The sequence below is a fragment of the Drosophila rhopaloa genome, unplaced genomic scaffold (genome assembly GCF_018152115.1).
Source record: "Drosophila rhopaloa isolate 14029-0021.01 unplaced genomic scaffold, ASM1815211v1 contig_3, whole genome shotgun sequence".
NCBI lineage: Eukaryota > Metazoa > Arthropoda > Insecta > Diptera > Drosophilidae > Drosophila > Drosophila rhopaloa.
The window spans coordinates 1,366,821-1,510,999 of NW_025335123.1; the positions used below are offsets into that span (position 1 = coordinate 1,366,821).

The 144,179-nt window shown below is 37.0% G+C and overlaps 9 protein-coding genes across 18 annotated transcripts; 4 read left to right on the forward strand and 5 right to left on the reverse strand.

The window, feature by feature from the left end:
* Nucleotides 1–43,540: 43,540 nt before the first annotated feature.
* LOC123038010 lies at nt 43,541–45,582 on the forward strand (the record flags this gene model as incomplete). Its single annotated transcript, XM_044461451.1, has 2 exons — nt 43,541–45,188; nt 45,533–45,582. Coding segments are annotated over 2 exons (1,698 nt in total), but the record flags the coding sequence as incomplete, so codon positions are not given.
* A 7,323-nt stretch (nt 45,583–52,905) lies between these two features.
* Nucleotides 52,906–64,889, forward strand: LOC123037957. Its single transcript, XM_044460911.1, has 4 exons — nt 52,906–56,950; nt 58,448–58,792; nt 58,856–59,416; nt 64,477–64,889. Exons 1-4 carry the CDS (start codon nt 53,096–53,098, stop codon nt 64,864–64,866), a joined length of 5,151 nt encoding a protein of 1,716 aa, XP_044316846.1. The 5' UTR covers nt 52,906–53,095; the 3' UTR covers nt 64,867–64,889.
* A 438-nt stretch (nt 64,890–65,327) lies between these two features.
* Nucleotides 65,328–66,396, reverse strand: LOC108047599 (sperm flagellar protein 1). Its single transcript, XM_017127842.2, has one exon. It carries the CDS (start codon nt 66,271–66,273, stop codon nt 65,524–65,526), a length of 750 nt encoding a protein of 249 aa, XP_016983331.1. The 5' UTR covers nt 66,274–66,396; the 3' UTR covers nt 65,328–65,523.
* Nucleotides 66,397–67,710: 1,314 nt separating this feature from the next.
* LOC108047604 lies at nt 67,711–79,121 on the forward strand. 2 transcript variants are annotated; one of them, XM_017127852.2, is made up of 8 exons: nt 67,711–68,027; nt 70,569–70,872; nt 72,385–72,849; nt 72,924–73,099; nt 76,428–76,641; nt 76,707–77,028; nt 78,403–78,527; nt 78,586–79,121. In XM_017127852.2, the coding sequence occupies exons 2-8, from the start codon at nt 70,719–70,721 to the stop codon at nt 78,714–78,716; spliced, it is 1,587 nt and encodes a 528-aa protein (XP_016983341.2). In that variant the 5' UTR covers nt 67,711–68,027; nt 70,569–70,718; the 3' UTR covers nt 78,717–79,121. The 2 variants fall into 2 exon arrangements, with proteins under 2 accessions (XP_016983341.2, XP_016983343.2); XM_017127854.2 differs by having other exon boundaries at nt 72,942–73,099.
* Nucleotides 79,122–79,573: 452 nt separating this feature from the next.
* LOC108047605 (protein NipSnap) lies at nt 79,574–83,318 on the reverse strand. Of its 3 annotated transcripts, none has more exons than XM_017127855.2 (6): nt 83,184–83,318; nt 82,816–82,938; nt 80,846–81,025; nt 80,271–80,564; nt 80,068–80,210; nt 79,574–80,004 (listed from the first exon to the last, which is right to left on the reverse strand). In XM_017127855.2, exons 2-6 carry the CDS (start codon nt 82,869–82,871, stop codon nt 79,856–79,858), a joined length of 822 nt encoding a protein of 273 aa, XP_016983344.1. In that variant the 5' UTR covers nt 82,872–82,938; nt 83,184–83,318; the 3' UTR covers nt 79,574–79,855. The 3 variants fall into 3 exon arrangements, with proteins under 3 accessions (XP_016983344.1, XP_016983345.1, XP_016983346.1); XM_017127856.2 differs by having other exon boundaries at nt 82,816–82,955; nt 83,184–83,312; XM_017127857.2 differs by having other exon boundaries at nt 82,816–82,909; nt 83,184–83,311.
* An 8,361-nt stretch (nt 83,319–91,679) lies between these two features.
* On the reverse strand, nt 91,680–107,611 carry LOC108047601 (fibroin heavy chain). 5 transcript variants are annotated; one of them, XM_044460832.1, is made up of 6 exons: nt 105,715–106,104; nt 104,927–105,167; nt 95,210–96,147; nt 94,960–95,136; nt 93,644–94,128; nt 91,680–92,675 (listed from the first exon to the last, which is right to left on the reverse strand). In XM_044460832.1, the coding sequence occupies exons 3-6, from the start codon at nt 95,360–95,362 to the stop codon at nt 91,799–91,801; spliced, it is 1,692 nt and encodes a 563-aa protein (XP_044316767.1). In that variant the 5' UTR covers nt 95,363–96,147; nt 104,927–105,167; nt 105,715–106,104; the 3' UTR covers nt 91,680–91,798. The 5 variants fall into 5 exon arrangements, with proteins under 5 accessions (XP_044316767.1, XP_016983335.2, XP_016983339.2 ...); XM_017127846.2 differs by lacking the exons at nt 104,927–105,167; nt 105,715–106,104 and adding an exon at nt 107,264–107,611; XM_017127850.2 differs by lacking the exons at nt 104,927–105,167; nt 105,715–106,104 and adding an exon at nt 107,243–107,611 and having other exon boundaries at nt 91,680–92,672.
* Nucleotides 96,266–99,371, forward strand: LOC108047600. Of its 2 annotated transcripts, XM_017127843.2 has the most exons (9): nt 96,266–96,726; nt 96,779–96,883; nt 96,943–97,086; nt 97,541–97,652; nt 97,704–97,837; nt 97,887–98,027; nt 98,089–98,277; nt 98,330–98,773; nt 98,919–99,371. In XM_017127843.2, the coding sequence occupies exons 1-9, from the start codon at nt 96,526–96,528 to the stop codon at nt 99,291–99,293; spliced, it is 1,845 nt and encodes a 614-aa protein (XP_016983332.2). In that variant the 5' UTR covers nt 96,266–96,525; the 3' UTR covers nt 99,294–99,371. The 2 variants fall into 2 exon arrangements, with proteins under 2 accessions (XP_016983332.2, XP_016983333.2); XM_017127844.2 differs by lacking the exons at nt 96,266–96,726; nt 96,779–96,883; nt 96,943–97,086 and having other exon boundaries at nt 97,565–97,652; nt 97,708–97,837.
* A 2,989-nt stretch (nt 107,612–110,600) lies between the features above and the next one.
* LOC108047603 lies at nt 110,601–113,178 on the reverse strand. Its single transcript, XM_017127851.2, has 2 exons — nt 112,958–113,178; nt 110,601–112,892 (listed from the first exon to the last, which is right to left on the reverse strand). The coding sequence occupies exons 1-2, from the start codon at nt 113,176–113,178 to the stop codon at nt 111,635–111,637; spliced, it is 1,479 nt and encodes a 492-aa protein (XP_016983340.1). The 3' UTR covers nt 110,601–111,634.
* A 4,768-nt stretch (nt 113,179–117,946) lies between these two features.
* On the reverse strand, nt 117,947–127,877 carry LOC108047598. 2 transcript variants are annotated; one of them, XM_044461036.1, is made up of 3 exons: nt 127,762–127,877; nt 119,607–122,133; nt 117,947–118,523 (listed from the first exon to the last, which is right to left on the reverse strand). In XM_044461036.1, the coding sequence occupies exons 2-3, from the start codon at nt 122,000–122,002 to the stop codon at nt 117,947–117,949; spliced, it is 2,973 nt and encodes a 990-aa protein (XP_044316971.1). In that variant the 5' UTR covers nt 122,003–122,133; nt 127,762–127,877. The 2 variants fall into 2 exon arrangements, with proteins under 2 accessions (XP_044316971.1, XP_044316972.1); XM_044461037.1 differs by lacking the exon at nt 127,762–127,877 and adding an exon at nt 127,633–127,720.
* Between the last annotated feature and the right edge of the window lie 16,302 nt (nt 127,878–144,179).

Below are 144,179 nucleotides of genomic sequence, written 5' to 3' on the forward strand. Positions count from 1 at the left end.
CAAGTAAGCTATCGGAAACTGTGCCTCGATCGATACCAATATCAACTAGTCCATTTTCAATTTCGAGTGCAGAAGGTTCAAGTGCGGAAATGTATCGAATAAGTCAAGAGGAAGCAAGTAGACTATCGGAATCTGTGTCTCAATCGATTCCAATATCAACAAGTTCATTTGCAATTTCGAGTGAAAAAGGTGCAAGTACAGAAATATATCGAATAACTCCAGAAGAAGCAAGTAAACTATCGGAATCTGTGCCTCCATCGATTCCAATATCAACTAGTTCATTTGCAATTTCGAGTGAAAAAGGTGCAAGTACAGAAAAGTATCGAATAACTCCAGAGGAATCAAGTAAACTATCGGAACCTTCACCTCAATCGATTCCAATATCAATAAAATCATTTGCAATCTCGAGTGCAGAAAAATATCAAACAACTCAAAAGGAAACAAGCCAACTAACGAAATCTCCACCTCCATCAAGTAGAAAGCCAAGTACTTTATTCAAAATTCCGAGTACAGAAAAATATCAAATAACTCTAGAGGAAGCAAGTAAAATATCGGAATCTGTAACTCAATCGATTCCAATATCAACAAGATCATTTGCAATTTCGAGTGAAAAAGGTGCAAGTACAGAAATATATCGAATAACTCCAGAGGAAGCAAGTAAACTATCGGAATCTGTGCCTCCATCGATCCCAATATCAACTAGTCCATTTTCAATTTCGAGTGCAGAAGGTTCAAGTACGGAAATATATCGAATAAGTCGAGAGGAAGCAAGTAAACTATCGGAAACTGTGCCTCGATCGATACCAATATCAACTAGTCCATTTTCAATTTCGAGTGCAGAAGGTTCAAGTACGGAAATGTATCGAATAAGTCGAGAGGAAGCAAGTAAACTATCGGAATCTGTGTCTCAATCGATTCCAATATCAACAAGTTCATTTGCAATTTCGAGTGAAAAAGGTGCAAGTACAGAAATGTATCGAATAACTCCAGAGGAAGCAAGTAAACTATCGGAATCTGTGCCTTCATCGATCCCAATATCAACTAGTCCATTTTCAATTTCGAGTGCAGAAGGTTCAAGTACGGAAATATATCGAATAAGTCGAGAGGAAACAAGTAAACTATCGGAATCTTCACCTCAATCGATTCCAATATCAATAAAATCATTTGTAATCTCGAGTGCAGCAAAATATCAAACAACTCAAGAGGAAACAAGCGCATTAACGAAATCTCCACATCCATCAAGTAGAAAGTCAAGTACTTTATTCAAAATTCCGAGTACAGAAAAATATCAAATAATAACTCCAGAGGAAGCAAGTAAGCTAACGAAAACTGTGCCTCGATCGATACCAATATCAACTAGTCCATTTTCAATTTCGAGTGCAGAAGGTTCAAGTACGGAAATGTATCGAATAACTCAAGAGGAAGCAAGTAAACTATCGGAATCTGTGTCTCAATCGATTCCAATATCAACTAGTCCATTTGCAATTTCGATTGCAGAAGGTTCAAGTGCGGAAATATATCGAATAAGTCGAGAGGAAGCAAGTAAACAATCGGAATCTTCACCACAATCGATTCCAATATCAATAAAATCATTTGCAATCTCGAGTGCAGAAAAATATCAAACAACTCAAGAGGAATCAAGCCAACTAACGAAATCTCCACATCCATCAAGTAGAAAGCCAAGTACTTTATTCAAAATTCCGAGTACAGAAAAATATCAAATAATAACTCCAGAGGAAGCAAGTAAGCTAACGAAAACTGTGCCTCGATCGATACCAATATCAACTAGTCCATTTTCAATTTCGAGTGCAGAAGGTTCAAGTGCGGAAATGTATCAAATAAGTCAAGAGGAAGCAAGTAAACTATCGGAATCTGTGTCTCAATCGATTCCAATATCAACAAGTTCATTTGCAATTTCGAGTGAAAAAGGTGCAAGTACAGAAATATATCGAATAACTCCAGAAGAAGCAAGTAAACTATCGGAATCTGTGCCTCCATCGATTCCAATATCAACTAGTTCATTTGCAATTCCGAGTGAAAAAGGTGCAAGTACAGAAAAGTATCGAATAACTCCAGAGGAATCAAGTAAACTATCGGAACCTTCACCTCAATCGATTCCAATATCAATAAAATCATTTGCAATTTCGAGTGCAGAAAAATATCAAACAACTCAAAAGGAAACAAGCCAACTAACGAAATCTCCACCTCCATCAAGTAGAAAGCCAAGTACTTTATTCAAAATTCCGAGTACAGAAAAATATCAAATAACTCTAGAGGAAGCAAGTAAAATATCGGAATCTGTAACTCAATCGATTCCAATATCAACAAGTTCATTTGCAATTTCGAGTGAAAAAGGTGCAAGTACAGAAATATATCGAATAACTCCAGAGGAAGCAAGTAAACTATCGGAATCTGTGCCTCCATCGATCCCAATATCAACTAGTCCATTTTCAATTTCGAGTGCAGAAGGTTCAAGTACGGAAATGTATCGAATAACTCTAGAGGAAGCAAGTAAACTATCGGAAACTGTGCCTCGATCGATTCCAATATCAACTAGTCCATTTGCAATTTCGAGTGCAGAAGGTTCAAGTACGGAAATATATCGAATAAGTCGAGAGGAAGCAAGTAAACTATCGGAATCTTCACCTCAATCGATTCCAATATCAATAAAATCATTTGCAATCTCGAGTGCAGAAAAATATCAAACAACTCAAGAGGAAACAAGCGCAATTAACGAAATCTCCACCTCCATCAAGTAGAAAGCCAAGTACTTTATTCAAAATTCCGAGTACAGAAAAATATCAAATAATAACTCCAGAGGAAGCAAGTAAGCTATCGGAAACTGTGCCTCGATCGATACCAATATCAACTAGTCCATTTTCAATTTCGAGTGCAGAAGGTTCAAGTACGGAAATGTATCGAATAACTCAAGAGGAAGCAAGTAAACTATCGGAATCTGTGTCTCAATCGATTCCAATATCAACAAGTTCATTTGCAATTTCGAGTGAAAAAGGTGCAAGTACAGAAATATATCGAATAACTCCAGAAGAAGCAAGTAAACTATCGGAATCTGTGCCTCCATCGATTCCAATATCAACTAGTTCATTTGCAATTTCGAGTGAAAAAGGTGCAAGTACAGAAAAGTATCGAATAACTCCAGAGGAATCAAGTAAACTATCGGAACCTTCACCTCAATCGATTCCAATATCAATAAAATCATTTGCAATCTCGAGTGCAGAAAAATATCAAACAACTCAAAAGGAAACAAGCCAACTAACGAAATCTCCACCTCCATCAAGTAGAAAGCCAAGTACTTTATTCAAAATTCCGAGTACAGAAAAATATCAAATAACTCTAGAGGAAGCAAGTAAAATATCGGAATCTGTAACTCAATCGATTCCAATATCAACAAGATCATTTGCAATTTCGAGTGAAAAAGGTGCAAGTACAGAAATATATCGAATAACTCCAGAGGAAGCAAGTAAACTATCGGAATCTGTGCCTCCATCGATCCCAATATCAACTAGTCCATTTTCAATTTCGAGTGCAGAAGGTTCAAGTACGGAAATATATCGAATAAGTCGAGAGGAAGCAAGTAAGCTATCGGAAACTGTGCCTCGATCGATACCAATATCAACTAGTCCATTTTCAATTTCGAGTGCAGAAGGTTCAAGTACGGAAATGTATCGAATAACTCCAGAGGAAGCAAGTAAAATATCGGAATCTGTGTCTCAATCGATTCCAATATCAACTAGTTCATTTGCAATTTCGAGTGAAAAAGGTGCAAGTACAGAAAAGTATCGAATAACTCCAGAGGAAGCAAGTAAACTATCGGAATCTGTGCCTCCATCGATCCCAATATCAACTAGTCCATTTTCAATTTCGAGTGCAGAAGGTTCAAGTACGGAAATATATCGAATAAGTCGAGAGGAAGCAAGTAAACTATCGGAATCTTCACCTCAATCGATTCCAATATCAATAAAATCATTTGCAATCTCGAGTGCAGAAAAATATCAAACAACTCAAGAGGAAACAAGCCCACTAACGAAATCTCCACCTCCATCAAGTAGAAAGTCAAGTACTTTATTCAAAATTCCGAGTACAGAAAAATATCAAATAATAACTCCAGAGGAAGCAAGTAAGCTATCGGAAACTGTGCCTCGATCGATACCAATATCAACTAGTCCATTTTCAATTTCGAGTGCAGAAGGTTCAAGTACGGAAATGTATCGAATAACTCAAGAGGAAGCAAGTAAACTATCGGAATCTGTGTCTCAATCGATTCCAATATCAACTAGTCCATTTGCAATTTCGATTGCAGAAGGTTCAAGTGCGGAAATATATCGAATAAGTCGAGAGGAAGCAAGTAAACAATCGGAATCTTCACCACAATCGATTCCAATATCAATAAAATCATTTGCAATCTCGAGTGCAGAAAAATATCAAACAACTCAAGAGGAATCAAGCCAACTAACGAAATCTCCACATCCATCAAGTAGAAAGCCAAGTACTTTATTCAAAATTCCGAGTACAGAAAAATATCAAATAATAACTCCAGAGGAAGCAAGTAAGCTATCGGAAACTGTGCCTCGATCGATACCAATATCAACTAGTCCATTTTCAATTTCGAGTGCAGAAGGTTCAAGTGCGGAAATGTATCGAATAAGTCGAGAGGAAGCAAGTAGACTATCGGAATCTGTGTCTCAATCGATTCCAATATCAACAAGTTCATTTGCAATTTCGAGTGAAAAAGGTGCAAGTACAGAAATATATCGAATAACTCCAGAAGAAGCAAGTAAACTATCGGAATCTGTGCCTCCATCGATTCCAATATCAACTAGTTCATTTGCAATTTCGAGTGAAAAAGGTGCAAGTACAGAAAAGTATCGAATAACTCCAGAGGAATCAAGTAAACTATCGGAATCTTCACCTCAATCGATTCCAATATCAATAAAATCATTTGCAATCTCGAGTGCAGAAAAATATCAAACAACTCAAAAGGAAACAAGCCAACTAACGAAATCTCCACCTCCATCAAGTAGAAAGCCAAGTACTTTATTCAAAATTCCGAGTACAGAAAAATATCAAATAACTCTAGAGGAAGCAAGTAAAATATCGGAATCTGTAACTCAATCGATTCCAATATCAACAAGATCATTTGCAATTTCGAGTGAAAAAGGTGCAAGTACAGAAATATATCGTATAACTCCAGAGGAAGCAAGCAAACTATCGGAATCTGTGCCTCCATCGATCCCAATATCAACTAGTCCATTTTCAATTTCGAGTGCAGAAGGTTCAAGTACGGAAATGTATCGAATAACTCAAGAGGAAGCAAGTAAACTATCGGAATCTGTGTCTCAATCGATTCCAATATCAACAAGTTCATTTGCAATTTCGAGTGAAAAAGGTGCAAGTACAGAAATGTATCGAATAACTCCAGAGGAAGCAAGTAAACTATCGGAATCTGTGCCTCCATCGATCCCAATATCAACTAGTCCATTTTCAATTTCGATTGCAGAAGGTTCAAGTACGGAAATATATCGAATAAGTCGAGAGGAAGCAAGTAAACTATCGGAATCTTCACCACAATCGATTCCAATATCAATAAAATCATTTGCAATCTCGAGTGCAGAAAAATATCAAACAACTCAAGAGGAAACAAGCCAACTAACGAAATCTCCACCTCCATCAAGTAGAAAGCCAAGTACTTTATTCAAAATTCCGAGTACAGAAAAATATCAAATAATAACTCCAGAGGAAGCAAGTAAGCTATCGGAAACTGTGCCTCAATCGATACCAATACCAACTAGTCCATTTTCAATTTCGAGTACAGAAGGTTCAAGTACGGAAATGTATCGAATAAGTCGAGAGGGAGCAAGTAAACTATCGGAATCTGTGTCTCAATCGATTCCAATATCAATAAAATCATTTGTAATGTCGAGTGCAGAAAAATATCAAACAACTCAAGAGAAAACAAGTAAACTATCGGAATATCCACCCCAATCTTATACAATATCAAGTAGTTCGTGTACAGAATGTGCAGAAACAGATCAAATAACTGACAAGGGTAAGTGGCAATCTTCAACTCAATCTTCCTTAATAACTCAAGAGGAAACAAGAAAAATCTCGAAATCTCCATCGCAATTGATTTCAATATCAAGAAAATCATTTGCAATGTCGAGTGCAGAAAAATATCAAATAACTCCAGAGGAAGCTACTAAACTATCGGAATCTGTGCCTCCATCGATTCCAATATCAATAAGTCCATTTGCACTTTCAAGTATACAAATGTATCGAATATCTCAAGAGGAAGCAAGTAAACTATCGGAAACTGTGCCTCAATCGATTCCACTATCAACTAGTCCATTTGCAATTTCGAGTGCAGAAGGTTCAAGTACAGAAAAATATCAAATAACTCGAGAGGAAGCAAGTAAACTATCGGAATCTGTGTCTCAATCGATTCCAATATCAATAAAATCATTTGTAATGTCGAGTGCAGAAAAAAATCAAACAACTCAAGAGAAAACAAGTAAACTATCGGAATATCCACCCCAATCTTATACAATATCAAGTAGTTCGTGTACAGAATGTGCAGAAACAGATCAAATAACTGACAAGGGTAAGTGGCAATCTTCAACTCAATCTTCCTTAATAACTCAAGAGGAAACAAGAAAAATCTCGAAATCTCCATCGCAATTGATTTCAATATCAAGAAAATCATTTGCAATGTCGAGTGCAGAAAAATATCAAATAACTCCAGAGGAAGCTACTAAACTATCGGAATCTGTGCCTCCATCGATTCCAATATCAATAAGTCCATTTGCACTTTCAAGTATACAAATGTATCGAATATCTCAAGAGGAAGCAAGTAAACTATCGGAAACTGTGCCTCAATCGATTCCAATATCAACTAGTCCATTTGCAATTTCGAGTGCAGAAGGTTCAAGTACAGAAAAATATCAAATAACTCGAGAGGAAGCAAGTAAAATATCGGAATCTGTGTCTCAATCGATTCCAATATCAACAAGTTCATTTGCAATTTCGAGTGAAAAAGGTGCAAGTACAGAAATGTATCGAATAACTCCAGAGGAAGCAAGTAAACTATCGGAATCTGTGCCTCCATCGATTCCAATATCAACTAGTCCATTTGCAATTTCGATTGCAGAAGGTTCAAGTGCGAAAATATATCGAATAAGTCGAGAGGAAGCAAGTAAACAATCGGAATCTTCACCACAATCGATTCCAATATCAATAAAATCATTTGCAATCTCGAGTGCAGAAAAATATCAAACAACTCAAGAGGAATCAAGCCAACTAACGAAATCTCCACATCCATCAAGTAGAAAGCCAAGTACTTTATTCAAAATTCCGAGTACAGAAAAATATCAAATAATAACTCCAGAGGAAGCAAGTAAGCTATCGGAAACTGTGCCTCGATCGATACCAATATCAACTAGTCCATTTTCAATTTCGAGTGCAGAAGGTTCAAGTGCGGAAATGTATCAAATAAGTCAAGAGGAAGCAAGTAGACTATCGGAATCTGTGTCTCAATCGATTCCAATATCAACAAGTTCATTTGCAATTTCGAGTGAAAAAGGCGCAAGTACAGAAATATATCGAATAACTCCAGAGGAAGCAAGTAAACTATCGGAATCTATGTCTCAATCGATTCCAATATCAACAAGTTCATTTGCAATTTCGAGTGAAAAAGGTGCAAGTACAGAAATATATCGAATAACTCCAGAAGAAGCAAGTAAACTATCGGAATCTGTGCCTCCATCGATTCCAATATCAACTAGTTCATTTGCAATTCCGAGTGAAAAAGGTGCAAGTACAGAAAAGTATCGAATAACTCCAGAGGAATCAAGTAAACTATCGGAACCTTCACCTCAATCGATTCCAATATCAATAAAATCATTTGCAATCTCGAGTGCAGAAAAATATCAAACAACTCAAAAGGAAACAAGCCAACTAACGAAATCTCCACCTCCATCAAGTAGAAAGCCAAGTACTTTATTCAAAATTCCGAGTACAGAAAAATATCAAATAACTCTAGAGGAAGCAAGTAAAATATCGGAATCTGTAACTCAATCGATTCCAATATCAACAAGATCATTTGCAATTTCGAGTGAAAAAGGTGCAAGTACAGAAATATATCGAATAACTCCAGAGGAAGCAAGCAAACTATCGGAATCTGTGCCTCCATCGATCCCAATATCAACTAGTCCATTTTCAATTTCGAGTGCAGAAGGTTCAAGTACGGAAATATATCGAATAAGTCGAGAGGAAGCAAGTAAACTATCGGAATCTGTGCCTTCATCGATCCCAATATCAACTAGTCCATTTTCAATTTCGAGTGCAGAAGGTTCAAGTACGGAAATGTATCGAATAAGTCGAGAGGAAGCAAGTAAACCATCGGAATCTGTGCCTTCATCGATCCCAATATCAACTAGTCCATTTTCAATTTCGAGTGCAGAAGGTTCAAGTGCGAAAATATATCGAATAAGTCGAGAGGAAGCAAGTAAACTATCGGAATCTGTGTCTCAATCGATTCCAATATCAACAAGTTCATTTGCAATTTCGAGTGAAAAAGGTGCAAGTACAGAAATATATCGAATAACTCCAGAAGAAGCAAGTAAACTATCGGAATCTGTGCCTCCATCGATTCCAATATCAACTAGTTCATTTGCAATTTCGAGTGAAAAAGGTGCAAGTACAGAAAAGTATCGAATAACTCCAGAGGAATCAAGTAAACAATCGGAATCTTCACCACAATCGATTCCAATATCAATAAAATCATTTGCAATCTCGAGTGCAGAAAAATATCAAACAACTCAAGAGGAATCAAGCCAACTAACGAAATCTCCACCTCCATCAAGTAGAAAGCCAAGTACTTTATTCAAAATTCCGAGTACAGAAAAATATCAAATAACTCGAGAGGAAGCAAGTAAAATATCGGAATCTGTGTCTCAATCGATTCCAATATCAACAAGTTCATTTGCAATTTCGAGTGAAAAAGGTGCAAGTACAGAAATGTATCGAATAACTCCAGAGGAAGCAAGTAAACTATCGGAATCTGTGCCTCCATCGATTCCAATATCAACTAGTCCATTTGCAATTTCGATTGCAGAAGGTTCAAGTGCGAAAATATATCGAATAAGTCGAGAGGAAGCAAGTAAACAATCGGAATCTTCACCACAATCGATTCCAATATCAATAAAATCATTTGCAATCTCGAGTGCAGAAAAATATCAAACAACTCAAGAGGAATCAAGCCAACTAACGAAATCTCCACCTCCATCAAGTAGAAAGCCAAGTACTTTATTCAAAATTCCGAGTACAGAAAAATATCAAATATTAACTCCAGAGGAAGCAAGTAAGCTTTCGGAAACTGTGCCTCGATCGATACCAAGTAAACTATCGGAATCTGTGTCTCAATCGATTCCAATATCAATAAAATCATTTGTAATGTCGAGTGCAGAAAAATATCAAACAACTCAAGAGAAAACAAGTAAACTATCGGAATATCCACCCCAATCTTATACAATATCAAGTAGTTCGTGTACAGAATGTGCAGAAACAGATCAAATAACTGACAAGGGTAAGTGGCAATCTTCAACTCAATCTTCCTTAATAACTCAAGAGGAAACAAGAAAAATCTCGAAATCTCCATCGCAATTGATTTCAATATCAAGAAAATCATTTGCAATGTCGAGTGCAGAAAAATATCAAATAACTCCAGAGGAAGCTACTAAACTATCGGAATCTGTGCCTCCATCGATTCCAATATCAATAAGTCCATTTGCACTTTCAAGTATACAAATGTATCGAATATCTCAAGAGGAAGCAAGTAAACTATCGGAAACTGTGCCTCAATCGATTCCAGTATCAACTAGTCCATTTGCAATTTCGAGTGCAGAAGGTTCAAGTACAGAAAAATATCAAATAACTCGAGAGGAAACAAGTAAAATATCGGAATCTGTGTCTCAATCGATTCCAATATCAACAAGTTCATTTGCAATTTCAAGTGAAAAAGGTGCAAGTACAGAAATGTATCGAATAACTCCAGAGGAAGCAAGTAAACTATCGGAATCTGTGCCTCCATCGATTCCAATATCAACTAGTCCATTTGCAATTTCGATTGCAGAAGGTTCAAGTGCGGAAAATATATCGAATAAGTCGAGAGGAAGCAAGTAAACAATCGGAATCTTCACCACAATCGATTCCAATATCAATAAAATCATTTGCAATCTCGAGTGCAGAAAAATATCAAACAACTCAAGAGGAATCAAGCCAACTAACGAAATCTCCACATCCATCAAGTAGAAAGCCAAGTACTTTATTCAAAATTCCGAGTACAGAAAAATATCAAATAATAACTCCAGAGGAAGCAAGTAAGCTATCGGAAACTGTGCCTCGATCGATACCAATATCAACTAGTCCATTTTCAATTTCGAGTGCAGAAGGTTCAAGTGCGGAAATGTATCAAATAAGTCAAGAGGAAGCAAGTAGACTATCGGAATCTGTGTCTCAATCGATTCCAATATCAACAAGTTCATTTGCAATTTCGAGTGAAAAAGGTGCAAGTACAGAAATATATCGAATAACTCCAGAAGAAGCAAGTAAACTATCGGAATCTGTGCCTCCATCGATTCCAATATCAACTAGTTCATTTGCAATTTCGAGTGAAAAAGGTGCAAGTACAGAAAAGTATCGAATAACTCCAGAGGAATCAAGTAAACTATCGGAACCTTCACCTCAATCGATTCCAATATCAATAAAATCATTTGCAATCTCGAGTGCAGAAAAATATCAAAAAACTCAAGAGGAAACAAGCCAACTAACGAAATCTCCACCTCCATTAAGTAGAAAGCCAAGTACTTTATTCAAAATTCTTAGTACAGAAAAATATCAAATAACTCTAGAGGAAGCAAGTAAAATATCGGAATCTGTAACTCAATCGATTCCAATATCAACAAGATCATTTGCAATTTCGAGTGAAAAAGGTGCAAGTACAGAAATATATCGTATAACTCCAGAGGAAGCAAGCAAATTATCGGAATCTGTGCCTCAATCGATCCCAATATCAACTAGTCCATTTTCAATTTCGAGTGCAGAAGGTTCAAGTACAGAAATATATCGAATAAGTCGAGAGGAAGCAAGTAAGCTATCGGAAACTGTGCCTCGATCGATACCAATATCAACTAGTCCATTTTCAATTTCGAGTGCAGAAGGTTCAAGTACGGAAATGTATCGAATAAGTCGAGAGGAAGCAAGTAAACTATCGGAATCTGTGCCTCAATCGATCCCAATATCAACTAGTCCATTTTCAATTTCGAGTGCAGAAGGTTCAAGTACGGAAATATATCGAATAAGTCGAGAGGAAACAAGTAAACTATCGGAATCTTCACCTCAATCGATTCCAATATCAATAAAATCATTTGCAATCTCGAGTGCAGGAAAATATCAAACAACTCAAGAAGAAACAAGCGCATTGACGAAATCTCCACATCCATCAAGTAGAAAGCCAAGTACTTTATTCAAAATTCCGAGTACAGAAAAATATCAAATAATAACTCCAGAGGAAGCAAGTAAGCTAACGGAAACTGTGCCTCGATCGATACCAATATCAACTAGTCCATTTTCAATTTCGAGTGCAGAAGGTTCAAGTACGGAAATGTATCGAATAACTCAAGAGGAAGCAAGTAAACTATCGGAATCTGTGTCTCAATCGATTCCAATATCAACTAGTCCATTTGCAATTTCGATTGCAGAAGGTTCAAGTGCGGAAATATATCGAATAAGTCGAGAGGAAGCAAGTAAACAATCGGAATCTTCACCACAATCGATTCCAATATCAATAAAATCATTTGCAATCTCGAGTGCAGAAAAATATCAAACAACTCAAGAGGAATCAAGCCAACCAACGAAATCTCCACCTCCATCAAGTAGAAAGCCAAGTACTTTATTCAAAATTCCGAGTACAGAAAAATATCAAATATTAACTCCAGAGGAAGCAAGTAAAATTTCGGAAACTGTGCCTCGATCGATACCAAGTAAACTATCGGAATCTGTGTCTCAATCGATTCCAATATCAATAAAATCATTTGTAATGTCGAGTGCAGAAAAATATCAAACAACTCAAGAGAAAACAAGTAAACTATCGGAATATCCACCCCAATCTTATACAATATCAAGTAGTTCGTGTACAGAATGTGCAGAAACAGATCAAATAACTGACAAGGGTAAGTGGCAATCTTCAACTCAATCTTCCTTAATAACTCAAGAGGAAACAAGAAAAATCTCGAAATCTCCATCGCAATTGATTTCAATATCAAGAAAATCATTTGCAATGTCGAGTGCAGAAAAATATCAAATAACTCCAGAGGAAGCTACTAAACTATCGGAATCTGTGCCTCCATCGATTCCAATATCAATAAGTCCATTTGCACTTTCAAGTATACAAATGTATCGAATATCTCAAGAGGAAGCAAGTAAACTATCGAAAAATGTGCCTCAATCGATTCCAGTATCAACTAGTCCATTTGCAATTTCGAGTGCAGAAGGTTCAAGTACAGAAAAATATCAAATAACTCGAGAGGAAACAAGTAAAATATCGGAATCTGTGTCTCAATCGATTCCAATATCAACAAGTTCATTTGCAATTTCAAGTGAAAAAGGTGCAAGTACAGAAATGTATCGAATAACTCCAGAGGAAGCAAGTAAACTATCGGAATCTGTGCCTCCATCGATTCCAATATCAACTAGTCCATTTGCAATTTCGAGTGCAGAAGCTTCAAGTGCGGAAATATATCGAATAAGTCGAGAGGAAGCAAGTAAGCTATCGGAATCTTCACCTCAATCGATTCCAATATCAATAAAATCATTTGCAATGTCGAGTGCAGAAAAATATCAAACAACTCAAGAGGAATCAAGCCAACTAACGAAATCTCCACATCCATCAAGTAGAAAGCCAAGTACTTTATTCAAAATTCCGAATACAGAAAAATATCAAATAATAACTCCAGAGGAAGCAAGTAAGCTAACGGAATCTGTGCCTCCATCGATTCCAATATCAACTAGTTCATTTGCAATTCCGAGTGAAAAAGGTGCAAGTACAGAAAAGTATCGAATAACTCGAGAGGAATCAAGTAAACAATCGGAATCTTCACCACAATCGATTCCAATATCAATAAAATCATTTGCAATCTCGAGTGCAGAAAAATATCAAACAACTCAAGAGGAATCAAGCCAACTAACGAAATCTCCACATCCATCAAGTAGAAAGCCAAGTACTTTATTCAAAATTCCGAGTACAGAAAAATATCAAATAACTCGAGAGGAAACAAGTAAAATATCGGAATCTGTAACTCAATCGATTCCAATATCAACAAGATCATTTGCAATTTCGAGTGAAAAAGGTGCAAGTACAGAAATATATCGAATAACTCCAGAGGAAGCAAGCAAACTATCGGAATCTGTGCCTCCATCGATCCCAATATCAACTAGTCCATTTTCAATTTCGAGTGCAGAAGGTTCAAGTACGGAAATATATCGAATAAGTCGAGAGGAAGCAAGTAAACTATCGGAATCTGTGCCTTCATCGATCCCAATATCAACTAGTCCATTTTCTATTTCGAGTGCAGAAGGTTCAAGTACGGAAATGTATCGAATAAGTCGAGAGGAAGCAAGTAAACTATCGGAATCTGTGCCTTCATCGATCCCAATATCAACTAGTCCATTTTCAATTTCGAGTGCAGAAGGTTCAAGTGCGAAAATATATCGAATAAGTCGAGAGGAAGCAAGTAGACTATCGGAATCTGTGTCTCAATCGATTCCAATATCAACAAGTTCATTTGCAATTTCGAGTGAAAAAGGTGCAAGTACAGAAATATATCGAATAACTCCAGAAGAAGCAAGTAAACTATCGGAATCTGTGCCTCCATCGATTCCAATATCAACTAGTTCATTTGCAATTCCGAGTGAAAAAGGTGCAAGTACAGAAAAGTATCGAATAACTCCAGAGGAATCAAGTAAACAATCGGAATCTTCACCACAATCGATTCCAATATCAATAAAATCATTTGCAATCTCGAGTGCAGAAAAATATCAAACAACTCAAGAGGAATCAAGCCAACTAACGAAATCTCCACATCCATCAAGTAGAAAGCCAAGTACTTTATTCAAAATTCCGAGTACAGAAAAATATCAAATAACTCGAGAGGAAACAAGTAAAATATCGGAATCTGTGTCTCAATCGATTCCAATATCAACAAGTTCATTTGCAATTTCAAGTGAAAAAGGTGCAAGTACAGAAATGTATCGAATAACTCCAGAGGAAGCAAGTAAACTATCGGAATCTGTGCCTCCATCGATTCCAATATCAACTAGTCCATTTGCAATTTCGATTGCAGAAGGTTCAAGTGCGAAAATATATCGAATAAGTCGAGAGGAAGCAAGTAAACAATCGGAATCTTCACCACAATCGATTCCAATATCAATAAAATCATTTGCAATCTCGAGTGCAGAAAAATATCAAACAACTCAAGAGGAATCAAGCCAACTAACGAAATCTCCACCTCCATCAAGTAGAAAGCCAAGTACTTTATTCAAAATTCCGAGTACAGAAAAATATCAAATATTAACTCCAGAGGAAGCAAGTAAAATATCGGAAACTGTGCCTCGATCGATACCAAGTAAACTATCGGAATCTGTGTCTCAATCGATTCCAATATCAATAAAATCATTTGTAATGTCGAGTGCAGAAAAATATCAAACAACTCAAGAGAAAACAAGTAAACTATCGGAATATCCACCCCAATCTTATACAATATCAAGTAGTTCGTGTACAGAATGTGCAGAAACAGATCAAATAACTGACAAGGGTAAGTGGCAATCTTCAACTCAATCTTCCTTAATAACTCAAGAGGAAACAAGAAAAATCTCGAAATCTCCATCGCAATTGATTTCAATATCAAGAAAATCATTTGCAATGTCGAGTGCAGAAAAATATCAAATAACTCCAGAGGAAGCTACTAAACTATCGGAATCTGTGCCTCCATCGATTCCAATATCAATAAGTCCATTTGCACTTTCAAGTATACAAATGTATCGAATATCTCAAGAGGAAGCAAGTAAACTATCGGAAACTGTGCCTCAATCGATTCCAGTATCAACTAGTCCATTTGCAATTTCGAGTGCAGAAGGTTCAAGTACAGAAAAATATCAAATAACTCGAGAGGAAACAAGTAAAATATCGGAATCTGTGTCTCAATCGATTCCAATATCAACAAGTTCATTTGCAATTTCGAGTGAAAAAGGTGCAAGTACAGAAATATATCGAATAACTCCAGAAGAAGCAAGTAAACTATCGGAATCTGTGCCTCCATCGATTCCAATATCAACTAGTTCATTTGCAATTTCGAGTGAAAAAGGTGCAAGTACAGAAAAGTATCGAATAACTCCAGAGGAATCAAGTAAACTATCGGAACCTTCACCTCAATCGATTCCAATATCAATAAAATCATTTGCAATTTCGAGTACAGAAAAATATCAAACAACTCAAAAGGAAACAAGCCAACTAACGAAATCTCCACCTCCATCAAGTAGAAAGCCAAGTACTTTATTCAAAATTCCGAGTACAGAAAAATATCAAATAACTCTAGAGGAAGCAAGTAAAATATCGGAATCTGTAACTCAATCGATTCCAATATCAACAAGATCATTTGCAATTTCGAGTGAAAAAGGTGCAAGTACAGAAATATATCGTATAACTCCAGAGGAAGCAAGCAAATTATCGGAATCTGTGCCTCAATCGATCCCAATATCAACTAGTCCAATTTCAATTTCGAGTGCAGAAGGTTCAAGTACGGAAATATATCGAATAAGTCGAGAGGAAGCAAGTAAGCTATCGGAAACTGTGCCTCGATCGATACCAATATCAACTAGTCCATTTTCAATTTCGAGTGCAGAAGGTTCAAGTACGGAAATGTATCGAATAAGTCGAGAGGAAGCAAGTAAACTATCGGAATCTGTGCCTTCATCGATCCCAATATCAACTAGTCCATTTTCAATTTCGAGTGCAGAAGGTTCAAGTACGGAAATATATCGAATAAGTCGAGAGGAAACAAGTAAACTATCGGAATCTTCACCTCAATCGATTCCAATATCAATAAAATCATTTGCAATCTCGAGTGCAGGAAAATATCAAACAACTCAAGAGGAAACAAGCGCATTAACGAAATCTCCACATCCATCAAGTAGAAAGCCAAGTACTTTATTCAAAATTCCGAGTACAGAAAAATATCAAATAATAACTCCAGAGGAAGCAAGTAAGCTAACGGAAACTGTGCCTCGATCGATACCAATATCAACTAGTCCATTTTCAATTTCGAGTGCAGAAGGTTCAAGTACGGAAATGTATCGAATAACTCAAGAGGAAGCAAGTAAACTATCGGAATCTGTGTCTCAATCGATTCCAATATCAACTAGTCCATTTGCAATTTCGATTGCAGAAGGTTCAAGTGCGGAAATATATCGAATAAGTCGAGAGGAAGCAAGTAAACAATCGGAATCTTCACCACAATCGATTCCAATATCAATAAAATCATTTGCAATCTCTGGTGCAGAAAAATATCAAACAACTCAAGAGGAATCAAGCCAACTAACGAAATCTCCACCTCCATCAAGTAGAAAGCCAAGTACTTTATTCAAAATTCCGAGTACAGAAAAATATCAAATATTAACTCCAGAGGAAGCAAGTAAAATTTCGGAAACTGTGCCTCGATCGATACCAAGTAAACTATCGGAATCTGTGTCTCAATCGATTCCAATATCAATAAAATCATTTGTAATGTCGAGTGCAGAAAAATATCAAACAACTCAAGAGAAAACAAGTAAACTATCGGAATATCCACCCCAATCTTATACAATATCAAGTAGTTCGTGTACAGAATGTGCAGAAACAGATCAAATAACTGACAAGGGTAAGTGGCAATCTTCAACTCAATCTTCCTTAATAACTCAAGAGGAAACAAGAAAAATCTCGAAATCTCCATCGCAATTGATTTCAATATCAAGAAAATCATTTGCAATGTCAAGTGCAGAAAAATATCAAATAACTCCAGAGGAAGCTACTAAACTATCGGAATCTGTGCCTCCATCGATTCCAATATCAATAAGTCCATTTGCACTTTCAAGTATACAAATGTATCGAATATCTCAAGAGGAAGCAAGTAAACTATCGGAAACTGTGCCTCAATCGATTCCAGTATCAACTAGTCCATTTGCAATTTCGAGTGCAGAAGGTTCAAGTACAGAAAAATATCAAATAACTCGAGAGGAAACAAGTAAAATATCGGAATCTGTGTCTCAATCGATTCCAATATCAACAAGTTCATTTGCAATTACAAGTGAAAAAGGTGCAAGTACAGAAATGTATCGAATAACTCCAGAGGAAGCAAGTAAACTATCGGAATCTGTGCCTCCATCGATTCCAATATCAACTAGTCCATTTGCAATTTCGAGTGCAGAAGGTTCAAGTGCGGAAATATATCGAATAAGTCGAGAGGAAGCAAGTAAGCTATCGGAATCTTCACCTCAATCGATTCCAATATCAATAAAATCATTTGCAATGTCGAGTGCAGAAAAATATCAAACAACTCAAGAGGAATCAAGCCAACTAACGAAATCTCCACATCCATCAAGTAGAAAGCCAAGTACTTTATTCAAAATTCCGAGTACAGAAAAATATCAAATAATAACTCCAGAGGAAGCAAGTAAGCTAACGGAAACTGTGCCTCGATCGATACCAATATCAACTAGTCAATTTTCAATTTCGAGTGCAGAAGGTTCAAGTGCGGAAATGTATCGAATAAGTCGAGAGGAAGCAAGTAGACTATCGGAATCTGTGTCTCAATCGATTCCAATATCAACAAGTTCATTTGCAATTTCGAGTGAAAAAGGCGCAAGTACAGAAATGTATCGAATAACTCCAGAGGAAGCAAGTAAACTATCGGAATCTGTGTCTCAATCGCTTCCAATATCAACAAGTTCATTTGCAATTTCGAGTGAAAAAGGTGCAAGTACAGAAATATATCGAATAACTCCAGAAGAAGCAAGTAAACTATCGGAATCTGTGCCTCCATCGATTCCAATATCAACTAGTTCATTTGCAATTCCGAGTGAAAAAGGTGCAAGTACAGAAAAGTATCGAATAACTCCAGAGGAATCAAGTAAACTATCGGAACCTTCACCTCAATCGATTCCAATATCAATAAAATCATTTGCAATCTCGAGTGCAGAAAAATATCAAACAACTCAAAAGGAAACAAGCCAACTAACGAAATCTCCACCTCCATCAAGTAGAAAGCCAAGTACTTTATTCAAAATTCCGAGTACAGAAAAATATCAAATAACTCTAGAGGAAGCAAGTAAAATATCGGAATCTGTAACTCAATCGATTCCAATATCAACAAGATCATTTGTAATTTCGAGTGAAAAAGGTGCAAGTACAGAAATATATAGAATAACTCCAGAGGAAGCAAGTAAACTATCGGAAACTGTGCCTCAATCGATACCAATATCAACTAGTCAATTTTCAATTTCGAGTGCAGAAGGTTCAAGTGCGGAAATGTATCGAATAAGTCGAGAGGAAGCAAGTAGACTATCGGAATCTGTGTCTCAATCGATTCCAATATCAACAAGTTCATTTGCAATTTCGAGTGAAAAAGGCGCAAGTACAGAAATGTATCGAATAACTCCAGAGGAAGCAAGTAAACTATCGGAATCTGTGTCTCAATCGCTTCCAATATCAACAAGTTCATTTGCAATTTCGAGTGAAAAAGGTGCAAGTACAGAAATATATCGAATAACTCCAGAAGAAGCAAGTAAACTATCGGAATCTGTGCCTCCATCGATTCCAATATCAACTAGTTCATTTGCAATTCCGAGTGAAAAAGGTGCAAGTACAGAAAAGTATCGAATAACTCCAGAGGAATCAAGTAAACTATCGGAACCTTCACCTCAATCGATTCCAATATCAATAAAATCATTTGCAATCTCGAGTGCAGAAAAATATCAAACAACTCAAAAGGAAACAAGCCAACTAACGAAATCTCCACCTCCATCAAGTAGAAAGCCAAGTACTTTATTCAAAATTCCGAGTACAGAAAAATATCAAATAACTCTAGAGGAAGCAAGTAAAATATCGGAATCTGTAACTCAATCGATTCCAATATCAACAAGATCATTTGCAATTTCGAGTGAAAAAGGTGCAAGTACAGAAATATATCGAATAACTCCAGAGGAAGCAAGTGAACTATCGGAAACTGTGCCTCAATCGATACCAATATCAACTAGTCAATTTTCAATTTCGAGTGCAGAAGGTTCAAGTGCGGAAATGTATCGAATAAGTCGAGAGGAAGCAAGTAGACTATCGGAATCTGTGTCTCAATCGATTCCAATATCAACAAGTTCATTTGCAATTTCGAGTGAAAAAGGCGCAAGTACAGAAATGTATCGAATAACTCCAGAGGAAGCAAGTAAACTATCGGAATCTGTGTCTAAATCGCTTCCAATATCAACAAGTTCATTTGCAATTTCGAGTGAAAAAGGTGCAAGTACAGAAATATATCGAATAACTCCAGAAGAAGCAAGTAAACTATCGGAATCTGTGCCTCCATCGATTCCAATATCAACTAGTTCATTTGCAATTCCGAGTGAAAAAGGTGCAAGTACAGAAAAGTATCGAATAACTCCAGAGGAATCAAGTAAACTATCGGAACCTTCACCTCAATCGATTCCAATATCAATAAAATCATTTGCAATGTCGAGTGCAGAAAAATATCAAACAACTGAAGAGGAATCAAGCCAACTAACGAAATCTCCACCTCCATCAAGTAGAAAGCCAAGTACTTTATTCAAAATTCCGAGTACAGAAAAATATCAAATAATAACTCCAGAGGAAGCAAGTAAGCTATCGGAAACTGTGCCTCGATCGATACCAATATCAACTAGTCCATTTTCAATTTCGAGTGCAGAAGGTTCAAGTACGGAAATATATCGAATAAGTCGAGAGGAAGCAAGTAAGCTATCGGAAACAGTGCCTCGATCGATACCAATATCAACTAGTCCATTTTCAATTTCGAGTGCAGAAGGTTCAAGTACGGAAATGTATCGAATAAGTCGAGAGGAAGCAAGTAAACTATCGGAATCTGTGTCTCAATCGATTCCAATATCAACAAGTTCATTTGCAATTTCGAGTGAAAAAGGTGCAAGTACAGAAATGTATCGAATAACTCCAGAGGAAGCAAGTAAACTATCGGAATCTGTGCCTTCATCGATCCCAATATCAACTAGTCCATTTTCAATTTCGAGTGCAGAAGGTTCAAGTACGGAAATATATCGAATAAGTCGAGAGGAAACAAGTAAACTATCGGAATCTTCACCTCAATCGATTCCAATATCAATAAAATCATTTGCAATCTCGAGTGCAGAAAAATATCAAACAACTCAAGAGGAAACAAGCCCATTAACGAAATCTCCACATCCATCAAGTAGAAAGCCAAGTACTTTATTCAAAATTCCGAGTACAGAAAAATATCAAATAATAACTCCAGAGGAAGCAAGTAAGCTAACGGAAACTGTGCCTCGATCGATACCAATATCAACTAGTCCATTTTCAATTTCGAGTGCAGAAGGTTCAAGTACGGAAATGTATCGAATAACTCAAGAGGAAGCAAATAAACTATCGAAATCTGTGTCTCAATCGATTCCAATATCAATAAAATCATTTGTAATGTCGAGTGCAGAAAAATATCAAACAACTCAAGGGAAAACAAGTAAACTATCGGAATATCCGCCCCAATCTTATACAATATCAAGTAGTTCGTGTACAGAATGTGCAGAAACAGATCAAATAACTGACAAGGGTAAGTGGCAATCTTCAACTCAATCTTCCTTAATAACTCAAAAGGAAACAAGAAAAATCTCGAAATCTCCATCGCAATTGATTTCAATATCAAGAAAATCATTTGCAATGTCGAGTGCAGAAAAATATCAAATAACTCCAGAGGAAGCTACTAAACTATCGGAATCTGTGCCTCCATCGATTCCAATATCAATAAGTCCATTTGCACTTTCAAGTATACAAATGTATCGAATATCTCAAGAGGAAGCAAGTAAACTATCGGAAACTGTGCCTCAATCGATTCCAGTATCAACTAGTCCATTTGCAATTTCGAGTGCAGAAGGTTCAAGTACAGAAAAATATCAAATAACTCGAGAGGAATCAAGTAAAATATCGGAATCTGTGTCTCAATCGATTCCAATATCAACAAGTTCATTTGCAATTTCAAGTGAAAAAGGTGCAAGTACAGAAATGTATCGAATAACTCCAGAGGAAGCAAGTAAACTATCGGAATCTGTGCCTCCATCGATTCCAATATCAACTAGTCCATTTGCAATTTCGAGTGCAGAAGGTTCAAGTGCGGAAATATATCGAATAAGTCGAGAGGAAGCAAGTAAACAATCGGAATCTTCACCACAATCGATTCCAATATCAATAAAATCATTTGCAATGTCGAGTGCAGAAAAATATCAAACTCAAGAGGAATCAAGCCAACTAACGAAATCTCCACATCCATCAAGTAGAAAGCAAAGTACTTTATTCAAAATTCCGAGTACACAAAAATATCAAATAATAACTCCAGAGGAAGCAAGTAAGCTATCGGAAACTGTGCCTCGATCGATACCAATATCAACTAGTCCATTTTCAATTTCGAGTGCAGAAGGTTCAAGTGCGGAAATGTATCAAATAAGTCAAGAGGAAGCAAGTAGACTATCGGAATCTGTGTCTCAATCGATTCCAATATCAACAAGTTCATTTGCAATTTCAAGTGAAAAAGGTGCAAGTACAGAAATGTATCGAATAACTCCAGAGGAAGCAAGTAAACTATCGGAATCTGTGCCTCCATCGATTCCAATATCAACTAGTTCCTTTGCAATTTCGAGTGGAAAAGGTGCAAGTACAGAAAAGTATCGAATAACTCCAGAGGAAGCAAGTAAACTATCGGAATCTTCACCTCAATCGATTCCAATATCAATAAAATCATTTGCAATCTCGAGTGCAGAAAAATATCAAACAACTCAAGAGGAAACAAGCCAACTAACGAAATCTCCACCTCCATCAAGTAGAAAGCCAAGTACTTTATTCAAAATTCCGAGTACAGAAAAATATCAAATAATAACTCCAGAGGAAGCAAGTAAGCTATCGGAAACTGTGCCTCGATCGATACCAATATCAACTAGTCCATTTGCAATTTCGAGTGCAGAAGGTTCAAGTACGAAAATGTATCGATTAACTCAAGAGGAAGCAAGTAAACTATCGGAATCTATGTCTCAATCGATTCCAATATCAATAAAATCATTTGTAATGTCGAGTGCAGAAAAATATCAAACAACTCAAGAGAAAACAAGTAAACTATCGGAATATCCACCCCAATCTTATACAATATCAAGTAGTTCGTGTACAGAATGTGCAGAAACAGATCAAATAACTGACAAGGGTAAGTGGCAATCTTCAACTCAATCTTCCTTAATAACTCAAGAGGAAACAAGAAAAATCTCGAAATCCCTATCGCAATTGATTTCAATATCAAGAAAATCATTTGCAATGTCGAGTGCAGAAAAATATCAAATAACTCCAGAGGAAGCTACTAAACTATCGGAATCTGTGCCTCCATCGATTCCAATATCAATTAGTCCATTTGCACTTTCAAGTATAGAAATGTATCGAATATCTCAAGAGGAAGCAAGTAAACTATCGGAAACTGTGCCTCCATCGATTCCAATAGCAACTAGTCCATTTTCAATTTCGAGTGCAGAAGGTTCAAGTACGGAAATATATCGAATAAGTCGAGAGGAAGCAAGTAAGCTATCGGAAACTGTGCCTCGATCGATACCAATATCAACTAGTCCATTTTCAATTTCGAGTGCAGAAGGTTCAAGTACGGAAATGTATCGAATAAGTCGAGAGGAAGCAAGTAAACTATCGGAATCTGTGTCTCAATCGATTCCAATATCAACAAGTTCATTTGCAATTTCGAGTGAAAAAGGTGCAAGTACAGAAATGTATCGAATAACTCCAGAGGAAGCAAGTAAACTATCGGAATCTGTGCCTCCATCGATTCCAATATCAACTAGTCCATTTTCAATTTCGAGTGCAGAAGGTTCAAGTACGGAAATATATCGAATAAGTCGAGAGGAAACAAGTAAACTATCGGAATCTTCACCTCAATCGATTCCAATATCAATAAAATCATTTGCAATCTCGAGTGCAGAAAAATATCAAACAACTCAAGAGGAAACAAGCGCATTAACGAAATCTCCACATCCATCAAGTAGAAAGCCAAGTACTTTATTCAAAATTCCGAGTACAGAAAAATATCAAATAATAACTCCAGAGGAAGCAAGTAAGCTATCGGAAACTGTGCCTCGATCGATACCAATATCAACTAGTCCATTTTCAATTTCGAGTGCAGAAGGTTCAAGTACGGAAATGTATCGAATAACTCAAGAGGAAGCAAGTAAACTATCGGAATCTGTGTCTCAATCGATTCCAATATCAATAAAATCATTTGTAATGTCGAGTGCAGAAAAATATCAAACAACTCAAGAGAAAACAAGTAAACTATCGGAATATCCACCCCAATCTTATACAATATCAAGTAGTTCGTGTACAGAATGTGCAGAAACAGATCAAATAACTGACAAGGGTAAGTGGCAATCTTCAACTCAATCTTCCTTAATAACTCAAGAGGAAACAAGAAAAATCTCGAAATCTCCATCGCAATTGATTTCAATATCAAGAAAATCATTTGCAATGTCGAGTGCAGAAAAATATCAAATAACTCCAGAGGAAGCTACTAAACTATCGGAATCTGTGCCTCCATCGATTCCAATATCAATAAGTCCATTTGCACTTTCAAGTATACAAATGTATCGAATATCTCAAGAGGAAGCAAGTAAACTATCGGAAACTGTGCCTCAATCGATTCCAGTATCAACTAGTCCATTTGCAATTTCGAGTGCAGAAGGTTCAAGTACAGAAAAATATCAAATAACTCGAGAGGAATCAAGTAAAATATCGGAATCTGTGTCTCAATCAATTCCAATATCAACAAGTTCATTGGCAATTTCAAGTGAAAAAGGTGCAAGTACAGAAATGTATCGAATAACTCCAGAGGAAGCAAGTAAACTATCGGAATCTGTGCCTCCATCGATTCCAATATCAACTAGTCCATTTGCAATTTCGAGTGCAGAAGGTTCAAGTGCGAAAATATATCGAATAAGTCGAGAGGAAGCAAGTAAACAATCGGAATCTTCACCACAATCGATTCCAATATCAATAAAATCATTTGCAATCTCGAGTGCAGAAAAATATCAAACAACTCAAGAGGAATCAAGCCAACTAACGAAATCTCCACATCCATCAAGTAGAAAGCCAAGTACTTTATTCAAAATTCCGAGTACAGAAAAATATCAAATAATAACTCCAGAGGAAGCAAGTAAGCTATCGGAAACTGTGCCTCGATCGATACCAATATCAACTAGTCCATTTTCAATTTCGAGTGCAGAAGGTTCAAGTGCGGAAATGTATCAAATAAGTCAAGAGGAAGCAAGTAGACTATCGGAATCTGTGTCTCAATCGATTCCAATATCAACAAGTTCATTTGCAATTTCAAGTGAAAAAGGTGCAAGTACAGAAATGTATCGAATAACTCCAGAGGAAGCAAGTAAACTATCGGAATCTGTGCCTCCATCGATTCCAATATCAACTAGTTCCTTTGCAATTTCGAGTGGAAAAGGTGCAAGTACAGAAAAGTATCGAATAACTCAAGAGGAAGCAAGTAAACTATCGGAATCTTCACCTCAATCGATTCCAATATCAATAAAATCATTTGCAATCTCGAGTGCAGAAAAATATCAAACAACTCAAGAGGAAACAAGCCAACTAACGAAATCTCCACCTCCATCAAGTAGAAAGCCAAGTACTTTATTCAAAATTCCGAGTACAGAAAAATATCAAATAATAACTCCAGAGGAAGCAAGTAAGCTATCGGAAACTGTGCCTCGATCGATACCAATATCAACTAGTCCATTTGCAATTTCGAGTGCAGAAGGTTCAAGTACGGAAATGTATCGATTAACTCAAGAGGAAGCAAGTAAACTATCGGAATCTATGTCTCAATCGATTCCAATATCAATAAAATCATTTGTAATGTCGAGTGCAGAAAAATATCAAACAACTCAAGAGAAAACAAGTAAACTATCGGAATATCCACCCCAATCTTATACAATATCAAGTAGTTCGTGTACAGAATGTGCAGAAACAGATCAAATAACTGACAAGGGTAAGTGGCAATCTTCAACTCAATCTTCCTTAATAACTCAAGAGGAAACAAGAAAAATCTCGAAATCCCTATCGCAATTGATTTCAATATCAAGAAAATCATTTGCAATGTCGAGTGCAGAAAAATATCAAATAACTCCAGAGGAAGCTACTAAACTATCGGAATCTGTGCCTCCATCGATTCCAATATCAATTAGTCCATTTGCACTTTCAAGTATAGAAATGTATCGAATATCTCAAGAGGAAGCAAGTAAACTATCGGAAACTGTGCCTCCATCGATTCCAATAGCAACTAGTTCATTTGCAATTTCGAGTGCAGAAGGTTCAAGTGCGGAAATATATCGAATAAGTCGAGAGGAAGCAAGTAAACTATCGGAACCTTCACCTCAATCGATTCCAATATCAATAAAATCATTTGCAATGTCGAGTGCAGAAAAATATCAAACAACTCAAGAGGAATCAAGCCAACTAACGAAATCTCCACATCCATCAAGTAGAAAGCCAAGTACTTTATTCAAAATTCCGAGTACAGAAAAATATCAAATAATAACTCCAGAGGAAGCAAGTAAGCTATCGGAAACTGTGCCTCGATCGATACCAATATCAACTAGTCCATTTTCAATTTCGAGTGCAGAAGGTTCAAGTGCGGAAATGTATCGAATAAGTCGAGAGGAAGCAAGTAGACTATCGGAATCTGTGTCTCAATCGATTCCAAAATCAAAAAGTTCATTTGCAATTTCGAGTGAAAAAGGTGCAAGTACAGAAAAGTATCGAATAACTCCAGAGGAAGCAAGTAAACTATCGGAATCTGTGTCTCAATCGATTCCAATAACAACAAGTTCATTTGCAATTTCGAGTGAAAAAGGTGCAACTACAGAAATATATCGAATAACTCCAGAAGAAGCAAGTAAACTATCGGAATCTGTGCCTCCATCGATTCCAATATTAACTAGTTCATTTGCAATTTCGAGTGAAAAAGGTGTAAGTACAGAAAAGTATGGAATAACTCCAGAGGAAGCAAGTAAACTATCGGAATCTTCACCTCAATCGATTCCAATATCAATAAAATCATTTGCAATCTCGAGTGCAGAAAAATATCAAACAACTCAAGAGGAAACAAGCCAACTAACGAAATCTCCACCTCCATCAAGTAGAAAGCCAGGTACTTTATTCAAAGTTCCGAGTACAGAAAAATATCAAATAATAACGCCAGAGGAAGCAAGTAAGCTATCGGAAACTGTGCCTCGATCGATACCAATATCAACTAGTCCATTTTCAATTTCGGGTGCAGAAGGTTCAAGTACGGAAATGTATCGAATAACTCAAGAGGAAGCAAGTAAACTATCGGAATCTGTGCCTCCATCGATTCCAATATCAACTAGTCCATTTGCAATTTCGAGTGCAGAAGGTTCAAGTGCGGAAATATATCGAATAAGTCAAGAGGAAGCAAGTAAACTATCGGAATCTGTACCTCCATCGATTCCAATATCAATAAAATCATTTGCAATATCGAGTGCAGAAAAATATCAAACAACTCAAGAGGAAACAAGCCAACTAACGAAATCTCCACTTCGATCAAGTAGAAAACCAAGTAGTTTATTCAAAATTCCGAGTACAGAAAAATATCAAATAACTCGAGAGGAAGCAAGTAAAATATCGGAATCTGTGTCTCAATCGATTCCAATATCAACAAGTTCATTTGCAATTTCGAGTGAAAAGGGTGCAGGAAAATATCGAATAACTCCAGAGGAAGCAATTAAGCTATCGGAAACTGTGCCTCGATCGATACCAATATCAACTAGTCCATTTTCAGTTTCGAGTGCAGAAGGTTCAAGTACGGCAATGTATCGAATAACTCAAGAGGAAGCAAGTAAACTATCGGAATCTGTGCCTCCATCGATTCCAATATCAACTAGTCCATTTGCAATTTCGAGTGCAGAAGGTTCAAGTGCGGAAATATATCGAATAAGTCGAGAGGAAGCAAGTAAACTATCAGAATCTTCACCTCAATCGATTCCAATATCAATAAAATCATTTGCAATCTCGGGTGCAGAAAAATATCAAACAACTGAAGAGGAAACAAGACAACTAACGAAATCTCCATCTCCATCAAGTAGAAAGCCAAGTACTTTATTCAAAATTCCGAGTACAGAAAAATATCAAATAATAACTCCAGAGGAAGCAAGTAAGCTATCGGAAACTGTGCCTCGATCGATACCAATATCAACTAGTCCATTTTCAATTTCGAGTGCAGAAGGTTCAAGTGCGGAAATGTATCGAATTAGTCGAGAGGAAGCAAGTAGACTATCGGAATCTGTGTCTCAATCGATTCCAATATCAACAAGTTCATTTGCAATTTCGGGTGAAAAAGGTGCAATTACAGAAATATATCGAATAACTCCAGAAGAAGCAAGTAAACTATCGGAATCTGTGCCTCCATCGATTCCAATATCAACTAGTTCATTTGCAATTTCGAGTGAAAAAGGTGCAAGTACAGAAAAGTATCGAATAACTCCAGAGGAAGCAAGTAAACTATCGGAATCTTCACCTCAATCGATTCCAATATCAATAAAATCATTTGCAATCTCGAGTGCAGCAAAATATCAAACAACTCAAGAGGAAACAAGCGCATTAACGAAATCTCCACATCCATCAAGTAGAAAGCCAAGTACTTTATTCAAAATTCCGAGTACAGAAAAATATCAGATAATAACTCCAGAGGAAGCAAGTAAGCTATCGGAAACTGTGCCTCGATCGATACCAATATCAACTAGTCCATTTGCAATTTCGAGTGCAGAAGGTTCAAGTACGGAAATGTATCGATTAACTCAAGAGGAAGCAAGTAAACTATCGGAATCTGTGTCTCAATCGATTCCAATATCAATAAAATCATTTGTAATGTCGAGTGCAGAAAAATATCAATCAACTCAAGAGAAAACAAGTAAACTATCGGAATATCCACCCCAATCTTATACAATATCAAGTAGTTCGTGTACAGAATGTGCAGAAACAGATCAAATAACTGACAAGGGTAAGTGGCAATCTTCAACTCAATCTTCCTTAATAACTCAAGAGGAAACAAGAAAAATCTCGAAATCTCCATCGCAATTGATTTCAATATCAAGAAAATCATTTGCAATGTCTAGTGCAGAAAAATATCAAATAACTCCAGAGGAAGCTATTAAACTATCGGAATCTGTGCCTCCATCGATTCCAATATCAATTAGTCCATTTTCAGTTTCAAGTATAGAAATGTATCGAATATCTCAAGAGGAAACAAGTAAACTATCGGAAACTGTGCCTCCATCGATTCCAATATCAACTAGTCCATTTGCAATTTCGAGTGCAGAAGGTTTAAGTACAGAAATGTATCGAATAAGTCGAGAGGAAGCAAGTAAAAAATCGGAATCTATGTCTCAATCGATTCCAATATCAATAAGTTCATTTGCAATTTCGGGTGCAGAAAAATATCAAACAACTCAAGAGGAAAAAAGCCAAGTAACGAAATCTCCACCTCCATCAAGTAGAAAGCCAAGTACTTTATTCAAAATTCCGAGTACAGAAAAATATCAAATAATAACTCCAGAGGAAGCAAGTAAGCTATCGGAAACTGTGCCTCGATCGATACCAATATCAACTAGTCCATTTGCAATTTCGAGTGCAGAAGGTTCAAGTACGGAAATGTATCGATTAACTCAAGAGGAAGCAAGTAAACTGTCGGAATCTGTGTCTCAATCGATTCCAATATCAATAAAATCATTTGTAATGTCGAGTGCAGAAAAATATCAAACAACTCAAGAGAAAACAAGTAAACTATCGGAATATCCACCCCAATCTTATACAATATCAAGTAGTTCGTGTACAGAATGTGCAGAAACAGATCAAATAACTGACAAGGGTAAGTGGCAATCTTCAACTCAATCTTCCTTAATAACTCAAGAGGAAACAAGAAAAATCTCGAAATCTCCATCGCAATTGATTTCAATATCAAGAAAATCATTTGCAATGTCGAGTGCAGAAAAATATCAAATAACTCCAGAGGAAGCTATTAAACTATCGGAATCTGTGCCTCCATCGATTCCAATATCAATTAGTCCATTTGCACTTTCAAGTATAGAAATGTATCGAATATCTCAAGAGGAAACAAGTAAACTATCGGAAACTGTGCCTCCATCGATTCCAATATCAACTAGTCCATTTGCAATTTCGAGTGCAGAAGGTTTAAGTACAGAAATGTATCGAATAAGTCGAGAGGAAGCAAGTAAAAAATCGGAATCTATGTCTCAATCGATTCCAATATCAATAAGTTCATTTGCAATTTCGAGTGCAGAAAAATATCAAACAACTCAAGAGGAAAAAAGCCAAGTAACGAAATCTCCACCTCCATCAAGTAGAAAGCCAAGTACTTTATTCAAAATTCCGAGTACAGAAAAATATCAAATAATAACTCCAGAGGAAGCAAGTAAGCTATCGGAAACTGTGCCTCGATCGATACCAATATCAACTAGTCCATTTGCAATTTCGAGTGCAGAAGGTTCAAGTACGGAAATGTATCGATTAACTCAAGAGGAAGCAAGTAAACTGTCGGAATCTGTGTCTCAATCGATTCCAATATCAATAAAATCATTTGTAATGTCGAGTGCAGAAAAATATCAAACAACTCAAGAGAAAACAAGTAAACTATCGGAATATCCACCCCAATCTTATACAATATCAAGTAGTTCGTGTACAGAATGTGCAGAAACAGATCAAATAACTGACAAGGGTAAGTGGCAATCTTCAACTCAATCTTCCTTAATAACTCAAGAGGAAACAAGAAAAATCTCGAAATCTCCATCGCAATTGATTTCAATATCAAGAAAATCATTTGCAATGTCGAGTGCAGAAAAATATCAAATAACTCCAGAGGAAGCTATTAAACTATCGGAATCTGTGCCTCCATCGATTCCAATATCAATTAGTCCATTTGCACTTTCAAGTATAGAAATGTATCGAATATCTCAAGAGGAAGCAAGTAAACTATCGGAATCTGTGCCTCCATCGATTCCAATATCAACTAGTCCATTTGCAATTTCGAGTGCAGAAGGTTCAAGTGCGGAAATATATCGAATAAGTCGAGAGGAAGCAAGTAAACTATCGGAATCTTCACCTCAATCGATTCCAATATCAATAAAATCATTTGCAATGTCGAGTGCAGAAAAATATCAAACAACTGAAGAGGAATCAAGCCAACTAACGAAATCTCCACCTCCATCAAGTAGAAAGCCAAGTACTTTATTCAAAATTCCGAGTACAGAAAAATATCAAATAATAACTCCAGAGGAAGCAAGTAAGCTATCGGAAACTGTGCCTCGATCGATACCAATATCAACTAGTCCATTTTCAATTTCGAGTGCAGAAGGTTCAAGTGCGGAAATGTATCGAATTAGTCGAGAGGAAGCAAGTAGACTATCGGAATCTGTGTCTCAATCGATTTCAATATCAACAAGTTCATTTGCAATTTCGAGTGAAAAAGGTGCAAGTACAGAAAAGTATCGAATAACTCCAGAGGAAGCAAGCAAACTATCGGAATCTGTGTCTCAATCGATTCCAATATCAACAAGTTCATTTGCAATTTCGAGTGAAAAAGGTGCAAGTACAGAAATATATCGAATAACTCCAGAAGAAGCAAGTAAACTGTCGGAATCTGTGCCTCCATCGATTCCAATACCAAATAGTCCATTTGCAATTTCGAGTGCAGAAGGTTCAAGTGCGGAAATATATCGAATAAGTCGAGAGGAAGCAAGACAACTATCGGAATCTTCACCTCAATCGATTCCAATATCAATGAAATCATTTGCAATCTCGAGTGCGGGAAAATATCAAAAAACTCAAGAGGAAACAAGCCAGCTAACGAAATCTCCACCTCCGTCAAGTAGAAAGCCAAGTACTTTATTCAAAATTCCGAGTACAGAAAAATATCAAATAATAACTCCAGAGGAAGCAAGTAAACTGTCGGAATCTGTGCCTCCATCGATTCCAATACCAAATAGTCCATTTGCAATTTCGAGTGCAGAAGGTTCAAGTGCGGAAATATATCGAATAAGTCGAGAGGAAGCAAGTAAACTATCGGAATCTTCACCTCAATCGATTCCAATATCAATAAAATCATTTGCAATCTCGGGTGCAGAAAAATATCAAACAACTCAAGAGGAAACAAGCCAACTAACGAAATCTCCACCTCCATCAAGTAGAAAGCCAAGTACTTTATTCAAAATTCCGAGTACAGAAAAATATCAAATAATAACTCCAGAGGAAGCAAGTAAGCTATCGGAAACTGTGCCTCGATCAATACCAATATCAACTAGTCCATTTTCAATTTCGACTGCAATAGGTTCAAGTACGGAAATGTATCGAATAAGTCGAGAGGAAGCAAGTAAACTATCGGAATCTGTGCCTCCATCTATTCCAATATCAACTAGTCCATTTCCAATTTCGAGTACAGAAGGTTCCAGTACAGAAATATACCAAATAACTCATGAAGAAACAAGTAAACTATCGGAATCTTCACCTCAATCTATTCCAATATCAATAAAATCATTTGCAATGTCGAGTGCAGAAAAATATAAAACAACGCAAGAGGAAACGAGCCAACTAACGAAATCTCCACCTCGTAGTTTATTAAAAATTCCGAGTATAGAACAATATCAAAGAACTGCACAGGAAGCAAGTAAAATATCGGAATTTGAAATTGCGAGTGCAAAAGGTGCAAGTACAGAAATGTATCGAATAACTCCAGAGGAAGCAAGTAAACTATCGAAATCTGTGCCTCAATCGATTCTAATATCAACTAGTCCATTTCCAATTTCGAGTGCAGAAGGTTCTAGTACAGAAATGTATCAAATAAGTCATGAAGGAACAAGTGAACTATCGGAGTCTGCACCTCAATCTATTCCAATATCAATAAAATCATTTGTAATGTCGAGTGCAGAAAAATATGAAACAACTCAAGAGAAAACAAGTAAACTATCGGAATATCCACCCCAATCTTATACAATATCAAGTAGTTCGTGTACAGAATGTGCAGAAACAGATCAAATAACTGACAAGGGTAAGTGGCAATCTTCAACTCAATCTTCCTTAAGTCAAGAGGAAACAAGAAAAATCTCGAAATCTCCATCGCAATTGATTTCAATAACAAGAAAATCATTTGCAATGTCGAGTGCAGAAAAATATCAAATAACTTCAGAGGAAGCAAGTAAAATATCGGAAACTGTGCCTCAATCGATTGCAATATCAACTAGTTTATTTACAGTTTCGAGTGCAGAAGGTTCAAGTACAGAAAAGTATCGAATAACTCCAGAGGAAGCAAGTAAACTATCGAAATCTGTGCCTCCACCGCTTCCAATATCAATAAAAGCATTTGCAATGTCGAAAACAGAAAAATTTCAAATATCTCAAGAGGAAAGAAGCCAACTAACAAAATCTTCCACTACAACGAGCAAAATATCAAGTAAATCACCAAAAAGGACGCTGTTAAGATCTGAGCCACCAACGACTACTATTTCAAAACATCAACTCAGCCAATCCATTTTCCATGTGTGTGATTGTACTTGTGAACTTGAAGTGGGTAAAGACTCATGCATCTGCGAATGCATTTCTAGGCCCAGCACATCAGAAGTCACGACAAGTAAGAAAGGAAGTACATTTAAGGGGTCGGTACTTACGGAAACTGTTTCAAATCTTAGTGGAATGGGGGACTATATTACAACTCAAGAAAAGAGTGTGACTGAAAGTAGAATAATAGTGTCGACAAAGATGTCTTCGTTGGAAACGACCAAATCGAAAACAAGCAGTATACCACCTACTTATACTATTTGCGAATGCATCTGTGAAATAGAACTAGAAGAAGACTCTTGTACTTGCAACTGCAAAACAAACCCAAGCTCTGTAATTGAGTATTCCGTAATACCTAGTTCCTTTAAAATGTCGAGTACAGAAAATTATCAACTAGCTCAAGAGACAACAAGGAAACACGCGACAATATCACCTAAATCGGTTATATCAAGTAATTCAGAAACCAAAGAATTGTCAAGATCTGTGATTCTATCGACTACCGTTTCAAACTATCAACTTGAACAATCCAGTTTCCATGTGTGTGATTGTATTTGTGAACTTGAAGTGGGTAAAGACTCATGCATCTGCGAATGCATTTCTAGGCCCAGCACATCAGAAGTCACGACAAGTAAGACAGGAAGTACATTTAAGCGGTCGGTACTTACGGAAACTGTTTCAAATCTTAGTGGAATGGGGGACTATATTACAACTCAAGAAAAGAGTGTGACTGGAAGTAGAATAATAGTGTCGACAAAGATGTCTTCGTTGGAAACGACCAAATCGAAAACAAGCAGTATACCATCTACTTATACCATTTGCGAATGCATCTGTGAAATAGAACTAGAAGAAGACTCTTGTACTTGCAACTGCAAAACAAACCCAAGCTCTGCTATTAAGTATTCCGCAATACCTAGTTCCTTTAAAATGTCGAGTACAGAAAATTATCAACCAGCACAAGAGACAACAAGAAAACACTCGACAATATCGCCAAAATCGGTTATATCTAGTAATTCAGAAACCAAAGAATTGTCAAGATCTGTGATTCAATCGACTACCGTTTCAAACTTTCAACTTGAACAATCCAGTTTCCTTGTGTGTGAATGTACCTGTGAACTTGAAGTGGGTAAAGACTCATGCATCTGCGAATGCATTTTTAGGACCAGCACTTTAGAAGTCACGACAAGTAAGACAGGAAGTACATTTAAGGGGTCGGTACTTACGGAAACTGTTTCAAATCTTAGTGGAATGGTATACTATATTACAAGTCAAGAAAAGAGTGTGACTGGAAGTAGAATAATAGTGTCGACAAAGATGTCTTCGTTGGAAACGACCAAATCGAAAACAAGCAGTATACCATCTACTTATACTATTTGCGAATGCATCTGTGAAATAGAACTAGAAGAAGACTCTTGCACTTGCAACTGCAAAACAAACCCAAGCTCTGTAATTGAGTATTCCGCAATACCTAGTTCCTTTAAAATGTCGAGTACAGAAAATTATCAACTAGCTCAAGAGACAACAAGGAAACACTCGACAATATCACCTAAATCGCTCATATTAAGTAATTCAGAAACCAAAAAATTGTCAAGATCTGTGATTAAATCGACTACCGTTTCAAACTTTCAACTTGAACAATCTAGTTTTCATGTATGTGATTGTACCTGTGAACTTCAAGTGGGTAAAGACTCATGCATCTGCGAATGCATTTCTAGGCCCAGCACATCAGAACTCACGACAAGTAAGACAGGAAGTACATTTAAGGGGTCGGTACTTACGGAAACTGTTTCAAATCTTAGTGGAATGGGAAACTATATTACAAGTCAAGAAAAGAGTGTGACTGGAAGTAGAATAATAGTGTCGACAAAGATGTCTTCGTTGGAAACGACCAAATCGAAAACTAGCAGTATACCATCTACTTATACTATTTGCGAATGCATCTGTGAAATAGAACTAGAAGAAGACTCTTGTACTTGCAACTGCAAAACAAACCCAAGCTCTGTTATTGAGTATTCCGCAATACCTAGTTCCTTTAAAATTTCGAGTACAGAAAATGATCAACTAGCTCAAGAGACAACAAGGAAACACTCGACAATATCACCTAAATCGGTTATATCAAGTAATTCAGAAACCAAAGAATTGTCAAGATCTGTGATTCAATCGACTACCGTTTCAAACATTCAACTTGAACAATCCAGTTTCCTTGTGTGTGATTGTACTTGTGACCTTGAAGTGGGTAAAGACTCATGCATCTGCGAATGCATTTCTAGGCCCAGCAAATCAGAAGTCACGACAAGTAAGACAGGAAGTACATTTAAGGGGTCGGTACTTACGGAAACTGTTTCAAATCTTAGTGGAATGGGAAACTATATTACAAGTCAAAAAAAGAGTGTGACTGGAAGTAGAATAATAGTGTCGACAAAGATGTCTTCGTTGGAAACGACCAAAATGAAAACAAGCAGTATACAGTCTACTTATACTATTTGCGAATGCATCTGTGAAATAGAACTAGAAGAAGACTCTTGTACTTGCAAGTGCAAAACAAACCCAAGCTCTGTTATTGAGTATTCCGCAATACCTAGTTCCTTTAAAATGTCGAGTACAGAAAATTATCAACCAGCTCAAGAGACAACAAGAAAACACTCGACAATATCACCAAAATCGGTTATATCTAGTAATTCAGAAACCAAAGAATTGTCAAGATCTGTGATTCAATCGACTACCGTTTCAAACATTCAACTTGAACAATCCAGTTTCCTTGTGTGTGATTGTACCTGTGACCTTGAAGTGGGTAAAGACTCATGCATCTGCGAATGCATTTCTAGGCCCAGCACATCAGAAGTCACAAGTAAGACAGGAAGTACATTTAAGCGGTCGGTACTTACGGAAACTGTTTCAAATCTTAGTGGAATGGGAGACTATATTACAAGTCAAGAAAAGAGTGTGACTGGAAGTAGAATACTAGTGTCGACAAAGATGTCTTCGTTGGAAACGACCAAATCGAAAACAAACAGTATACACTCTACCTATACTATTTGCGAATGCATCTGTGAAATAGAACTAGAAGAAGACTCTTGCACTTGCAACTGCAAAACAAACCAAAGCTCTGTTATTGAGTATTCCGCAATACCTAGTTCCTTTAAAATGTCGAGTACAGAAAATGATCAACTAGCTCAAGAGACAACAAGGAAACACTCGACAATATCACCTAAATCGGTTATATCAAGTAATTCAGAAACCAAAAAATTGTCAAGATCTGTAATTATAGCGACTACCGTTTCAAACTTTCAACTTGAACAATCCAGTTTTCATGTGTGTGATTGTACCTGTGAACTTGAAGTGGGTAAAGACTCATGCATCTGCGAATGCATTTCTAGGCCCAGCACATCAGAACTCACGACAAATAAGACAGGAAGTCCATTTAAGCGGTCGGTACTTACGGAAACTGTTTCAAATCTTAGTGGAATGGGGGACTATATTACAAGTCAAGAAAAGAGTGTGACTGGAAGTAGAATAATAGTGTCGACAAAGATGTCTTCGTTGGAAACGACCAAAATGAAAACAAGCAGTATACAGTCTACTTATACTATTTGCGAATGCATCTGTGAAATAGAACTAGAAGAAGACTCTTGTACTTGCAACTGCCAAACAAACCCAAGCTCTATATCAAGTAATTCAGAAACCAACAAATTGTCAAGATCTGTGATTCTATCGGCTACCGTTTCAAACTATCAACTTGAACAATCCAGTTTCCATGTGTGTGAATGTACCTGTGAACTTGAAGTGGGTAAAGACTCATGCATCTGCGAATGCATTTCTAGGCCCAGCACATCAGAACTCACGACAAATAAGACAGGAAGTCCATTTAAGCGGTCGGTACTTACGGAAACTGTTTCAAATCTTAATGGAATGGGGGACTATATTACAAGTCAAGAAAAGAGTGTGACTGGAAGTAGAATAATAGTGTCGCCAAAGATGTCTTCGTTGGAAACGACCAAATCGAAAACAAGCAATATACCATCTACTTATACCATTTGCGAATGCATCTGTGAAATAGAACTAGAAGAAGACTCATGCACTTGCAACTGCAAAACAAGCCCAAGCTCTGTAATTGAGTATTCCGCAATACCTAGTTCCTTTAAAATGTCGAGTACAGAAAATTATCAACTAGCTCAAGAGACAACAAGGAAACACTCGACAATATCACCTAAATCGGTTATATCAAGTAATTCAGAAACCAAAGAATTGTCAAGATCTGTGATTCTATCGACTACCGTTTCAAACTATCAACTTGAACAATCCAGTTTCCATGTGTGTGATTGTACTTGTGAACTTGAAGTGGGTAAAGACTCATGCATCTGCGAATGCATTTCTAGGCCCAGCACATCAGAAGTCACAAGTAAGACAGGAAGTACATTTAAGCGGTCGGTACTTACGGAAACTGTTTCAAATCTTAGTGGAATGGTATACTATATTACAAGTCAAGAAAAGAGTGTGACTGGAAGTAGAATAATAGTGTCGACAAAGATGTCTTCGTTGGAAACGACCAAATCGAAAACAAACAGTATACCATCTACTTATACTATTTGCGAATGCATCTGTGAAATAGAACTAGAAGAAGACTCATGCACTTGCAACTGCAAAACAAGCCCAAGCTCTGTTATTGAGTATTCCGCAATACCTAGTTCCTTTAAAATGTCGAGTACAGAAAATTATCAACTAGCTCAAGAGACAACAAGGAAACACTCGACAATATCACCTAAATCGGTTATATCAAGTAATTCAGAAACCAAAGAATTGTCAAGATCTGTGATTCTATCGACTACCGTTTCAAACTATCAACTTGAACAATCCAGTTTCCATGTGTGTGATTGTACTTGTGAACTTGAAGTGGGTAAAGACTCATGCATCTGCGAATGCATTTCTAGGCCCAGCACATCAGAAGTCACGACAAGTAAGACAGGAAGTACATTTAAGCGGTCGGTACTTACGGAAACTGTTTCAAATCTTAGTGGAATGGGGGACTATATTACAAGTCAAGAAAAGAGTGTGACTGGAAGTAGAATAATAGTGTCGAGAAAGATGTCTTCGTTGGAAACGACCAAATCGAAAACAAGCAGTATACCATATACTTATACCATTTGCGAATGCATCTGTGAAATAGAACTAGAAGAAGACTCTTGTACTTGCAACTGCAAAACAAACCCAAGCTCTGTTATTAAGTATTCCGCAATACCTAGTTCCTTTAAAATGTCGGGTACAGAAAATTATCAACCAGCTCAAGAGACAACAAGAAAACACTCGACAATATCACCAAAATCGGTTATATCTAGTAATTCAGAAACCAAAGAATTGTCAAGATCTGTGATTCAATCGACTACCGTTTCAAACTTTCCACTTGAACAATCCAGTTTCCTTGTGTGTGAATGTACCTGTGAACTTGAAGTGGGTAAAGACTCATGCATCTGCGAATGCATTTTTAGGACCAGCACTTTAGAAGTCACGACAAGTAAAGCACCAAGTCCATCCACGCAGTCACTACTCACAGAAACAATTTCCACGCTCGGTGGAAGTCGAGACTATATTACAACTCAAGCTGAAAGCGGTACTGGAAAGAAAATAATAGTGTCATCGACGATGTCATCGTTTGAGATGACCAAATCCAAAACGAGCAGTGAGCCAACAACTTTTACTATCTGCGAATGCATCTGCAAAATAGAACTAGCAGAAGACTCATGCACCTGCAACTGCAAAACAAACCCAAGTTCTGAAATTCGGTTTTCCGAAATGCCTAGTTTCTTTAAAATTTTAAGCACAGAACTAAATCAAGAGTTAACAAGAAAACCATCGAAACCACCCTCGCAATCGATTACAATAAAAACATATCAAATAACTCAACTACAAACAAGTAATCTTTTGGAATCTGCACCTCAATCAAGTCAAATACCAATAAGTTCTTTCGCAATCCCGAGTACAGAAAAATATCAACTAAGTCAAGAGGAAACAAGGAAGATATCGAATTCACCCTTGAAATGGATCACAAAATCGGGTAGCTTATTCAAAATACCGAGTACTGAAAAATATCAAATAAGTCCGGAGGAAACCAGTAAGCTATCAGAATCTGCACGTCAATCGACTCAAATATCAATAAGTTCATTGGCAATTTCAAGTACAGAAACATATCAACAGAGTCCAGAGCAGACAAGGAAACTATCGAAATCGCCGTCGAAATCGATTACAATATCAAGTAGCTTATTCAAAATACCGACTACTGAAAAATATCAAATAAGTCCAGAGAAAATCAGTAAGCTATCGGAATCTGCAACTCAATCGATTCAAATGTCAATAAGTTCATTTCTAAATCCGAGTGCAGAAATTTCTAGCAAAGAAAAATATCAAATAACTCAAGAGGAAACAAGTAAGCTATCGGAACCTGTACCTCAATCGATACCAATTACAAAAAGTTCAGTTGAAATTTCGAGTACAGAAATATATGAATTATCCTCGAAAACAATTACAATATCAGGTAGTTTATTCAAAATACCGACTACTGAAAAATATCAAATAAGTCCAGAGAAAACCATTGCGCTCTCGGAATCTGCAACCCAATCAATTCAAATGTCAATAAGTTCATTTGCAATTCCGAGTGCAGAAATTTCGAGTAAGGAAAAATATCAAATAACTCAAGAGGGAACAAGTAAGCTATCGGAACCTGTACCTCAATCGATACCAATTACAAAAAGTTCAGTTGAAATTTCGAGTACAGAAATATATGAATTATCCTCGAAAACAATTACAATATCAGGTAGTTTATTCAAAATACCGACTACTGAAAAATATCAAATAAGTCCAGAGAAAACCATTGCGCTCTCGGAATCTGCAACCCAATCGATTCAAATGTCAATAAGTTCATTTGCAATTCCGAGTGCAGAAATTTCGAGTAAGGAAAAATATCAAATAACTAAAGAGGGAACAAGTAAGCTATCGGAACCTGCACCTCAATCGATACCAATTACAAAAAGTTCATTTGCAATTCCGAGTGCAGAAATTTCGAGTAAGGAAAAATATCAAATAACTCAAGAGGAAACCAGTAAGCTATCGGAATCTGCACCTCAATCGATTCAAATGTCAATAAGTTCATTTGCAATTTCAAGTACAGAAACATATCAACTAAGTCAAGAGCCGACAAGAAAACTATCGAATTCGCCGTCGAAATCGATTACAATATCAAGTAGCTTATTTAAAATACCAAGTACTGAAAAATATCAAATAAGTCCACAGAAAACCAGTGCGCTCTCGGAATCTGCAACTCAATCGATTCAAATGTCAATAAGTTCATTTGCAATACCAATTACAAAAAGTTCAGTTGAAATTTCGAGTACAGAAAAATATCAACTGAGTCCAGAGCAGACAAGGAAACTATCGAAATCGCCGCCGAAATCGATTACAATATTAAGTAGCTTATTCATAATACCGACTACTGAAAAATATCAAATAAGTCAACAAGAAACCAGTAATCTATCGGAACCTGCACCTCAATCGATACCAATTACACAAACTTCAGTTGAAATTTCGCGTACAGAAATATATGAATCATCCCCGAAAGCAATTACAATATCAGGTAGCTTATTCAAAATCCCGAGTACGGAAAAATATCAAATAACGCAAGAGGAAACCAGTAAGCTATCGGAATCTGCATCTCAATCGATTCAAATGTCAATAAGTTCATTTGCAATTTCAAGTACAGAAAAATATCAACTGAGTCCAGAGCAGACAAGGAAACTATCGAAATCGCCGTCGAAATCGATTACAATATCAAGTAGCTTATTCAAAATACCAAGTACTGAAAAATATCAAATAAGTCCAGAGAAAATCAGTAAGCTATCGGAATCTGCAACTCAATCGATTCAAATGTCAATAAGTTCATTTGCAATTCCGAGTGCAGAAATTTCGAGTAAGGAAAAATATGAAATAACTCAAGAGGAAACAAGTAAGCTATCGGAACCTGCACCTCAATCGATACCAATTACAAAAAGTTCAGTTGAAATTTCGGGTACAGAAATATATAAATCATCCTCGAAAACGATTACAATATCAGGTAGCTTATTCAAAATCCCGAGTACGGAAAAATATCAAATAAGTCCAGAGAAAACCATTGCGCTCTCGGAATCTGCAACCCAATCGATTCAAATGTCAATAAGTTCATTTGCAATTCCGAGTGCAGAAATTTCGAGTAAGGAAAAATATCAAATAACTAAAGAGGGAACAAGTAAGCTATCGGAACCTGCACCTCAATCGATACCAATTACAAAAAGTTCATTTGCAATTCCGAGTGCAGAAATTTCGAGTAAGGAAAAATATCAAATAACTCAAGAGGAAACCAGTAAGCTATCGGAATCTGCACCTCAATCGATTCAAATGTCAATAAGTTCATTTGCAATTTCAAGTACAGAAACATATCAACTAAGTCAAGAGCCGACAAGAAAACTATCGAATTCGCCGTCGAAATCGATTACAATATCAAGTAGCTTATTTAAAATACCAAGTACTGAAAAATATCAAATAAGTCCACAGAAAACCAGTGCGCTCTCGGAATCTGCAACTCAATCGATTCAAATGTCAATAAGTTCATTTGCAATACCAATTACAAAAAGTTCAGTTGAAATTTCGAGTACAGAAAAATATCAACTGAGTCCAGAGCAGACAAGGAAACTATCGAAATCGCCGCCGAAATCGATTACAATATTAAGTAGCTTATTCATAATACCGACTACTGAAAAATATCAAATAAGTCAACAAGAAACCAGTAATCTATCGGAACCTGCACCTCAATCGATACCAATTACACAAACTTCAGTTGAAATTTCGCGTACAGAAATATATGAATCATCCCCGAAAGCAATTACAATATCAGGTAGCTTATTCAAAATCCCGAGTACGGAAAAATATCAAATAACGCAAGAGGAAACCAGTAAGCTATCGGAATCTGCATCTCAATCGATTCAAATGTCAATAAGTTCATTTGCAATTTCAAGTACAGAAAAATATCAACTGAGTCCAGAGCAGACAAGGAAACTATCGAAATCGCCGTCGAAATCGATTACAATATCAAGTAGCTTATTCAAAATACCAAGTACTGAAAAATATCAAATAAGTCCAGAGAAAATCAGTAAGCTATCGGAATCTGCAACTCAATCGATTCAAATGTCAATAAGTTCATTTGCAATTCCGAGTGCAGAAATTTCGAGTAAGGAAAAATATGAAATAACTCAAGAGGAAACAAGTAAGCTATCGGAACCTGCACCTCAATCGATACCAATTACAAAAAGTTCAGTTGAAATTTCGGGTACAGAAATATATAAATCATCCTCGAAAACGATTACAATATCAGGTAGCTTATTCAAAATCCCGAGTACGGAAAAATATCAAATAAGTCCAGAGAAAACCATTGCGCTCTCGGAATCTGCAACCCAATCGATTCAAATGTCAATAAGTTCATTTGCAATTCCGAGTGCAGAAATTTCGAGTAAGGAAAAATATCAAATAACTAAAGAGGGAACAAGTAAGCTATCGGAACCTGCACCTCAATCGATACCAATTACAAAAAGTTCATTTGCAATTCCGAGTGCAGAAATTTCGAGTAAGGAAAAATATCAAATAACTCAAGAGGAAACCAGTAAGCTATCGGAATCTGCACCTCAATCGATTCAAATGTCAATAAGTTCATTTGCAATTTCAAGTACAGAAACATATCAACTAAGTCAAGAGCCGACAAGAAAACTATCAAATTCGCCGTCGAAATCGATTACAATATCAAGTAGCTTATTTAAAATACCAAGTACTGAAAAATATCAAATAAGTCCACAGAAAACCAGTGCGCTCTCGGAATCTGCAACTCAATCGATTCAAATGTCAATAAGTTCATTTGCAATACCAATTACAAAAAGTTCAGTTGAAATTTCGAGTACAGAAAAATATCAACTGAGTCCAGAGCAGACAAGGAAACTATCGAAATCGCCGCCGAAATCGATTACAATATTAAGTAGCTTATTCATAATACCGACTACTGAAAAATATCAAATAAGTCAACAAGAAACCAGTAATCTATCGGAACCTGCACCTCAATCGATACCAATTACACAAACTTCAGTTGAAATTTCGCGTACAGAAATATATGAATCATCCCCGAAAGCAATTACAATATCAGGTAGCTTATTCAAAATCCCGAGTACGGAAAAATATCAAATAACGCAAGAGGAAACCAGTAAGCTATCGGAATCTGCATCTCAATCGATTCAAATGTCAATAAGTTCATTTGCAATTTCAAGTACAGAAAAATATCAACTGAGTCCAGAGCAGACAAGGAAACTATCGAAATCGCCGTCGAAATCGATTACAATATCAAGTAGCTTATTCAAAATACCAAGTACTGAAAAATATCAAATAAGTCCAGAGAAAATCAGTAAGCTATCGGAATCTGCAACTCAATCGATTCAAATGTCAATAAGTTCATTTGCAATTCCGAGTGCAGAAATTTCGAGTAAGGAAAAATATGAAATAACTCAAGAGGAAACAAGTAAGCTATCGGAACCTGCACCTCAATCGATACCAATTACAAAAAGTTCAGTTGAAATTTCGGGTACAGAAATATATGAATCATCCTCGAAAACGATTACAATATCAGGTAGCTTATTCAAAATCCCGAGTACGGAAAAATATCAAATAAGTCCAGAGAAAACCAGTGCGCTCTCGGAATCTGCAACTCAATCGATTCAAATGTCAATAAGTTTATTTGCAATACCGAGTGCAGAAATTTCGAGTAAGGAAAAATATCAAATAACTCAAGAGGAAACAAGTAAGCTATCGGAACCTGCACCTCAATCGATACCAGTTACAAAAAGTTCAGTTGAAATTTCGAGTACAGAAAAATATCAACTGAGTCCAAAGCAGACAAGGAAACTATCGAAATCGCCGTCGAAATCGATTACAATATCAAGAAGCTTATTCAAAATACCGACTACTGAAAAATATCAAATAAGTCAAGAGGAAACCAGTAAGCTATCGGAATCTGCAACTCAGTCGATTCAAATGTCAATAAGTTCATTTGCAATTCCGAGTGCAGAAATTTCGAGTAAGGAAAAATATCAAATAACTCAAGAGGAAACAAGTAAGCTATCGGAACCTGCGCCTCAATCGATACCAGTTACAAAAAGTTCAGTTGAAATTTCGAGTACAGAAATATATGAATCATCCTCGAAAACAATTACAATATCAGGTAGCTTATTCAAAATCCCGAGTACGGAAAAATATCAAATAACGCAAGAGGAAACCAGTAAGCTATCAGAATCTGCACGGCAATCGACTCAAATATCAATAAGTTCATTTGCAATTTCAAGTACAGAAACATATCAACTGAGTCCAGAGCAGACAAGGAAACTATCGAAATCGCCGTCGAAATCGATTACAATATCAAGTAGCTTATTCAAAATACCGACTACTGAAAAATATCAAATAAGTCCAGAGAAACTCAGTAAGCTATCGGAATCTGCAACTCAATCGATTCAAATGTCAATAAGTTCATTTGCAATTCCGAGTGCAGAAATTTCGAGTAAGGAAAAATATCAAATAACTCAAGAGGAAACAAGTAAGCTATCGGAACCTGCACCTAAATCGATACCAGTTACAAAAAGTTCAGTTGAAATTTCGAGTACAGAAATATATGAATCATCCTCGAAAACAATTACAATATCAGGTAGCTTATTCAAAATCCCGAGTACGGAAAAATATCAAATAACGCAAGAGGAAACCAGTAAGCTATCAGAATCTGCACGGCAATCGACTCAAATATCAATAAGTTCATTTGCAATTTCAAGTACAGAAACATATCAACTGAGTCCAGAGCAGACAAGGAAACTATCGAAATCGCCGTCGAAATCGATTACAATATCAAGTAGCTTATTCAAAATACCAAGTACTGAAATATATCAAATAAGTCCAGAGAAAACCAGTGCGCTCTCGGAATCTGCAACTCAATCGATTCAAATGTCAATAAGTTCATTTGCAATTCCGAGTGCAGAAGTTTCGCGGACGGAAAAATATCAAATAACGCAAGAGCAAACCAGTAAGCTATCAGAATCTACACGTCAATCGACTCAAATATCAAAAGGTTCATTTGCAATTTCAAGTACAGAAAAATATCAACTGAGTCAGGAGCAGACAAGAAAACTATCGAAATCGCCGTCAAAATCGATTACAATATCAAGTAGCTTATTCAAAATACCGACTACTGAAAAATATCAAATAACTCAAGAGGAAACCAGTAAGCTATCGGAATCTGCAACTCAATCGATTCAAATGTCAATAAGTTCATTTGCAATTCCGAGTGCAGAAATTTCGAGTAAGGAAAAATATCAAATAACTCCAGAGGGAACAAGTAAGCTATCGGAACCTGCACCTCAATCGATACCAATTACAAAAAGTTCAGTTGAAATTTCGAGTACAGAAAAATATCAACTGATTCCAGAGCAGACAAGGAAACTATCGAAATCGCCGTCGAAATCGATTACAATATCAAGTAGCTTATTCAAAATACCAAGTACTGAAAAATATCAAATAAGTCCAGAGAAAATCAGTAAGCTATCGGAATCTGCAACTCAATCGATTCAAATGTCAATAAGTTCATTTGCAATTCCGAGTGCAGAAATTTCGAGTAAGGAAAAATATCAAATAACTCAAGAGGAAACAAGTAAGCTATCGGAACCTGCGCCTCAATCGATACCAGTTACAAAAAGTTCAGTTGAAATTTCGAGTACAGAAATATATGAATCATCCTCGAAAACAATTACAATATCAGGTAGCTTATTCAAAATCCCGAGTACGGAAAAATATCAAATAAGTCAAGAGGAAACCAGTAAGCTATCGGAATCTGCACCTCAATCGATTCAAATGTCAATAAGTTCATTTGCAATTCCGAGTGCAGAAATTTCGAGTAAGGAAAAATATCAAATAACTCAAGAGGAAACCAGTAAGCTATCGGAATCTGCAACTCAATCGATTCAAATGTCAATAAGTTCATTTGCAATTCCGAGTGCAGAAATTTCGAGTAAGGAAAAATATCAAATAACTCAAGAGGGAACAAGTAAGCTTTCGGAACCTGCACCTCAATCGATACCAATTACAAAAAGTTCAGTTGAAATTTCGAGTACAGAAAAATATCAACTGATTCCAGAGCAGACAAGGAAACTATCGAAATCGCCGTCGAAATCGATTACAATATCAAGTAGCTTATTCAAAATACCAAGTACTGAAAAATATCAAATAAGTCCAGAGAAAATCAGTAAGCTATCGGAATCTGCAACTCAATCGATTCAAATGTCAATAAGTTCATTTGCAATTCCGAGCGCAGAAATTTCGAGTAAGGAAAAATATCAAATAACTCAAGAGGAAACAAGTAAGCTATCGGAACCTGCACCTAAATCGATACCAGTTACAAAAAGTTCAATTGAAATTTCGAGTACAGAAATATATAAATCATCCTCGAAAACAATTACAATATCAGGTAGCTTATTCAAAATCCCGAGTACGGAAAAATATCAAATAACGCAAGAGGAAACCAGTAAGCTATCAGAATCTGCACGGCAATCGACTCAAATATCAATAAGTTCATTTGCAATTTCAAGTACAGAAACATATCAACTGAGTCCAGAGCAGACAAGGAAACTATCGAAATCGCCGTCGAAATCGATTACAATATCAAGTAGCTTATTCAAAATACCGACTACTGAAAAATATCAAATAAGTCCAGAGAAACTCAGTAAGCTATCGGAATCTGCAACTCAATCGATTCAAATGTCAATAAATTCATTTGCAATTCCGAGTGCAGAAATTTCGAGTAAGGAAAAATATCAAATAACTCAAGAGGAAACAAGTAAGCTATCGGAACCTGCACCAAAATCGATACCAGTTACAAAAAGTTCAATTGAAATTTCGAGTACAGAAATATATGAATCATCCTCGGAAACAATTACAATATCAGGTAGCTTATTCAAAATCCCGAGTACGGAAAAATATCAAATAACGCAAGAGGAAACCAGTAAGCAATCAGAATCTGCACGGCAATCGACTCAAATATCAATAAGTTCATTTGCAATTTCAAGTACAGAAACATATCAACTGAGTCCAGAGCAGACAAGGAAACTATCGAAATCGCCGTCGAAATCGATTACAATATCAAGTAGCTTATTCAAAATACCAAGTACTGAAATATATCAAATAAGTTCAGAGAAAACCAGTGCGCTCTCGGAATCTGCAACTCAATCGATTCAAATGTCAATAAGTTCATTTGCAATTCCGAGTGCAGAAGTTTCGCGGACGGAAAAATATCAAATAACGCAAGAGCAAACCAGTAAGCTATCAGAATCTACACGTCAATCGACTCAAATATCAAGAAGTTCATTTGCAATTTCAAGTACAGAAAAATATCAACTGAGTCAAGAGCAGACAAGAAAACTATCGAAATCGGCGTCAAAATCGATTACAATATCAAGTAGCTTATTCAAAATACCGACTACTGAAAAATATCAAATAAGTCAAGAGGAAACCAGTAAGCTATCAGAATCTGCAACTCAATCGATTCAAATGTCAATGAGTTCATTTGCAATTCCGAGTGCAGAAATTTCGAGTAAGGAAAAATATCAAATAACTCAAGAGGAAACCAGTAAGCTATCGGAATCTGCAACTCAATCGATTCAAATGTCAATAAGTTCATTTGTAATTCCGAGTGCAGAAATTTCGAGTAAGGAAAAATATCAAATAACTCAAGAGGGAACAAGTAAGCTATCGGAACCTGCACCTCAATCGATACCAATTACAAAAGGTTCAGTTGAAATTTCGAATACAGAAATATATCAACTAAGTCAAGAGCAGACAAGGAAACTATCGAAATCACCGTCGAAATCGATTACAATATCAAGTAGCTTATTCAAAATACCGACTACTGAAAAATATCAAATAAGTCCAGAGGAAACAAGTAAGCTATCAGAATCTGCACCTCAATCGATACCAATTACAAAAGGTTCAGTTGAAATTTCGAATACAGAAATATATCAACTAAGTCAAGAGCAGACAAGGAAACTATCGAAATCACCGTCGAAATCGATTACAATATCAAGTAGCTTATTCATAATACCGACTACTGAAAAATATCAAATAAGTCAAGAGGAAACCAGTAAGCTATCAGAATCTGCAACTCAATCGATTCAAATGTCAATAAGTTCATTTGCAATTCCGAGTGCAGAAATTTCGAGTAAGGAAAAATATCAAATAACTCAAGAGGAAACAAGTAAGCTATCGGAACCTGCGCCTCAATCGATACCAGTTACAAAAAGTTCAGTTGAAATTTCGAGTACAGAAATATATGAATCATCCTCGAAAACAATTACAATATCAGGTAGCTTATTCAAAATCCCGAGTACGGAAAAATATCAAATAACGCAAGAGGAAACCAGTAAGCTATCAGAATCTGCACGTCAATCGACTCAAATAACAAGAAGTTCATTTACAATTTCAAGTACAGAAACATATCAACTGAGTCAAGAACACACAAGGAAACTATCGAAATCGCCGTCGAAATCGATTACAATATCAAGTAGCTTATTCAAAATACCGACTACTGAAAAATATCAAATAAGTCCAGAGGAAACCAGTAAGCTATCGAAATCTGCACCTCAATCGATTCAAATGTCAATAAGTTCATTTGCAATTCCGAGTGCAGAAGTTTCGCGGACGGAAAAATATCAAATAACGCAAGAGCAAACCAGTAAGCTATCAGAATCTACACGTCAATCGACTCAAATATCAAGTAGTTCATTTGCAATTTCAAGTACAGAAAAATATCAACTGAGTCAAGAGCAGACAAGAAAACTATCGAAATCACCGTCGAAATCGATTACAATATCAAGTAGCTTATTCAAAATACCGACTACAGAAAAATATCAAATAAGTCCAGAGGAAACCAGTAAGCTATCGAAATCTGCACCTCAATCGATTCAAATGTCAATAAGTTCATTTGCAATTCCGAGTGCAGAAATTTCGAGTAAGGAAAAATATCAAATAACTCAAGAGGAAACAAGTAAGCTATCGGAACCTGCACCTAAATCGATACCAGTTACAAAAAGTTCAATTGAAATTTCGAGTACAGAAATATATGAATCATCCTCGGAAACAATTACAATATCAGGTAGCTTATTCAAAATCCCGAGTACGGAAAAATATCAAATAACGCAAGAGGAAACCAGTAAGCAATCAGAATCTGCACGGCAATCGACTCAAATATCAATAAGTTCATTTGCAATTTCAAGTACAGAAACATATCAACTGAGTCCAGAGCAGACAAGGAAACTATCGAAATCGCCGTCGAAATCGATTACAATATCAAGTAGCTTATTCAAAATACCAAGTACTGAAAAATATCAAATAAGTCCAGAGAAAATCAGTAAGCTATCGGAATCTGCAACTCAATCGATTCCAATGTCAATAAGTTCATTTGCAATTCCGAGCGCAGAAATTTCGAGTAAGGAAAAATATCAAATAACTCAAGAGGAAACAAGTAAGCTATCGGAACCTGCACCTAAATCGATACCAGTTACAAAAAGTTCAATTGAAATTTCGGGTACAGAAATATATGAATCATCCTCGGAAACAATTACAATATCAGGTAGCTTATTCAAAATCCCGAGTACGGAAAAATATCAAATAACGCAAGAGGAAACCAGTAAGCAATCAGAATCTGCACGGCAATCGACTCAAATATCAATAAGTTCATTTGCAATTTCAAGTACAGAAACATATCAACTGAGTCCAGAGCAGACAAGGAAACTATCGAAATCGCCGTCGAAATCGATTACAATATCAAGTAGCTTATTCAAAATACCAAGTACTGAAAAATATCAAATAAGTCCAGAGAAAATCAGTAAGCTATCAGAATCTGCACCTCAATCGATTCAAATGTCAATAAGTTCATTTGCAATTCCGAGTGCAGAAATTTCGAGTAAGGAAAAATATCAAATAACTCAAGAGGAAACAAGTAAGCTATCGGAACCTGCGCCTCAATCGATACCAGTTACAAAAAGTTCAGTTGAAATTTCGAGTACAGAAATATATGAATCATCCTCGAAAACAATTACAATATCAGGTAGCTTATTCAAAATCCCGAGTACGGAAAAATATCAAATAACGCAAGAGGAAACCAGTAAGCTATCGGAATCTGCACCTCAATCGATTCAAATGTCAATAAGTTCATTTGCAATTCCGAGTGCAGAAATTTCGAGTAAGGAAAAATATCAAATAACTCAAGAGGAAACCAGTAAGCTATCGGAATCTGCAACTCAATCGATTCAAATGTCAATAAGTTCATTTGCAATTCCGAGTGCAGAAATTTCGAGTAAGGAAAAATATCAACTGATTCCAGAGCAGACAAGGAAACTATCGAAATCGCCGTCGAAATCGATTACAATATCAAGTAGCTTATTCAAAATACCAAGTACTGAAAAATATCAAATAAGTCCAGAGAAAATCAGTAAGCTATCGGAATCTGCAACTCAATCGATTCAAATGTCAATAAGTTCATTTGCAATTCCGAGCGCAGAAATTTCGAGTAAGGAAAAATATCAAATAACTCAAGAGGAAACAAGTAAGCTATCGGAACCTGCACCTAAATCGATACCAGTTACAAAAAGTTCAATTGAAATTTCGAGTACAGAAATATATAAATCATCCTCGAAAACAATTACAATATCAGGTAGCTTATTCAAAATCCCGAGTACGGAAAAATATCAAATAACGCAAGAGGAAACCAGTAAGCAATCAGAATCTGCACGGCAATCGACTCAAATATCAATAAGTTCATTTGCAATTTCAAGTACAGAAACATATCAACTGAGTCCAGAGCAGACAAGGAAACTATCGAAATCGCCGTCGAAATCGATTACAATATCAAGTAGCTTATTCAAAATACCGACTACTGAAAAATATCAAATAAGTCCAGAGAAACTCAGTAAGCTATCGGAATCTGCAACTCAATCGATTCAAATGTCAATAAGTTCATTTGCAATTCCGAGTGCAGAAATTTCGAGTAAGGAAAAATATCAAATAACTCAAGAGGAAACAAGTAAGCTATCGGAACCTGCACCAAAATCGATACCAGTTACAAAAAGTTCAATTGAAATTTCGAGTACAGAAATATATGAATCATCCTCGGAAACAATTACAATATCAGGTAGCTTATTCAAAATCCCGAGTACGGAAAAATATCAAATAACGCAAGAGGAAACCAGTAAGCAATCAGAATCTGCACGGCAATCGACTCAAATATCAATCAGTTCATTTGCAATTTCAAGTACAGAAACATATCAACTGAGTCCAGAGCAGACAAGGAAACTATCGAAATCGCCGTCGAAATCGATTACAATATCAAGTAGCTTATTCAAAATACCAAGTACTGAAATATATCAAATAAGTCCAGAGAAAACCAGTGCGCTCTCGGAATCTGCAACTCAATCGATTCAAATGTCAATAAGTTCATTTGCAATTCCGAGTGCAGAAGTTTCGCGGACGGAAAAATATCAAATAACGCAAGAGCAAACCAGTAAGCTATCAGAATCTACACGTCAATCGACTCAAATATCAAGAAGTTCATTTGCAATGTCAAGTACAGAAAAATATCAACTGAGTCAAGAGCAGACAAGAAAACTATCGAAATCGGCGTCAAAATCGATTACAATATCAAGTAGCTTATTCAAAATACCGACTACTGAAAAATATCAAATAAGTCAAGAGGAAACCAGTAAGCTATCAGAATCTGCAACTCAATCGATTCAAATGTCAATGAGTTCATTTGCAATTCCGAGTGCAGAAATTTCGAGTAAGGAAAAATATCAAATAACTCAAGAGGAAACCAGTAAGCTATCGGAATCTGCAACTCAATCGATTCAAATGTCAATAAGTTCATTTGCAATTCCGAGCGCAGAAATTTCGAGTAAGGAAAAATATCAAAGAACTCAAGAGGAAACAAGTAAGCTATCGGAACCTGCACCTAAATCGATACCAGTTACAAAAAGTTCAATTGAAATTTCGAGTACAGAAATATATGAATCATCCTCGAAAACAATTACAATATCAGGTAGCTTATTCAAAATCCCGAGTACGGAAAAATATCAGATAACGCAAGAGGAAACCAGTAAGCTATCAGAATCTGCACGTCAATCGACTCAAATATCAATAAGTTCATTTGCAATTTCAAGTACAGAAACATATCAACTGAGTCCAGAGCAGACAAGGAAACTATCGAAATCGCCGTCGAAATCGATTACAATATCAAGTAGCTTATTCAAAATACCAAGTACTGAAAAATATCAAATAAGTCCAGAGAAAACCAGTGCGCTCTCGGAATCTGCAACTCAATCGATTCAAATGTCAATAAGTTCATTTGCAATTCCGAGTGCAGAAGTTTCGCGGACGGAAAAATATCAAATAACTCAAGAGGAAACCAGTAAGCTATCGGAATCTGCAACTCAATCGATTCAAATGTTAATAAGTTCATTTGCAATTCCGAGTGCAGAAATTTCGAGTAAAGAAAAATATCAAATAACTCAAGAGGAAACAAGTAAGCTATCGGAACCTGCACCTCAATCGATACCAATTACAAAAGGTTCAGTTCAAATTTCGAATACAGAAATATATCAACTAAGTCAAGAGCAGACAAGGAAACTATCGAAATCACCGTCGAAATCGATTACAATATCAAGTAGCTTATTCAAAATACCGACTACTGAAAAATATCAAATAAGTCCAGAGGAAACCAGTAAGCTATCAGAATCTGCACCTCAATCGATACCAATTACAAAAGGTTCAGTTGAAATTTCGAATACAGAAATATATCAACTAAGTCAAGAGCAGACAAGGAAACTATCGAAATCACCGTCGAAATCGATTACAATATCAAGTAGCTTATTCAAAATACCGACTACTGAAAAATATCAAATAAGTCAAGAGGAAACCAGTAAGCTATCAGAATCTGCACCTCAATCGATTCAAATGTCAATAAGTTCATTTGCAATTCCGAGTGCAGAAATTTCGAGTAAAGAAAAATATCAAATAACTCAAGAGGAAACAAGTAAGCTATCGGAACCTGCGCCTCAATCGATACCAGTTACAAAAAGTTCAGTTGAAATTTCGAGTACAGAAATATATGAATCATCCTCGAAAACAATTACAATATCAGGTAGCTTATTCAAAATACCGAGTACTGAAAAATATCAAATAAGTCCAGAGAAAATCAGTAAGCTATCGGAATCTGCATCTCAATCGATTCAAATGTCAATAAGTTCATTTGCAATTCCGAGTGCAGAAATTTCGAGTAAGGAAAAATATCAAATAACTCAAGAGGAAACAAGTAAGCTATCGGAACCTGCGCCTCAATCGATACCAGTTACAAAAAGTTCAGTTGAAATTTCGAGTACAGAAATATATGAATCATCCTCGAAAACCATTACAATATCAGGTAGCTTATTCAAAATCCCGAGTACGGAAAAATATCAAATAACGCAAGAGGAAACCAGTAAGCTATCAGAATCTGCACGGCAATCGACTCAAATATCAATAAGTTCATTTGCAATTTCAAGTACAGAAAAATATCAACTGAGTCAAGAGCAGACAAGAAAACTATCGAAATCGCCGTCGAAATCGATTACAATATCAAGTAGCTTATTCAAAATACCGACTACTGAAAAATATCAAATAAGTCCAGAGGAAACCAGTAAGCTATCGAAATCTGCACCTCAATCGATTCAAATGTCAATAAGTTCATTTGCAATTCCGAGTGCAGAAGTTTCGCGGACGGAAAAATATCAAATAACGCAAGAGGAAACCAGTAAGCTATCAGAATCTGCACGGCAATCGACTCAAATATCAATAAGTTCATTTGCAATTTCAAGTACAGAAAAATATCAACTGAGTCAAGAGCAGACAAGAAAACTATCGAAATCGCCGTCGAAATCGATTACAATATCAAGTAGCTTATTCAAAATACCGACTACAGAAAAATATCAAATAAGTCCAGAGGAAACCAGTAAGCTATCGAAATCTGCACCTCAATCGATTCAAATGTCAATAAGTTCATTTGCAATTCCGAGTGCAGAAATTTCGAGTAAGGAAAAATATCAAATAACTCAAGAGGAAACAAGTAAGCTATCGGAACCTGCACCTAAATCGATACCAGTTACAAAAAGTTCAGTTGAAATTTCGAGTACAGAAATATATGAATCATCCTCGAAAACAATTACAATATCAGGTAGCTTATTCAAAATCCCGAGTACGGAAAAATATCAAATAACGCAAGAGGAAACCAGTAAGCTATCAGAATCTGCACGTCAATCGACTCAAATATCAATAAGTTCATTTGCAATTTCAAGTACAGAAACATATCAACTGAGTCCAGAGCAGACAAGGAAACTATCGAAATCGCCGTCGAAATCGATTACAATATCAAGTAGCTTATTCAAAATACCAAGTACTGAAATATATCAAATAAGTCCAGAGAAAACGAGTGCGCTCTCGGAATCTGCAACTCAATCGATTCGAATGTCAATAAGTTCATTTGCAATTCCGAGTGCAGAAGTTTCGCGGACGGAAAAATATCAAATAACGCAAGAGCAAACCAGTAAGCTATCAGAATCTACACGTCAATCGACTCAAATATCAAGAAGTTCATTTGCAATTTCTAGTACAGAAACATATCAACTGAGTCAAGAGCACACAAGAAAACTGTGGAAATCGCCGTCGAAATCGATTACAATATCAAGTAGCTTATTCAAAATACCGACTACTGAAAAATATCAAATAAGTCCAGAGGAATCCAGTAAGCTATCGAAATCTGCAACTCAATCGATTCAAATGTCAATAAGTTCATTTGCAATTCCGAGTGCAGAAATTTCGAGTAAGGAAAAATATCAAATAACTCAAGAGGAAACAAGTAAGCTATCGGAACCTGCACCTAAATCGATACCAGTTACAAAAAGTTCAATTGAAATTTCGAGTACAGAAATATATGAATCATCCTCGGAAACAATTACAATATCAGGTAGCTTATTCAAAATCCCGAGTACGGAAAAATATCAAATAACGCAAGAGGAAACCAGTAAGCAATCAGAATCTGCACGGCAATCGACTCAAATATCAATAAGTTCATTTGCAATTTCAAGTACAGAAACATATCAACTGAGTCCAGAGCAGACAAGGAAACTATCGAAATCGCCGTCGAAATCGATTACAATATCAAGTAGCTTATTCAAAATACCAAGTACTGAAATATATCAAATAAGTCCAGAGAAAACGAGTGCGCTCTCGGAATCTGCAACTCAATCGATTCGAATGTCAATAAGTTCATTTGCAATTCCGAGTGCAGAAGTTTCGCGGACGGAAAAATATCAAATAACTCAAGCGGAAACAAGTAAGCTATCGGAACCTGCACCGCAATCGATACGAAATACAAAAGGTTCTGTTGTAATTTCGAGTACAGAAAAATATCAACTGAGTAAAAAACAGAAAACAAGAAATCTATCAAAATCATCCTCGAAATCAACTACAAAATTAGGTAGCTTATTCAAAATTCCCAGTACTAAAAAATATCAAAAAACTCATGAGGAAACAAGTAAACTAGCTGAATCCGCACCCCAATCGCTTCAAATGTCAATAAGTTCATTTTTAATTCCGAGTGCAGAAATTACGAGTGCAGTAAAATATGAACTGAGTCAAGAAAGAACAAGAAAACTTTCGAAAGCTCAATCGCAATCGATTACAATATCAAGTAGGTTAGTCAAAATTCCGAGTACAGAATATCAAATAACTCAAGAGGAAACAAGTAAACTATCAGAACCTGGACATCGATCGAAACGTTCATTTGCAATTTCGAGTGCTGAACAATATCAAACATTTCAAGTGGAAACAATAAATCTATCGAAATCTTCACCAATATCTAAAAAAGTTTCAAGTAGTTTATTCAAAATTCTGAATACAGAAAAATACCCAACACCTCAAGAAAAAAAAAATGAATCATCAAAACCTCTACCTCTGTCTACAACTAAATTTTTTTCTCAATATATTATTAAATCAAGTAGTTTATTTTCAATTTTAAGTAAAGAAAAAAATGGAATAACTAAAGAGGAAACCAAAAAGCTATCGAAAGCTACACCTCTATATAGTAAAATACCAAGTAGTCCATTTAAAATTCCGAGTACAGAAAAATATCAACTCAGTAAAGAGGAAACAATGAAATTAACATCAATAAGTTCATTTTCAATTTCGAGTGCAGAAAAATATTATGCAACTCGAGAGGAAACAAGAAAACTATCCATATTATCACCCCAATCGATATTAGTATCAATCGACACAAACGACAATATATATAGGCAATCGGTGACAACAGATGCAAACTTAAGAAAAAGTAGTTTAAAAGAAATTGTAATGATACCCGTTTATTCAGCAAATATAAAAACAGAAAATGAATTAATAAGTTTCAATTATCATACAAATACACATATAACCACAATTAAACCAGCTATATCTGATCAAAATTTATCTAAGGAACACACAGAACATAGAATATCATTTGCCCAGCAATCGAGAAGTATATCCACATTCGCTGGCATTTCTAGTTATAAAATAAATAATAGGGAAACTACAAATTTTTTCAAAACTAACTTTAATAAATCAAGGACTGCGAGATTATTAAGCAGCAGAGCTCCGTCAACAGAGCTGCCAATCGGCACTGACCTTACTGAAGAAGGGCTTTGTTTGTGTACATGCGTGATTGACCCCGATGAGGACATTTGCTCTTGTAACTGTACAATCACGAAGCCTACCTTATTAGATACTACGGAGAAAACAATAAAGGTAACTCGGTAATCCGATACTCATCATACTGTATCTATTGTAGGTTATTATAAAATATTGTTAACTATTATAAAAACGAGCAAGTACAAAAATGACACTGTGTTACACAAAACATTTACTTTAAATCTAGGACATTTACATTAATAATGGAATACTTTTTTGCAACTCTTTGGCTAAAATTAAAAAAAAGAGACTGTTCGCCTGTTATTGCGGGTCAAAAATAATATGATATCTGCGCAGCGAAATGTATTAGAAAAGTATATACCCTTGCAGACCTTGAAAAATTGATGTCAACAGCTTATACACTGCGCGAAATTAAAAAAAAGATTACCTATATGTAACCAATTTAATTTTTAAATGGCAGCTGTAGTATATAGTTGTCTGATTGGCAAGAACTTTTTCCCTAAGCAAGATATACATAAATAAATTCGATTTGCATAGTTTCATGTCAATAGGGTTTATACTGCAAAAATGTCATATAAAAACAAGAGAGAACGCTATAGTCGGGTGCCCCGACTATCAGATACCCGTTACTCAGGTAAAGGGAGTGCGAGGGAGATGGAGATAGAAACTTTGATCACACATAACTTTTTAACGAATGGTCCGATTTGAAAAATTTCTTCAACATTTCGATAGGTATTGATAAACACAATAAAACTGCATTTTTACTTTTCCGAAATATTTAAATTTTTAAAATCGTATATAAGCGATTGTGGGCGTTAAAGGGGGCGTGGCACCTTTTTGAAATAAACTTGCGCTGAGTAGGAACTACTAGAATCTGCATTCAAAATGCCAATCTTCTAGCTTTTATAGTTTCCGAGATCTCAGCGTTCATACGGACAGACAGACAGACAGACGGACAGACGGACAGACGGACATGGCTATATCGACTTGGCTAGTGACCCTGATCAAGAATATATATACGTTATAGGGTCGGAAACGCTTCCTTCTAGCTGTTACATACTTTTGCACGAATACAACATGCTTGCTGTGCCAATAATTAAGTTTGTCACTGTAGCTCCCATAGGAACAATCGGAAAGAAAGAGAAATAAAATAATAGCATCGTTGTTATTGAACATCGTCGTTTTTGTTTTTGAATGTTCAGTCTTTTGTTAAGATTCTTAATTCTGAAATATATTCTAATCTTAAAATAAAACTTTTATATGTCAAAAAGTCATGTTGCACAAGGGTTAATTCTTTAAAAATGTCGTCCGCAGACAACCTTCCTCTTCAAAAAACGAACACGCACTGACCAAAACCCGAACGTTTAGACAGCCGACGAGACTACCTTATGTTATTGTATCATTTAAATGCATTATTTTTAATGCTAATGATATTGGACATTCATCACAAGTTTAGCTTTTAGGTAAAGCAACAAAATGTTGTAGGAAAAAACATTTATTATTTGGAAAGAAATTTAAGCCAATTTTAAAAATATTTAAAATCAAATTTTGTAAAACATTAATCATAAAATAAAATATTAAATTTTTTTTTAGAAAATTCAGCCAGGTGTTCTCCCCACAAAGCTGATTGAAAATTTGATGAATGAAAATCAAACAAAAGCTGGACACACTGCCAACAAAATTGCGTCTGATAATATGATAAGCCATGTCTCTAAAACATTTCGATTTCCTTATGAAACAATCAAAAATAAAAACCAAAGTCCTAAAATAGATCTGACAGAGCCCATTAGCACCAAGTTACATTTTACTAAACATAGAAATGACTCAATATTTTATTCTAATGATGATAAATCGGAAAGGTTAATTCAGACGTATTCCAGTTTAAAAAAGCGTCTGATTTCGACAACTGAAGAATTTATCTCTTCGAAAAACTTACAGGTAATATTTTTTTAAGTTTTAAGCCTAATGAATATTATAATTTTTGTATTTTTTTATTTATAGCCTTTAAACTTGATTGTGGGGAATATTATCAACAAAAGACTTGAGAGTATTAAAAAAAAATATATGTTTCCAAAAGTAAATTCATCAAATAATTATGAATTCGATGAAAAAATCAAGATGCTAAATTTGTCCTCACATTTGGGCAAACCGGGAAGTCATATTAAAGTTAATACTTATTCAAATTTTACAATTTATGACAAGACGCGAATCGAGTTGGAGAGCTTGATATTTTTTAAGCTTAACAAAATTTTAAAAAACATGAACAAAACAAATGTGTCTTCAGCATGTATTGAACATTATAAAAATATGGCCAACGATTTAATTACAAGCTTAGTTAAGTCCAATACTGAAAAGTGGAAAATAATAAGAAAAAATCATCTCACATGCCATATAACTCAAAATATTTTAGTCAATCAACCATTAATTAAATTGACCTCTCAAGCGATTAAGTCAAACACATCAAAACATGGAAGCGGGGGACTACAATTTTGTAATCAAGAGATATTCAGTCCAACAGTTATAAGTAATATTAACTCATCTTCGAGTTCAAACTACAAACTGGTACGTGCGCTTGCATTTGATTTGCAATTTCTTTTTTCAAACAGTCTCAAACTTCTTTTAGTCGAATTTCATGCCCTTTCATTAAAGTTAAATAGTTAAATTAAAACAAAAGTTAAATTAAAACAATTTTCTACATGATTTGCATTCTAAAGCATAAGTTCGACGAATTCGAATTCTGAAGAACTCAAACCAAATATTGATAAAAATATCGATTAAATCGCTAAACTATATGTAACCCGAAAAAAATGATATTCATATATGTAAATGTAAATAAATTACAATGTTCGTCATATGGAAGTTAATATGATATTTAAAATTCAGAGCCAACTATAGAGAAAATTGAGTTAAGGAAGTTCGACTTATGGAGATAAATTGGTATGAAATCTAGTCGGTAAACACTATTGTTACTTAGTTTTGGGTAAATTATCGAAAATTCTATTCAGGGAAGTTCGAGACTTGGAAGTTCGACTGCATTTTTTGATTTATATTATTTTTGTTTAATAATCGTTCATTTACAGTTCACAATTAGTAGTTTGTATAGTAATTTAGAAATAGCAATTAAAAAAACTTACTTTGTTTCATATTTAAAAAAATATTTGTTGCACTCAAATAAATTTAAATAATAAATATTATTAGCTTGAAAAAGCTAAAACTAATATAGTATATAACAATAATAATGCTAAAAATAGTAATTAAACAGTAAAATTACGCTGCTGCCACGCAAATTACTATACAAATTACTAAATGTTAACAAACATCAATTTTAGAACATTCATGTTTAAAAAAACACTTCTTTAAATCGTGTTGCTTTTTGGAGTACAAAATTATAATTTATTTGGTAAAAAAAAATGGATAAGATAGAGAAGGAAGCGTTTTCGTTAAAAAAAATATATATGTATGTACATGAGGCCTGTTCAGTATTTACTTTTAAACGTTTCACTCGAATTCGATTAGAGTTTGGATACGTTTTTAAGTAGTCTTGCAAACTTGTGTGCAATATTGTTTTATCATCCATGTTACGAAAATGTGCTAATTAATTAGATACTGTTTTTACAATTTTTGGAAGTGTTGATAAAAATTTCTTAAACTTTAATTCGTTCCCCTGTTAATGGTTCCAAAATTAACAAAAAATTAATTTGTCCATTCTTGTGGCCCATTTTCTAAAAACGCTGACGTGCAGGAACATTTTTGTTGCCGGACTCGGATTAATTTTTGGTGTGACGCAGTGTTTTGAAATTTTGGATAAGATTGGATAATATTGCATGCAAGCTCAAGAGACAAGAGCTGATAAGGTCTTAATCGGAATCAATAACATATTTTTTAAATCGTCCTTGCATAGGCCGTAAGTTACTGAATTAAAATTATTTATTGAACCACATATTTAATATAGCAGGTTTCAAGTTTAAGAACTGTAATGGTAGTTTATGAATAATAGCTGATATGTATCATAGATATCCCGGTTAAATTCGCATTCAAATGTAACCATATACTAGCGAAATACACTTACGAATTGATTCGCACCTGATTCGAATGGCCCGTAGAAGATATACTTATGTAGGTGCTGAGTGAGTAATCCTTCAGAGCGTGGTCGTTAAGACGGGAAAACTGTGGCGTTATACAACTGGCGTTCACATGATTTGTTATCTAAATGAAAAGAAAAAAGCTTAAACAAGAAATTTGCTGTGTTTTCAAAGTATACAAAATTCCTAGCACCCGGGCTTCTTGCAGCCACACTTGCAACAAGTTGCTTCCCTTCTCTGCGGAGCAAAGAGTGTGGAACTGTGGTGGGCGTGGTAGGTGTGCACTGGGTTGCGGCAGGTTGGCGGTCCTCCTGAAACTCCGGCGTGTCAGCAGTAAGTCCTTGTCGGTTCTCATCATGCTGCTCTTCTAAACTTCGTTTCCGGCCTTCGATGTAATCTGGAAATACAGTTGGGTAGTAATCGCACTATTCAGAAAGATTGATGCTCATAAATGCCCTTTCAATGTCAAACAAAATTCCGGATCTGGTTTTGTGAACAATACTTGGCCCCCTCGCATTGTAATACCCCTTTATACTCAACCTTCTGCAAGGAAATGGTGCACATTTGTTTTTGGGATTAATTCATTTGCACTAAAAATGCATATCATCATTTTGGGAACTCGACACTAGCATTGTTAGAAGTACTATTTGTTGTCTTAAAACAAAAAAAACTAGTTCACTTTCAATATATCGTTCCTTTTGTCAAAAGTGAGAATATACATAAAAGCTTAGATCTATTCGATATTTTTTGACTTTTTAACCTACACTGCCACCAGCTTGAACCATTAATCATGTCCAATAAATCCTTTAATTCCATTACATTATACATTTTTAGACAGAAACTCGAGATAAAGTCAACGTATACAATCAGACGACAATATTATACGAGTTATCAAAGTAAGCGACTTTATTTTTTAAGTCTAGGCGTTTTATATACATATTTTCGTAAGACAAGAGCCCTTCAAATACCACGCTTCAAATGGAATTTATTTTCTGAAACAAATATTTTGATTTATTTACATCTATTAAATATTTATTTCTTTAAATTCAGTGAACAACGTCATGTGCCCGCTTAGATTAAAACACACACAAAAGGATCGATGAGCCTGAATCATCAGTGTTATAGCTTATTTACACTAGGGCACTAATTACACTTGGACGTCGTTATTGCGTTTGGGGCTTAACTCTGTTTTTATACCCTTGCAGAGGGTATTATAATTTCAGTCAAAAGTTTGCAACGCAGTGAAGGAGACATTTCCGACCCTATAAAGTATATATATTCTTGATCAGCATCACCAGGAGAGTCGATCTAGCCATGTCCGTCTGTCCGTCTGTCCGTCCGTCTGTCCGTCCGTCTGTCCGTCTGTCCGTCTGTCCGTCTGTCCGTCCGTTTCTACGCAAACTAGTCCCTCAGTTTTAAAGCTATCTGCTTGAAACTTTCCCAAAAGTTGTCTTTCTATTGCAGGTAGTATATAAGTCGGAACGAGCCGGATCGGGCCACTATATCATATAGCTGCCATATAACTGAACGATCGGAAATGCCATAACTTTGGTGTTTTTAAAGTTATGAAGTTGGGATTTTTTATGGGTCTTATTTTTGGCTAATCAATCCGAGCTACCAAATTTCATAAGGATCGGACTATATCCTATAGCCGCCATATAACTGATTGATCGGAAATGCAATAGCTTTGGTGTTTGTAATGTTAGGAAATTGGGATTTTCTGTGGGTTTTAGTTTTGGCCAATCAATCCGACCTACCAAATTTCATAAGGATCAGCCTACTATATCTTATAGCTGCCATATAACTGAACGATTGGAAATGACATAACTTTGGTGTTTTTAAAGTTAGGAAGTTGGGACTTTTTATGAGTGTTAAGAATGCATCATATGAATAATTTTGGAGAATATAATTTATAGAATATTCTGCAAGGGTATATCAACTTCGGCTCCGCCCGAAGTTAGCTTTCCTTTCTTGTTTGTACATAGGCCAAGCATTGGGTCAAAGAGATGGGGAGAATTGCGTTTAAGTTGAGTTTGAAGCTGCCATCTCTTTTTTCGATTTCTACTCAATATTTCTATATCAACTATCAAAGAACAGATGGCAAATGAAGACGGAAGGATATGGATTTGAATTCTCGTTTGCAACCGAGATCTGTTTATAAAATTGTTTATGAAATATTGAGACTTCCGAAATGGCTGAAATCTCATTTTAGATCAAATCATTAAAAATATTCAAAATCTTTAAGGCATCCTTTTTCAGTACCCAGAGCATATTGGATACATTTGGGCTAAAAAAAACGTATTATTTCATACAAGGTATTATTGCCAAGGTTGTTCAGGCTATTAACAATAACACTAAGTTATTTTTGTTAGCTTTGCCGCTGTTTTCCCTGATTCTTATTTGTTTTCATTTGCTAATCAGAATAATGAGCCGCGGTTTTCCTATAGTCCAACGCATATGTATACTCGAGTTTTCTCAGTGTGAACGACAGCTCTGCGTGATTTCGTTAACTTAGAAACCGATAGGAAACTCGCGAAAGTGTAACTAGGCTATAAACAAGTTTCTTATCGATATCGGAACTAATACAATTCTTAGCATCTTCCTGTTTCAAACGGAAAGGATAAATGCGGCAATAATTGATTGTATAAAAAAAGGTATATTTAGCCAAAATATTACCAATATGCTATGTGTACCTTAAAACGTACTTTCTTCGATCTTTAATCATGTTTCGACTATTACGAAGTTCCCAATGGCAATTGAAATTTTAACAGTTCCGCTTTCTTTGGCGAGCTGTTTTTGTCAGTGACGGAACTTAAGTAGGCAGTTTAGCTATTTTAATATAAACTACGTGAAGATACATGATTCCGAAGCAAGATCGAAGAAAACAGCCTTGGCGAAGTGGCGAATAGAGCAAATGCAACTGTAAATAGTACTAAACAGGACAACAAATTTTATATTGCCATCTCTAAAAGATGCATCGGCATTTTCGCCCCCCGCTAACAGTTTTCTCGTTCTCTTCCTGTCTCGCAAATATATAAACTCCGCTTTTCAAAAATGCAGTGACGTCATAATTAACTTGAATTAAATTATATTTTGCTGTGTCGATAAATATTGACTGAATAAGTTTTTAGTGCCGTTTTGACATATTCCGCCCTTTTACTCTAGGAGCAATGGGTATAAATTAAAAGTATAATACCAAAAGCTGAAAAAATGATCAAAAAACAAACGTTGGCAAGCCGAAAATGGTTACCATTACATGAATTAATGTACTTCAACTGAATCCCTTCAACACTACTCCTTCTCTCTTTTTTACGGGTTTCCTCTCATCCTCCTTAGTGATTTCATATTAATTAGGGTCGGAAAAGCTTCCTTCTCCCTTCCTCATTTTTGTATAAATACCTGCAATTTACCCTAAAGAGGTACTATAAAATATGTTTACAATATATATTTTTTATTAATCAAAAAATATTTAACGTTATAGTCGGAGTAAAAATCATAAGCAGAACCTTTAATATATATATGTACATATCCTTCCTTTAGAATAACAATTCATCCGAAGATCTGTGTACTAATAAGCTCATGAACATCATAGAAGCGTATCATCAAAATAAAACCAATCATAATTCTGAGTTTGAGCAACTCATTCGTAGGATAAAAGTGGCAATCAAAGAGAAGTGGAGTAACGAAAAGAAATCAAACTTAATACAGGAGTTCTTGGATTATGAAAAATTACGAAGATATCTCGATCATATTTTGTTGGGTAAGATTGACGAAAGCGATATGAGACTCGCAATAGTTAAAAGTAGAAAATGTTGGAACTACTACACCAAAATCAAAGTAATGTTTAACAAAGCAATGGAAGAATCGAATGTTAGGAAACAGTATTTAATAGGAAATATATCTATGGTGTGTAGTGAGACCGGTGTTTGAATAGAGAATTACAAATGTGAAACAAATAAAATTGCTTAAAAATTGAAAAATAAAATGTTTACTTCATTTAACCTTTGAACCTTGACGCACAAAGGGTAGTACTCCCTCAAGAGGCCAAAACAACATATGTACCTATTCAAAATGTCTAATGCAGGAAGTTCCAAAACATGTAAGTACGATAATTACCAGGTACGAACTTAATTTGTATTGCGTGTAAATTGTGAATTTGGCAAAAAATATTTTATTTGATAATGTTTTGTGTGATAATGTTAATGTGAAATAGAAAATATAATTATTCAGCGGTGGTAAAGGTGATAAACAAATGCACCTAAAAATATTTCTCAGAAAATGGTGGCTTTAAAATGATTGTCCTTGCTGTTTATCTAAATATCTGCATACAATAAATATAAACTGTGGATGTCTGATACATCGAAACCTAAAAAGAAACAATAGCCTTCCATTAAAATAACCATACACTTTAATGTTTGCATTAAGAATATTGCAACTATTGACAGCGCTAAACAAATGGCCCCTGACTGCACAAACTTCTTCTGCTCTGTAGTCTATTTATCTGTAATCGGTAATTTGGTTCCTTTAACAATCTCTGTAACTACAAATCGGTAAAACCGCAACTTTTTAAATGAAACACATCCGCATTCAGGTGGCACAGTCCGGGTCGCCAGATGAAATGGGAGTGAGACTCGGACGCTTGCGTACGGAGTCCTTCGTCTCGAATGCGAGGCAGCAGTTGGACGCGGCGCCAGTGGCTCCCTTCTGGGGTATTTTGCCCATCTGCATCAGGAGCTCGTCGATCCGCTCCGACTTGATCTTGATTATGCTCTCCATGTGGGCCAGTCGCTGCTGGTAGGCGTCGATGATCACGTCCTTGGCCTGACTGTCCCGTGCCATTTTTTCGTAGAGCGAGTAGAGAATCATCTTCTGCGGCACCTGGACGATGCCGTCCCCCACCTGCTTGTTGACCACCACCGTCTTCACCTCGTCGTTCTCCTCCCAGGCCTGTTCCTGCCGCATCGCCGCATTGCGCTCCTCGGCCACCCGCTGCCGTTTCTCCAGCCGGATCACCTCGTGCAGCAGCACCTCCGCGGCCCCGTTGACCCCGTTGGCCAGCTGGTCCATGAAGTCCCTGCTCAGCGTCATGTTGAACTTGGACAGCACCTTGAAGTTGAACGTCTCCCAGTTGGCCAGCTTCAGCTGCACACTGCTCTTCTTCGGGTAATTGTACAGGTCGACCAGGCGCGGATAGTCGCGCTTCAACACCTCGGCGAGGGGCAACACATCGGAGAACTCGCGGCGCAACCTGTGGGTGCTGATGCTGTTCTGGAGCAGCCACTTGTGGACTTCCTCTAACTCTTCGCTGCTCAGGTTCTTGCCACTCACGGTATGCATCCTTCGGAAGTGGGAGTGCTCGAATGACCAAAACAATTTTTGAATTGCTTCTGGTTTTACTGTTGTGTGTTAAACACACATTGAGATATCCGACGTGTCTACTGTTGGGTATAAATAGGCTTAATAAGTATACCCACCAATTTAAATGCTAAATCAAAGGTTCCTTTGCTAAAAGCCAATGGCCGAATGGACTCAAAAAAATAATAACGATTTTGTGAAAGCTTCTTCAAGTGAATATTACAGCGAAGGCGTGTGAAGACGCTTTTTACGAGAATATTGGAGTACATTCCCTATTAAATTGCAAACATTACACTTTTTATTTCCGTTCAAACCAACATTTTCAGGACCAACTTTAAAAGTTCGCAGTTAACGCACATATTTCATTCGCTTTTATCGCCAAAACTTTGCTTTCAGGTTTTTAGCACAAGGAGTTTTTAAGTTTTTTATAGGACTTTTCTTGAACTTGTGGGACTTTCTTGTAAAACTTAGATCACTATTTTTATACATTTACAAAATTTTCAGGTTTATAGCACCAGGAGTTTTTAAGCTTTATAAAGGACTTTTCTTCCTATCCATACTTATTCTACCCCGACTTCACAATATACTTGTGGTACTTTATCGTAAAATTTAGATTTTTAGTGTAGGAACCCAATGTATGACCATAAAAATCTACATGATCTAAATCCTTTTAATCTAAAAATTTTGATCACTGTCCATAAACAAGTATAAGAAGCCAACTTAGGATTGTATAGCAAATATTATAAATGTAATGCAAAGTCGGGTGTAAAACCCAAACTTGTAAACTTTGTCAATGTTTTGTATGGCGTTTGTTGCTGTAACTTAACTAAAATCCCTAATATTGTGTAGAAGTATTTTACTGTTTCCATTGTAACTACTTATTGTGTAACTTCTAACGATAATTGTTTACTTAAAAAGAGATAATGCTGTTGGCAACTTTGTTCAGTAGAGCTTGTAAAGTAAGTATTCAATAGACTTGAAAAAAATGGTATTGAGCAAAATGTTCATTGGAACAACAAAATGTAATGGCGACTAAGAGAAAAGCATTTTCTAATAATACATTGATAATACATTGATATAATATTCAAATTTATTTACGACTAGAAATTTTAACAAAGCCTTAAGAAGGTTATTGAATAAATAACATCCCGTCCAGACAAAATATTTCCCAGTTTTATCATAATCCTGGGGAAAACTTTGGGACAGAAGGTACTTCTCCATCCAGGAGAGATGGGATGAGCTGTGGTAAGTTTCCCCAAAAGCTGCGTCTAAATCCACCACATAGTCACTCAAAAAGGGGCGTTGAGTGTGCAGACAAGCTTTCACTCATGAATCCTGAGCTTTTTATTCGGATGCTTGGAATGGAGTCTAGCGTTTTTGCGAACGACAGTTCATTACGGTTTTCAAGGATAAGGGATACCTACGTGCTCGCCGGATAGAGCGCATGAATAAAACGCACCTGTCTTCGTATTTCTGACCGTCTAATGTGGAATAGTCCTAGCACGTTATTTTGTTGTGTAAAATTGTGTTAATTTTGAAGCGAAAAGAGTCGCAGAGAGCAAGAACTAAATTATACTTGGATCAAGTAATATTTTTGTTGTATTTTTTTTGCAAACCTAATACAAAAGTGCAAGTGTTTTGGTTCAAATGTGTCGTGTGCTAACAACAGAAGTGGTTCCCAATTCGCGACAGTTCCTGGTATCTTGAATGGTAGGCACAACACACTGCTGCACATGGTAAGTCGAACTAATGAGTTTTAAAAAACGACTTACTTTTGCTTAATAATGCCATATTTTTAATAAGTCCATTACTGGCTAGGCGAAATATTCCTTAGCTTGGTGATAATAACTAAATAAGCAAATTTATCAAACTCATTCCAATTGAAGAGGCTTAATTCCTTAAAATAATAATAATAAAAAATAAGTACTCAACGTCGGGAATCCGACTACAGCTTTATTTATGGGATTAAAAATCACCTTGGGCATAAATGTTAATCTTTTTGCCAAAAATATATGAGTTTTCCTGTATGCATAGGCAGAATGCGTGATTTGATAGAAAGGGGAACTTAAAATAAAACAAGAAATATTAGACCACAGCTACCCACTGTCCTGCTACAATATATATTACTTACATGAAAGGCGTTAAAGAGAATTTTTACTAAATACCCCCCAAATATAGTTTAATGGCATTTTTTATTATCTGGGTCAATTTTTTCCAAATCACTCTTATTATCCTTGCTTAGTTTTTAGCTTCTTAAAGAGACAGAAACTAATGCACATGTGTACTTTTCCGTTCATAAGGAACGTGCTCTTTTCACATTTAAAATAAAAAAGGCAAATAAAAAGGCGGTTTTCTTCTGTCTATAGGCTTAACTTGTAAATCGTTAACTTTATAATCGGAGCTTGGGTTGCTTTTGACTACAATTTTATCGCTTGGACAATTAAAATAAAACCAATAATTCAAGCTGGACAAATGCAGAAGGAATTTGTATTTATTATTATATTTATGTTATTTATACAGTCTTGTCCATTATATTTTAGTTTTTATCGATTTGAATAGTTGTAATGCTTAGTGAGGCCCATATGCATAGTGATGCTGATCACTGAGTTACAATTCTCTAACCGAAATTATATTTAGGCCTAAAAATAGATCGACATATTTACCAAAATGTATATTAATATTTTCATGGCAGAGATTAAATATTAATAATTATACCACATAATGTCAGTTATGTCAGGTTGTATGTAGATCTAAGATGCTGAGTAGAATAATATTATTTTTTTAATTTAAAAGGATGAAAACTACAGTGTCAGAATTGTTCAATATATGTGAACAAATATTTCATTTTACATTTTTTTTATAATAGCAAAACCATTTTTAAAATTTTAAATTTTGAAAAAAATAAAAGCTAGATAAAATTGATTATTTTCTTATAAAACTTTAATTTTCGTAAATATTTAGCAGTTTATACCCTTTGATGGTCGACTGTCGTTTCAGTGCCAACTTATTTCTCAGTTTTAAAGCTTTTTGGGCGAAACCCAAAAGTTTTTTTTCTATTTCCGGTAGTCAATGCATATGTCAAAACTATATAAAACAGTAGTTGTTTTCAAAAATAAACGTTTGCCCAAGATTGCACATTTTTCAATAATATTTATTTTAACAAACGTTTGCTTAACCAATAATAAGAAGCTAGCATAATTACTCTTATTTCACGGGACAATGAGTTTAATGAAGTCTGCGCTTAATGCCCCTAAGGTATTGCCCCATTTTCCATCATAAATTTTCATCATTTTCTTTAAGTTGAAGAATATATTGCGAAGATATAAGCTTAGACACTTAGCATATCTGTTGCATATACTAATACTGAAGTTGAAACTGTTTTCTCGAAATGCCATTAAAATCGGTCACTGAATACAGAAGAAAGTTTAACGAAATTTTAGCTTAATTTTTTTTCGAAAATAATAACAATTTTTTTTCAGACGAAAAAAAAACAAATTTGTTTAACGAAACTTAATAAAAAATAAAATTTGTTTTCGACGATATGGTGCTAAGACAAAATACTTTAAAACTGAAAAGGGGGAAATAAATCGACGTTCAGTGAATCGAATTAAATTGAAAATTCTCAGCTTCTTAAAAGATGGTTAAGTGAAATTAAATTACTGAATTATTATTAAATTAATTTATTTTACTTCGTGTTCTTTGCCTTAATTTAAGACAGCAGCTTGTTCACGTTAGCTTGAGTAAGGGTCGTACCTTAATAAAGTGCGCTCGATGATAATTATTATGCATATATTTTGAGCTACCGAAACCAAATGGGCAGGAATTGAAACAAATAATAATAACAAATAGTAAATATTCTGATAGTGTCAAAGAAAAGCTTATACATCAATGATTCAAATATTTGGTCGCTTGTCAATAAGATACCATTGCTTTCAAAACGCGGGCACAACTCTGGCCTATTATATTTCGCGGAAAACTTTCGTTTTGCGTAAACCGTATCATTTTTTTCCGTTAAAAAAAACAGAATAATTGTCAAAGTGTAAGCCTGAAAACGCCTGATAGTTTCCAAATTCAAACGGTGGGTAGCAAAAATTAATTGTGGCCATACTGAGAAGCTGTGTGATGTAAATGCATTTTTAAATGCATTTCAAAAATTATTTCAGGCTTTGGATATTATCGTTTTAATGTGTGTTGGCATTCCCCGATAACTACGCATAATAATCCCTGTCATAAGCACTTTGATCCTTTCCTAAATGGTTTCTTTTGCTCTCTTTCAGTAATTCAAATGGTAAAGAGAAAAGTTAAGGATTTGCACAGCTATCGACAAGATTCAGTGCCAGAAAGCAGCTGAGTTTTTTCGGAACTATGATGAAGGTTTCTGATTTCTCTCGAGCACATTCCGTAAGTCACGTCGCCCCGTGCAAAGGATGAGGCTTTCCAAAGGATATAGGACATTATCACCAGCATCGAACGCTGCCCAGACGCTGCCACTCTCCTACAACTCACAAACTAGTCTGAGCCTCCTTCGGCTGCTCGCGATTGTCTCGTTGATTGGAGTTGGATCGCAAGTTCATGTTCTATGTAAGTCGTTTGTGGGTTTTGAAAAATTAGGAAACGCTGCACCGATGCCTACAGATACCTGCAGTTATAACCCAGTTTTTAAGTCATTACTACTAATTGAGCTAATCATTATATACCCATGCAGAGTGATATACATTTTGGTAAGATTTTTGATACGCAGAGAAAGAACCATATTCCATCCTATAAAGTATTAATAGATACATAGTTATATTTTCTAACAGCATAACTAGGCCAGTCGAAATAGACTAGAAACTTTCGCAATCTTTATTTTTAATGAGTAGTCAGATGAAGTTCAAGGCCATTACCTCTTAAAAAAATATATATGCCCCAATAAAGGAAGCTAAGTTTACAAAGCCTTGCCGGTATTAGAAAAATAAAATATATTATTTAAAACAAATATACATGTATCGATTTTCTTTTTCGATCTTTCCAATGGCAGCTAAATGATACAGTCGTCTGATTCTAAAACAAGAGAGAACGCTATAGTCGGGTGCCCCGACTATCAGATACCCGTTACTCAGGTAAAGGGAGTACGAGGGAGATGGAGATAGAAACTTTGATCACGCATAACTTTTTAACGAATGGTCCGATTTGAAAAATTTCTTCTACATTTCGATAGGTATTGATAAACACAATAAAACTGCATTTTTTCTTTTCCGAAATATTTAAATTTTTAAAATCGTATATAAGCGATTGTGGGCGTTAAAGGGGGCGTGGCACTATTTTGAAACAAACTTGCGCTGCGTAGGAACTCCTAGAATCTGCTTGCAAAATGCCAATCTTCTAGCTTTTATAGTTTCCGAGATCTCAGCGTTCATACGGACAGACAGACGGACAGACAGACGGACATGGCTATATCGACTCGGCTAGTGACCCTGATCAAGAATATATATACTTTATAGGGTCGGAAACGCTTCCTTCTAGCTGTTACATACTTTTGCACGAATACAATATACCCTTTTACTCTACGAGTAACGGGTATAAAAATTCTGAAATTTTAAAATACCACTATGTCTAAGAGTATATCCGTATACATTTCAAAACAAGGAAGTAAAAATTTGTTTAATTTATTTTTCTATGGTATGTTCCTATGGTCCGCTCCGACTTATATACTGTAAAAGAAAGAGTTTTATTCATATAATAGCCTTAAAACTAAGCAAGAGACTACTTTGAGGAGAAACGGACAGACGAACTTACGGACAGGCGAACTTACGGACAGACGAACTTACGGACAGACGGACAGACGGACATGGCTACATAGACTCTCCTGGTGATACTGATTAATAATAGCTTTATTTTGTAGGGTCGTTAATGTCTCTCTCACTGCGTTGAAAACTTTTGACTAAAACTACACTCTCAGCAAGGGTATAAAAACTAAGATTTTACGGCTATTTCCGATTTATAAGAATTTATAAGCGGAAGTTAATCCCAGATGTTGTATTAATGTGCACAATTAAGGAGCATCTTCTAAGTACCCTCGGTTGTTGTATTATTAACCCCTAACCTCCACAGGCACGGAATCCGTCGAACAAAAAGCAACCTCGGGCAGTACACATCCCGGAATCAGCGAGAACCGTACTTTACCTTTTGATGACTATAATAAAACTAAGACGACGCTATCAACTGCTGGTTACCTGACAGCCACGAGGGCAACCCTATACTCGTTTTCGTCGCAGGACCAAGACCAGTCCCAAATGCCAATAGAAGCGTCGAACTCGAACTCGAACTCGTCCCTCAGTGCATTCCCAACGAAAAGGAGCCGTGACAAGACACCCATGGAAATACCAGTGGGCATTGAGATTAGCAGTAGCCCTCCAATCAAAAAACTAGTTGACATTATTGGGCGCGTGGGGAGCACTGATCAGCTTCCGACAGTGACCATGCCCACCACGGCATTCGCATCCCCGAAGGTCGACCGCAGTACCGTAAAGCAGTCCATAGACTCCACGCGCACGAGAAATCATTGGACAGCGAGTGGTAAGACCCGAGGAAAAGCCAACCAAAAACGCCGTGACATATTTTGAAAACCCTTCTTTTGTTAATTCTGACAGGATTCTACCGTGTTACAGAACGACCGCGGAGCAAGCACCACCACGAGCACCACTGGGGACCCTTCTTCGAGGAGCCCCTCAACTCGGCCACCTCGGGCGACAACCTCGTGTCCGCAGTGCATTTGTTCACGGAAGCAGTGCTCAACTGCCGAGTTGGTATGCTCAAGGACAAGACAGTAAGTGAGCTCCCTTTTGAAACACTTTATATAGGATAGTACTTCTGTAATCTAATCTAGATAGCGATGTTATCATCCTACTCATCGTCTGAAATGGCTGGCTTTGCTGGTTTGAAAACCAGACATATTCATTTTAACGTTTACTCATAAAACATACAAGCCAGTTAGCATTTGTTTCCTAAAAATATCCTTCTCCCTTGCCTGACTTTGTCAACACTTTGATTCCACTTGAATAAGAGAGTCAAGAGCAGCTTATTTTGGTCCATAAAATGATTGATTGTGTTTGATTGCCGCAGCTATTGTATGTAGTGTTTTTCTATTGTCTTTTCTTGAATAAAGGGGCTTAGGGGATTTAAATTCACTTGTGGGAGTGAGTGAAGAGTTCGCAACTTAAATTCAATCACGATATTCATCCCTTTATTTAAAAGGTCAAGGAATTAAACTATGTTAGCGGAACAAAGATGAAAATAAAACAAATTAGTGTGTTGTGCTCCAAGGACGAAGTATGTTTCACTTTTTACTACTCTTGCTACAAGCAGTTTTATGTCAGTCACCTTTGCAACATTCTCCAAAAAGTTTGGCGTTCATTACACTGCACATTGGGTGGAATGTACGTTTTTCTGAGCATAAAGCCGAATTGTTTAGTTACATTTTCCTTTCTTTTCTTCTTGATTGTCTGCCTGTCGAAAAATATTTCGCATTTATCTGGTTTAATTATGCAAAATATTCATCAAAGTATGTATACTATAGTTTAGATTACCTAAATTATTTTTAATTTTTATTCTTGTTGAAATTCATTGTTCTATCGAAACATGTATTAAACTTTCAAATAGTTGTGTTTCGTAGGGCAGGATTAAAAGTAATTCCCCAGATTACGCAATGTAAACATGTGTCTATTTTTGTTTTAATGCCCTTTCAAGGGTATTGTAATTTCAGGCAAAAGTTTGCAACGCAGTGAAAGGCACATTTCCGACCACTTAAAGTATATATATATAAAGTATATATATTTTTGATCAGCACAACTATGTGAGTCGATCAATCCATATCTGTCCGTCTGTCCTTTTTATACCCGTTACTCGTAGAGTAAAAGGGTATATTGTATTCGTGCAAAAGTATGTAACAGCTAGAAGGAAGCGTTTCCGACCCTATAAAGTATATATATTCTTGATCAGGGTCACTAGCCGAGTCGATATAGCCATGTCCGTCTGTCCGTCTGTCCGTCTGTCCGTCTGTCCGTCTGTCTGTCCGTCTGTCTGTCTGTCCGTATGAACGCTGAGATCTCGGAAACTATAAAAGCTAGAAGATTGGCATTTTGCATGCAGATTCTAGGAGTTCCTACGCAGCGCAAGTTTGTTTCAAAAAGGTGCCACGCCCCCTTTAACGCCCACAATCGCTTATATACGATTTTAAAAATTTAAATATTTCGGAAAAGTAAAAATGCAGCTTTATTATGTTTATCAATACCTATCGAAATGTAGAAGAAATTTTTCAAATCGGACCATTCGTTAAAAAGTTATGCGTGATCAAAGTTTCTATCTCCATCTCCCTCGCACTCCCTTTACCTGAGTAACGGGTATCTGATAGTCGGGGCACCCGACTATAGCGTTCTCTCTTGTTAAAGTTATAATAATGAAATTTTTTAAATTCTGTTGCTGGTAGTAAGTATAAGTCGGAAAATACCGGTCAATTTTTTTTTAGCAATTTCAGATATACGGTTTTAGTTTTTTAAAATTGAAAGACATTTAGGTGATAGAGGAACGATCGAAAAATTGATTCGAAAATTGTTTTAAAGCATGGAAATCGAAATATAAAATATTAAATTTTTGAAACATGTCAAGGGTATATGAACTTCGGATTGTTGAAGTTTGTTTTTTTCTGGTTGTGTTTAATATCAAAGAGAGTTTGCAACTTGTGTGCATACATGCACAAATTTATAAACTTTGGACTCTTGTTTTTGGTATCTACATAAAAAACAAATTACAAATCATTATCGCTTTTGAAAAAATCAATCGTGCTTTTGCCCATTGGATAAATAGAATTTTGCGTTAGAAAAACAATTCGATTTCGAAATAAAAGTAACTAAGGATTAAACATTAACAGATCACAAAATATTATAAATTATGTAATAAAGTTTTAGCACAGCGAAAACAATACAAATATTTCGTATATATTTTCAAGTGATTCATTAAATGTTGTTATGCACACAGTTTTCTCTATGTATTTCCCGAAGTTATTGCATAAAATAGCATTATACACAATAGTTATATATTAATGCCTAAGTCAATTGTAGTTAATTAAAAGAACAACATCACTTACACCCTTTACAAACAGTCGCTGAAAATCGCATCAGCGGAAATATTGTTGTTGAGTGCTCTAATAGACTCCCGCTGTTGCGGAAATAGCTAACTGACTGACAAATCGAAAACAACTTAGATTTGCGATAATTAATTAATTTACTTACGTTATTTATCCACACGGTATGGCTTGACGATAAGTAAACACGCCTCTTCTTTTTAATAAAGGAAATATGATTTTATCTTTTTTCGTGTATTGTCAAAGGAATTCTAAAGATCCCAAAAAAGAGGGTAGTGGGTGCTTCATTTTTGGTCCAATCAGATCAGCCACCCATAGTGAGTTAATCAGGATGTGTGGTTATAGGAGACGCCTGTGTTTGTCACGGCCGAGAGTCCATACGTCTGCCGGGTGACGTCAATATGTGGTAATATGTCCTGCCAGACAGTTTGCAAGTGTACATAAGTAGACGTTCCCGGTATCGATTTGACGAACAATTATGAGTTTCTTTCAGAAACGTTCGGGTTTCTCTTCTGTTTGTACTTTCCTTAATAAGCATTTGGAATGCATCTATGGTTATGTCCCAAAACAAGCTACAACCATATAATGACATTCCTTAACCATGTATAGAAAGGGAGCACCCTTAAAGCTAAAAATTCTGAAACTGTAAAAAGCTACTGTATTTTGAAGTATATCCGAATATGTTTAAAAACATCAAAGCTATAAGTTATAATATAAGACAGTTTTATCAAGATAGCTTCCAAATTGAGAAACTAGTTTGTGTAGAAACAGACATCGCTAGATCGACTTTCCTGGTGATGCTGATCAAGAATATTTATAGTTTATAGGGCCCGAAATGTCTCCTTCACTGCGTTGCAAACATTTGACTGAAATTATAATACCCTCTGCAAGGGTATAAACATACAATAATCTGGGGGAATTATAGTTTTCAATATACAAACTAACGACCATGTCAACATCAAGTTATTCAATCGAAAACACTTTTATATTTCTATTTTCTTCGCCCTACTTTCAGGTCATGTGGGTCAGACGAACGGCGGAAAAGGTGTCCCTTCTGACTGTTGGTAACGTCACCTACAGTGGAGACCCGAGGATTCGGGTGAAGTTCCAGTACCCGAATAATTGGCGGTTACTCATCAATCCAACACAGACTGAAGATGCCGGAGTTTACATGTGCCAGGTTTCCACCCATCCACCCCGAGTATTCACTACAAATCTCACTATCTTGGGTAGGTTTTGAATTGCTTTTAGGGGCATTACGACTAACAACCTTTGATGACTTTTGGATTTTCAGAACCCCCCCTAAGAATAATTGATGAGCACGAGAGGGATGTAGGGGACCGCTATTATAAGTCAGGAAGCACCGTCGATCTCCAATGCCAAATATCACGCAGCTTTTTCCAGAAAGAACGCCATTCCATTCTGAAGTCAACCGATTCTGTTGATGCTGTACAAAAACCATTTAATGATACGACCAGTGAGCTTAATTTATTCGGGAACACAAGTCAGACCCAAGTTAAATTCTCTGGACAGGATCTGGAAAAATACTTTACCAAGTTTATAACCTGGGCAAAAGACGAAGAACCACTCCAAGGAATGACCAATAAGCGCTTAAGGTACTCACAAAAAATATAGGTAGTTTAAGAAACTCATACTTTAAGCCGATTGTAGACATTTTTGGCATTTTTTACTACCTCCTTTATATAATGTTCACCAGGCAAACATTTATATACAGGCCTGTTCCATATTTCAGGGATTTATTACCATTGAAAGGATATTCCTCTAACAGAACTAAATGTTCCTTTTGTATTGTCGAATTTGTATACCCTGCCAGTATCATCATCCGTCTGACTGTCCGTTTCTATGTGAACCAGTCTCTCAGTTTGAATGACTTTTGGATGAAACTTTATTAAAAGTCTTATTTCTATTTCAGGTTTATGTGGGACAGACGAAAGCTTTTAAACTTTGATATGCTTTTTATTTTATTATAAGCAGACGACTATGTAATATAGCTGTCAAACAAAACATCAATAGAAAAATGGATATAATCTTTAATGGCCCTCCAAACACTTTTCTTATCTGATTCGCAATCCGCTTACTTCCTGCGAGTTCGGATCTGTTATGGTGCGATCTTCCTTTAATAGCTTATACTAATCTGATAACCTCAATAAAATAGAATGTTCCTTGCAGACCAACTCACCAAAGAACCCACCAACAACCACTGGTTGTCTTTTGAGTTCAAAATCAAGCAAGTCATTGCGTCAAATTCTTCGTGTTCATCTTTTAAATTTTAATTAATAGATAAGTTTTGGTCGACTGATCAAATTTGACCCGATTTTGTTCGGATTAATCGGTGAACTACCCACAGCTTTCCACCACACATGTTTACCTAAACACATTAGTAGTGTAAACATTCAATGCATTAAATCAAGGCAATAAGCATTAGCGCCCATGAATACAAATAGTTAATTTTTTGAAAATGGCAATTAGGTTTCATAAATTTCCTTACATTTATTTAAGCGGTTATTTACCAAAATATCGTTTTCAGAAATTTTTGGCCGTACATGAAAACCAATAAAGACTAATAAGTCCCAGTTATTCTGGGCTAATTCAATCAGATCCACTTTTATTTTAATACCATTTGCATATTAAAATATAGAGAAGTATTTTAAAACAATTGATTTCGTTGGTGCCGAATCAGGGGAAAAGTTTTTCGAGGTTTTTTTAAAGAGAACAGAGGTTATTTGAATCCATGAGGATTCTTCGGAAGTAAAAACTAGAAATGTTTTTGGTATTTTTCTGAGTATTAAAAGCCATTAACTGTAACTTAAATTAAAATCATACTTCACCAGTTAAAACAAATTGGAATTGTTTTGCATCGTACGGTTTATAAATTATTTGTTTACTAACGCATTCAACGTTTTCGAAAAATAACCGAATTTTTACTCTTATAAAACAAAAATTAAAAGTAATTTTTCTAACATTTTTAGTGTTTCCGATGTATGGCTTACCAGCCGTATTTCCATTGGCGATGCAAAACTCTCGGATAGTGGAAACTATTCCTGTTCTCTCGGCAGACTGTTTACCGTGATTGTCCAAGTACAAGTGCTCACAGGTAAATGTCGATTCATAAATATAAATTACTTTAATTCATCGATACCCTGTATTTAAAGGGGAACTACCCGCGGCTGTCCAGCACAATCTAGCATCAAGGCCCGAAGTATGTTATCTTGTGCCGTTGGGACTTCTCCTTGGACTCCTTTTCGTACTCAATTTCCTGGAAACAGAAAGTCGAGAATTCTGAGGCATTTACTGTGGTCGGCATCAGAAACTGAAGCCATTCGATTTTCACAAACAATTAACCAATAATATTAAGGATAAAAGAGATTGGCTGGTTCTAAACAAATGTTTTAGTTCTAAAATTGAGAATCAGAGGATGATTTCATTACATATTTATGTTATAGTGCCTATGGTGTATAAGTAATGAAGACTTAAACTTTTTTTTAAAAAAATATTCTTGAAAATCAAATGGAAAATCATTACTTGCTAAATATAAAGCTAAAGTCCGGAAACAATAATATTCCAGATTATTACGAAAAACCCACAGCTTAAATTATTTCAAATTGATTTATTAATGATGTTGACAACTCGTAAGTTTTTTATGATACCTCTTAAAGAGTTTAGAAAAAAAATGTTTATGTTAACTTTCTGCGACGATTTAAAATAGGTGGAAATCTGCATATCTGTATAATTGTTTGTTTTGTTTAATGTTCTAGGTAAATTGTATGTATCATACGTTATTTTTATTTAATACCACTTATTCACAGGATAGGAAGATTTTTCAACAAAACAACAATCTGAATAAAACCTTATGCGGTATACTACTTTTTCATCACCTATTTTGTTGTCTGAATTTTTGGGTATGGGCGCTTCATGTGTTTTTACATGATAAACTTCAGGTAAAAATCAAACCGAAACAACTAAGGTACAATCAAGGTTAGAAGTACCACCCATCGGAATGAAAAATTTGCATAGGTCGTTTATCGATTTTCATAAAGAACGTTAGTTTAAGCTTCGAGACAAAAGTACTTTACGTATTTATCAAATGAGTATTCATAATTACACTTACTTGCAGCGATATCTTTGAAAAACAATAATACAATAGTTTCATAATTGCTTTATTTTTTAAAAACAAAATTGATTTTGTTAAATTCAAAGGTCGTAGGTGATACACACATAGAGACTTGTAAAAATGAGGGAACAATTTTCCACTTTGACCTTAATTATACTAAAAAAAAAATTAAATGATTGCATATATAGCTGGCATTATTTACAATAACTATTCAACAGGAAAAGAGGCGAAGTTATGTTCTCGGTGTTTCACAGCGAATTCGATCAAGCCGTTGGTAAGCTTCAGATCGCGAAAAATGAGCTGCCCACTTATTATTGTGAGGGCGAGAACTCGGTTGGCGCAAGGACGCGACAGTGCATGTCGCGGATTAATGGTACCGTGTAGGCCACACACTCATCCCAGCCGGGGGATCGCCAAGCTGCTTCCCTAGTCTCCTTGCGGTCTTGCAGAGATTTGTAACCTGTTGTACGATGAACACATTAGGTAAATATACGTTAACCAACAAACGGTAATGTTTACTTACACCAAATGTGATGAACGTTGTACAGTCTTCCGATCTGCGAAAAGAATCCGGCAAAAGCTTCGTTGTTGTGCTTGCGATAGTTAATGGCACGGGCCCAGTTGTTTCCCCACTCAATCATGGTGCCAGGGGTCAGTCGGTATGAGCTAAGGACACGAAGTAACACATGAAGCGATACATTTCCACACAGAATACTCATCTCTTACCGCATTTCGTAAATGTTCTTGCCGGTACGACTGGCAATCTGCGGCCAGTAGCTGAAAGCCAAGAGATATTGCAGATGTCGGGAGCGCAAAAACTTCGAACGCTCCTGCATCAAGCTGAGGTACTCTGGATCGTTCCAAAGGTCTTCTTTGGCCTGGTCTATTTTCTCAAAGCCTCCTGTGTACTTCCAAAGGTGTAAGCATTGGTCCATGTCCCCCACCTGCACGGTCCATGATGCCACCAAGTCGCACGAGAGGTTTGCCTTTTTCTCATTAATCAAAGCCACAGTAGTTTTGCTATGGGATAAATAAGGTAGAGTTATTTCTTTAAGTTTTGTCGATGCCCCTTATCTAGATACGCGCCTAAAATGGTATAGCATAGACAACTTGATTTAAATTATGCCGCCTTTAGCATTTTTTGAAAGAATGAAGATGTATATTGACTTTTAACCCCATGTTCATACACATTTTATTTTTAAATTTGTATGCAAGAGTCCTTACAACCACTGTTGCATTAAGCCGCGAATTCGCATTTGATATTTCTTTTATACTTTTATGCTTTCTGGATCGACACTCACTAATTATTTAAATAGTTGCTCATCGAATCGGGCCTGACGTTGTGCGTATGTAAGGCATATATGATTTCCTTGTCGCTCAGCATTCGACTGTGCGACTCCTTGGTTGGCTCTATTTTCCGAACGAGCAGCTTTGAGATCCATGATTCTGAATCGTTGCATGTCCCAGTGGTGGACAGGGCGCTGGAAGTATTGAGGAATTAGTTATTTTTATATTCTTGAATTTTTTCAGGTATTCTTATTTTTATAAAGTTAAGCAACTTCCAAAAAGCACATCTTTTTGGGATACGTAGGTGTATGAAAATACTTTAAAAGTATATTTAATATTATTTAAATCCGACATACGACCAGCTCGGTCTTTCTTTTATAGATAACGTTTTTAATTATTGTCCCATTCAGATCGAAGATATAAATGTCTTTGTGTGGAGGTAGCTTATCAAACTACGCTTTATCTAACTCAATAATTGGAAAATGGGGATAACTATATAACTATTTTACAATAAATTATGCAATTTCTGTTGGAAATCTGAATTATTTTTGCTTGCCGCTGAACAAGGTATTTTTAGTATCTCTGAAAAGACATTAGATTTGTTTACCAGAGTGAGAAATTTACTCTCAATATGTCTTTTATTCATTCAAAATAATTTTTTTTTTTTGCTTAAAAATTGTACCCGGTTTGAACTTTTGTCTAGGTTTGCGGAGTTAAATGTCTTCAAAAAATTATTCTTAAATGGAAATTTCTTTCAATTTTTGAAGAAATTTTTTGTGTTCTGTATTCTTTTAATTTACCCTAGGTTTATATTTTTGACTACCCGTTATTGCATTAAACACAAAAAGTCATCTTTGGTAAGTATTGAGTATTAACTTATTTAAGTATTATTATTTAAAATATGAATCAAAAAATAAATTTGTAAACATATTGTCATGACCTTTTATAAATGGGAGAAATATAACAGGAAATAATAGCAAAATGTGGTGATTCTATTGCTATTAGAGTTTTAACAAAAATATCCTTTAAATTTAAGAATACAGAGGGCATTTAATTACCTAACATGTACCAATTAGATACATTTTGTATAGCCCTTTAACTTATAAAAAATGCAGTGGTGGGTGTTTTGAGTTAGCCTCATGCTAATTCCATTTATGTACATATGTATGTATGTATGTATATGGATCACATAATTAAAAATGTCGCAAGCATCGGAATTTCGTATTCTTAGCTATACTGCGGCACCTGATAGCGACGGAAAATATTTTTGTATGAGACTTTGACCCAGGAGCACTCAAATATAATGGAAAATTGATCGTGGAAATTTAAAAAAAGTTCGATTTTCATTCTCAGTGTAATTATTGAAAGTATATTTATGTGCATTTCATTTTGCATATGTACGTTTTGCTGACGTCGCGACAACCGTCCAAGAACGTCAGCTGAAACAAACCCTGCGGAATTTTCATATACATACATATAAATAGGCATTTTGGAAATTAGCATACATAGTAATAGGTGTATAAGTACCAGTGTTGGGAAAGATACTTCCTTTTTGTACCTAGGCAAGGTATAAGCTATTGGCAAAAATGAATGGTAAGGACAATACGAAGGACACAAATTAAACTGTTTTTTATTAATAATATATATAATAAAAAAGAATTTGAAATAAATACCGTCATTCTTGGGCGTTTCGATGTCTACTACATTTTTATCTTTTTAGCTTAAATAACCAATTAATAAGTAAATCGGTATTTGTATATTTTATTTCTGATATATTAACCATTATTAAAAAATGTATAGTATTTAATATCAAATGCCTGTTTCAGTTTAAACTCAAAGTAAATACCTAGGTAAGGAGCACCAACCATTTTCAAAGGTACTTTTCTAGGTACATATATCTAGGTACTCCTCAACACTGGTGAATATGTACATAAACACAGCTGCGGGCGTTTTGTATTTGCTATATGCATGTTGTTTGTCTTACCGGACAGCGTTGTTGTTGCTTTTGCCGACGGCCAAGAGGTTACGTAGCTTCAACATTTTCGATGTACGTAGGATCTGCCGAATTCAGTGATATGCTAAGCAGGCGGCGATTTCGAGGTAAAAACTGGAAGAAATCAGTGACTGTTGCTGATGTTACTGTTATCATTCCCAGTTTCCGTCCCCCATTGCAGTGTACTTTAGTCAAGGTGAAGTCAGAGTCATTTTAACAAGTGCGCCGGTATTGTCGTTAGCATTGATAATAGAATAGAGGGTTGTCATTTAGCTCTGTCCAGTCCCCACCCCGTTTCAAAGTGACTGCCATCCCCACGATTGAAATGCAAAATACGCATAATCCACATTTGCACTCACTTTATTTCTTATTGCCGGACTATTGAAAAACAAAATAATATTGAAATGAAATGTTAAAGTTGAAAGAAAACAAAATAATGCGGCCTATAAGTTAACCACTCACGATAGTATCGATATATCGAGTATACGTTACTGTCGAGATTTTAGTACACGATATGGCTCAGCTGATCTGAAATCGATTCATTGAAGTCTAAAATGTTTTCGATACATCGAAAATCGATTGGGGTATTCCCTTTAGTCTCTGCACGCAGCCGCTTAAAGTAGTCGATGCAAAGTACATAATGCGATCACCTGAAGAAACTAAAGAATACTGATTGTTTAAAATCTAAATCAATTTAAATTGGAATATTCTTTAGCACTCTAATAGCAATGGTGGAATAATATTTTTTTGACATTACAGTGATGAGCATGGACTCACCGCTTTTTCTATACATAAGGTCACGGTTGTGTGCAATTCTGAAAAAATTTTAATAGCACTAAGTAGAGAAACATAACATCACCTAATATGTATTATATATTTATTTTTTAATGGTATCCCAGTGCTCCAAGCATAGCGCGTTATTTTTTGCTGCTTAAAATTTGGATTTTAAATTGAACCAATTTTTATCTTAAGTCCTATTCCCATTTTCTGTATGGTCCCATAACGTTTTGCCCTGCCAAAAAGTTTTCAGATGGTTGACTAATCTTTCTAGCCTCACTTTTTTGATCGATATTTAGCCCATGGTTTTTCAGTGCCACCCCTAACATATCAGCCATTTTAATTCCTGTTAACCAGAAGCGTAGAGGAAAGAGAACTAGGGTTTTGGGAGGCTAACGCTCCCCAAGGCAGCAATCTGTATACCGAATAGATGAAAGCCATTTTTAAAAGTTCAGATAAGCTTTGAACCACTTTGCCATAGCACGAAATAAAAAAATGAGGAAAAATTATTTTTATAACAGTTTAAAAGAGTAAACCGTTTATAAAAAAATTACTGAAAACAAGCTATGTAGCTCTTTCTTTTAAAACTTCGACATATCGGTAATTCGAAGTTTATATAAATGCAGTTCCAGGAAAAAGGGGATGTCTGGCAGATATTAAACTCCTGTTTCCACCGAGCCACCATCAATCATCCAGAAACATCTGACATCAATGCTATGCTGACTGTTCCACAAAAACTTTTCCCATATGTTAATTTATTAAATACCACGAAATAATTAATGGCTATAAGCTTATTAGAACTTTGAAAGTATGTTTAAAAAAAAAACTTTGTAAGAATTACGGCCTTGTGGAGTGTTACCTTCCAAGCCACCACGCTTATGATGACCGACATGTAAATTCAAATTTTACACCTGCTAGTGACGAAGCGATTGACATTGAAATTCTGCTGTGGTGGTCACATCGTAAGATATAGTTTTAACTAAGAGATTAAAAGCTTAAAATACTCGTGGAAGTTATTTAATAATTTTACAGGGATTTTTTAAGCAGAAAAAATCTCCTGTTTTCTCCGCTAACATCCGGCAATAGCATAGTCGACATCGATTGTTGGGATCAATATCTTTAACGTGTAAGAGCAAGTTCAAGAAAGTTTTTTTCCAGTAAAATGAGTCCTTGATGTCAGAAATTGGTTAACCAAAAATCGAGATAAAATATAAAACTTCATGCCTGTTTTATATTCAGAATCATTTGAGAATTATAAACACATGTTGAGTGAACCAAAAACAAAAATTAATTTACTTCTAGTTATTTTGAGTTACAGTAAGCAAAATACTTGTACACGAATACTTTTACGAAAAATCATCAATATATTACAAAAATGCTACAAAAAATTAAACGGTATCATAATTTTATACTAAATCTGTTGACTAAAAAATGCCTGAAAATTAAAATGCGCCGAAAAGTGTGCAATACCCTTTTGGCGGGGAAAAGGTTTAAAGCATTTTTATACCCTTGCAGAGGGTATTATAATTTTGGTCAAAAGTGTGCAACGCAGTGAAGGAGACATCTTCGACCCTATAAAGTATATATATTCTTGATCAGGATCACCTCCTGAGTTGATATAGCCATGTCCGTCTGTCCGTCTGTCTGTTTCTACGCAAACTAGTCTCTCAGTTTTAAAGCTATCGAATTGAAACTTGCACACACCCTTCTTACCTTTGCACGCAGTATATATGTCGGAACGGCCGGGATCGGCCGACTATCCTATAGCTGCCATTTAACTGATTGATCGGAAATGCCATAACTTTGGTGTTTGTAAAGTTAGAAGGATGGGATTTTCTATGGGTTTTATATTTGGCCAATCAATCCGACCGACCTAAATTTCATAAGGATCGGCCGACTATATCCTATAGCCGCCATATAACTGAACGATTGGAAATGCCATAACTTTGGTGTTTTTAAAGTTAGGAAGTTGGGATTTTTGATGAATAGTTTTGGAGAATATAATTTACAGAATATTCTGCAAGGGTATATAATCTTCGGCTCCGCCCGAAGTTAGCTTTTCTTTCTTGTTTAAATTTATTTAAGCTTTGTCAACGAAACGGTAAGACCGTAGCACTCTCAGTTCTAATGAACTCTTAAAAATTCAGTCATCCTGGAAAGATTAAAGTTGTTCCGCTGCCAAAATATCTTCTTGTTTATTTTACGAATACACAAGATCTGTGCGTGATCGTCGCCCCTTTAGAAGCCGACAATGTTGTGACTGAATATTCCAAAAAGTTCACACAGTTTGTGATAAGTGATAAGTTATTACTTACAGTACTACAGATTTACCAGTGATATCACTTATAACTGCTAACAGAAAATACATCATTTTCCATACTACTGCAGCTACATGGGTTGGGTGTTGGGGTGCATTTTCTGTTTTCTGTTTTAAAGTGAAAATGGATAGATTTTGGTTTTTCGAAAATTGTCAAGAGAGAAATATTTGTTTTCTAACAAGACGAAATAATCAAGGCAATGGACTTCAGATTATAATGCACCAACGAAACAAAGTAAACTTTTCTTCTTAATATTACGTAAAATTCGTGTTTTAATTTATCTGTCCAGGACTGTAGGTGAATGTTAACTAATTTCTAATCGTTTCCTGGCCAATCATAATTTCTTGAAAACAAATTATTCTGACACATTTATTTTGAATGTATTGCACTTGTTTACGTGTAAACATAATACTTTTTCCAAACAAAAAGTTAATATCTGACGTTATATGGTGATAAATGTACGATTGTCACTAGTTTTCTAAAGCGTCAATGTGTTTTTTTTTTATAACAAAACCACATATTAATATTGGTCTAACATATTTAAAAATAGTTAGGCTTAGAATTTTCCTATACCCAAGTACCTCGTGCAGCATATTCGCAGTTTAAATCAAAATCCGTGCCTGGGGAAGGTAAAATGTATTCGTTTATTTTTTTACATAGGTAAGGTAAAAAGAAGTCAGTTATTTTACCTTGGTACGCACCTACGTACTATTTTTGAGCTTTCATTTGCTGTGAATACTAATCTCGTTAAAGGACATCTGTTCTCAGAATGCTGAATACTTATGCAACAGTGCGGAGAAAACATCGAACTTTTTTATCAATATCCAATTGTCTTAAAGAGGTGAATCGGCGATCGGAGCAGATTCTTACAGATCACTGACTATTTGTTTAAACAATGTGTTTTAATCATACGATAATCTTTATTCTACTAAAGGTAATACGAAAAATACTCATATGGAAGTTATATTTGTTACTATACATAGTACATACATTTTATAATATTTACCTCTATTCTTATGTCCACACGTAAAGGGTTTTAAATTGATTGAATATTTTGGGACTAAGAATAGATATACATACACGTTTATTGTGTGTTAGTGTGGTCACACATATACATTATTTTTTATTGTTTTGCATGTATGTACATCGTTATTGTAATCACTGATATGCATTAATTTAATTACTTTCTCTATCTGATTTTCTGGTAAATGAATGCCATACATACATACATATATCGATCGGTAACATAACTTATTTCAATTTAAGATTAAAATTCAACACGTATGTACATACATATGCAGTAATTTTATGCCTCTTCAGCCTTCACTTATATTTCACGTTGTTTTTATATACATACATATGTACATATGCCTTATTTAACAGAAGATACATACATATACATAACTGTAGAACTCAGATCACATAAATTGTCATATCCATTTTTGGTGTTAATTAGGAATATAAAGACATACATGTATATACATATGTTAAATCTAGACACGCATGAGAAAATATCTTGTATCTTATAAATTTGTTGTAAGCCCGATAACTGGGAAAGAATATAACACTTATGATACAAAGTACAGTTGCTTATATGGTGATTCTTTTTCAGTTGTATTACGACATATATATAAATTTTTTATACATATATGTATGCTATGTTTTCTTGCTAACATCCAGAGCTGTCCACTAACCAAGTTATGGAAATACTATTTAAGAGTCTGGGCCACGCTTGGTGGTTGGTAATGCACATTTAGATTTATGTTGGAAATCGCGTATCAGTTAAACAAGTTACCTAAAAAAATATATAAAAGTTACATTCGTAAATGAGTTGTTCATCTAACTACCTATCAAAATATCTGTACTTATGAACCTTATCGACGACAAGTGGGCTTAACGTACTCGAATTTGGTTTTCTTGTTACTTTGCATTGCGTGAGATATCTCTTCGTACATTTACATACATATAGAAACATATCTGAGGTATAAAAAGCTGTATTATTATTTATATTTTTGTTGTCCTCTTTGTAGCTAAATACATACCAATGTCGCTCTTTACTTTAGTTAGTGAGTTGTTTCTACATCGGCTTGATCTCTTTCGGACCAGCGATTTAAGTGTGTATTAAAATGTTGGTTGGTGTGGTTTATTTACTGCATATTGTAAAATATGTTTGTATATTTGTGTATCTACCATAATGGTTCGTTTTGCTTATTAGATCGGTCGGATACATTTTCATCTCGATCGAGTTAAAATTTAAAGTTGGTGGACATCGATGATAGGCGGATACTTTATTTGAATTTCCCACTTCTGTACATAGACAATGACTATTTTGCCGTTTCTGCATCGGTTTCCGTACCCTATCCGTACTGCATCTGTATCTGTATCTGTAATCTGTATCTGTATCGGTGCCTTACATTGTTATCACAATCACAATAGAATAGGTCATAGGCAAGCAATCAGTATTCTCCTACAACACCTCCCATCCGATCTCTCCGTTTCCCTCCTTGATTCAGGTAAAGATACATAGGTTGGCAGACGCATACACTTTGGGGCTTATACTTGTGCCATATGCTTACTTATAGAATATGGCATGTGAGACAATTTCTAACATTATGCATATAAGTTTGTTGCTTGGTTTCGTGTTCATTTTCATTTCATTTTCATTTTCATGCCTGCTATTCTGAGACATACAAAAAATACATTGAGAATCCGTTGAGTTGAACCATTAGAGGCATTCATATGTATACTTGTATACGAATATATATATATTCATCATATATATAAAAGTACAAAATTTCTGTTTCTGTTTATGTTTCTGTTTAATTTCTGTAATTTAAATACGCTCTAATATATCTAAGAAAAAAAGTGCCTAATACTTAATGTGTGCATGTCAAATGGTGTCTGCTGTATGTGTGTATGTCTGTAGGTACTTATGCGCTACTATGATCAGATACAAAAGCTAGGCCCAATGCGATCCGTAATCCGTAAGTCGCACCCTTTTCTTTGGAAGAGGAGGTGCGATTGAGATAAAATTATTTTGGCTTGGCTTGATTCGACTCTTGTTCGTGGTCACAGTAGCTGTAATTAGAAGCTTCGTTAAGGTACTTAAATGTTTCATTAAATTTCTGTTTTCAGTGGTAGGTTTAGATACACACATCTGTTGGATGTGTAGGTACATATTCGAATACATTTTTCAAAAAGCTGAAAATCATCTCTTTCTTTGAATTTCCCACATTATTTAATTTTTCGACTAGGCAATAAAAAAACGATTGCATAAATTACAAATGTTCCTTAACAAGACAAATAGAGAGTGAATTCCGTTGCTTCGTCCATTTTCTTATCTTATAAGTATGTTTTCCCCTAAATCCACCATACTTCCATTAAACAACATATATTGAGAAGTGTTTGCCTTTAATCTGGGACAAAGGAAATGACATATTTACATTAACTGGTTATGTTTCATCGGGGACTCGTATAAATTAAACAAAAATGCTCTCTTGGTTTCTAGTGTTTCATTTTCTTTTTTAATTAAAGTAAGCATTCATATAGCGCAAGGTATTTTCACGTAAGCCCATATAAAAAGTATAAAATGTTTTTACTGTACTCGATTTATAAAAATTACAAATGTTCATATAAAAATAGATATATATATACAAAAAAATACGAAGTCAAATGGTAATACATACAATATAACACACAACGAAAATATAAATTTTCTTCAATTTTATTATTTTTTTAGTGTTTAGTTACTCAAAAGCTTTCCACAGCTTGCATAACTTGTATCTAGGGGTAAAGAAACTAGCAGTGACCCACGACCTTGGCACAGTCAATTAAATCATAACTAGTTGGATTCCGAATACCTATTTCAATTTAACTGGTACATGAGTTCTTGCCAATAGTCGAATGATTGATCAAAGAAAGTTTTGGGCAAAGCGAAACTAGGGATAACTAAAGACCTAGAGGTTTTTGCCTCATATGCATTAAGAAAAAATATGGTACCTTTAAGATTCTCGAGTTTTTTGACTTCTTTTCCTTAGAAAGTGTTTTGACAAATTCACATTTTATACGCTATTTAACTAAACTGAGAAACTAAAAAGTCCTTTTTCCAAGTCTTTGATTTTTGAAACATTACGTTTTGATTACGAGTGTGGAGATAATATTTCACCATCTATTTGGCCTTTAAATCCTGGTGCATTTGGGCGAGGGAAAGTCACTTTCAAGAGCAGGGCTTCACTGTCTGCCATGCGTTATTGATCGTCTCTCAAAATTTTTAAAGTCTATCACGGGTTTGGATGTCACTAATTTAAAGCTACCAAAAAGCAACCCGAAAACAATTGCTGTGTTTTTTAAAGTCTGGATGGGGTTTTAAAAATTTTAAAAAACATATTAAACGCCTATTCTAATAAATATACATTTAAAGCAACATATTTTAGGAAACGCATTAATTGCTTTTGAGTTGCTTTGGAGTTATAAATCCAGTTTTGCTATTGAATTCTAATCAAAATTGTTTGCTTTTCTGACAGTTTTTAAACAAATTTAGCGAAATCATTCGGTATTCTCTTGCCAAGCTTTAATTTTAGATAATCAACTACTTACTCACCAGAAGAGTTATGATAAAATGATAAAGAAAGAATGTTGCATTCTACCGGTACCTAAACTTAAATTGTATTTACAGATGCTGCTGAAACACTTTTTGTAAATTTAGTATTTTGTTTTGATTATATTTGAGGTTTTAGTTTGCAAGTTCGCTCCAAGATATGTACAAAATAAAAATAACAACTTATAAAAACACAAAGAATCGGAAGAAGGACTTTCTACTGCTAAAAACTTTCTTCACAAGTCGGGATGCTCGGGGTTTGCAAGTTGCATCTCTATTTATACTCAACAGGGCTGACCTTGTCCTTTATCAACAAACATATGTATGTGGTTTTTGTTTAGCAACTTGATCTACAAAAATGATCTTATCTTAAATTTACAACTAATTAAAAACTTAATGTAAAAGTTGATCCTAAGTTGGATAATTAAATATATTTATATGTATATATATATGTCCATATGCATAACAAGTAAAAACAATTAGTTGGGACATTCTAGTTGTCCTTTTTATATATATTTGTGGTATTATTTCTGTTTGCTATTGGTTTCTCGACTCCTGTCCTTCGCTTGCGATGTGTGCCCTTGGCTACACTTGCACATTTATTTCTGTCTGTACACACTATGATTTTAGTTATTTATTCTAAGCACGCTTCTGACACCAGAGAGAAACTTTGCCATGCTGTCGTCTATGCTGAATTTAATAACGAAATAAGTATTGTTAGGCCGATCTACATCAGTATATACACCAGTGCACATCCACATTTATAGGCCCTCGCTCAGTGCTGGCCAAGTTGCACCGTGCTCGACCCTATCCACGTATATATGCACCGCATATACGTCTGCATTCAGCTCCCTTCCCACACACACACTGTGACTGGGGTGTCCAACATCGTATCGAATCGATCCTATAGACTTGCATCCAAAGTGGCTGTTCTTCTTGCAAGGACCCCTCCCGCACTGTCTTCCCAAATGGCACTGGACTGTGGTGAGCTCCCTCCTCCTCGGACCACATCACACATCACCACTCTCCTCCCCCCGCTGCTCTGTATCCCTTCCTGTTGCTGCTTCCTGAATTTTGTGGTTTTCTAGCCAGAGGCTCCCCCAGAATGGCAAGGAAAAACCCAAAGCTGCATGACATCTCGATCGGACCCCGCAATCCTCCTGCCCGAACATGTCTACTGTTCCTGCTCCCGACGCCCCGAAGCCGTCGCCTGGTCATTGTCTTTGCGGATGTACCTGTGCCTATGGTGGATGCTCTCTTGGTGGCTGCTTCCGGGGGAACTCTAGTTGGCAACCAACAGCTGCTGATACGACGATCCAGTGCCGTAGAAGGAGCTGATGCCGTCAATCAGCTTGCTGTTGCTGTTGTTGTTGCTGTTGGTGTTACTGTTGGTGTTGCTGTTGCTGTTGGTGTTGCTGTTGCTGTTCCCCGGGGACGACTCCTGGGCTGCTGGCTGCTGCTGTTGTGGCTGGTGGCTACTGGCGGCGGAGGAGGATGCGGCGGCAGCGACGGCGGCGGAGGCGGAGACGGCGGCCGAGGGGGTGGCCGCAGCAGCCGGCAGAGGGGGCACCACGCCCACGGTGGGAGTGCTGAGGGGGCTGTTGTCCGGCGAGGAGTCCCCGGCAATGGCCACGGCGACGACCACGGCCGCCGGCGGCGAGGACTCCTCCAGGCCCACGCCGCACTCCACGTTCAGTCCGAAGCAGCTCTCGCCGCCGCCGCTCTGCGTATGCTGGGAACTGGGGTGACCCGAGCCAAAGTAGCACGGCTCCAGGTAAGTACTGTACTTGTTGGCTCCGGCGGCGGCTATGGTGGCGCTCCCGGTGCCGCTGACGAAGAGCCCCAGGCTGGCGTCCGCGTTGAAGTGCGACTCGAAGAGGCTCCGCGGATTGCCGAACGGCGGGTACAGGCCGATCGCCATGTTCGGGTAGTAGAACGGATCGGCGGCGGTCCCGGTGGCCCCGGCGGCCTGGCCGCCTCCCAGGGACATGGGGTTCGGCGAGAGGGAGCGGGCGGGCGAGACGGCGTCCAGGCCGCCGAAGGCCGACACCGATGAGCCCGCGGACGGGACGACTCCGTGGCCGTGGTGCATCTGCTGCTGCATCGCGCGCTGCTTGATGTAGTTGGAGAACTCAGTGGGCGACATGCGGTAGGCGCTGCTGGGGATGCACAGATAAGAGCCGAGATCAAACAAACGCAGATAATAGTAGTTATGATAAGGGCATTTACTAAGAAGATAGTTTGAAATAATTACTAGAGCCCAGCAAGAGTATGATCGAAGCAAAGTAGCTCACAATTTAAATGCATGCGCAGTTATAAGAGAAATGTCATAGTCAATACTCCTATTCTACCTGTTCCTATCGATTACATTCAAACCAGAAAGTATTTGGAAATACTTACTGAATTTCTTATTTATATTTAAAAAAAAAACAACATTTTACTTATTTTTAAAACGGATATTCATATAAATGACCCGATCGTGTCTATGGCAATTTTGTTTCGATATGAAATAAATAGACTTTTGCGAAAGTTTCATCTAGAATGATTTATTTTGCGTAGAAACGGACGGACAGACGGACATGGCTATAAAGACTCGGTAGATGGTTCTGATTATATAAATAATAATAAAATATACATTAAAATTATGTATTTGGTCTTCAAAGGTATCACAAAAAGCTTATGCTTACACTCAGCGACATTGGATATAAATGTGAATTTATATTTCTAAATTTGGTCCATTTCAACAAAACTTAACTGCACGTAATTAAGAATTCATGATTTACAAATCAAAAGCTGTCTTATTAAGTTTCTATTTTGTTTTTATTCTTGTGAAATTTTGTTAAAATTAAAAAAATTCCTTATTGAAAACTGTTTTTTAGATGGGACCTATTTTTTTGGGGTCAATGTATGTTCGTAAATAAGGTACATGTACATGTACAGAGGCAACAGTACGTATAAGTGATTATTTTTAGATTGCGCATCGACTTGAATCGATTTTTTTAAAGGTTTCTTTCCTACTGATATTGGTTTACTTTTTCAGGACTGGCTTATGAATACTAAATGTAATAAATGAAAGGCATGTTGTCTCGAAGTATTTGTTATGTAATATTCCGCTGAAGGGACTCACCTGTTGGTGCGCTTGGAGCTGGTCTTCAGCTTGGTGCTACCGAACTTAGTCTGCGCGAAGGTGGCCGTTGTAAAAGTTAATGGAGCTTGGGCGCCGCGCTGCATAAAGGCGCCGGCGGCCGCGTTGGCGGTGGCACTGTTGCCCGGCACTGGAACGGGAGCGGCTCCCGGCCCAGGCCCGGGCCCCAGGTTCGACCCGGACCCAGAGCCCGCTCCGGAGCCCGAGCTGCAGCTGCCGGAGATCGTGGGGTTCGGGCTGCCCTTGTAGGTGGGCGAGCTGGAGGCGGCCGAGTGCGGCGAGGATCCCGATCCCGCTTGGGGCAGCGCCAGGGGGAGGGCCTTGGGACTCAGGCTCAGGTTGTTCATGGTCGTGTTCACTGCGTCGATGGGTCGAAAGCACTGCGCCTCCGGATTGAACATTTTGGTGACCTCCCGGTCTGCCGAGTGGCTGTCCTCGTGGTTCTCATTGTTCTCCGTGTAAAGTATCTGGGGGTCGGAAAAGAGTTTTTATTTCCCATTAGATCTAAGTAACTTCGTAAGAAATTAACACATTTTGCAGAGTGGCCAAATACCCTGGAGTGCTACAGGAATCTCTTACATCCGAAAGTCCGTTCAGAGTGGATTACGGCTTGGCTGGAAGGGATTTCTGTAGCCCCGCGGTTAAAACAATTAATTTTAGTTTTTTATTAAAGGAAATTGTTCATAAAAGTTGACTTCATATGATTTAATTTAAGCTTTAGTCACGGATGGTCGATCGTACCGACATGTAATTACTATCTAAAGCACAATTGCAACTTTTGTGAGAACTTTACCCAGCTAGAAATTAAAAAACAGGACACTAGTTCCCTCAATATCGAATCGCCTGGCAAGCTGATCAAGGATATAAATTGAGATTCTTAAGCGTTTGTGTAATTTCGTTATAGTATTTGCATTACATATGCTATTTCAAAAATATCAATAAAAAAGTTTTTGGCAGATAATGTCCGGGGTAAATATCATAGGACTTAACTTGGTCTTTCCTAAATTTAAATTGCGTTTAAAAGGCTTTCACGTTGCACACAATATTGTTGACACGTATAACACAAAAATGTTGTATGTTCATGTACAAAAATAAGGTTTTAAGAACTGACTGAATATACGGCGTAGTATAACGCCAGTATATACTATACTGTGGAAACGATTGGTTAATTGCATAGGCATTGGAGCTAGACTTGAACTGAAAATCTACACCTTTTCTAGTTTTATCAATAGCTTCATTAGCGATTAAGGCCAGGCCAAAGTAAATACTAGGCAGTGGCCACTGTTCCCTTTGCCCACCTTTACTGCTCCCTTTTCGCCAACGCGGAACGAGACCTCCCCGGGATCTACCCAGACGGAGAGCTCATTTGGCAGGTTCTCCAGGATGTCCCCGATCGGCACCCCGCTCTCCCTCGCCGCCCGCTCCAGCACCGAATCGATGGGATCGCCGGTCTTCAGGCATCGGTAGGCGGAGCCCTGCAGGGAAACGCATTGAAAAATTAGTGACCTAGTGAATGGGAAGACGTGGTGGGGCTCATGGCATGCTCACCTTGAAGGGCTTCTCCGGGTACCAGTGGCCCTGGAACTTGTCCCGCAACGCCTTCTCCAGCTCCTCGCCAAATATGTTCACGCGTCTGCGCGGCAACTTGTTGTAGAGATAGGATATGACGAAGTTCAGGGCGACCTGGATTTCAATATGCATCTTGGCTTGGCGTGGCCCTGGGTCGCCTTTCCTTTCGCTCTCTGTCCACGATCGATCTAGACTCCGGCCCCGGGTCCTGTTACGTCGGCTGGTCCGTCTCCGGATCGGTTGCCGTTATAGAGGAGGTGCGCAGCTGGAGCTGCGACTGGTGGTACTTTCCTCGCACTGGGCCCGTCTATGTCTTGAGATGCTCTTTGCAGATCATCCGCACATTGATGGTAATTTTGAATACTTGGCTGTGGCTGTTGCTGTGGCTTGTTGTTGGTATCGTTAAGTTTATTCCTGTTCCTTTTATATTTTTTTTGGGTTTCTCCTTTTTGTATTTTTTTTTGCTTGGTTTTTTTGTTGGTGGGGGAGGTTGGTATTGTTGTTTAGTTAATGTTTTAGTGTTTCACCGTGTGAAGAATATATGTAATTGTGAAAGTTTCTCGACTAGAATGAGGATTGTGTTTATGTGAAATTCGAAAAGGTGTGTTCCCTTCTCCTGTTTCCAGTTGACGTAATAAGCGTAGTTGCCTAGATCCTAAATATTTGTTGTTTGTGTTTTATTTACAAGGCATATCCGAATATTAAATTATGTACAGGTGTGTGTAAGTGTCTTTTTTCGTCGGCTTTTATTTGGCAATGGGTGTACGTGTACCAAAGTGGTTTGGTTGTTGTTTTTTCGTTTGGTGGTGCATCTGTCGATGCTCTTTGATTTGGCAATCCTAGCACGCTTTCTCAAAGCCTTTTCATTAATAACGTCTTACTATAGACCTGCACTTCACTCAAATGTCTGACGCTTCCTGAAAGATGAAAAGAAAAGATGTAATTAATACGAATTCCGAAAAAAGGATAGTTTAAAATAACCCATTTCTCAGACGTTTACAACTTACTCATTGCATTGCTAAAACAATATGCAAACTGTTATTTTCAGAAATTTCCCGAATTATGGGACGTCATAGGTCCGATTAACTTGAAATATTGACAATAAATTCTTACGGCTCTGGAATATTTAAGTCAAAGAACTCATGGAGCCTTATGTCACTCACACACCAGACTCTTTGTAAAAAGCAAACACTCGACCAAGTCACCTAAATGGGTGCCTAGATCGTAGACGACAAAAAACACGGAGCAGGAGAAATACAAGACAACCACAAAAAAACCTACACACACCTTATCAAATGGCGGCCAAACGCACCCGCGATGCGGATATCGTCAAGCACAAGATGGACCTGCGGGCCCGCTTCAAGAAGCTGGTGCGGGCGGTGATCATGAACCAGTCGTGGCTTTCCGACGAGGAGGAGCAGGGCATCTCCATGAACGTGAAGAAGAACGTGGCTCTGATGCGCCAGAAGCGAAAGCCCGGCATGATTACCCTGGCGGTGAGCTGTTACTTGATTCTGAGCAATAATACTACTGAGCAAAATACCGCAGGAGAAGGCACTGTTGCGATCCAATCCCACTTCGAGGACAATCGAGGAGCGCAAGAAGCTTTGCATTCTGATAGCTGGGCTGAACTGTTTCTCTAGGATTCCACCGGTAAGAGGAGAATGAAAAGCCTTGTTCTGATTGACCCAAGTACCCTATGTTGAGCTTAGAAAATCAGGGCACGCATGGTGCCGGTCCTGAAGTTTATGTCCATCAATGAATCGCGATTGGTTATCAAGAAGGGTGACATGCCCATCTCCGTCTATTTCATACTGAATGGCGAGGTCGAGATGGCGAAGACCACATACAATAAGGTAATTTGCAATTATCCGCCCGCTTTTCTGGCCTGGTAAAACTAATAGAGCATACATATGTATACGTACATACCCGTAAACACGTCTTGAGTCCTTAACAATTCCCTTTAAACAAATTGGAATTTACTTGCAGCGTTAGTCGTCTCATTTTTTCTGACTTAAAAATATTATGCAAGAAATACTCAGGTATAAAGAAATCGTAAATTGCTATCGATTTGAGTTTCTTTCTTTCTTTTAAAAACAAGTCACGTCACGCTGTTCCAATCGTTCAAAGATTGAAAAAGGTCAAATTAAACAAGTGTTGTCTAAAAGACTACTTAATGGCACTTTGCACACTAGCTGCTGTAACTACAGTTTTTTAGTTGCATTTTTGTTTTGTAAAATCACGCGTAAACTCTTCTATTAATCTTTCTTACCACGCTAAAGCCTATAGTATTATGACTCTCTTTGTTAGACTACGAAACAAGAGGATTCTGTGCCGGAGGCTATATTCGGCCCAGGAGATTGCTTTGGAGACGTGGAAATGGTTGAGGATTGCCCAAGAATGAATTCCTACCAGGCCCTGTGTAAGAACTGAAGGTCAATTACGTTTCGTTTTACGAAATGGCTTAATTTAGCTAGTTGTGAGGTTCTGTCGATATATGATATGGAGTATGAACGCATCTTAAAACCATTTATGTTGAAGCAATGGGACGAAAAGAAGCTCGCACTAAAGGCATTTGACTATTTTGATTTCCTGAGCCCGGAACAGGTTGGTCCAAGGTCACAGATCCATTCACTTGACTGCTTTTCGCTTTCAGATCATCCTCGCCTGCAAGTACGCCTACTTGGTGCAGTACGAACCCCTGGAGACCATTTACCTGGGGGACAAGGGCTCCCTGGGCTTTGTGCGATTCGTCCTTAGCGGAGAGTGCGTCATTTTGCAGTGCTTGAACATGAAGGTGCATGTGTACATTTGTTTCGCAGTCCAGTTAAATCCACACCAATTGTTTTCCTGCTTAGGTCACGCACAAGGACGGAAAGACCAACTACGAGTTGACCGAAATTGACAAGGATAAGGAGGGACTTGACATGTTTCAGTCCTGGAAGGAAATTAGCATGCACGCCTCGTCGTTCGTAGACATACAGGACATTTTGGCATCGTCCTCCTCCTCTGACGACGTCGAAGGTGCCACAAAGAAAAAGCAGACGGTATATATTTTCCCCTTGTCTTGAGATCTCTTTCCTAATGAACTTCGTATAGATGCGCAAAATGGGACTCGACGAGATTCAGAAGTACTGTGGCATGCGCACCTCCGCCACACCTACTCGACGGAGGATGAAGCCGAGAAGAACAATGAATTTGCAGACTCAGGCTCAGGCCAGGAAAACACAATTAATTCAGTCACTGCGGCGAGGCACTCCTTGGCTGCCCGGCGCAGCATTGATTTCGGACGACGACGACTCCCTGGGCGACAATGAAGATGCCTTCGATTACGGCGAAGATCTCCTCGAGTATGGCTCGGATGACAGCAGCTATGATTCGGACAATGTTTCCATGGACAGGACCATGGTGCAAGTGCAGCTAAAGCGGCACAGCGCCGTGAGTTCCGAGGGAAAGAAAGAGTCCAGTTCATCATCGGAAATATTCACGGCTAGTTCCTTGACCAGTGATAAACACATTGACGATGGGACCAAGCCATGTGCTGTGAGTATTAGTTCACTTGCCGGATAAAAGTGGTTATCAAATGGGGTTTATTGGCTGATGGTATGTCCCAGGAACTAACTTCGACCTCCAAAGCTTTTCCCATTTTAGAGTCACAGAGTCTAACGAACGCTCCTATCCTTTTTAGGTCCCGGCTGAGACACACTTCATAGACGTGGGCTCCCTGACCTACGGAAGTATCTTTGGTCTGGGCGAGAAGATGGAGCACCGTGTGATTATGGCCCGCACCGCGGTACAGTGCCTGCTCATCCCGCGCTACTGGCTTCTCGAAGAGGAGCAGAATCCGGGAAACATTTGGCACCGGCGCAGGTTCTACTTTGAGTGCAATGTGCCCTCACGGCAGGACCTGTTCACCAACTTTCTCAAGACCCGGCAGTGGAACAAATTTCGGCATGACTACATTCAAGGCCTATTAAACCGAGAGGCGAAGGGAAACCTCACCAAGGAGGAAGATATTCCAATCATGTGCCGCATCGTAGAGACGAGCGATGATGCCATTTAGTTAAAAGTTCATCGTGCGGACAAAGGTTCATTTCCAAATTTCCTGTGCTCTTTAATAAAAGATTATTGCATGTTGAAACTTTGACTTAATCATACATAAGGACGATTTGTTCATGATCGCATCGGGTGTGATGGATTGATCTGCCTTTTGTGCTTACAGAAGCATAAACAACTATGACAATGGCTTTTGCTCCTAACTATTTTTTTTCAGTAAAGCTAGAGTCTATGATTTGTAAAAAAATTGGCAATTCGGGTAATTTGACTAAAATATCATTAAATGAATATCAATTTCAGCAGATTCTTTTGAAGCTTATAAATAATCAAAATGAGAGTTAACTTCTCACTACCGAAAAAATAATGTTAATCAATTCTTTTGTATTATTAATAAATATTTAGAAGATTATTTTTATAACTTAAAATTCGGTTCTTGTGTTCTTTTTTGTAGTAAAGAAAATTTGTATTTTTTAAAATTAAAGGTCATATTTAATCCAATTGTTTTACTGATTTATGGACATTTTATTTTTGTTGTGACTTCTTATAGAAAATTGGTTTTTAAAAAGGTTTGTTTGGTGCCACTCAAGTTGTTATACCTATTTCATTAGTGAACTGCGTGGTACCAACGAATGCATTTTTTGCATCAGATTTCCAGCCAATTTATGTTTGTGTATGTGCATGCGCTCTTTTCTTCCTACGTCATTGAGGGAATTTAGGTTAAATGTTTATCCGAGAAGGAGCTTTGCTCCGAATCGGGACTAAAGGGGCAATACAACTGCATTCGGGAGCGAAACTGGAGCACAGCTGAGCGTCGGTCCGAAGGCACCCCGTAACGGTAACGGGGCTTGTGGGAGAGCGGCCTTTAAGGCTGGACGCTCTCAGAGGTGCGTGAGAATAAAGCTGTGACGGAGCACTTCGTGGCCTTCGGGTGTCGGTTTCCCACGGACACACATCTACATTTGCATGTGTACATGCCGAAAGCCGAGTCAATTTAACCAAACCAAGAGAGGAGCACAGAACGAGAGAGCCTGCTGAGCAAAAGCAGATGATTGGCTGCACTTGAAAAAATTGACGCATTAAGCTAGACATGTACTTTAGAATAGCATCAACATACATATGTAAGTAAAAATAATCCTTTTTTTAAGATTATATTACTTTCTTGGAGCTGATAATTCTTTTGGTGAATACGAATACTGCTCCGAGCTCGACCAGTTCAACCTAAAGAATTTGTGGCTTTGAATTTTTTAGATCTTAGATGATCGTAGCTCTTCTTGCTAATGAGTTCGCGGTCATGCTTTTTATACTTTGATTATTTTGACTTTTAATTTTTACCACATCTAAACAATGTTGTAACCTCTTTCTCCATAATTTTACTCCGTGAAAAAGAAGAGAAGACTCAGCCAAAGGCCACTTCTCTTCCCCTCCGATATGCTCTCTCTTTTCTCCACTGGTGACCCACTGCGCAGTAACAAAACATACGTCACCCAGACCCCATTCCGCCCACTCACGAATATTTTAGAACTGCAGCTGTGTGAATGCAGCGGGGTCATGCGTGTTTGTGTGTGTGTGTGCGTATCTATGCATGTACATAACCTGCTTTTCGTATTTTGTAAGCCAATTGAAGGCCATGCTTTGGAAGGCATAGCCGTTACGAAGGCTTGACATTTGCCTTCATCAGGGTATAGGTGCTAACAGCGGCAGCTTTATGCAGCTTTATAAAATCACCCAAATCAGTTAAGTCAAAAACAAATTTAAACGCAAAACCATTTACGCTTACGGACATAGATACATATGTAATATAACAAGAGAAAAATATTGTGTCATACACCAATTGCTATTCGTTAATGCCCGTATTTGCATGTAGCCATTTCCCAAAAGGTCAAAAGGCACAAAACTACAACGCCTTTAAAAAAATGTTCTTTATGATTTCCATGCAGATAAAATTTTTATATATGTATCAAATTTAAAAATTTGTTTTCACATTCTATTTATACCATAAAAAACGTAAACTAATCGCCTCCAACGTATAATACATCAATATTTTTGATCAGAAATTTAAAATACTGATTCGATGATTATCAGTATAAAGGAGCGAAACACAGAAAACAATTATTTTGCATAATTGAAATATACGCTTAGTTCTGGAACTACTTTTATATTAAAATAAGCATCAAATATCTATTGAATACGTTACTTGTGCATTCTGAAATTGCATTATTTAAATATTTGTATCTTGTATCTTAGCTATAAATATATTTCATATAGTTTTTGTTTGCATACTTTTGAGATATTTATTTTTCTTCCTTTCTGCTTTTATAGTTATCTACTGGTGCACGCACTACCGTATACCAAAACCATCAACTCAATCACTGAAAGTTTATGACTATATTTCACAGGATCATTTTTGTTGTCAGTCTTTATAAACATCCAACACTAGTTGGGACCTAAGTTTACTTTTGGAAATGCTAACAGCGATAAAACAATTACATTTGCTATTGACTATTACTAACTATAGACTATTTTAATGGATTGAAGCAGTTTTAATTGTTTATTTGTGAGAAATTCAACAAGAAATTCCGACCAAACACACTTGAGCAATGGAATGGGCTCTTTGTGATACAGATTTAGGTTTAATACGACTATTTTTTTGTAACCATTACGTTTGAGTAACTAAATATACAATAAACAGTAACGTTACCGAAAAATGGTAGTTCTACTAAAAAACTATGCAAACACCAGTTATTAAAATAGAATCACCCCAAGCCGAATAAAACTGTGAATAAACTTGGATCCAAGTTAATGTGGAAGTGCATGAAGCACGACCATAGATATCTTATATAGTCCAAAAATCTTCCTGTAAACGCACACATTAGAGTAAATCCTAAAACCTTAAAGTATGCTACAACAAAATAATATATTTTAGTTAAATAAGTTACTTTAGAGAATTTATTTTCATAGTCTAAATTGGCAATTTAGTAGCAGTGCGCTAATCAAATAATAAAAAAATAATAAATGCCTATATAACTAAAAAAAAATAGTCTAAATAACATGTCTAAAAGTATTGTAACGACAAAATAAATACATCTTTAACTTAAAAACTATTATTTTTTTGATAAGTTTACTTTAAATTAAGCAAGCCATCGCCAAAACATGAACATGAACTTTCTTTTTATTGTAAAAATACGATTTTTATAGTTTCACAACTATGCGCATTGGTCAATTTGAATTAATCACAAAATTGTCTTACTGTGCTTCACATCTTCGATGTTTCAGATGATGTAAATAGCACAATGAAAATTCTCAATTTAATAACAAAAGGATAGATAAAACGCCATTTCTACAGGAGAAATTAGAAAGCAGTATGAACAGCTTGCAATCGCAGATATCACAATGATAGAAATCCAATAGTATTTGTATTTTCTAACACGATTAGCCTTTCAGTAGAGTAATAGGTGCCACAAAACAATCACCGAAATACATAAATCACATATTTGATAGAATGATCCGTAAACTGTTTGGTCATGCATTAGTTCAAAATATATTTAAAACAGGTGTATACATAATGATGATTTATTTAAAAATCAGTAAGAAGAAAAGTAACTTGAGCCTACTTAGCTCGATTGATTTTTAAAAATGTTTTGTTTTGAATTGTTAGGATCGTAGCTTAAACCTCATGAATTTTAAGATATGTTTTCAGTCTTAATCTTCGTAAACGTTAATTTTACTTCCATATAAAGCTTACAAACAAAACGTAAACGGTACAGAAATAGAAGTACATACATATATGTATATCGACTCGCCTGTTGATGCTGATTATAGAGTATACATATGTACATTTACAGGACCTAATATTTTGCACAAACAATAATAATGTTGATAAATGTGCCAATATTTTAGGAAGGCCGATGAAGACGTTGCACAATTTAAAGTCACTTTGCAAAACATCTCAGATTTGAAACTTTATCACTAAAGCCAACTCCTGTATTCGCCGAAGGCGAGACTCAGTTGACATTTCACCTCGCAATTCCTCAAATACATCACCGAGCTCGGAGTCCTCGCACGTCCGTGCATACACATGTACATATTTGACTGTGTCTGTATATATGTACAGGCTGCTGTTGCTCGTAGTGGCTGGAAATGGAAACGGGCGGAGAAAGTGAACTCTCTCAGCTGATGGCCTTTCTCTCACCCCCACCGTGCACTCGGTATCTCTCGCTTCGACACTCTCCCCGAGCGCCAGTGCACTCTTCAATGGGCTGTGTGGGTCGCTCTTCGCAACATAAAATCAATAAAATCTGGGCCACCAGTTTTAAAGGTTGATTAAAACGACATGGAGGCGTCTTGTTTGAGTTCTTGAGCCGAAAGGCCATGTGGCCAAACTCCGCCCTCCGTCTATTTTCGTGGCACTCGCTAAATAAACTTCGTGGAGCCCCCGATCCCCGATTCCCGATTTCCGATTCCCTTTACATTACTATACCCGTTGCACAATTCCGGACAGGACACAAATACTACGGGCGTTTAAAGACGCTTTGCATTTACCCGTGTCTTATGTACTGGCGTAAAAGTGAAAATAGGGCTTTTCAAGTTCACTTGGCCAGCACACACACGCGCAATGCGAGCACATATGTAGATTAATGTAAAAGCTTACATAACCCTGCATTAAAATTGCATTCACATTAAATGCATGTCGGTTTAACAATCAGATAATATAAAACCTTACTATAAACAGCCTTTATATTGTTCTGGCGGTGCCACAGAAACCTCCGGGGTTTTAAAACCAGCTATGCAACATTATAATTTAAATTAGGATGACTGAAGTTTTTAGATACAAAGTCGTTTTTATAGGTCATATTTATTAATTATAATATTGATGAAATAATTAACTTTGATCAAAATCGTGTACCGAGTCAATATAGTCAGGCCTGTATATAACAATTTAGCAATTGAAAGCTCATGTTTGTGGAAATTTAATATTTTATATAAGCAAACATTTGTTGTAATGTATCTTAATATTTCTTAATTTCCAAGCCCATTGAAAATCGTACAATTTTAAAGCGAGAGAGGGTTGAATCACCTTGATTTGTAATTAAAAGTGGTTATTTTAGATATCACTTTACATTTTTTTTCTGTGTGTATGTAGTTTTTACCGTTTATGAGGTAGCATTTTTTCGGTACCAGCGCTTTTGTCTTTCAATTATCCAAATTGAAATCAATTAAGTTAAGCTGTCAATTTGCGTGCCTGCATAATAGGTAGTAAAGGGTATTTAAAGTACAACCATTAGCAGACTGACATTGGCTCGATTGTGTAAAGATAATTAGATAAGGTAACACAAATGTTCATACAGCTGTGAGTTTTTGTAAATTTTGACTACAAATTTGTACTAATTAATCGGCACGTTGCAGCATATTCTTTAAGCTTTTTATCTATACAGGTGGTTTTCCTTGCGGCGTGGCAAATGAGAAAATATTAGATCATTTTGTATTCATTAACAGGAATATTTACAAGCTTTGTAATTGAATAGGGACTTAAAAAGTTATAAAGCATTTAAGTCTTAAGAAATTCTTTATCAAATAATTGTTTTTGGTGACTGTTTATTTAAAACGCTAAAAAATAAAAATAACTCTTAGCTTTATACCAACCTTTAAAAAACCGAAATAAAGTATAAATTTAAGACGCTATTATTTTGCTTACAGCTGTGTGTATATGCGCATACATACGCTCAGCTCGCCAAATGTCAACTTGTATTGCTCGTTTGTTTTTATTTGGTTTTTCGTTTCTTATTTGAATTGCATTCATCTTTTGTAAGTGTAATCTACTTTTCTTTACACAGCAGATCAAAGCGAGAATGTCTTTAAATCATTGGCACTGCATTTTTCCAGGCTGCAATCAAAGTAATTTTCGGAGTGAACAGATTCGAGTGTCAGTGGAATGAAGGCATTACATAAAACCCGCGAAAAACCCAAAAAAAAAAACTTTAGATCCCGCTGATCTGGATGCCATGTTTGCACTCTGTCGCACTCGACATATTATCATCGACAAAAAGCTCCGAGATTTTCAATACATTGCATAACGCTTTGGGGGTTTTCTTTGCAGCATTTAATGGGTAAATCACACTCACTCGTTATTATAATATGCATTTCTATCTTGTAGATATGCTCACTGGGCAGCACTTCGTTTTACAAGATCACCACAAATTATTTTTAGTTATAGCTTGCAGCATTTCCCGCAGATTATCGAGCGTTGGAGCAGGCGTTGCTCTAATTTTTCCCCGAGTGCGCAGAGACGAGAGAGGAGACGCAGGGGAAAAATGAGAGACCCTGTGCTCAAGACAACACAAAACAGCTGACCGAACGGTGCTCGTCTGTGTTTGTATGCGTGAACTATTGGCATTTTCTCGCTTCCTCCTCTTTTTATTATTTATTCTCACCTGTGCACTGCACTTGCCAACATTTTTTTGCGACCTACGGCATAGCATGAGCATAAAGCATCATTATCATCATTATATTATCATATGAGCCACAAAAACAAAATCAGCTGTTCATATTTAGACACAACAGCAAGATGTTTTACCTCACCAAGCGGAAAAAAAGAAAAAAAAAATAAGGCACATGATTCTCGTTTATCTGAGCACACACGAAAATTGAAATGACAAATACACTGCCATGCCGGAATGTCTACACACACTTGAATGTGTACAGCACAATACACATTTTTTTTCTGTATGTACGAGCGTATGTAGATACCAATAAGCCAGCGACGAACCCCGCGACGAAATGCCAAATGATGGTCTGACTCAGTGTAAGTACCGTCTGGCCCGGGTTCGTATTTTGGGTTTGGGGTTTGCCGAGCACTTGCCTTCTGTTCTGGCAGAAAAGCAAAAGCAGCTGCAGTCGGTGGCCACTGGTTTCTCCTCCTCTTCGACTGCAAGTTGCAACAATCGCTATCGAATCATCGATGCTTCCTCAAACTTACGCAAATGAATCTACTACACATGCACTATTATAACATTCTGTTTTTGTTGTGCAACAACTGAATAGGTTTGTGCGGAAAATACAGTGGGACGTCCCTAGCACGATTTAATAGTGTAGAAACTTTAGCCCTAAGTGTTTATTCTCACAATTAAATGACAACTGCACTTGTTGTACTTCTCTTCTTCTTTAAAGGGTATTCAAATTGGACCACGATAATAAGGGTTTTCAGTCGGTTAAGAATTAAGTAATGTTGTTTTATAAAACGTGCAAAAAAATGTTTTTATTAAGAGGGATGGCGGTTTGACTTAGGTAGGTTTGAGTGTGCAAGGGGTCGCTTTCGCTGCCATCAGCTGTCAGATACATAGCTTATAAGGCTCTGATGGGACTCACTTTTCAGTTCGTGTAAACTTGGCGCCAAAATACTATACGTAGGGACTACAATCAAACTTCCACAGTTTGAACTCGAAGTCTCTACAAGTCGAACTCTTGCTTTTATGGTCAATCCTATTACTCGAGTCTCCACTACTCGAATTTTTTCTTAGCTTGGGATATGGAAGTTCGACTGTATGGGATTTTGGCGCCGACCCTGCTTCCCACTCACACTCGCCAGCGAGAATGGGAGCTTTGGCTATAGCTACAGCTATACCTATAGTGTGCCCGTTCCCCAAAGTCTGGCTCTACCCATTTTGGCGAGGAACAGCTGTCCCTTTCGGCGCTCAGCGCTCTAGTGCTCTACTGAGCGCCATAACGACAACAAAACAAAACGATATGAAAACAGCCGAGCGAAAGTGAGAGAAAAGATGCTCCATCTCCTTTTTTTTTTTTTTTGCTCTATCGCTATCATTGTTATTGTATTTTCTGTATGGGGGGTGGACTATGTGTGTATGTGTATTTGGGATAGTTCTCAGCTTTCTTGATTCTTGCACAAAACACACAAGCACACGAATATATTGCATTTTTTTGAGAAATAGATAAAATTCGTACTTAAACATTTTTGGAAAATACCGGTGCAATTCTCTGATGCTTATTGCGGGTCCGATTTTCTAGCTTTTGGTAGGCTTGTCCTGCACGTCGTTGTATTGAACGAAGGATTTGGCGAGTTATAAAATAGCCCAGTTCTCCCAACTGGTATGCTGTTGTTTTTTGTGTGGGTATATGTGCTGCTCGGATGTCTATTTATTCATTTCTTGTTTAGTATAATTGTTGGGACTTTCGGTTTCTCATTGTTGTTTTTGTTTTGGGATATTTTTTTGTGAAATGTCTCTGCCCGTTACTTAATTGTAGCACACGCCACTAGCAAGGGCCGAGTGGAGCGTCCGTGGTTCTTGAAATCGGTTTAGTAACTGAGACTGAATTGACGCGCGAACGAGTGAACAGTGAAGTGAGCCAACAACAAAACAAGTGCACACGCACACTTCGGCACCAGCAGCAGCACCACCACCACCACCACGGTAATTTCATTCGGCACTACGCACGAATCGCTCACGAAGCTAAATGTTCTAAACTTGGTTCTCTCTCTCTTCCTTTTTCACTTGCACTCTCTTTTTGTGGGCGCTTTTCTCTCGACACATTTATACCCTTGGTTACGGTAGGGTAGTATGATTCTAATCAGAGGTTTGCACGTCCGCCCTTAAATGTAGAGCATGTTCAAAAGTCCTTCACAGTGCCACATGGCTCCCATTCATTTCTATCAGATCAACAATTTTGTTCGTTGGCTGTCCTAAAAAAATCCATGATAATAGTAAGTTACTCATAAAATGTTTAATTGCACAAACAATTATAATTATTGTAAAATTTTAAGAATTTTATGATTTATTTCTTTAATATTTTAATAAAGGCACTTAGAAAACTTAATGTACTTAAAATTAACATTCAATCAATGTTAAACAATATAAAAATATCCGCAAAAAAGCGGGACCGTCAATTTTTTTAAGAGATAAAGATTCAACGATTGTACATATATTAAATAAGTAATCTACTATGCGGAATTTAACTTTTTAGAGTAACAAAATACATAAACAAACCAGGTTTTTTACGATTTTAATTGTGAAGTCACGAATCAATGTCAAAAAAAACCAAAATATATAAAAAAAAATAATTACAATTTTTCTGTTGATTTTAAATGTTTTTCACCTCTATAAAAAGCTTCAATATGCCTGTTAGAATTTTGATCATTTCTGCGCAGCCTGGATTTGATAACGAGCAACAGTGCGTATGAGTGATACACTGTGAAGCCAATGGGCTAACCCCAAAACGCATTTTTTTCTAACAAATTTCTTTTTAAACGATTTAAAAGCACAAATCTGAGTAGTTAGTCAAACTTGAGGTACGTTTAAATAAACATAAATAATAATATATAAATAGTTTACGCTGGTGAGAGTAGGACCATAACATTCTAGACCAATTTAAGGTAAACATACATAAACATAAATTATAATTTTTGTATGCTGTTTTCCATGATTTTTTTTTGTTTGCGGAATTAGAAACTCTATTAGAAGTGCAATTAAAGTGCAGTTATGATTTTCCTAACCTTCTAACCGAATAATAATCACTTATTATTTTGATATAATATTAGATTAAAAAGATTTCTCTGGTTTGCGAACCTTTTAATTTTAGTCAATCCCCAACAAAACTTGTATTTTCTCTATTTTAATCCGACCTGATTTGGTCCTTGAAGATCGTCTTCAGCGTTGTACTATGCGACGTCCATTATGCCATCAGTGAAGTTTTATTGAAATTAAAATAGTGTAAATTGAAAATAATTTCAAAATAATTTTAAAAATGGTCCAAAGTAACATGAAAATATCTTAGATGTACATATCATCATATCATAAACATGTTTGTATGGCCATACATTATAACAATACAAATAACAAATAACTGTAGGCCTATGTATACTTACTTCGGCTTGTCGAAGTCAGCTTTCCCTCTTGTTTTCAGTGCTCTAAATAATGTTGCGCGTGACTCCGAGTGCAGGAGTGTGTGGGGGTGTGTTGGCTGGGCTCGTAGTAAAATCGAGCCTAGGAGGGCTTGCGCGCTGAGTGCATGTCCTTCCGTGGCACACTTTTAGTACACACCCCCCGCCCACGCCCACCATGCCAGCCAACGGAAAGTCTCTCTTCAGCCCCCGTCTCCATCCGCCCCCGCGTATCCGAAAACTGGGGCAAGAAATGAAAGTGCATGGGCACGTAACATTTGCGTTCACACATTCTGTACATTAAAGTGGACCTCATTCGAAGGTTTGGTATAAGGCCACACTTCCTTTTATTTTGGTTTAACTGCACTAAAAACGTATAGAACATTATACTGTATACGTTTAATATGAATTCTGTTAGTTGTGCTATATTTTTGAAAATTGATTTATAAATTATTTTAAATTTTGTGTTAAGATTTTTGAAAAAAGCAGACGGTAGTGCTATTTTCCCGAGCAGGTTTTGTCGGAACTCCCCAAACTGCTTTCACTATAACACTTGTTGTTTTAATCCAAAATTGTTAAACAACTCAAACTTTTTTGTTGCGTTGTTAATACTTAAAAACAAAAACTTACCTTCCTCGGTTATTGTGTACGCAATATTGGGTTTTAAATAAACGGGTTGTGTGCTCCTAAGAGCTATTTCTAGCTTTTATAACTTGCAAAGGGATTTATGTTTTTACTGCAGATTTTTGAATAAAACTATACCCTTAAAAAGTTTTTGTAGGCTTTCCAAATGCTTAATTTAATATGTCAGTAATAGTTTTTTACCCGATACTATCGGCAAATATATCCGCGACATAGCTTTTCCTTAAATCTATAAATAAATATCTTTCAAATAAAGCTAAATTTTATTTATACCCCCTTCCTGAGATGCCCAATTTTATTTTAAAACGTAGTTGTATTTTTTAAACGTTAAAAGTGCTATTTCATAAATTCCACTAAGTTGTAAAAGCAAACTATGATTTCAACCGTTTTCTTGTCTTCATAGTAAGCTGAAAAAAATAATAAACTGAGAAAAATATGGAATTTTACAGTTTAAAATTGACTTAGTTAACCAGGAATACGATAACGGTTTGGACGCAAAGCTAAATGCTATAATATATTCATAACTTTGTTAATTAATTAGTGAATTTGTAAGAAATATTCCATTTAGAGAGTTGGAATTTAGTTTGGGACTCTATACCTTTCACAAGGACGTATTTCTATATATCCAATAATGAACTTTCTTTTTGGATTAATATTAAAAAAACTTGTAATATGTCTATCTATTATTACTGTCGTTTACTTGAAACAACACTTTTTCTCAGACGGAGAAGTAAATTAGGTTGTCAGATAGGTAAACCATTTTTCATTGAAAATAAATTTAAATAAAGTTTAAGGATATTTTATTTATTTAATCGCAAAACATTTTGGGTACACATTTATACATTTATATATACGCTTAGGTTTTGAACGAACATGCATACAAAAATATGGATTTTTGTTCCTTTAATTTTTTTTTTTTTGAATTGGCTTTCCAGGAATACCTAATATGGTACAATAATTTATTTTTCTAGCCTAAAAAAAATATTAGTATAGGTATCACAAATATATATGTATATATCAATACATAATTTTAGGGAAATCTACTATTTCAAAAGGATCATTGATATAATCGTTGAAGGGAAATTGATTTTGCTTTATTGACGGACTGTGCCAAGTGAATCCGCACTTGGGTCGGCCTGTCTCTTAGGTTGAGCTGGAACTTAGCAGAAGAATCACACTCTTAAGTGGAAGGAACCGATATTATACAAAGACATCGCTCACATTTAACTTAAATTTCACAATTTGATTTAAGTTTTCTGGACTTTTCAACTGCTGCTAATTAGTTGTCAACATTATTGCTTCTGAACCATATTTAGAATATTTAAAACAAACATCTGATAAAATGAATAGTTGAACCACTTGAGTTAAATGTGTGCGACAAGTATGATGTTTCCAATAAAAATGCGATCCACTAGTATTTAACACTGACTATTGAATCTGTATATGTACATACATTACGAAATTGGGATACAAGGATAATGCTAGCTTGACGCAGCCAAAAACGGTATTTGTAGATAAAAATAAATAAATATTAAGCACGTGCATCGCTCGATGCGTGTTAAGCTCATGTTCTTAAGTGTGTTTCAAAAGCCAATCCGCTACCACATTCTTGAAACGCGCTGTAGAAACATTGTCGAAATATTGTAAACACACATGTATAGTTAGGAACCAGCGCAATTCAGTGTGCGCTCACTAGCACACGTTGTCCTTAAGTATACTTTGGGATTAAAATATATGTGACCTCAGGCGAAAGTTCTATCCTTTTTGGATAAAGATCCAGGTCATCGTCTTGATGAGTTTCGTGGATTAAGCTCCATTCAGCGCTGGGTCTCGCCGGAACGCATCTTCTCGCGACTATCGCCCCGCTCGATGTACCAGTTGTTATTGTTGCGCTTCTGGGCGTGCTTGTGGCGCGCGTTCTCCCGCTGCTGCATCATCCGCTCGTGCCACTCGCCGCTGCCGCTGTCGTTGTTTTGGTCGCGCTCCTTGCTGTTTTCGTTGGAGTCGTCGTTGGGCTTCTTGGCGTTCTTGTTGTAGCGACCCCGGCCGGACTGATCGTAGTACTTCTTCTTGCCGTGCTCCTTAGAGTGCTCATCCTGCCGGCTTCTGCGGCCATGATCCTGCTCCTGTCGCCGCTGCTTCATCTCGTGCGAGTGATCCGGCTTGTGCCTTGGCCTGAAGCGCTCTTTCGAACCATTCGCCAGCTTTGGCTGGCCATGGGAAGTGGCTGCTTCTGGCCTACCATTCGACGGAAAGTCGTTTGCACCTGGAGCGGCGCCAACGTCCTCGTTGTCGCCAGCAAAGGTGCCCAGCTTCTCGGTGACCTTTTCAAACTTGTGAAAGGCTCCAGACTGCTGTAGCACGTCGTTAACTGCATCTCCGATCTCATCCGTCAGAGCATCAAAGGGCGCCCGGTTGTTCTCCAAGCACATGCCAGCGATCTGAACGAACTTGCCGTCAGGGCACTGGAACGGCTGCTTCAGGTCGGCCTTGGTTATGTCGACTGGACTCACAGTGTCGCCGTTGCCAGGCCATGCCTTGAACGTCTTGCCCTTCGGACGGCCCGGTCGCTGCCCCGCATCCTGACCAGATCCAAGGTACTGCAGTTTCTTTGACATGATATCGATCTCGGCCCGCAGCAGGTTGTTCTGTAGCTCCAGCTCTCCCACCCGGCGCTCCAGCTCGGCCAAGGGCTTGTCCTCGCCCAGGACCTGCCATTCTGGGTGGCGCAGCTTGCCGACGAAGGCCAGAATGGCCAGGGTGGAGGCTACGTAGAAGAATGCGGTCAGGCCGTTCTGGACCAGAGGTGGCAGCTGCAGTTCCAGCTTGGAGCGCACCACGGTCGCAGAATCCTCCTGCTGCCGCTCGGGGTACTCCTTTAGCTGCTGCCCGCCGCTGGCAGGTGCGATCAGTTCGATGGGACTCGTCGGGAGCTCGCCGAAGCCCAAGTCGACGAGGGGTTCGCGCAGAAAGAGATTGGGCGATATACGATCAGTGCTCTCGCAGTCGCTGATTATTGAAATTCCATCGGAAATGTCGTCCGCCTGGGGATCCTCGGCCGCATGCCTGTTGCATCTAATGGAGGAACCGATTATGTCTAATTTTACAGGGGAGAGAGATGCCATGGCAGGCAGACTCACCTCTCGTTTTTTTGCTTGTCCGCTTGACTGCTGGGCCTCAAATCTGTCAACTCTTCGTTCTTCTCCAGCCCGTCTTCCTTTTCCTTGTCCTTGTCCTTTACCACCGGCAAAATGGTCCACGAGTTAAGCACTGACGACGAGGAACTGCTCCCGAGAGACTCCTCGCTGAAAGTGGTCTTAGTTCGCCCAATGTCTTCGCTCCTGCTGCCCTCCGTCTCCATCTCTGCGCTGTCGTCTGCAAATTAGAATTCCTCTTTTTTTAATATATAGCAATAGCAAAATGGGAAATAGCTTCGGAAAAAGACATACACTTGCAGTTACAAAAACAATTAATATGCCAACTTAATTTAAACAATCGCTCTTATTGAAATTGTATATTTTCATAAACATTGAGGTTGTTTAATCTACAAAATTATTGCGTATCAATATTTCATTTTTCTTTTTTTATTTAAAAATATTAAATATTTTAATTAGCATCAAAAAAATACGTAGGTAACAAATTTTTAAACAGATTTTTGGGACATTTAAATCATTTTTTAAACACTTTGTTCAGAACAAAAACATAGTTTTCTGGCCTGCAAGTTTTTAAAAGTAGCTTAAAATATTATTCGGGAAGTAGTGTTACATCGGAATTTAGTTTGTAACGGAATTTATTTAAAGTTTCATGAAATAATTTAAAATTCCAAAAATTTGCAGAAACTTAAACCGACATTTAAAGAAGTTTAAAAAAATACTTCTGCGATGCACGATTTTCTAACTAAGTTTTTTGTTTGTTGTGGTTATTAACTCAATTTGGTCTGCAATGTTGCCTCTTTTTCCCCAGTGTGCGCTGTTTACCCGGGGCTCGGCTATCAATATACTAAAGTAGCAGGTCATGTCCATATTCTACTTTTGATGGGTATATGTATAAACAGGCCATCTCGAAGACTCTGAGCATTTTAAAGTAGGAATTAATTATATGCGCAATAAGCAAAACAATTTATGTACATATAAAGGGAACATGTAAATGAAAAAAAAATTATGTGCTCTTTACGAGGATAATTTAAAATGGGGCTGCTCTTTAGACAGTACACAGAATAAACAATTATTGGGGATAGCTTCGAATTTTCCCGATTTTCCCGTCATTTTGGCACTGACCTAGAGAAGAAAACTTTGAAGCCCCGGAATTGGACGCAAAACTAAGCGAGAAGGCGATACAATGGTACTCTTCACACGTGCACCTTTCCGAAAGCGAGAGCGAGATAGCAGTACATACGTCATAAAAGGAAATTTCGGGGAAAATTGCAAGGTTCTATTTTATTTTGGGCTGATTAGGCCTACTGCCACTTCGACCTTCAAACGCATATGCATGGATATGTCTGTGTGAATATCTTTTCCCAATGAAGTTGAAAACAATGCATATATGTAAACACGATTTCACTTGTGTGTGTTAACTTTGTTTGATTCTTTGTAATTTGGATTGTGGCCTGCGTAACATTGAGTGCACTACAAACCTCGATTTCACACTGTTTGCGGGAGCTTTGGTAAAAGACCGATAATTTAAAAATAACTAGGACCTGTAACAGCTATCTTCAGTGGTAAATAAATAAATTTAATTCCGACCAGTGTGACCGCGCCGAAACCGATCAAAAATACCAACCGGCCCAAAACTAAATACCAGTATGCAGTTTCAGTTTCAGGAAATACCATTTATATACACCGTTAATTTAAATAAAAGTTTTTCCACTCCTTTTTGCTTAAATTAATGAAAGATGTAATTAATTTACCATATTAATAATAACAATTTTTTTGTGACAATTAAATGTATATACAAATGTATATATAAGTTAATGTAAGATAAATATGCATACAATTTTTATGGAAAAAAAACCTCCGGATTTTAATCGTATTTCCACCACTAGGCTTCTATCCTGAACATGTAAAAAAGGATTAGCCTATAAAACAATAACACAGTCCCAGTGTAAGCGAAACTTTACGATTTATACAGCACTACGGACTGAAGCCTTGGTTTAGAACTACGCTAAAGTCAAATACTGGCATACTAAGGCGCTTGGTTTTTTTATGAGATTTGCATATTTAATGCTCCTAAGAGTCCATTTTATTAACTTATGTATATGCAGGGACAGTATTAGTTAACACTTTTATAATGTTTTCCTCTTTAATAAAATTTTTTTTGGATTTCTAAATAAAGTTAATAAGAAAGCTAGCAAATAGCATAAATGTGACTTATACATGTTTAAAATAATATAAGTACATGACAGTGGCGGATCTAGGTTTGCTGTACGAATAACATTAGGAGTATTTTAAGTGTAAATAGGTTATTAATTATTAAAAGCTTATATGTTTGAAGAATTGTATTTCATATCGATTCTTTTGTCAGTTACAACGGAAAAAAACATTATTATTTGTGTTTTTGCAAGACAAAAAAATACTACTTTTAGAATATAACTTTTCTGGCCTTGATTGCCACAAATTCAGCAATAATATCATTGTAGTCGAGTGATGCTGCTACATACTTCATTTTCGATAGATAGTATAGCTAAATTTGACAGCCTGTCTTGGTTCATGGTTGTGCGGAGATAAGATTTTATCAATTTCAATTTACTAAATGATCGCTCACACGAAGCCACGGACAATGGTAGAGTCAGCAAAATTTTCAATGCCGTCACAAGTGTTTTGTACGCCTCTAACCCCAACGATGAAATATACAATAGTATTCCTTTTGCAGTGAGATCAAGACTCTCTCCCTTTTTATTGGCCCTTTTCAGAAGAAAAATGACATCTTTGATATCGTGAAACAAATCCGTACCATTTAAATCATTAGAATAAATTTCAGCTAATGATTTGCATTTATCGTTAACTTCCAATAGTTTTCTATTCAAAACTTCTTTATCGTCATCAAGATATTCTTTGAAGTTGAAGAAAAATCCGAAGCGCTCATTCAGCACTCTCAAGCTAGCAAAACGAGTAGAAACTTCGATTGAAAGGCTGTCCAAAATTTCAACTAAAAAGCGTCTTGTTTCTTCGTAGATATCGTTACGTTTCTTGATTCTCCTCTTCGAAATCGTTACGCCCATTTCTTCACACAGTTTTTTAGCTTTCAATATGACGCAATATGTCGCAAAGACTAACTCTCCACTCTTTTATGTGGTCTGACAATGTCTCAAGTAATTCTGTCGCTTCGTGGATGGTGGTCCCTTTGGTTTGGAACATTTTCTGCATTCTGTCAATAGAAGGGAGGATCTCTGCCCATAAGAGGAGCAGAACCAGGAAATCAAATTTATCAACAGCACCAATGACAAGTGCTGCATCTTGTCTTGTGTCCACGGTTTCAGAAGAGGTATCTCGGAGTATTTTTAGAGCTGTTATTACTTCATCAAGTTGGGTAGATAAAGTATTTACTGCTGCTGCGTTGGCACTCCATCTAGTATCAGACTGACGTTTGACTGTGATTGTGGCGTGTTGTTTCAAGACATCCCATCTATGAGTCGATTTTGAAAAGAAGGTATATACTCGTTCCACTGTTCCGAAGAATGTAACTGCCTGGGCATTAACATGAGCTGCATGCACTCCCACCAAATTCAGCGAATGATTATTACAAGGAATGAATGTTGCCAATGGGTTCCGATCTAAGATTCTTTGCTGCACCCCAGAACCTGCACCCCCAGTACCAGCCATTGTTCTCTCTAAGCAAGAAAGTTTATTATGACGTTTTGAGCGTCCCTTTTCCTTTTGATCACATCATAAAACACTTTCACTTATTATTCTATTCTATAGGGAGCGTTACATGCGCAGCGCCGCGGGAAAATATGAATTCTCGAAACATATATTGCTAGTCGGACTCGATTTAACGCCTCTTAGATTTGGCGCCCGGGGCGCTTGCCCTTTTCGCCCCCCCTAGATCCGCCACTGGTACATGACTATTTTAAAATTTGTGATAACGGTAATTGTAAAATAATAAGTTTTTTCAAAACAGTTATTTTTTGAAAAATATAATAAAGATGTCTTTAAATAACAGTTATTTTTGATTATAGTTCTTATAATGAAATGCTCATTTTTGGCATTTATTTTTAAAGTCGGTGATTAATATTTTATTACACCAAACCTTTAGAAAAAATTGATCAGTTTTCCTTCATATTTATATGAAAAGGACTTTAAAAAAAAATGTTATTTTCTGTCCCTGATCTCTTTAGTGTAAATAAATTTCAAAAGTTTAAAAATTAGATTTCATATAACTATACGATTGGATAATTAGACACACATATATACAGATATACAGAGGGAACGGCAAGCCGAAGTATCAATACCCTGCAGATATACCGAAGATTGATAAGTGAGTTTTATTCCCGGTCGGCAAGATTTTGAATTGGTATCTGAATGAAACTTTCCCAAAACTCCCATTTCTTTAGCAGGTAGTGTATCGAAAACTATATCATATAGCTGTTGTTAAACGATCGGAAAATCGCTGTTTTTGTTAGTAAACATACACTAGTTCAAAACTAGAGAATTAGTAACTTATTAAAATTGCGGAATTATATTAAGAGCTATATAAAACCACCAACGACCATATCATAAAGCTCCGCTAGGAATAATCGTTAAATTTAAATGTAAATCTGGGAACATCCGATTTTAATTAAGGTAACAAGTAGAACTTTCTCAATATTTAGGTATTCCCCTTGTCTTATCGTATATTGACTAACCAATAAATGCAAGGGTATTTAAACTTGAACTTTCTTTGTTGTTTCCCGTTAAAATCGTTTAACTATATTCTACGGCTACCATAACAACGTTCTGGTCAAATTGTTATAACTTCAAGGCTTTTGCAACTGCTAAAATAACTTTACACTATTATTATGATCACAAATCGCTCTCAGATTAGGGACAAATATTTAGATTTTTACAAATTTGCGAATACAATTCTCCACAACTAAAATAGTATAACAAATAGATTTAAAGCGCTTTCTTCTTGCAATTGATTTGACTCTCACCTTATAGTTGTTTTTCCATGATCCGCCGCACCTCGCCGGCCTCCGAGCTGAGTTCCCAGTCGGAGGCGTTCCCGATCCTGGCCTCCAGGTGGCGGCTCAAGGTGCTGTTCCTGGAGCTGGGCATCGCCTTGATGAGGCGTGGTGCCGCCACTGGGTGGCACATCCGCTGGCGGTGCTGTGGCGTCCAGTAGATCTGGCTGGCCTGCTGGGCCGAGTGGTCCAGGATGAGGGGCGTGGCCCGGCCGTCCTGCACGAGGTAGCCCTGGTGGACCGGGTGACCCTGGACATGCGACTGGACCGGAGCCGGGCGCACGTAGGGCAGGTAGTCCACCAGCTGGGCCACCTGGACGCCCTCGCCGGTGTCCACCAGCACCAGCTGGTTCCGGGGAACGGGTCGGGGCAGGGTGCCCAGCTGCTGGCTGGACAGGTACTGCTCGGAGACGTTGGACAGCAGGCTGTTCCGCTTGCTGACGTGGGCGTAGATGGGCGAGGCCCCGTCCAGAGGCACGCCCCCTGCCACATACCGCCCCTGCGAGAGGGGCAGGCTCTGGACACGCTGGGGCACCTGCGGCCGGGCACTTTGGCAAGAGGAAGGGAAGAGGAAACGTTAGTTATTGGGTTCAGTTCCAGTTCAGGACTGTCTAGCTCTAGAATTAACCTGAATTAACCTTGCTGGACTTTGTGGAGTCGGAAATCGGAAATACACTTGAAAAAGGCTTTGGACTTTGGAAATAAATACACTTAAAAAAGGATTTGGACTTTGGAAATAAATACAAGAGGTTTATGTTGGTTATAGTCTAATTAATAAGTATTGGAAACTATCTTTGTATTTAAACATTACACATACAAAAACTCATTAATGCGCAAAGTTTTGTTTTTGAAATAGACTTGAAAAGGGCGCGATATTTGAACGACTTTGGAAATAAATACAAGAGTTAAACTCTGGTTGTAGACTAATTAATAAATATGGAAAACTATCGTTGTATTTAAACATTTCACCTAAAAATTAATTAATGTGCAAAGTTATGTAATTATAGAAAACAGTTTTCCAACTATTATTATTGTATAAATAATTAACATAGAAAAATAGTTCCTTCTAACGTAAAATTATCTTCATATTTAAGCATTACACAAACAAAAATAAGCTTGGTCAAAATCGCCAATAACCAAAGTTGTGTAATTTATATAAAATAGTTTCAAACTATTAAAAAAAGTATATTTCATATATTTTTTGTTGCTATATAATAGTTACTCTTGCATTATGTCTTGCATCTTAATACTCTTTGTAAATGGGTATTTAATTTTAAAAAAAAGTTCCTTCTAACGTATCATACTTTTACGAGGTAACATGTAAATATAAACTATTAAAAATCGTTGCAATTTTGTGAATTTTTTCCGACTCCAACTGACTTTTGCGTCTTAACACTAAATTTCGTAACTGAAGAGTATCTATGGATGATAACTAATGAACAATGATTAGCCATTATCACGGGTTTGGGTATTGTAACCATTTCATTTGTCAAATTGATCAATGGATATGTCTGTTTATAGTTTTTACTCATTGTATGTTTTGACTGTTTTCCGAATAATCCGCTCCACATAAGAGGGCATTAAGATGGCCTGAAGTGTATTCTAGAAACAAGAAGTATGTCCAACATTACCACTGGTCGTCCACGGAGGCGTAGGACACTGGCGAGACATCCGCGTTCGGGGGCGTGAGGTGCCGCTTGTAGATGGGCTGCATCTGCATTTGCATCTGCATCTGCGCCTTGGACTCCGGCAGCGGGGTTCTGGTGATGCTCTTGCGGCAGAACTCCTTGACCTTCTCCAGGATCTCCTCGCGCGTGAGGAGTCCCCCGATCCGGCGGGTCTGTCCGTGCTCGTCCCTTCGCCGCATCACCACGGGCGTGGGCGTTGGCGTGGGCGTCGGTGTCTGGCCCCGCTGCAGTCCGGGATGCACTCCAGGATGCTGCCCAGAGCCACCTCCACCTGGCACCAGGTTGTCCAGAACGCTCTGGCAGCGCGGCGGCTGCACCTGCCGCATGGGCGTGCCGTTCACCACCACCACCTGCCGGTGGCGACCACTCACCCCGGAGAAGGTGTTGCGCTGGAGGGAGCCGCGCACGAAGCTGGCCGGATCGGGCTGGCCCACCTGGACCACCTGGGAGTAGATGTCCTCGCTGGGGCGCTGCCCCTGCAGCTGCTGCTGCTGCTGGAGCTTGTGGTAGAGCTGGCGGTCCGTGACCTCCTTGATGGCCCGCAGCTGGTCCCACTGGTTCTGGCCGCGCACAGGCGTCGAGGTGGCCACGGGGCTGGCGGAGATCGGGGTGGGACTCGGGATCGACTGGCTGCGATCCACCGAGGTGGAGCGGCTGATCCGGCCCGCCTGCGCCTCCGGCCACTTGCGCTCCAGGGTGGATCTCTGCAAGGTGGCCCCGCGGTTGCTCTGCTCGGTGGCGGGTGGCGACTGCTCCTGGGCCACCTGGGCCACCTTCGGGCGGCGGTTGAGGCTCTGGCGCTCCAGCAGGACGCGTCGGATCTCGGAGGGCACGTCCGCCTTGCGGCGCAGCTCCTCCCCCTTCTCCGGCTCGTGGAAGAGGCGGCGCGGCAGGGGCGCCTCCGACTTGGGCATGGTCTTCCGCCTGGCCGGGAAGAGGCTGTTCGAGAGCCGCTGCAGCACCGACAGCTTCTTCGTGTTGCTCTTGCGGAGCGCCGCCAGCGACTCGGTCACCTGCTGGCGCCGCTCCTCGGCGGAGGCGGGTGTAGGCCGCACTTGCGGGGAGGGGGACGAGGGCGTCGGGGAGACCTGCTCCGGTCGGGGCATGAGGGCCAGGCCCTTGCTGTCCAGGTACGCCTGGAACTCGTCCGAGCTGATGGTGTTGGTGAAGGTGCCCGGCGAGGGCACCGCCTTGAGCGGACTGGGGGGCACGGAGGAGCTGGTGGCCAGCTCGTCGCTCGACTCGCTCTTGGTCAGCGGCCCATCGATGTCGTCCAGGTCGTCGTCCGAGGTGATCTGCAGCTTGCGCACCCGCTCGTCGAACTTGCGCGCGTTCCTGGTCACCTCGGCGGGATTGAGGAGGGCGCTGCTCTCGGGATCGGAGTGGGTGCCGGTGCGGATCTTCAGGTTGGCCAGCTCCGGGTAGTTGGGCTTGGAGCACTTCTTGAAGGTGGGCTGTGGCTTTCGCACCTCCGGCTGCTTGCGGGCCTGCTTGCCCTGGTTGCGTGGCTCCTTGGACTGCGGCTGCTTCCGCTTGGGCAGCTTCCCCGTCGCCTCCTGCAGCTCCTCCGACTTGAGCCGGGCCAGCACCGTGGGGTCGTAGACGAAGACGGCGTCCGGGTTCTTGATGTACGTCTTCACGTACTTGGACTGCTTGAGCACCTCCTCGGTGGTCACATAGTCGTCCGCCTGCGACTGGTTCGCTGGCCTGCTGGCCCTGTTCCTCCGGCTGTTCGACTCGTTCTTCTGCTGCTCCCTCTCCTTCTCCTTTTCCCGCTCCCTTTCCCGTTCCCGCTCCCGTTCCCGCTCCCTCAGCTGCTGGGTCACCGTCTTGCGGACACTCAGGGTCGAGCGCTTGGTGGGCACCGGAGGAGGCGTCTTCTTCTCCCGGCCGGTGGCCACGCTACCATTGCGGAACGGGTTCTTCTGGTCGACGATCGGCTCGCCTGTGGTGAACTTGCGGATCTCCTCGTCGTTGGGATTGAAGCTGACCGACTTCTTGACCTTGGCACTGGTGACCTCGTTCTCGGCCAGAATCTCTGGCTTTTCTATGTTACCCACCGGGCTGTCCTGCTCCTTCTCCCGGGAACCCTCCTCCTTTTGCTCCTTTTCGTCCTTTTCCTCCTTTTGCTCCTTTTCCTCCTTCTCCTCCTCTTCCTCCTCGAACTTCTCGAAGGGCTCTACGATCTTCAGCGGCGCAGTGATGTAGGCCTCGAAGGTGTCCTGCTCCACTTCCTTGGCTGTTCGCTGGGGATCGTGGTCCACTGCGTTACCCGCTGCTGAAGGATTGGCTGCGATTAGAGGACGGATTCCTTCTGCGGGTGCGATGGTGTCAGACATGTTTTGGAACAGTGGTCGGGGGAGAGTGGTAGGGGGGAGACCGAGAGGGCTTGGAGTGGAAGAGAGTTGGGAGTCCTCGTCGTCTGTGCGTCCACCATCGATAATGCTGTCTGGCGTGGATAAAAAGAAATCTGGAAGAACAGTGTGGAAGCTATGATTAGTTGCAGTCAAATTGTTATATTTTTTTATTAATAAATTTTTTTATAAATAACCACGATAGAAGAAAATAACCCAAAGCTGAACCATGGTAGGATTGTCAGTAAGATTGTATCTAGAAAAATCACTTTTTTAAAAGCCTGATCTTTAATTACGAGTATGCAATACCTCTTGTCATTTGACATAAATTGGTTCTTGAATTAAGAAAAGTTTATAGTTGTTCTTCGAAATGGTTTCTAGTAATCCCAATTTCGGTCCAAAAACTTCGTATTTTAACTGAGAAGAATTCAACTTAAACCAACAAATCTTAACCTGAATATTATTTTAAGTTTCTATTTAACTTCATTGTATTATAGTACATAAAAGCTTGTAAAATAAAATATTCTTGCATTAAGGTTATTGGTGATTATTGGTGGTTATTGCCAGACTTGGATGATGATTAAAAACTGAGTATTAGTCCGTCGGATCATCCTGGTAAATATTCATCATAGTAAATATTTTTGGGCATTGAGCGGCACTCCCATTTAAACACGAGTAATAAGTGGATTGAAAACCAGAGTGCTGAGGGGCTAAACTACCTCAATAGTGATGAAGTCGCACCTATGTGATGGGTATCTACCAAGTGGTGACGGCATATTTAAACTATAGAAGCATTGTCCATTAGCCAACCTACAATCAATTTAAAGACCCTAATTGGCCGAAGTGCAAAATACACGAAAAGTTTTCCAGAATGGCCGTCAAACTCACATATATTCTGGTGCTACTTTCAAACTAGTGCTACTTTTTCAAACCAAATTTGAACTTATACATTAATCCCGGTGTCACACAAACCGGTTGAATATTGACCATATATATTAAAATGTACCAAAGTATGGGCTTTAAAATATTTGTTCATCATGAAATCTAAGCAAATGTACGAAATGTACGAAACACATAAATAACTCTACAGATTCTGTAACTCCGATGGATTCTTCGGTTGAACTGCGACTGATTTGCTGATATTCCAGGCTGATCTATGCGCAGTTTTATAGATACACTGCCCATTCTCATGAACTCGAATGAAAGTAACGAAGCATTTTTGAGATAATCACCTAGTACTTTCATTGCTTTAGTTGAATCTCCAGTTGAATCTCCAGTTTAAGTTATATTAAACTTAACATACATATGTCCATAAATCAAAGTCTTAAAGAATAAGAAATTGAAACCGCCTTTTTTAATAACAGCTAAACATTCAAGACTATTTTAAATTTTCTTCAAATTTGTATTTCCTTGTTTGACGCATTTGTTTTGAAAATAACAATAACTTTAAAAACCAAATTAGCTATATTCTGAAAATTCGAAAACGATCAGTCGACGAGACTTTTCGGGACCTAATCTGCGGTCTATTTTCCCCGAAATATATCTTGGGAATGTCGCTTTCCTGATTCTGGCAAATGCCTAATTAGGGAAAACCCCAGCGGAGTGTTGTGAGATTGGGAAATCGCAGGGGCCATGGCGCACTGGTGTGATTTCTGAATTGGCTGGATGCTCGGCGGCCTGGGACTTGTAGCGAACGGCGTAAACGTAAACAAATCGCGGGGGAATGTGTAAAAACAACAAAACATGCACGCAGGCCACCTGATGACTGACATTGACGATAAATGAACAATCGACCTCAATAAAGCCAGACACACATAAATGTAAATGTAAATGTAGGTACGACCGAGTGCCGAGTGTGTACGTATGCGAGCAGATATCTACGCCTCGGGAATTTCACTTGAGTTGATCATTTAATTAAGGCCCCCACCCCCAAACCAAAAAAGGTCAAAATGCCCCAATGGTACTTGACTAGGCTGTTTGTATCCAGCACTCGTAAACTCGAAATAAGGGGTACCACGGATACTCACAGCCCGATTCCGGCTTACACAAATATTTGAATTTAAACAAATTATTTCATATTATTCGATTTCATATTATTCGATTTCTAAAGGTCCATAAACTTTAAGCGAACGAGTCTATAATTATTTTTACAAGGCCTTAAACGGGCAACAATGATTAAAATTTATTTAAATTTTTCAATTGAATAAATTTATGTTTACGTAAAAGTTCTTAGCAATCTCAGTCCATCGGGGATAATTATTTCGAGATTTTAAGAAAAACTATTTTCAGTGACTGAAAGTTACTTAATAATTATTATTAATAATCCGCTTTTATTTTTTTTTTAACTAATCCACTAAAATAAAATTTTTGTCTCTGTTTTTTTTAAATAAAAATAGTTAGCAGCCTGTTAAATCAAAACAAAAATAAAAAAATGAGTATTGATAATGATATAATAATCAGATTAAAACTTTTGTTTTCATTGGCAAATAATAGCCTTTAAATTGTATTCATTTAAATGCATATAAATGCATCGTCAGTCAATTTTTATTAGACATTATTTTCTTAGGCAACGATTTTTTCCCTTTGGAGAGTCATATTTTGTTGCATTCGCAACCTACTTATCTTTTCCCTAGTATCGAATTCGCGAAACTGCGGTTTGTTGGCCCGAATGAGCATGTTAACTACTAACCCACTAACAATTGCCGCCTCGTGTCACATGCATGTGGAGTCGGAAACCGGTGAATTCAGTTGCAATTGCGTGACATCTGATCAGAGTGGACTGCCGCTGCGGGGGCATTTGATTTATAATTGATTTGAGCGCGAATACAGCAGCCGACTGCGAGAATTTGAATACGACGCAGATCGACCGCAATGTCGGCGTCTAATAGGGCCTGAAAAGGGTTGCTCCATCGGTAACTTGAGCAACACTTTGCAGGTAACTGAAGCCAAAGTGAAGAAAGAAGCCCACGGACAGGGCAACGAAGACCCAGTTTGCTTTTAAAAGACTGACACACAGTGGAGCTTATAAGGTAGATCTGCGTATTCAAATACCCGGTTAATGACTATACTAGCTGTTCAAAAATATTGAATCCATGATGGAACGAACTACAAAATAGTTACTCCTACGCCATATGCAACATAATAAGATTATGTTAGGGTAAACCTTCAACCATCAAACAAAAACGAAACAAACTTATTTCCATAGTTCATTGTTCATCCTACACCATTTAAAGATCTGTGTGTAAAGACTTTCTAAAGAAATGATTCTGTTTTAAATTTTTGTTGACTGTCTTATAAGAGCGTTATAAATGCCAAATCGGTGAAAATTCAAAATGCAGTTCGTACAAGTACGCACAAAAATTATTTTGCATAGCTAAATAACAATTTGAAGAGAGTATAAGTTTCAACAACAATATTCTTACATCATGTAAGAAAAATTATTTGGTTGGTATTTAATGGTATTACTACAAATTAGTAAGCCATAATTTTAAGCAATACCATTAACAACAAATAAAATGTTCTACTATTTTGAATAGTTAGAAAACTATTTTGAATAGTTGCATCGCTACATTTACGAGTTGAGGATATCCAGCAGTCGGGGCTGTCGGCCATTATTCTCTCACTCTTCCCTGCTTTTCGCTGAGCAAGGGCCTCGTCATCGCCATCGTCTTACCAAACTCGCACGTTGGCAAGATACAGACGTAAGGCGACCGACCAGGCCGGGCTGTAGCTGTAGCTGTAGCTGTATCTGTAGCCGTGAGTAATGCCCAAGGCTGAGGCATACTAAAAGCACACTCGATCGGCGTTTTTTCGGTGAACTGAGCCTGTTAGTTCGTTACCCAGGCAGCTGCTCGCTCGAAATCGCATTTTTGCTTCCAGCTTGCAAAAGATTAAGCCCTCCGATAAGATAGTCACCATTATCTAAGCGAAACACACACACACACACACTCGCATGCGAGCTCGCCTCAGTACTCAGTAGTAATTTGAATTCTAATCAGAGCGGCAGAGGGGGATGGAGAGATCCCAGTCAGAATTATCAGTACGAAAATTGTACAATTTTCGTATGGGATTGCAAATACGGGAAGGAAACGAGCTTTTCTGAAAGTACTCGTTTTTTTTTTTTTTAAGGGGGGTAATTCACCATTGAAAGTCATGACACACGGCTTTTAAGTCAGATCTAAATAAAATGTTGTTATTTTTGTAAACATTTTGTAGATAATAATTGTTGCAGTTTGCATTTGGTTGGAAGGGATTTCAGTCACACACCCTGAAATATGATTTCTGCGGGAAATTCGTTTGCGATTCGATAAGAATCGAAAACAAACAATTATTATTCTGAAAAAAGTTACATTTATGGTCGAACCCAAGCTGTCTGGAACAGTTTAATCAAAGTACAACCCAATGGCAAACAAATAAAAAGCAAATAAAAAAAAGATTGCCTCGTCTGGAGTAAATTCATGAAATTTTGGTGCTGGGTAACAATATTTAATCTTGATTATTTCGTTCAAAAAAAAATGCGAAAAAGACACTCACACAAAACCAATATCTTGAAAAGAAAATAACCCCTTGAAATCATTTCTAGAAAATTCAACACTCAGAAAAGAAATGGTCGAAAGTGCAATTATTTCTAGATTATTATTAAATATGTAAAATTTTATGAAAAATCAGGACATAAGTCTTTTCTTTTTGGTAAGAAACTATTTTAAGTTTAAGAAATTCGGCATTGTTTTCAGTGTGCAGAGCGGTCGATTTATGGCATGAGTTTCGGTTTTCCGCTACCACCACGGAATCGAATTGGGGATGCATTCTCTAATTGCACATTGATTTCCAGACCGACTTTTTCGTAACACGAATCAAGGTCCGATTGGGAAGAGCGGTAGAGAGTGAGGCTAACGGGAAAGACATTAAACAGCAGCCTCTGTTCCTATTTGCCTTCGCTTCTTCTGATTGGACCTGGGTAGTCTGCTTTTTGCTTTCTGCTTTCGTCATTGTTATGGTTATTGCTGTTATTGCTGTTGCTATTGCCGTTGCGCACAGTTGGTTAATATTTCGAAAATAAGCAGTAATTGTGTGTCTCTGCCACCATTTTGTGGTTTGAGTTGTGCTTGCTTGGGTTTTTTAATGCTTAATGCTTAATGCTTAATGCGCCGCGTTTTTCCGTTTTTCCGCTTTTCCGCTTTTCGTTTTCCGTTGGTTTGGCAGCGGCAACGCAGTTTAAGTTCAAGTTGGAGTTGGAGTTGGATGTCGATGTGGAAATGGAGTTCATTCACCGCACAGCCACTGACAGATGCCAATAAGAACTTCCCAATCCCAGTACCAATCCCAGTTGGGCTGGAAGAAAGCCCCCAACGTTTGCACAAACTCTTGCTTTAACCCGCACTCACACCGCACACACAGGCAAAAAAAAGATACAAAATCGTACGGATACAGGCACAGACACAGATACAGATACACACCGACGGCAACGTTCGCCTACCCACACAACCACTGTAAACACTCGGTGGTTGAGACCCCCAAAACCCCTCCCCCTTCCCCTACCCCGCCAACCACCATTCACCATACAACATCCACCATCCACCACTGTTGTGTTATTAATTTGGCCGTGTTCGGCGTACATTGTTACAAAACCCAGTCGAATATTGTAGTTGCGAGAACAAATAACACAGATGCAAAGGCAGTCCAAATCACACACAATCCGCACTGTGCGAGTGTGTTTGCGCTCGACTTTATTCCACGACAATTACCTAAACAAACGTGAGCAACACAATAGCGCGGCGCGGTACGAAACGCGCACTTAACAACAAGTACGAGTACTCGCGGCACCAACGGAAAACCAATTGAAAACACGTCCGTAGAGGTGGGCAAACATCGATGCCGCCGTCGGTGTTTTCAGAACATCGGTGGTATCGATACTTGGCAGGGCGTCATCGATGTTTTTTCACCACAAATGCTTGAATACCTCGGTCTCTAAGGGAAATTTTGAATTTATCCTCGCTACCAGCGGTGTAAGTCCCCGCTATGGATAACGATGTTGTCTCCGCTGCCGGTTGGTATCTCCGGAAATAAGGCCAATACGATGATTTCCCAGCTCTACGTGGAAACCCAATCAGAATTATGTTAATTAACATAGGCCTTATTTTGCACCAATAATTATTAATTAATAATGACAATATTACTAAACTAATTAAAAATAATATTCTAAAAAAAAATGTATATATGTAGGTATGTGCTATTGTAAAGTTCACCTATACAATTTTCATGTTTAAATCAACTAGTTTTGCCGGTAAATGTTTCAACCGTTTGCCGTTAGTTTACAGTTAAAAGGGTCCAGCCGACAGAAACCAGCTTTTGGATTACAGTAATCTAATGTTGTTACCCCAACAAATATAAAAATACCGCTGTTACAATAAAATTAGAACCCTTTATTAATGCAATTACTTAGTTTATTACAAGCCGTGTAAAGCAGCTTGAGCAGAAGTACGCGAGCGCACAAAAATCCTGTGTAGACATCCTGTTTTGTTGTGCTTATAAATAGTATAATAAGTACAATAACAGCTTGGCCCACGTAAAATATAAAGAAATATATGTTTATTTTATTCCGGTATTTGAATAGAATTAAAGTAAAGCGCCATCTAGCGGGAATTTACGTTTCACAGTGGCCGTTTTTCGTACTTTTTATCGGTTACACAAGTTATCAGGCCAACGACATAAGAAGTATACTTTTAGGCTAAGCGTTTTTATTCGTTTTACTTGCATTAAAAATGGTCTCTTTCTTAACTGAAAAAATCGTTCAAAAAATAACTCTTAATAAATAAATTATAAATGAAATTTAGAAGAACTTTTCTAAAATATTGATAGAAAGAATATAATATATAATCGCCGCCTTTAACAATTTTTCCTACGGAAGCTATAAGAAATAGACGTCCGATCGGCAAGCGCTTTAACCCTTATCAAGATATGCGTAAATAAATAAGACTGGGAAAAATGTATGTCAATAGCTTATACACTGCGCGAAATATTCTGAAAAACATCAAATTTGGACCGATTTCACCCTATTGTTCCTATGGGAGCTATAGGATATAGATGTCCGATCGGCACGCGCTTTTACTTTGATCAAGGTATGCATAAAAAAAAAGATTTGGAAATTTTCATGTCAATAGCTTTTACACTGCGCGAAATATCTTCCATTCTTGCAAGCTATATCTGATTGTTCCTATGGGAGATATAGGATAAGACATCCGATCGGGTCGGTTTTCAAACTTGATCTGCGTACACATGTTTTAGGACGACTGTAAAAGTTTCAGATCGCTAACTGAGCTCGCAAACGTTATTGAAACAGACAGACAGACGGACATGGCTATTTCGCCTCCCCTTTTGATCCTGATCAAGAATATATATACTTTATGGGGTCGGAAACGTCTCCTTCACTGCGTTACAAACTTCTGACCAAAATTATAATACCCTCTGCAAGGGTATAATAAAATTGTAACACCTTATGTAATTTGTAAGAGACTATCATTAGATGCTTATTTTATTATACCCTGGCAGATGGTATTATAACTTCAGTCAAAAGTTTGCAACGCAGTGAAGGAGACATTTTAGACCCTATAAAGTATATATATTCTTGATCATCATCACCAGGACACCAGGAGCCATGTCCGTCTGTCCGTTTCTACGCAGTCTAGTCCCTCAGTTTTAAGGCCATCTGCTTGAAACTTTCCCAAAAGTTGTCTTTCTATTGCTGGTAGAATACAAGTTGGGCGACTATATCATATAGCTCCCATAGGAACAAGCGGAAAAAAAATTCAAAACAAGTGTATTGCGTTTACACTACAGTTATTCACACAATTCATTGGCATAATTTCTTTAGCAACAATATTAATTTGTAGTTCATAATGATACATGTGTATTGCCCCGGTAATTGTATAAAAATATTTTGTAAATACGAGTTTGTTATCAAAATGTATAATGCTTGGCGTGGCTTTTAGTGCGCGGAACATTTGCTATCTATATAAATACACCACGGCGTAACGCTTGTTTAAATATGTATATGTTTTACAGGCATGGACTATAGGTTCTATTAGATTTATGTTATGGCCATTTTCTCTATCAAGCTTAGGGTACAGTTTATGTTTTGTGTTTGAGCTTAGTTATATACAGTGTTATGCGTTATATTTTGTATCTAGTTTAGAATTCTTTACAAACAATTGCTTTTCCTATTTTCGGGTATAACAGAGCAAGAATCAAACTATTTAACGGGAGCGGAGGAGTGGGTATACACAATACATACACAAACATAATAACGAAATTAAACTAGCGACAGTTAACATTTCACTGCTCCACGACGGTAACCTCGATAGGCGGAATGAACTTCCAAACATGCACCTGCTGCTCATCATAGCTGGAGGAGAACATGACTGATTGGCCGCCGTTCTCGGTTTCCGCCGGGCAGGAACGGGTTAGCAGTGCCTCCGACTGCTTCTGCGGATTACTGGTGCATTCTATGCTGGCCTTGAAGCGTCCGGGCGTAAAGAATATTTTTTTTTTTTTTTTTTTTTTTTTTTCGCGGAGTCCCACGGCCCCCTTACCCGCCCAACCGACCGGGGGGCGCAGCCGTGTATCGTACGGCACGATTCGCGATAGGATAGACGCGAGATAGGAAAATAAAGGTAAAGGTCCGGGGAAAAAAAGTAATAGTTAGATCAATCTTGTGCCAATGAAGCAAGTATTAATCGTTTTAGGAGCGGCAGAGAGTCAAGATTTGATATTACAGGAAAAAGTCTATTATAGTCAGAACATAATACTCTGAAAGGCTCATGCAAGGCATAGTTAGATCTACAATGATTTAAAATTAGGGGTATATAATTTCTAGTTAATCTACTTGGCACAGAAAAGTTTAGCCGACTTAACAAGTCGGGGCAGTCAATATCACCATGTATAAGGTTATAAATAAAGATAGTACCAAGCATCGTTCTACGGTTGGCTAGGGATGGTAAATTAATCAAAAGAAGTCTACTAGAATAAGAAGGTAAGATAAGATTTGCATCCCAGTTTAGGCGCCGTAAAGCAAAAAGAAGGAAGTTTTTTTGTACAGATTCAATACGACCAATATGTATTCCGTATCACAGAGCAAGTGTGCTGTTTCTGCTCCTGCTTCTCCAGTATGGGAATTGCAATTTTATTTGGTCCTGAAATGGCCACGCGTGTAACTTTGTTATTTTCAATTTTTTTCTGTTCTTTGGGATTGCGATTTATTTAAATACAATGGAATTACGATTTAAATTAAATTAAAATCAGACATCTATTTCATATAGCTCCCATAAAAAATTTAAAAAATTAAAAAAAAAAAATAAAAATCAAAAGAAAATTTTATTTTCTTGTTTTTTTATTTATCAAAATATTCCTTTGTAATAGTAATTATTTACTATATCAGAATTACACTTTTAGTTTTGTAAAAATCGGACAACAATATCATATAGCTGCGATAGAAACGATGGCAAAATGCAGCGCAAAATCGACATAGCTTAATTGTTTTTAGTTATATAGGCATAGAAATCGAAAGTAGTCATTGTGTAACAACTTTGCTTCCTTTCATGTTTTATTTCTTTGTTTTTATTTTTTGTGCTAAAAGAAATTCCTATACTTAAGAATATAATACTGAATGACATTTTAAATTGTAATTTTTAATTTATTAAAAAATAGTAAAGTTTGGATTTTTTTTGGTATGTACTAATTTTTATACCCGTTACTCGTAGAGTAAAAGGGTATATTGTATTCGTGCAAAAGTATGTAACAGCTAGAAGGGAGCGTTTCCGACCCTATAAAGTATATATATTCTTGATCAGGGTCACTAGCCGAGTCTATATAGCCATGTCCGTCTGTCCGTCTGTCTGTCCGTCTGTCTGTCCGTATGAACGCTGAGATCTCGGAAACTATAAAAGCTAGAAGATTGGCATTTTGCATGCAGATTCTAGGAGTTCCTACGCAGCGCAAGTTTGTTTCAAAAAGGTACCACGCCCCCTTTAACGCCCACAATTAAAAATTTAAATATTTCGGAAAAGTAAAAATGCAGTTTTATTGTGTTTATCAATACCTATCGAAATGAAATTTTTCAAATCGGACCATTCGTTAAAAAGTTATGCGTGATCAAAGTTTCTATCTCCATCTTCCTCGCACTCCCTTTACCTGAGTAACGGGTATCTGATAGTCGGGGCACCCGACTATAGCGTTCTCTCTTGTTTGTACTATAGCCGTGAAAATAATGAAACGAATATGGGATGTCATACCTTGTTTTTATTACATAAATGATTTTATTTTCTGAAAGTTCAGTTTGTTGACAATGTATGTGCAAAAATTTGTTGAAAATGTTGTTGAAAAATGTTGAATAGTATTTAAGGGGTGGCTGTTTCCCTTAAACGCCTCTTTTTGGAAGAGCCTCGCGGTGATAATTCCCATTGTCGAACAGGTCAACTGAAACCGTAAAAATAAAAAAATTTCATTAGTTTAGAGTAATTCCGTGTATCTGAACGATCGTTTTTATAATGTTTTTTGTGAATACAGAAACGTTTTATGCAAAAAAAGAATTTTTCGGTCGCTAGAGGTTTTACAAAAAAATCCATTTCGGCGAAATAAAAATTTATACATGAAAAATCGATCGTTCAAGTACACACAAAATTCATCACGAACATTTTAAAAAAAATTTGAAGAAAATCGGTTCAGTAGTTTTTCGCCTCAAAAAGTTGTTCTTCAAGATAAAGCAGTAAAAAAATTTATTTTTTTTTGAAAATAAAAAAGGTATATAGCCCCTTAATATAACTATTTAATTGATGTACTCTTTGAATTTACAATTACTTTTCGGAATGAAAACCGCAATTGTCGGTTAACTGTAGGAATGGTTAATTATTAAAAATTCTGTGTTGTTGGATTTTGGAAGGCCAAGAATCTAAGCTTTTTTCGAACTTGTACGTTGGGAAAGTAGTAATAAATATATAATTAGTATGTGCGAGGGTTCAACTCATCAAGTCCATCAGCATTTGATTTTACTTTTAAGATAATCTGTAAAGCGTTTGGTTGACAAATACAAAACATGAAAGCAAGCTAACTTCAAAAAGCGGATGCTTTTGCAGCTATGTAAAGTAATTATTATTATATATTATATTATATTTTTATTTCAATTCTTCTATGGTTCAAAACAACAAAGCTATGATGAATTTCCGGTAAGCTTGTTCCTATGATTAAAGACCGAATATTTGAAAAAAAAAATATAAAAGATTAATATATCTCGCAGTGTGTGCGTGTATGATTAAAAACATATAACATAGACGCTATAATATAAAGGTCTTATCCGTCCGGTCCGACCTTTATAACACTTAAAACTGAGAGACTAGTTTGCTTATATTTATTACTGCGATCGGTCGCTCTTTAGAACGCTGCCATTCAAAAGCTATTCAAGATAGGACCTTGCGATCGATTATTTAAAAGTGTTACACTGGTATAGCCCCTTAAGGGGTTACACCGTTTGTTCTCGTTTTTTTTTAGACCAGAAGGAGGGGGAGTAAATGAATGTAACTTGGGGTGTTGTTAATCATGTATTGAAGTGTACAAAATAATTTTTTTATAAAAACAAAATTCAAAATTTCGTGGGAAGGCCTCCGCGGCACGCAGCATAAGTGGTGTAAAGTTGAACCTGCAAAAAAAAATATTCCTGTTAATCTACATTAGTATAGCTAGAGAGACACGTACGGATTTTTAAAAATATTGATTCTTGTGAATTTGGCGAAGGTTAGAAAAAAATCGTCGAATTTTCACCAGAAAAAAGGGCAGTTTTTTGTAGATTAAAAATCACGTAATTTATTTATCGGAAAATCCATAGGAGTTCCTCTTCGTATTTGCGTTCTGAAGATGTGGTCAAAATTTGTGAAAATTTTAAAAATTGATCGAGTTATGCCGCTTGGCAATTCCAAAAACGTGTTTTCAAGAAAAACGCGTTCAAAGTTTTGACATGTCATATCATCATACCGGGCGCTCTCCCGAAGCAATTCAAATTAAGGGTGAAAACCATTTTTTTTTTTGGCTTATTTTTTATTCTTCGTATTCTGGATAGTTATACTATTTTTTAAGCCAAAGAAAAAATTCGATTTTTTGAAAATTCTACAATAAAGCGTGAATGGGCAAAAGAAAAGTCCATCGTCTAATTTTAAATTTAAGAAATTCATAAAAAAAGTTGTGACTATTAAAATGAAGAAAACATATTTTATGAAATAAGACAGGCAACAGACCAAAATCTGAAAGTTAACATATGCGGCACTATACAGTTTGCACTTTCAAAAAATCCCTACTTATTTCCTTGATGCTATATAAGCAATATTATGTTATTAAATTAAAATTGAATAAGATTATCACCTTAATTATAAGCAGTTTGTGTACGGACCTCAGAAATAGGTAGATTTAAATCATATTATCAAACTCGTAAGCCCTGTTTGAAATTCCAATGGAATGATATTAAAATATTTATAAATAGTAATGGTAAATGGTTTAAATGGTTTTACCGCTTAATTCATTGTCAATTTGGATAGGAATATTTTTTTTCGACCTCGGCTACCCCTTTTTTCAGATTTTGATAACACCTATTGTGAAAAGTACACAAAACAAGTTTTAAAATGGAGTACAATTTTTAGTTTCCTTTGATTTAATGTAATAGATAAAATCCTATAAGTCCTTATCCAAAACTCAGGCAAGACAAAAGTATTTACCAACGGCTGGCCAATTGTCAGTCATATGTTTTATTTACAAATATGAATATACAAATATTCAAGAACCCAAGCGCCTAGTATTGTTTTTTTTCAAAGGTAAATAAAAATCAGCACCTTGTCAAGATAAGAGGTAGTCACTATATTAACATTTGTATACCCTGAGAGTATTATAATTTTGGTCAGAAGTTTGTAAAGCAGTGAATGAGACGTTTCCGACCCCATAAAGTATATAAATTCTTGATCAGAATCAATAGGGGAATCGATATAGCCATGTCCGTCTGTCTGTCTGTTTTAATAACGTTTGAAAGCTAGCGATCTGAAACTTTTACAGTCATCCTAAAACATGCGTACGCAGATCGGTCGTCATTATCCTATAGCTCCCATAGGAACAATCGGATATACCTTACAAGAATTGAAGATATTTCGCGCAGTGTAAAAGCTATTACATGCATCTTTCCAAATATTTTTTTTATGCATACCTTGATTAGGGTATAACCGAGTGCCGATCAGATGTCTATATCCTATTGCTTCCATAGGAACAATAGGGTGAAATCGGTTCAAATTTAATGATTTTTAGGATATTTCGCAGCTGTTGACATGAATATTTCCAAGTCTTATTTATTTACACATACCTTAATCAGGAAAAAGCTTGCCGATCGGACTTCTATATCTTAAAGCTTCCATAGGAATAATTGTTAAAAGCTGTGAGAATATCCCTTTTTTTATATTTTTATATGTCTGCAAGGGTATTAAACTTTCGGCTTGCCGAAGTTAGCTTCCGTCCTCGTTTTATATAGGTACGTACGTACGAAAGTACTATTCGTAGCGGAAAGTCACTCCAATATTTTGTCGTTAGAGAAAAGTTTTTTTTTGGTTTTTCTCGGAACTTGGAGTGATAGAAGTGTTTCTTCGTTGATCCTTTGGTATTTTGGCTTTGGTATTTGCCCCTTCTTGGATAAATTTTCTTTGTAATTTCGGCCTGATTTCAACGGGGTGTATCAGATATCAGCTATCCCAGAGGGCAGTGACAATCGCACTCCGGTGGGTTAAGTTCTGTTGTGAGAACTGGTTGGCAGTGGCACCATCCACATCTCGGGGCAGGACTCCTCGGAGTCGGAGATGGAGATGGCCAAGGGCATGGCCCCTGCTGCCAACTGCCAATCTCGGCGAGTAATGACGAATCGCGGCTTAGTCGGCCAATCAATCGAGGGTCGCGAGAGTTTAGCATTTGGCTGGCTGGCTTAATTCGGGGGTTCGGTTACGGTACTCGATTGGGACTTCCATCGACGGACTTCCATCGACTGTTTAGGTGGCAGGCTCATATGCATATGCTGGCCATCTCAGAAGACGTCTTCGCCTTGTCTTCGTCTTCGTCTTCGGCTTTGGCTTTGGCATTAGCAGCGACTTTGACTTTGGCTTTACCCACATAATTGGTCTGGGATCGAATGGGATGGGCTGGGCTGGGATGGGATGGGATGGACTCTCCATGGCTACGCTTACATATCGCATCGCATCGTATCGTATCGTATGCCGACCAATTTAGGGGCCCCCAATTTAAGTGATAATGATTATGCGTTGCGTCGACTTCCCATATTCCCAGTTAGGAGTTCCCAGCCCCGGCAAACGCAGGCTGAGGTCCCGAATCCGAATCCAAAGCCAGAGTTAAAGCCAAAGCCAGAGTCCAAAACAAAGCCCAAACCCAAACCCAAACCCAGGCCAAAACCCAGGCCAAAACCGAAACCAAAACCGAGCCCATGCTACGGAGTTACTGTGATTTGTGGTTAGTTGCAGCTTCTGTGCTACGTTTAAGCCATTGGAGCTGTCAGGTCTACGTTTGACTTTAAGGCTCATTACGTCAAAAAGAGGCAGTGAAAAAGTATCGTTAAAACCTTTGGCAATCTGTGGGAAAATTCTGCTCACCATAATTTGCATTGGGTTCAATTAAAGTTGCTGCTGCTGTTGCTTTGTACCCCCGATGCACAATATGGACATTAACAGGAAATTGATGTTATGGGTCCGAGTAAAGCATGCAGCTTGTATTTGACCACTTGACCACTCACATGTGGACACAAAGCTACCTGCATTTTTCAAGAGGCTACTTTGCTCCCCCACTTAAAGTTAAAATGCTATTCCCAAAAGTATTAAAAGGAATACTTTTGGGAATAGCATTTTTAGGCTCATCTACTAACAACTCACTATTTTTACACTCAGAAAAATATGTTGTTCCTCATTGCTTTTAGATCGTTTGCTCTTTAAGTGCAAAATATCCGCAAAACAATGGCTAAAGCCAGAAAACAATTTTAATTTTTAATACATTTTTAACTCATCCTAATTATAATAGATTAAAGGATATATTGTGTTTCTATGGCCGCAAAATTTAAAATATGTTACGATTGTCCAATCAGAACGAATTATATATTAATTAAAATATATATTTTATTTTAATGCATTTTAATGCTTTTTAAATTCATAATAAGCTTTTTCAAAAGTCGTTAGAAAAAATTGGAACAAAAAAAATAGATTTTAATTTGTTGTGTTCAATTTAGTCGATTCTCGCACAGATGTAAGCACACAACATAAAGCAAATTTCTTCTTTATAAGCAGCTACTTTTCAAAGTTAATTATAATTTCGGTAAGGATTGTTTTTAAATGTATATGATTATGGCTTTTTGTTTTTAAGATCTAAAAATATTCAAATTCAAATCAAAATTTAGATTTTATAAAAAGAAAGGAAAGGAAGCAATTTTCGCCAAGCCGAAGTTTATATGCAGATGCAGCGACTATATATCGACTATATATAGCTTTGTATGCGTAACAACAATCGTTTTTTTTTATGTTCTTATGACAATTATATTACATAGTCCTTTATTTTGAGTTATATGCGTATATAGAAGCGTATATATGGCAGCTATATCATATATTCGGCCAATCCTTATAATTAAAAGTGAATTTTTGAAAAATAATGAAATGTCCATATCTATAAGCATATGCGTAAGTATATGCTTAAAAACATCAAAGTGATTCCCTTTTTCGGTTTATTTTTCGTATGTATGTATGTATGTATAATTTTCGCAATACGAGTCGATGCTAAAATCACTCAATAGAATGATCTTGCGATTTCCGCAGAGGCAGTTAAGTTGCAGCTAAACGCAGAGCTTAAAATCTGCATTATTACATCCCCGAAGAACCGTGAAAAGACCATAAAAAATGAACTTGTAGCCAAACCCACGAGCCCAAACCCACCAACGCCATTTCGCAGATCCCGAACCGAGTATCCAGCATCCAGCATTCACCATCCAGAATGCAGTATCCAGAACGCAGTATCCAACATCCAGCATCCAGCATCAAGTTGCATTTACACCCATGGAGCGCCGAGTCCCGCTCCAAAGAGCCTCTTGGAGGAGCAGATGGAGGAGCAGGTGGGCAGTGGAGCTGCGGAGGCAGTGGGGCAGCATTAATGCTCCCAAGTTAATGAATACTGTGTTTCATAGCCTGCCGCAGAAGGCCGAAGTAGTCTTTTACAGCTTCCGACTGGAATCCGTTTTGGGCACTGAAAATAAGCCTTAATACAGCGAACAGAATACTGCACTGAGAGAAAAGCCTCTAAATGGTTTAATATCGTAGTAAATATTCCTATTGAAATGTATCTCAACTTTCTATTTGAGAACTTGTGTGTGATAGACTTTAGAATTCTTACAAAAGTGTGTAAGACCAAAAGATTCCGATAATTAAAAATAAGAAAGTAGAACGAAGTGAATCAATGTTTTTATGAGTGTATGCAATAAAATTGATGAATAATTTTGTTTTTTTGTTTTGATCGTACGACTTGCAATTGTGCCCCATTCATGTGGGATTTGGTGAACTGCGTGGAAGTCTGTGGACAGGAGTAGCAGCTAATTAATGAAAATTGCTGCATTTAGAGCACCGAATCGGGCTCCATGCAAGTGATCTTTTTTCTCTCTGGAATCGAGCATCCCGGCAAATGGCTTCCAAGGAAGGTCGTGCTGCTCCACAGTCCACAATCCACGGCCATCCGCACATAATCATCATCATCGACATCCACGGGCAGCAAAAAAGGCAGCAAAAAGGCAGCAAAAAGCGGCGAGCAAGTGTAGGCGTAATTGTTTTGTGTTGATCGCTCCGCTACCAAAGTTTTGTGCCACGAGTGACGATGTGGATGTGGATGTGGCAGTGGCTGTGATATGATCTGCATGAAGCTATCTTCGCTCCTTCAAGAGCAACATGTCTTTCATCTAACTGCACTTGATCCGCTGAGCTACCTCCCCTCCCCTCCCCTCCACCGCCTGCCCTTTGCTCCTGGCTCCAGCGAATGCAAGAACATTTTCAATTTTATGCTAATTAGTTTGCATTGGCTTCGGCTGCGGAAAAGGAAAAGGAATGGAGCGAATGAGCCACTCAGTGGCAGCCACAAACGCCTACCTGCACAGTTAAAAATCAGATCGATCTCAAATATCACATTTAATTTATATTAATTTTATATTTGCAGGTCTCTTATTTGTTTACATTTTCAGTGTGCTGCGATTATATATAAACTATATATGGGTTTTTATGCGTAACGGAAATCCTTTTTTATGTTTCAAGGACAGTTGTAATATCCTAAGACTATGTAATATCCTTTATTTATTTTGAGTTATACGCGTATATAGAAGCGTATATGTAATTTATGTATGTGTAGCTTTCAGATATTTCCTACGGCAGTTATATCATATATTCGGTTAATACTTATAATTAAAAGCGAATTATTGAAAAATAATTAAGTGTCCATATCTATAAGCATATATCTATAAGTATATGTTTAATACTGCTATAGGGTAAAGGGTGAGCCCTCTTAATTGTAATTAACATATTTTGACATTTTATCAGAATTAAATTGATATTCCCAACAATTTTAAAAAGAAAATTCATCCGGTACGTGTACTGACCAACTTATCACTTGTTTAATAACCTTATTGACCTTAGTCTTAATCAGCCCACTTAAGTCCCTAATAAATTCTCGAAGAGTTGTAACCGTTGTATCTAAATCAGAAACTGCTTTCAGCACAATCAAAACATTTTAAGATCTACAAGTCTAGAAAAAGGTAATTTTCGCCAAAAGGGACATAAACGGGCAAAGAAGATTTATAAACAATAAAAATCGAAATGGCAATTTTCGTTAAAAAATCTGTTCAACATGTTTGAGATTGGGACATAACGTTACAAAAATACATTACCCTAACACAAAGCAGCAGAATTGAAAATCTGCTGTGATGTTATGATCGGAAGTTTTTTAACGATCGAGAGGTATCGCTTTTTCTTGGGGGATATCATACCAAGACTTGAAGAAACTCAATTGGATCTGTTGAAGGGCAAAATTCTTATTAACAAGAAAGGAAAGCTAACTTCGGGCGGAGCCGAAGTTGATATACCCTTGCAGAATACTCTGTAAATTATATTCTCCAAAATTATTCATATGATGCGTTCTTAATACTCATAAAAAATCCCAACTTCCTAACTTAACAAGCACCAAAGTTATGGCATTTCCGATCAATCAGTTATATGGCAGCTATAAGATATAGTCGGCCGATCCTTATGAAATTTGGTAGGTCGGATTAATTGGCCAAATATAAAACCCATAGAAAATCCTAACTTCATAACTTTACGAACACCAAAGTTATGGCATTTCCGATCAATCAGTTATTTGGCAGCTATAGGATATAGTCGGCCGATCCCGGCCGTTCCGACATATATACTGCGTGCAAAGGAAAGAAGGGTGTGTGCAAAGTTTCAATTCGATGTCTTTAAAACTGAGAGACTAGTTCGCGTAGAAACAGACAGACGGACAGACAGACGGACAGACGGACAGACGGACAGACGGACATGGCTATATCAACTCAGGAGGTGATCCTGATCAAGAATATATATACTTTATAGGGTCGGAGATGTCTCCTTCACTGCGTTGCACACTTTTGACCAAAATTATAATACCCTCTGCAAGGGTATAAAAACACGCGTCGAATGACACCAAAATTGCTATAAATCCTATGTTCTGTTTAAACGTTTTTTTTTATACGCATCAAATCGCGAATTTAGGGTCCTGGATTAAATTTAACTTTGTTAAGCAGCTCAATGTAACGACGATTATTTTACTACTTTTTCTACAAACGGACTGTCTTTTCAATATATAAAGATGGTTAAAAACGTAACTTTGAGGGCTAATTACATGCTTCCCATAGATATATGGAAGTAAAATAGTTGCAAAATTTAACCAAAATTTAAATTAATTAAAATTTGCATTAGCATTTCATATTTATTTAAATGCGCAGAAAACTATGCTAAATCAATTTGGTGAGGAAAAATGATTAGTACTTTTTTAAGTAAAGGGAATCATTCGCAAGTTTATTATCAAAATAAAATTTTTTTTGATAAATATCCCAGAATAAATCAAATTTTGAGCCGGCCTCAGTGCATTTGATTATTGTAAATCAGTAAAGATCGGGGGTCAGAACTGTGTGCTTTGATTTTTAATATTCCCAAACACATTGTATTGGGTTGTTTTAACAGTAGTTAAAACAAAAACTTCTAGCATTAAACTAAACACCTCTAATCGAGGTAAATAGTTAGCCGATCGCACTTTCAGCTGATATCAAGTGTTGGCTATCTCAGATGATGGTCATCTCAATGAGATATGTAGACAAGAATAAGAGAGCACATTTTGTATATTCCAGTTAAAATAAATATGGTTTTTGGTAATTTGTTTCTGTACGTTAGTGTTTTTCGCCAACGTACAATTTTGGGGTGAAAAAAACAGAAAAACTATTAATTAAGCTTTTTTTTTGCTTATGATGACTGCTTAAATTAAAATGTACATACAATAAAAGTTAAAATCATTGAGCTTACTCTTATATATGTTTCTTTGTATATAAATAAAATATTTTTTTATGTTGCGGTGTCTAAAACTGGATATCTATCTATCATTTCAAAATAAAAAAAAAGTGTTTCCTTTCAATAACAACAGTTTACAAAATTAAATCGATTTTACTCCAGAGTCAACCTGTGCATATGGGCTCCCTTATTTAGAAAATTACACCTACCAGTTTTTTATTATCCCATTTTTTTAAAGTTTAAATAGGTTTATGTTCCACAGCTGTGGAAGGTTATGGTTTTAAAAAAAACTTGAAGTCAGTAGGATACGATTTTTAAAATTTTTGATATATTTATATATATATTTTTGATTAGGATTATCATTTTTATGTTTTTAAGCATATACAGATTGACTTGATATACAATTTCTTTGCACGATTAGAGAGTTTTTGTTATTTATTTATTTTATAAATATCTCTGGTATTATCATTTACAAAGTTCATCCTATAGCTATACAAGGTTACAATAACAAATGAACATTTCCTGATCAAGTACCAATATCTTTTTTTAAGCTATTCCATCCGTCAGTGGGAAGAACATTGTTTCGGGAAAAAACGCGTTTAGTGATCAAAAAGATACTGGCTTCCAATTTCTTGAAGTTATAGGTGAAACAAAAAGAAAAAAAAGTAATTTCTGAATCCGACAAAATATTTCTCAAAACGCAACATAAAAAATCAAACACCAAGACTACTTTTTTGTAAAATACAAACAACATTTTTGCAAAGTTAATAAACTGTTACAGAAAACTTACTAAATTTTACTAATATTATAGAAGCGCATGTTTTGTTGTTGCATTTTGTACTGTATTTACGGTATATTTAACGACATCAATTTTTAATTATACGTAGCATCTTGCTTGTGAATTTTTTTGTTAATTACCATATTGTAGCATCTGGTACAGGTATTTAGTTGTGGTATTGTTTACTGTGACAGACTGTAAAGTAACCATGAAAACTGTAACTTATTGGTTTTTCTCCTACTTGTAAATTAATAATTCCAATGGTTCTAGAGCGCAATGCTATTCCGACTCTGAAATGTTAAATTATTTACCTTGATACTAGCACTTAACACTCATTCGAACAGTTTAAGGTGAACTTAGTAATAACATTAATATACATCTAATTTTTGGTGGTATCTTGATTCGCTTAGTGTAAACATTGTTACTATATACATACAAATTAAACCAATACTTGGCGGTTGGGGCACTTTACTTGTATTATTTACTTTTACCAGGAAATTGGTTTCTTAATACAAATTATATGTCACACCTAGAGAAAAAACATAGTAAATTCTATTTACACTTTGAGTTAAATAATATCAGAACTGATTTAGACCCGAGAACTCTTGTTATTTAATAAAAGTGCGTTACACTTCAATTTGAACTTAACAAATCTGAAAATGCGCCATATATTAAATATAGATCCTTTTCGACTTAAACCTACTTTTGTAGAATTAATAATATAGAATGTTTTATTATTATGTACATTTACATATTTAATCATATTTTAATATGGAACGGAATAGGAGCCGAAGCTTATATACCCTTTAAGTTATTACAAAAATTAAATATTCTTTATACCATATTTTGATTTTATGTCAATTTTCCGATACATTTTTCTATGGCAGCTATATAACTTAGTCGTCCAATAAAAACGCAATTCTTAAATTCTATATATTTCGGAGTATATTTGTATTATATGTTTTAAAACAAGTAACAATTTTTTTTATTTTTTTTCTAATGAATAAAGAAGCCTGTTGGCCATTTTTTCATTTACATAGCTTTAAGACTGGGAGACTAGTTTGTGTATAATAGGTTGGAAGCTTTTGACTGGTTAAATGCCGTTACTGCATTTTCACCCGAAGTTTTTGTAGTTTTAAATAAAATAATACTTAAATCTTAAAATTACAAATTAAAATTTTATTTATTTCTAATTTATAATATGATAAACATTAATTAAAATGTTAATTATTCATAATTTATAATATGATAAACATAATATGATTCATTCCAATTTTAATATGCCATTTACATAAAACAAAAACTATCTTTTTATGGATTATGTATTTATAAAAAGTTTTGTCTATTTCTAAGTAGTATAGTTCTATTATTAATTGATGCGTAAATGCGTATTTATATATTAATTAAATATTAATTTCGATTTATTAATACAAAACGAAAACCTTCCAGAACCGTGAATGAAATAGATTACCATAGAAGTCGACTCTTTGGAATTGGGTTCAGTTTCAATAAATGATTTTATTAATAGCTAATATGTTTGCCTGGAACTGAAAATATGAGTTTTTACATCAATCTTTTCGACCTTATACAGTACACGAGTAAATGTCACTTAAATCGGATAATCGTCGAGATTTTGGAAGCCTTAAGAGGTAAAATATTGTTAGACTCTAATGATACATAAACTGGAAGTTTGTATTACAAGTATCTACCAAGAAATCCACAAATTTTATAGAAAGTTAAGAAATATTAC

Excerpts from the sequence above, each read along its gene's own strand:
- LOC123037957 (XM_044460911.1), top strand. The coding sequence starts at position 53,096 with ATGTCAATAAGTTCATTTGCAATTCCGAGTGCAGAAATTTCGAGTAAA. Across the intron at positions 56,951-58,447 it reads CTACGGAGAAAACAATAAAG|AAAATTCAGCCAGGTGTTCT; the intron begins GTAACTCGGTAA and ends ATTTTTTTTTAG. Across the intron at positions 59,417-64,476 it reads CGAGTTCAAACTACAAACTG|AATAACAATTCATCCGAAGA; the intron begins GTACGTGCGCTT and ends TCCTTCCTTTAG.
- LOC108047599 (XM_017127842.2), bottom strand. The coding sequence starts at position 66,273 with ATGCATACCGTGAGTGGCAAGAACCTGAGCAGCGAAGAGTTAGAGGAA.
- LOC108047604 (XM_017127852.2), top strand. The coding sequence starts at position 70,719 with ATGAGGCTTTCCAAAGGATATAGGACATTATCACCAGCATCGAACGCT. Across the intron at positions 73,100-76,427 it reads GTATGCTCAAGGACAAGACA|GTCATGTGGGTCAGACGAAC; the intron begins GTAAGTGAGCTC and ends CCCTACTTTCAG. Across the intron at positions 76,642-76,706 it reads TACAAATCTCACTATCTTGG|AACCCCCCCTAAGAATAATT; the intron begins GTAGGTTTTGAA and ends TTGGATTTTCAG.
- LOC108047605 (XM_017127855.2), bottom strand. The coding sequence starts at position 82,871 with ATGTTGAAGCTACGTAACCTCTTGGCCGTCGGCAAAAGCAACAACAAC. Across the intron at positions 81,026-82,815 it reads AGCAACAACAACGCTGTCCG|CGCCCTGTCCACCACTGGGA; the intron begins GTAAGACAAACA and ends CAATACTTCCAG. Across the intron at positions 80,565-80,845 it reads AGCAACTATTTAAATAATTA|CAAAACTACTGTGGCTTTGA; the intron begins GTGAGTGTCGAT and ends TTTATCCCATAG.
- LOC108047601 (XM_017127846.2), bottom strand. The coding sequence starts at position 95,362 with ATGCATATTGAAATCCAGGTCGCCCTGAACTTCGTCATATCCTATCTC. Across the intron at positions 95,137-95,209 it reads ACCCGGAGAAGCCCTTCAAG|GGCTCCGCCTACCGATGCCT; the intron begins GTGAGCATGCCA and ends GTTTCCCTGCAG. Across the intron at positions 94,129-94,959 it reads GCGAAAAGGGAGCAGTAAAG|ATACTTTACACGGAGAACAA; the intron begins GTGGGCAAAGGG and ends TCCGACCCCCAG.
- LOC108047600 (XM_017127843.2), top strand. The coding sequence starts at position 96,526 with ATGGCGGCCAAACGCACCCGCGATGCGGATATCGTCAAGCACAAGATG. Across the intron at positions 97,087-97,540 it reads CGAAGACCACATACAATAAG|ACTACGAAACAAGAGGATTC; the intron begins GTAATTTGCAAT and ends TCTCTTTGTTAG. Across the intron at positions 98,278-98,329 it reads CCACAAAGAAAAAGCAGACG|ATGCGCAAAATGGGACTCGA; the intron begins GTATATATTTTC and ends AACTTCGTATAG.
- LOC108047603 (XM_017127851.2), bottom strand. The coding sequence starts at position 113,178 with ATGGAGACGGAGGGCAGCAGGAGCGAAGACATTGGGCGAACTAAGACC. Across the intron at positions 112,893-112,957 it reads GACAAGCAAAAAAACGAGAG|ATGCAACAGGCATGCGGCCG; the intron begins GTGAGTCTGCCT and ends TTCCTCCATTAG.
- LOC108047598 (XM_044461036.1), bottom strand. The coding sequence starts at position 122,002 with ATGTCTGACACCATCGCACCCGCAGAAGGAATCCGTCCTCTAATCGCA. Across the intron at positions 118,524-119,606 it reads GCCTCCGTGGACGACCAGTG|TGCCCGGCCGCAGGTGCCCC; the intron begins GTAATGTTGGAC and ends CTCTTGCCAAAG.